Here is a 144,179-nt window from a genome sequence, read left to right on the forward strand (position 1 = left end):
TAAACTATTGCAAGATAAAGAGAAAACCTTGAAAGCAGCAGGAACAGGGTGACTTATCTCATACAAGGCATCTTCAATAAAAGTAACAACTTATTTCATCTGAAATTCAAAATGCTTTCAAGATCAAAACAGTACTCAGAACTATGAATAGAACCTGATAAAGTGCATCTACAGAAAATCTACTAGCATCATACTTAATTATGAAAGACTGAAAACTTTGCCACTAATATTAGAAATAAAACAGGGATGTCTGTTCTTGCTGCTTTTATTCAACATTGGATTGAGGTTTTAGCCAAAGCTAAAAATAATTTCAGCAAAGTTAAAAGATGCATGGCCAATGTATAAAAATTAATTGTATTTACATACACTAGCCAAAAAATATTAAAAAAATGTAATTTAAAAAAATTAAATTCATTAGCATAGCATCAAAAAATAAAAATACTAAGAATAAATTTAACAAAGGAAGTGCATGGCTTGTATGCTGAAAACTATGAAACATTGTTGAAAGCAATAAGGAAAATCTAAATAAGTGGAAAAACTTCCTGTATTCTATGGATTATAAGATTTAATTATGTTAAGATGGTCGTACTCACTAAATTGATCTACAGGTTCCATGAAGTGCCTGTTAGTGTCCCGATTGGCTGCTTTGTGGAAATTGACAAGATGATCCTAACATTGATATGAAAACTCAAAGGACACAGAATAGCTAAAACATTTTTCTAAGAGTATGATTGGAATATTTATAATTCCTGATTTTAAAACTTCCTACAAAGCTACAGTGATTAAGACAGTGTAGCCAATCGGAGAAGGACAAACAGTGTATGTTCTCATTCATTTGGGGAATATGAATAATAGTGAAAGGGAATAGAAGGGAAGGGAGAAGAAATGTGTGGGAAATATCAGAAAGGGAGACAGAACATAAAGACTTCTAACTCTGGGAAATGAACTAGGGGTGGTGGAGGGGGAGGAGGGCGGGGGGTGGGGGTGAATGGGTGACGGGCACTGAGGGGGACATTTGATGGGATGAGCACTGGGTGTTATTCTGTATGTTGGTAAATTGAACACCAATAAAAATTAATTTATTAAAAAAAAAGACAGTGTAGCAGTGCCACAGAAATGGACCTATAAATTAGAGAAACATAACTGAGAGCCCAGAAACAACCCCTTATATTATGGTCAATGAAGTTTTGACAAAGGTGCCAAGAAAATTTAATGATGGTAGAATATACTTTGAAAAATAGTGCTAGGACAATGGGATATTCACATACAAATGGATGAATTTGGATATCTATTTTATATCATAAATACATATTAACTCAAAATAGACCTAAATGTACAAGCTAAAAGTATACAACTCTTAAGAAAAAAAATAAAACAGGAAAACCTTGAATTAGACAGCAGTTTCTTAGACCAAAGACATAAAATTTTATGTTCACACAAAAATCTGTGCATAAATGTCCATTGCAGCTTTATCTATAATAGCCAAAAACTACAAACAGACTGGATGTCCTTCCGTGGGAAAATAGATAAACTGAAGTTTATTTTTACTATGGAATGCTACTCATAAATCAAAGGAATGAACTATTGATTCACACAATGGCTTTAACGAACTTCACAAATATTGTGCTAAGTGAAAAAAAAAAGCCAACCTCAAAAGGTTATATCTCAGTGATTCCACTTGTATAACATTCTCGAAATATCAAAGCTATAGAGATGGAGAACAGATTAGTGCTTGTCAGGGATTAGGGGTGAGCATATGTAGGGATGTCATCATCTTTATAAAAGGGCAACACAAGGAGTTTTTGTGATGATAGCATTGTTCTTTATCTTGACTGTGGTGGTGGATACACAAACCTACATATGTGATAAAATTGTATGGAGTTAAATACACATGTACATACACACAGATGAGTACAAGTAAGGCAGGGGTCATCTGAATTAAATAACATATATAGAGAAGCATAAGATACTTCATCACAGGTCTATTTGACAGTTTTTACTGTAGGAAATGAAATGTTCTAGGGCTTCATTCAATTTACCTAAATGGAAAATTGAGCCTCTGACTTAAGTAAATGCTTGTATCACACATGTATGCCTTTTGAGATCTAAAGGAAATCAAACAGTACTATTGACTGATGTAAAAAGGGATGTTGAATTACATAAAATAATATGTAATTAGATGTTTCTAAAATCTGAGATTTTTATAACTTAATATTATATACACTGCCATGTTGTAGAATTGCTAAATCAATTCAGTTAAATATATTATCACAGATTTTTAGTGAACAGAATATAAATCAGTAGGGTTTCAATATAAAGGGAAATTTTACATGTTATTTCCTTTTACAGAATATTTTGAAAAAAGATGCCCAGGTGACAGTTACATGCATAATACCAGAGATTTTGTATTTTATTTTAAAGTTTGTTTTATACTAATGTTCTTTTTAGAAGTAACTGGATAAATTACCTTTACTTTCATATTTTGAAAAGTTGTGTACTAATTAATAGTAATTAAAAGTCAATTTTTTAAGTAGAAGGAAAAACAGGATGCATCATAGTATCTCAAAACAGAAGACAAAAAGACTTAAAATGTTCTATAACATCATGTCCAGGATGCATAAAGAATTTCTATTAATCAGTAAGAAAAGGACAGACAATACTCAACAAAAAGAATATTCAGGAGCGCCTGGGTGGCTCAGTCAGTTAAGCATCCAACTCTTGATTTCGGCTCAGATTATGGCGTAAGGGTCATGGGATTGAGCCCTATGTGGGGCTCCTTGCTGGATGTGGAACCTGCTTGGGATTTTCTCTCTCTCTCCTTCTGCTCTCCCTACCCCCCACTAAAAAAAAAAAGAATATTCAAATGTCCAATAAATATATGTAAATATGTTAATATAGTCCTTAGGCAAATATGAATTAAGATCACAATGAAATAATAGCACATAGCATCCAGAATGACTAATTTTTAATACTGGCATTATCAAATGTTATATGGAGTGGTAAGAATCCTATTCACTGCTGGTGAGTGAGGAAATTGGTACCACTTTTAGCAATAAAGCTAAGTAAATGGACACCTGAGTGGCTCAGGGGTTGAGCATCTGCCTTCGGCTCAGGGCGTGATCCCAGGTCCTGGGATCAAGTCCCACATCAGGCTCCCCTGCATGGAGCCTGAGTCTCTGCCTCTCTCTCTCTCTCTCTCTCTCTCTCTCTGTCTCTCATGAATAAATAAATAAAATCTTTAAAAAAAAAGCTAAGTAAAGCTGAATAATACTCTATGACTAGCAAATTTACTCTTAAGTATATGCCCAACAGAAACACATATGTCTACCAAAAGAAATAAATACTTATAACCATATTTTTGGTAATAGACTAAAACTTGAAATGAGCACACCATATCCTCAATAGTAAAATGCATAAATTGTGGATATTTATATAAGTGACTACTATATAGCAATGAAAAATAATGAGCAATATGGACAAATCTCACAATCACTGTATGGATTAAAGAAGTGATAACATATGATAAATTTGTATAGGACTAACCACACAAACATACACATAAATGAATACAAGTATAACTGGGAAAGCTGAATAAGACAGATAGATTATATCAATGTCAATATCTCGGTTGTAATATTGTACTATAGTTTTGCAAGATGTTATGATCAGGGAAACTGAATAAATGTACATGGGATCTCTTTTTTATAGATTCATATCAATCTACAATAAACTCAAAATCAAAGGATTATTTTTAGAACAGGCCACATTAGATAAAACTATTGCTTTTAAAGGTAATTATGAGCCTAGAGAAAAATATTTTCAGTGAAATAAGTATTTTTGGCACTTTTGACTTCATTGTCCATGGTTGATAGTGTCATTGTTAGCTTCCATGTCTTTGTTATTAATCAGATACTTTAGAAATTAACAGGGGTGGCTGAGAATTTATATTCTTAACAGTAGCAAGTAATCATTGCTCTTGTGGATTGCATGATAGTCTCAAAATGAATATCAATTTGAGATCATTTAAATGGTTCCTAATTTAGTCACTTCTGGATCCATACTACCCACAGTTTTGCCTCCCAATGATTCCTAGGGGACCACGAATGCTCACATTAAGAGCCCATTTAAAACTTAAAACTTAAATGTTTCCCCAAAACTTAAAATGTGAAATCATCTATAATAAAATAGATTAGGAAGGAGATATCTGAGATTGAAAATAACAAAACTTGCCCTAAAATGTGTGTATTTCTTACTAAAAGACATAGTTTGAAATCATCTAAGCAAAATACAAAAAAAATAATATTGAGTTGGGAGTCCTTGAATCCTGTTTCTACGATGTCAAAAAAAATAGAATTATATTTTTAAAATATCTTAGGACTTATTTATTGGGATATCTCATTCATAATCAGATTCATAGCAGGTAGTTTTCAGTTATTGAATGAAATTGAATTGGCCAAATAAGATCATCCAGTATTATGAGCAAAAGGAAAATATTCTGGGCATATAGTAATTGCTTCATATAGATACACATTTGGTTTCAGGAGTCAACAGCAGCCTGGCTTAATTGAAGAAGAGGTTCATGTACAAGAAAAGTGCAAGGTAAGGCTAGAGAAGTAGGGGTCCTAGATTATATATAGGTATCGAAAATCATGTTATAAAGGTTGAATATTGTCTCAGCACTGGAGAGACCTGGTTAACAAATAGCTTCCTATTAGGTAAAATAAGTGATGTGTAGCATCCTCCTCAGATGTGAATCCAATAGGCAGATGGATGAATCTGTTAATTTTCACACATACTACTTCTCTATTTGTACCATTAACTTTCAATAACATTACACAAATATGGGACAGAATCAGGGGTAATTCTAGTTCCTGAAAATAGTAACAGTTTGGTAGAGGGGTTTCCATCTGTCTCATATTGTATATAGCTCAACCCCCTCCCCACAAAGCCAGTGATATTTATTGTAGTGATCATGGATCCTGATCTTTAGAAAAAGTTATACTCAAGTTCTAAAACAATAGTGATTTTTCAAATGAACGAAAGCATTGGTCAGCATTCATACCCATTTATATCCATAACATATATGTAGTATATATGCTTTTGTAAAATCAGGGAGCATAAAATGCCACAGATTACAGGAACATAAAATATTGAAAGCCAGGTTTTTAATGAATAGAGGATCAAAGGAGAAACTAAAACAATCTCTGGTACTGTAAACAGTACAAAAAATGCAATTCTAGTATTGTTTCATATGATAATGTGCAATATCCTTTTATAAAAAGATGCTAAGAAAGCAAGTAACATGCCAGAGCTCTCCTATATATTAAGTAGTAATCACTGACAATATGTGATACTATGAAGACAGACCCAGGAGTGTAGAGAAACATGACATCTCTACATGCATATAGTGACTTTTAACATCCAATTTCTAGCTAGAATCAAGTTGGAAATAATCATGTCTTACTTTACCCTACCCACTGATCACTGATAATGGATATGAAAATTATGTGGTAAATGTGGTCACCTTTTTGCCACAAAATATAAAATCCTGTTTGACATTGATAGTATCCAAAAGGATTGTAGATAGATAAATCCATGATGTATCATAATTACCAAGGATTCAATGTAAAACTCTTAAAGATCTAGGTGAGGCAGTTGATGTTCTTCAATTGAATTCAAACCTTATGAGTCTTAGGATTTAAGATTTATGACATTGTGAGTAAAAAACTATTCTTGTTTTTTATAGTTGATTGTGGTGTAATGAATGAAATTCTGATGAATTAAATTAACCACATTTGGTTTTACACAGAAGAAATTGGGGGAAACATATTAGCAAAAAGTCCATTGTCACACACACAAAGAACCAATTTCACAGTTACCACAGAAAGAATGATTAGCTGAGTCCAACTATAACTGCAAGCAAACTAAGGATATCATGATGATCTATCTGCAAAAGGAGCATGTACCAGACATGTCACTTTGCACTCTTTCCTCCTTCCTCACATTCAATACATTATCAAGTCCCATCCATTTTATGTATATATTCAAAAAATATTTTTAAAAGATATATTTTTAATCTATCTTTTTTTTTTCTCATTTCATCAGGAGCCAAGCCACTGTCATTTCTCCCTTGGACTACTGTGACAGCCTTCTAATATTTTCCCCACTTCTCCTTTTGCTCACTTTCAAGCAGTACCCCCAACCTCCACCCAATTCAATCAGTATTATGTTTAGAATGTGTAAATTTCAACAGATAAGCCTCCTGTTTAAAACCCCTCTATTTCTTCCTACCACACTTACTGAGGGATGACGAACTCTGGTTCCAGGGCCAGAACTCTTGAGTTTGAATCTTGTTTGTACCACATACTAGTGACCATGGGCAAATCACTTAACCTCTGTGCTGGTTATTTATCTTTAAAATGAGAGTATTGGTAATACCTACCTCATATGGTCTTCATGAGGATTTAGTGTGATGATACAAGTAAAGCACTTCACAGTTTCTGACACTTTTATGATCTTATTGCTCTAAACAGTTAGATAAGATCTGGTATGACTTGATAGTTGTCTGCTTCTGAAACCTCATCTTGTGCCACTTTCCCCCCTCACTATATTCCAGTCACAGTGGCTATTTTTATTATTTTTGTCCAAATTCATATAGCACATTGCCACATCAAGTTTGTACATGCTCCTCCATCTACCTATTCTTCTCCTTACATTTCACTTGATTGATGCCTATTCATTTTTCTGGTTTCAATTTAAAAGTTACCCACAAGAGAGCTTTTCCTAACAATTTAACCTAAAGTACCTCACACTACTGTCATTTCCTATTACACCTAGTTTTTTTTCCTTCCTAGAACCTATTTATGTTTGTATTCGCATGTTTATTTTTGTTTAACATCTATCTCCCTCACTAGATTGTAATCTCTATTATGGTGGAAAATACTTTTTTTCAATGTATCTCCAAATGTATCTTAAAAATTATCTAGTACAAAGTAGATTCCCAATAAATGTTTGCTGATAAAAAGAGGGAAACCAGAAAATAGACTCTTAACTATAGAGAACAAACTGAGGGTTACTGGAGGAGGGTGGCCAGACAGATGGCTTAAAAGGATGATGGCGATTAAGGAGGGCACTTGTTATAATGAGCACTGGGTGTTGTATAAAAGTGATGAATCAATAAATTCTACACCTGAAATTAATATTACACTGTATGTTAACTAACTGGAATTTAAATAAAAACTTGAAAAAGAAAAACAAATATTTGCTGAAATGGAAAGAAATACTTAAAAGAAATGAATATAACAGTGTTTATATGAACCAGCAGGAAATGAAACATTATAGTGGCAGGCGCAAATCCTAAATGGAAAGCATCTAATATTGAGAACAAAATGTGAACAAAAGCATAGCTGGGAAGATAAGACATTCTAATAAATATAGTAGCTGACCAGTTTGGTTGGAACAGGACAAATAGTAAAAACAGGTATAATAATGTACAAGATTAGAGTCCGCTTAAGGACAGATCAAAGCTTTGTTTCTATAGTTCATATATATCACATGAAATATATATTGTCTTACATACACAATATGATATACTACTTATTATTCCACAACAGAAAGGCCATTCCTTCTTTATTTAAAAATTTTTTTTTTCATTCCTTCTTTAAGCAATAAATGTTCAGTCACCAATTTTTATTATCATTGTATCTAAGATTTATTCCACTTACCCATTTTTCTATTTAATTAAGCTCTTATTTGTTGAAAATATCTATCTAGAGTGAGTTATCTACTTTTGAAAATTTCACAGTATAATGTTTTCATTATCAAAAGCTATGTAAGAAAGAAAACATGACAATTTAGTTCTTTGTAAATTCTCTTGCTTATAAATGGACAGTGATTTTTCTCAATAGTAAATTTATATGAAATTATTTTTTGGCTTCTATTGATTTCTAGGGTTGAGTCTTTGAAGATGATGGGAATCTGAATAACCACCATTCTTTAGGGATATCTATTTTGAAGGCAAGCATGTCTTAGCAGTTTCATATGAAATAATGTTATCTTTCAATTAAAATAATGAAGAAAAACATTCCAAGTGTTTTTCACTGACATTTCCAAGTGTATAATGTTTATTTTGTCTCCCAGGAGCAAAACATATTAGAGTCCTCCTGCTAGAAGTGAATTGGAAAGTTCAAATAGTCTAGCCATCTGCTCCTAGGTAAGACCGCACCAAACTAGAGTTATCAATTCTATTATTAAACACTTCAGGTCATGTTCCTGGAGTTCTGGGATCAGGCTCCCTGCTCCGCGGGGGGGCCTGCTTCTCCCTCTGCCCCTCACCCCACTCGTGCTCTCTCTCGCTCGCTCACTCGCTCTATCTCATAAATAAATAAATAAATAAATAAATAATAAAATCTTTAAAAAATAATGATGCAGATTATTATTATTGTTTCTGAGAAAACAGGATATGGTTCTCTTTTTAGGTATTTGTTTCAGATTAACTATTCTACTCAGTAATTTGGAAATTACATCTCTTTTCAGCATACTTCTTTATACCCTATTTTAGTTGTTTCCTCTCTATATTACCAACCCATTACGATGGTAAACTTCTACTCAATTTGATGTCTTATACTCCCAAACACTTTCTCTTTTGGTATTTTCCCATCTCGCATCCCTTCCTTCCAGAGATCTGTTGTCCAGCAACATGAGGATGGGCAATAATGAGATGACCAGAAAAATGGATCCTGGCTCATGTGATGATTAGCTAAGTAGCACCTTTAGTGTTTATATCCTTTTTAAAAAATTTTTTTTAAAGATTTTATTTATTAATGAGAGAGAGAGAGAGAGAGAGAGAGAGAGAGAGAGAGGCAGAGGGAGAAGCAGGCTCTATGCAGGGAGCCCGACGCGGGACTCGATCCCAGGACTCCAGAACCATGCCCAGGGATCCCCTGTTTTCATCCTCTTAATGCACAGTTGAAGTCCTTAAAGAGTGATGAATGCTGACAATAATGTAAAGAACTGTGGTATAAAACTTTGCATAATAAGACCTCTGATTGCTTTTCAAATCATCACATTTTAAGTTGAAAAACTTAGAGTAGCTTCCATAAAGGGAATATTTTCATATTAAAGTGCATAATAAACATAAGTCGTACTGTTATCAGATAAACTACCTTTTTGAATATATCATAAAGTATTTCTCCATAAATACCCAGTTAGTTGCATTGATTTTTTTTAGTTGCATTGATTTAAATAACATTAAATTTTTCTTGGTTTGAAACAATATAAAATCTACCCTTTCTAAAAAATGGATAATACCAGGACTTAAAAAAAAACCAAACTATTTCCATGCCCCCGTAATTTTGTTGGAACGATGACATGAATTGATATTCAATAATAATAGCACCTTATCATATATTTCAGGTTTTATCAAAAGGTTTTTTAGTAATTTTGTAATCATATTGTTAAGTAAGATTTTAAACAATTTTTAAATGATGGCAAATTTGGAAATACTCCTCTCTGCTGGCACTATCAGTTGCAATTTACCTGGGAAATATTTTATTATACCAAATATATGTTTGAAATACAAGCTTAAATAATAATAGTTGATGTATTGGCTTTAAAAAAATCCTGTTACTGATGTTCCACTGAAAGAAAATTCAAGCATCATCTAGCTCAGATATTTTTAACTAAAATTCATGATTTGTCCTAGTCACCACCCCTATTTATGGACTCCAGGACTCCCACCCCCAAAATTATATACAGAATTGTGTTTGTGTATGAATTAATTATTCATTTTTCTAAAGAGAAGAGCCATAGCCCATCAAATGTCTGAATCTACAGATGTTAAAACTATGTTCTAATAGGTTTTTCCCAAGATCACATAGAGTTGCTGGAAGAATCTCTACTAGAACCCAAGAAATCAGTGAATCCAGTATTCTTTAATACCTGCTACCTTTAATTCATGTAATTTGCATTTTGTTTTCTGGTTTAAATCTGTGGCTATAATTTTAATCTTTTGGAAAGTATTGGAACTCTCATGCACTGCTGGTAGGAATGCAAATTGTTACAAACATTGGAAAACCATTTGGTAGTATTTACTAAAACTGAACGTATACATTTTCTATGACCCAGAAATTCCACTCTGAAGCTGAATCCAACAGAAATACACATGTATGTGTTTACCACAAGACATGCAGTTTACTGTTCATTGCAGAACTCTTCATTATGCCTCCATACTGGAAGCTATCTAAATGCCCATCAATAGTAGAGTGGTGAAATAAACAATAGTATACTCATATAACATAATACAATATAGCAATGAAAAAGAATGCTCTACAACTACATACAACATGGATGTATCACACAAACATAATGTTGAGGCAAAACAGTCAAACAAAAATTACCTACTGCATGATTTTATTTATATAAAATACCCACAAGGAATAGTGAATGGGAGGAGACATAGGGATATCATCTGTGATTCTGTTTATTAACCTAGGTAATGATTATCCTGGTTTGTTCAGCTTATTAAGACTCAGTAATCTGAAGGCATCTGGGTAGCTTAGTTGGTTAAGGGTCCAGCTCTTGATTTCAGCTCAGGACATGAACTCAGGATTGTGAGATTGAGCGCCACATCTGGCTCCATGCTGAGCATGGAGCCTGCCTGAGATTCTCTCTCTCCCTCTGCCCCTTCACCCCCCCCCAAAAAAAACAATTCAGCAATCTATATATTTATGATTCATGTACTTTATGTCATGGTATTATTTTAAAAATATGTAAAATATTTTAGCAAATAGGGTAATACTGCCATAAACATAATCATTTTCATAAATACTACTACCAAGGAAATGAAGATAAACTAACATTTACTGAATACCTAATGCACATTGTGTAGTAAGCATTTTGTCATTTGTGACATCTCAATTAATACTGATAAATAACCTTGTGAGAGAGAGGTATTTTTCTGATTCTCAAAGAAAATATGTGCCCAGGGCTATATAACTAATAACTCCCTTTATAAAAGACCATAATAATCTGATTACACTATCCTTAAGAGAAAATAGGGTAAGTCCTTTAAAAAGTTCAATGGACTAAGCCACATGAGCCTTGAGCTCTAACCCTAGCCTTATTGCTCATTTACCTATTCATTTATATGATAATATTCAAGTAGTCACTATGTGCTTATGTGCCAGGAAGATATATTTATCTCTCATGAGACTCAGTAAAATACATGCGCTAGTCTAAATGATCTCAGAGATCTCTTTCAATTTAACATCAAGTCTACCATTTCCTTCACTACTTCATTTCCCATACTGACTTATGTAGGACTCTAGTTTGTTGGCTGCTATTATAAATTATAGAAAAATGGTATCATGATCAAATGAGCTTGGGAAACATTTCTTTAATCAAGACCAGATGTCTTTCCTGGGACACTTATAGAAGCCTATACCATGCTAATGTGCACTGATAATCAGGAGAGTAGAGTATGCAGCATCTCTCAAATTTATTTGATTATGAATCCTTGGCATTTCATGGAATATAATTCCCAAGGAAAAGTCCTTAGAGAAAATAGAACTAAACACAAATTTGAGCCACAGGAAACTCACCTGAAGTCAAGCTATTTCACATTAATTCTTTTTTTGTGAGGCAACCACAAATAAATAAGCTATTCCCTTTGACAAATCAATTTAAATATACCTCTGCTACATATTCATAGAACTGACATACAGATAGATATAGATATATAAAATGCCATTACACTCTGTTCTTCTGACCACGCATGAAGTATTTGAATTTTATTTCTTCACTATTTCAAAAACTATAATTATGACTATCACTGTATATAACCAAAGAGAAATCTAATAAAAATACCAAAGTAAGACAATTCCCTTACTGTATTTATCTAGAAGATATTTTTGTAAGAAAGGAGGGGGATAGGGCCAAAGAGGGAGAGAGGGACAGAGGGAGAGAGAGAGAGAGAGAGAGAGAGAATTTTAAGCAGGCTCCACACCCAATGCAGAGCCCAATTTGGGGCTCGATCTCACAACCCTGAGATCATGATGTGAGCCAAAATCAAGAGTTGGACATTTAACTGACTGAGCTACCCAGACATCTCTATTTAGAATATATTATTAATAATTCTAAGATATATCTTAATAATTTTATGTTTCCTGTTTTAGGCAATTTGTAATAATTTAAATGAAGTAAATTTTAAAATCTATAATTGGCTAACAGTTGAGTGCATGAGGTGGTATGGTGTTTTTCATCAAGAAGTCATGAGTAGGGAAGCCTGGGTGGTTCAGTCAGTTAAGCATCTGACTTTGGCTCAAGTCATGATCTCAGGGTCCTGGGACTGAGCCCCACGTTGGGCTCCCTGCTTAGTGGGGAGTCTGCTTCTCTCTCTCTCTCCTTCTGCCTCCCTCTCCCTTCTCATGCTCTGTCTCTGTCTCTCTCTCAAATAAATAAATAGAATCTTAAAAAAAATAAATCATGAGTAATAGGGAAAGTGTGTGATTTCAATTAAGATATCATACATGTAATGGCATATTTTAATTTTTGAATAAAATATTAAAACATACATTGAAGCTTGAAGTTGTTTACAATAAAAATAAGATTAATTACATTAATTCATTTATCTTTTAATAGTTTATATTCAGAAAAAGATTATTAATAAAAATGAATTTCATTTCAAATGGTAGAAGAAAAAATGGATTGTGTTACAAACAGAAAGCCAAATAAGAGCTACTTTCCCCTCTGGATCATCATGCAAATTCCAACTGTCAAGTTGGCCAGAAATAATTATAATGGGCTTTGTGATTATAAAATTAAAGCCTGAAATGTGGATTTCAATGGACTGAATGTTGTGTTTTTGCCAAAATTCATATGTTGACACCCTATTCTCAAAGTAATGGTATTTGGAGTTTTGAGGAGGTAATTAACTCATGAGAGTAGAGCCCTCATGAATAAAATGCCGAAGAGCTATCTAACTCTTTTTCTGATGTGAGGATACAAGTGAGCAGTCTACAACCTAGAACAGGTTTCTCACCAGAACCCAACCATACTGGCACACTAATCTCAAACTTCCAGGCTCCAGAACTGTGAGAAATAAAATTCTATTGTGCATATGTCACCCAGTTTATGGTATTTAATTATAGCAGCCTGAACTAAGAGATAAACTGTGACTCACTATATTGGGAGGCCAAGTTGCACCATCCTCAAATTGCTAAATCAATTCCTTTCTGTTGGCCACTCCAAGGAAAAGTTTGCTTCATTTGTCAACCTGACTTTGCAAAGAGCTTTCCTTTACAATTATCTACCAACTTAATGATTCAGAGGTCAGGATATTATAATAGAATTTTTTTTTGTTGATTGTGAACTTTTCCTGATTTAATTTTGTATGTCATCTTTTACAGAAACTTTATCATCATGTCACTGATTACTATGCAAAGATTTAGTCCAAGTATTTCTAACTAGTAAAGGTTTTATGGCTCTTCAAGCAGATTTTTTTTCCCCTTTAACTTACCTCTTTTTTCTTTATGGCTTTTTTACATAGTGAGATAAAAAAGCTTCAATAATTATGCAGAGTAATGTCCTAGATTTTGGTGTGGTATTTACTAAATCCTTTTGCTAGAAATTCTTAAAATCCATTTTATTCTTCAATGCCAATTTCATCACTAAGTTTACATTAATTATTTCATGCAAATATTCCCTGGTTGGAACTACAGTTGAAATTTTCTTCTCTGGTGGAGAGGATAATAAATGTTGTTAGATACCTTGAAATTTCATAGCCTGATCTGATTAAAAAATGGATAATGCTTTTATTTCCTATATGATCATAATGGAAACATTATGAAAATTGGAAAAGATATAATTAAAATTGATCACTTAAGATATAATTGGATTTGAGTAACACTAGGAGAGCCCACCTATTGCTAAAATAACATCACGAAATTCCCCCAACTGCTAAGGAAATATTTTGTATCCTTGGAGCTAAAGTGATTTGCTGCATAGTTGGAAAGTAATATTTGCTTTTGCTTTTATTTTAGCCAATATTCTGTCATCCCAATCTGCATTAATACCACTAGATGAGTCATATAACAATTTCCCTATGCCAACCAGGAACTGGGACAGAATTTATACCCTATCTGAAGGCCACAAACGTAAGAGAATATATATTAGTTCCTTTTGGGATCTGGAGCAATAATCTCAAAAGTTAACAAAAAAGAACACTTTACAGAAATGAAGAATTTTAGAAATCAAGAAAACAAGTAAATCTGAAATTACAAGTTTTTTAAAAATAAATTTTGATCAATTGCTTAGAAATGCTTTCAGTTTTGTTCATTTTTTGTATCCTATGTCTAAAGTAGTTAGATAACTACTTATGAGAAACTGCATTGAGACAAAATAAGTTGGGGATGGAAATAGAGATAACTTGAAAACTCTGGATGGCATTTAAATCAGCAGGTCCTAATGATCGGCGACCGTGGATTCTAAAGGCAATAGTGCATGTTATTGCAAAGCTCTTTGCTGCTATTTTGAGGAAGTTGCTCAGAGCAGAAGTGCCAGAAGTCTGAAATAGAGTTCAATGCCCAATTTTACTAAAAGGATGATCCTGGAAAATTGTAGACCTGTTAGCTTAACTTCAGTACCTGGGATGATAGTGGAAAAAGTCATTACACTACCAATTTGAAAATGCCTACAGGGGCACAAAATGCTGAATAATGAGCAACATGGCTTCACAAAGAACAAATAACATCAGGCACATTTTATTTCCATCTCTACCAAATTGTTATCATTTATAGAAAGGGAGGAAAGGATCATTACATGGCTGCAAACACCATTTTAATGTTTCCATATTATGGAGTCAGTCTTTTCCATATTTTTCTCTAAGACTATTCTTTAGAGTAGGTAGTTATGATGTTATATCAGAGACTCTGGGAAGACTTTGCTGGCCTCCAAAGCAATATACTAATATTGACTACTTCTTTGGCTTAAGCCTCTGTGACACTACTAATAAGCTGTGTTACTTTGAGAAAACTAAGAAACTTTTCTGATTTTGTTTCTGTATCTGTGAAAATTGAAGCTCTCTTACAATCCTCTTGATCTGTTACTGAAAATGAATTACAAATTCAAGATAACACTTCAAACTGATTCATTAAATACAAGAAGCTTATCAAAAGGAAAGTATAAAGTCATGCAACTACTGTGACACAAACACAAATAAATGAATGCAAGAATTACATTGGAAAATGGCTTGCAAGGAAAGCAATGATGAGACAAATAATGGGTAACAGTACAGTGCATCTGTGTGCTAGGAATTTATCAGGATTTTTACATATTAGCATTAAAAGAGACAAAATTATAAAGAAAATGACTTAAGACTATGGAATGTAAAACTTAGAGAATTTGAGAATATGATGATAAAACATGATTACAAAAGTAAGCAATGTGCAAAACCCAAAAACCAATACTCTGTGCTTGGCATTGACTAAATCCTTACCATGGCACAAGAAACCACCTTTAGTTTAGGATTCTGTATTTGGAAAAGAATGTAGGTGTTTATAGTCATTTAGAAGAGTTCAAATAAAAGAAAGATGAAAGAAACCTAAGGAACAGGGAAGTTTAAAGCACCCTTTTCTTTGGGGCAGTGTGTATGTGTGCACGCACAGACACAACAGAGAGAGAGAGAGAGAGAGAGAGAGAGTGACAGAAGTATGTATTTGCTTTAGAAAATAACCTGGGACTGACTAAATAAGAGGGGGAATGTTGACCAACTAACTCAGTAAATTAATGCAGTAAATATTTATTTCCTATCCAATGCTGCTTACTCTTATGCTAGGGAAAACCACGTGACATTGTCTCTCAATACACTTTCACTAGGAAGACAAAATTAACATAGTCATTCTAAACAAAATAAGGCTATAAAAGATGCACTGTGATCCAATCCCAAAATGAGTAGCTTAGACAATAAATAACATCAATATCTAGCAAAAAAGAAAGATAAAGATGGGCCACAGCACACATGTTTTTCTCAGAGCTTGGATTTCCCTGACTCTTTCTGCTCCTTGCACCTGGATAATATCAGGCCTCTGCACTGTTAGAACCTCTAGAAGGCTGTGTCCAAACTATGACCTGTTCCATCTCTACAACAATGCACTTATACAACTGGGTAACATACCCATTCTGTGCTCCCTGACCATCTTGTGCTTGCCTGGGGCTCAGTTCCTGCTCTGTGTTACAATTGCCTGTCTGTGGACCCCAACAAAATGCGAATTCCTTGAAAGGAAAAAACAGGCCTTATTTATTACTATATCTGGTATCTACTACATGACTTAATGTATATTAGGAAATTAATAATATTTAAGGAGAGGGAGAGGCAAGATGGCGGAAGAGTAGGGTCTCCAAATCACCTGTCCCCACCAAATTACCTAGATAACCTTCAAATCATCCTGAAAATCTACGAATTCGGCCTCAGATTTAAAGAGAGACCAGCTGGAATGCTACAGTGAGAAGAGTTCGCGCTTCTATCAAGGTAGGAAGACGGGGAAAAGAAATAAAGAAACAACAGGCCTCCGAGGGGAGGGGCCCGCGAGGAGCCGGGCTGAGGCCGGGGCGAGTGTCCCCAGGACAGGAGAGCCCCGTCCCGGAGGAGCAGGAGCTGCACCAACCTTCCCGGGCGGGAAAGGGGCTCGCAGGGAGTTGGAGCAGGACCCAGGAGGGCGGGGATGCCCTCGGGCTCCCTGGGACACTAACAGACACCTGCGCCCCGGGAGAGTGCGCCGAGCTCCCTAAGGGCTGCAGCGCGCACGGCGGGACCGGAGCAGCTCGGAGGGGCTCGGGCGGCGGCTCCAGCGGAGGGGGCTGCGGGCGGGAGCGCGAATCCAACAGCGCAGGCCCCGGAGCACAGGGCGCCGGGACACAGCCCAGGATCCGCCTCCCCCCGGGACAGGCAGAGGCCGGAGGGCCCAGGACAGCAAGGACGCTCCTGCCCCGAGCTGAGCAGATCAGCGGCCCCGCCCCGGAGCCTCCAGGCCCTGCAGACGGAGAGCCCCGTAGTTCCTGCGGAGCTGAATCCAGGCTTCCAGAGCTGCCTAGCCACTGCGGCTGTTCCTCCTGGGGCCTCACGGGGTAAACAACCCCCGCTGAGCCCTGCACCAGGCAGGGGGCAGAGCAGCTCCCCCAAGTGCTAACACCTGAAAATCAGCACAGCAGGCCCCTCCCCCAGAAGACCAGCTGGACGGACCAGTTCCAGGGGAAGTCAAGGCACTTAAAGTCTACAGAATCAGAAGATACTACCCCCCCTTTTTTTTTTTGCTTTTTGATTTGTTTCCTTTCCCCACCCTTTTTCCTGTCTTTCTCTTTTTCTTCTCTTTTTTGCTTTTTTTCTTCCTTTTTTCTTTTTCTATTTTCTTTCCTTCTTTCTCTCCTCTCTTTTTCTCCTTTTCCCCATACAACTTGTTTTTGGCCACTCTGCACTGAGCAAAATGACTAGAAGGAAAACCTCACCTCAAAAGAAAGAATCAGAAACAGTCCTCTCTCCCACAGAGTTACAAAATCTGGATTACAATTCAATGTCAGAAAGCCAATTCAGAAGCACTATTATACAGCTACTGGTGGCTCTAGAAAAAAGCATAAAGGACTCAAGAGACTTCATGACTGCAGAATTTAGATCCAAAGAGGCAGAAATTAAAAATCAATTGAATGAGATGCAATCCAAACTAGAAGTCCTAACGACGAGGGTTAACGAGGTGGAAGAACGAGTGAGTGACATAGAAGACAAGTTGATGGCAAAGAGGGAAACTGAGGAAAAAAGAGACAAACAATTAAAAGACCATGAAGATAGATTAAGGGAAATAAACGACAGCCTGAGGAAGAAAAACCTACGTTTAATTGGGGTTCCCGAGGGCGCCGAAAGGGACAGAGGGCCAGAATATATATTGGAACAAATCCTAGCTGAAAACTTTCCTAATCTGGGAAGGGAAACAGGCATTCAGATCCAGGAAATAGAGAGATCCCCCCTAAAATCAATAAAAACCGTTCAACACCTCGACATTTAATAGTGAAGATGCAAATTCCAAAGATAAAGAGAAGATCCTTAAAGCAGCAAGAGACAAGAAATCCCTGACCTTTATGGGGAGGAGTATTAGGGTAACAGCAGACCTCTCCACAGAGATGTGGCAGGCCAGAAAGGGCTGGCAGGATATATTCAGGGTCCTAAATGAGAAGAACATGCAACCAAGAATACTTTATCCAGCAAGGCTCTCATTCAGAATGGAAGGAGAGATAAAGAGCTTCCAAGACAGGCAGGAACTGAAAGAATATGTGACCTCCAAACCAGCTCTGCAAGAAATTTTAAGGGGGACTCTCAAAGTTCCCCTTTATGAAGAAGTCCAATGGAACAATCCACAAAAACAAGGACTGAATAGATATCATGATGACACTAAACTCATATCTTTCGATAGTAACTCTGAACGTGAATGGGCTTAATGACCCCATCAAAAGGCGCAGGGTGTCAGACTGGATAAAAAAGCAGGACCCATCTATTTGCTGTCTACAAGAGACTCATTTTAGACAGAAGGACACCTACAGCCTGAAAATAAAAGGTTGGAGAACTATTTACCATTCGAATGGTTCTCAAAAGAAAGCGGGGGTAGCCATCCTTATATCAGATAAACTAAAATTTACCCTGAAGACTGTAGTGAGAGATGAAGAGAGACACTATATCATACTTAAAGGATCTATCCAACAAGAGGACTTAACAATCCTCAATATATATGCCCCGAATGTGGGAGCTGCCAAATATATCAATCAATTAATAACCAAAGTGAAGAAGCACTTAGATAATAATACACTTATACTTGGTGACTTCAATCTAGCTCTTTCTACCCTCGATAGGTCTTCTAAGCACAACATCTCCAAAGAAACGAGAGCTTTAAATGATACACTGGACCAGATAGATTTCACAGATATCTACAGAACTTTACATCCAAACTCAACTGAATACACATTCTTCTCAGGTGCACATGGAACTTTCTCCAGAATAGACCACATACTGAGTCACAAATCGGGTCTGAACCCATACCAAAAGATTGGGATTGTCCCCTGCATATTCTCAGACCATAATGCCTTGAAATTAGAACTAAATCACAACAAGAAGTTTGGAAGGACCTCAAACACGTGGAGGTTAAGGACCATCCTGCTCAAAGATGAAAGGGTCAACCAGGAATTAAGGAAGAATTAAAAAGATTCATAGAAACTAATGAGAATGAAGATACAACCGTTCAAAATCTTTGGGATGCAGCAAAAGCAGTCCTGAGGGGGAAATACATCGCAATACAAGCATCCATTCAAAAACTGGAAAGAACTCAAATACAAAAGCTAACCTTACACATAAAGGAGCTAGAGAAAAAACAGCAAATAGATCCTACACCCAGCAGAAGAAGAGAGTTAATAAAGATTCGAGCAGAACTCAACGAAATCAAGACCAGAAGAACTGTGGAACAGATCAACAGAACCAGGAGTTGGTTCTTTGAAAGAATTAAGAGGATAGATAAACCATGAGCCAGCCTTATTAAAAAGAAGAGAGAGAAGACTCAAATTAATAAAATGAGAAAGGAGAGATCACTACCAACATGAATGAGAAAGGAGAGATCACTACCAACATCAAGGAAATACAAATGATTTTAAAGACATATTGTAAACAGCTATACGCCAATAAATTAGGCAATCTAGAAGAAATGGACACATCCCCGGAAAGCCACAAACTACCAAAACTGGAACAGGAAGAAATAGACAACCTGAACAGGCCAATAACCAGGGAGGAAATTGAAGCAGTCATCAAAAACCTCCCAAGACACAAGAGTCCAGGGCCAGATGGCTTCCCAGGGGAATTCTATCAAACGTTTAAAGAAGAAATCATACCTATTCTACTAAAGCTGTTTGGAAAGATAGAAAGAGATGGAGTACTTCCAAATTCGTTCTATGAGGCCAGCATCACCTTAATTCCAAAACCAGACAAAGACCCTACCAAAAAGGAGAATTACAGACCAATATCCCTGATGAACATGGATGCAAAAATTCTCAACAAGATACTAGCCAATAGGATCCAACAACACATTAAGAAAATTATTCACCATGACCAAGTAGGATTTATCCCCGGGACACAAGGCTGGTTCAACACTCGTAAAACAATCAATGTGATTCATCATATCAGCAAGAGAAAAACCAAGAACCATATGATCCTCTCATTAGATGCAGAGAAAGCATTTGACAAAATACAGCATCCATTCCTGATCAAAACTCTTCAGAGTGTAGGGATAGAGGGAACATTCTTCAACATCTTAAAAGCCATCTATGAAAAGCCCACAGCAAATATCATTCTCAATGGGGAAACACTGAGAGCCTTTCCCCTAAGATCAGGAATAAGACAGGGATGTCCACTCTCACCACTGCTATTCAACATAGTACTGGAAGTCCTAGCCTCAGCAATCAGACAACAAAAAGACATTAAAGGCATTCAAATCGGCAAAGAAGATGTCAAACTCTCCCTCTTTGCAGATGACATGATACTCTACGTAGAAAACCCAAAAGCCTCGACCCCAAGATTGCTAGAACTCATACAGCAATTTGGTAGCATGGCAGGATACAAAATCAATGCCCAGAAATCAGTGGCATTTCTATACACTAACAATGAGACTGAAGAAAGAGAAATTAAGGAGTCAATCCCATTGACAATTGCATCCAAAAGCATAAGATACCTAGGAATAAACCTAACCAAAGAGGTAAAGGATCTATACCCTAAAAACTATAGAACACTTCTGAAAGAAATTGAGGAAGACACAAAGAGATGGAAAAATATTCCATGCTCATGGATTGGCAGAATTAATATTGTGAAAATGTCAATGTTACCCAGGGCAATTTACACGTTTAATGCAATCCCTATCAAAATACCATGGACTTTCTTCAGAGAGTTAGAACAAATTATTTTAAGATTTGAGTGGAATCAGAAAAGACCCGAATAGCCAGGGGAATTTTAAAAAAGAAAACCATATCTGGGGGCATCACAATGCCAGATTTCAGGTTGTACTACAAAGCTGTGGTCATCAAGACAGTGTGGTACTGGCACAAAAGCAGACACCTAGATCAATGGAACAGAATAGAGAACCCAGAAGTGGACCCTGAACTTTATGGTCAACTAATATTCGATAAAGGAGGAAAGACTATCCACTGGAAGAAAGACAGTCTCTTCAATAAATGGTGCTGGGAAAATTGGACATCCACATGCAGAAGAATGAAACTAGACCACTCTCTTTCACCATACACAAAGATAAACTCAAAGTGGATGAAAGATCTAAATGTGAGACAAAATTCCATCAAAATCCTAGAGGAGAACACAGGCAACACCCTTTTTGAACTTGGCCACAGTAACTTCTTGCAAGATACATCCACGAAGGCAAGAGAAACAAAAGCAAAAATGAGCTATTGAGACTTTATCAAGATAAGAAGCTTTTGCACAGCAAAGGATACAGTCAACAAAACTAAAAGACAACCTACAGAATGGGAGAAGATATTTGCAAATAACATATCAGATAAAGGGCTAGTTTCCAAGATCTATAAAGAACTTATTAAACTCAACAGCAAAGAAACAAACAATCCAATCATGAAATGGGCAAAAGACATGAAGAGAAATATCACAGAGGAAGACATAGACATGGCCAACATGCACATGAGAAAATGCTCTGCATCACTTGCCATCAGGGAAATACAAATCAAAACCACAATGAGATACCACCTCACACCAGTGAGAATGGGGATAATTAACAAGGCAGGAAACCACAAATGTTGGAGAGGATGTGGAGAAAGGGGAACCCTCTTACACTGTTGGTGGGAATGTGAACTGGTGCAGCCACTCTGGAAAACTGTGTGGAGGTTCCTCAAAGAGTTAAAAATAGACCTGCCCTACGACCCAGCAATTGCACTGTTGGGGATTTACCCCAAAGATACAGATGCAATGAAACGCCGGGACACCTGCACCCCAATGTTTATAGCAGCCATGTCCACAATAGCCAAACTGTGGAAGGAGCCTCGGTGCCCATCGAAAGATGAATGGATAAAGAAGATGTGGTTTATGTATACAATGGAATATTACTCAGCCATTAGAAACGACAAATACCCACCATTTGCTTCAACGTGGATAGAACTGGAGGGTATTATGCTGAGTGAAGTAAGTCAATCGGAGAAGGACAAACAGTGTATGTTCTCATTCATTTGGGGAATATGAATAATAGTGAAAGGGAATATAAGGGAAGGGAGAAGAAATGTGTGGGAAATATCAGAAAGGGAGATAGAACATAAAGACTCCTAACTCTGGGAAACGAACTAGGGTGGGTGGAAGGGGAGTAGGGTGGGGTGTGGGGGTGAATGGGTGACGGGCACTGAGGGGGACACTTGACGGGATGAGCACTGGGTGTTATTCTGTATGTTGGTAAATTGAACACCAATAAAAATAAATTTATTAAAAAAGAAGAAGAGAAAAAAATAAAAATTAAGGACAATGAGGAAGAGATGAATGCTGCATCAGTGTCAGGGGGCATTTCTACCATCATAACATCTTGATAAAAATAAGTTGCCAACAGATTTCTTTAAAAATGCTCCACCTAGTAAGTAGGACTAATGAGTCAAACATGCTGTTATCTCAAGTTTTTGAGATCATTCATGATCATCTTATGTACATTCTCTTCAAGTTTACATCTCTATCTCTCTTTTCTTTACACTATATTCCACAGTCACAAATAATTACAACTGACCCTTGAACAACACGGGTTGAACCACACAGATTCACTAACACACATATTTTTTTCAATAAATAAAGTACAATACTGTGAATATATTATCTCTTTCTTATGATTTCCTTAACATTTTCTTTTCTCTAGCTTCCTTTATCATAAGGAATACAGTATATAGTACATATAACATACAAAATATTTGTTAATCAACTGTTTATGTTATTGGTAATGCTTCCAGTCAACAGTAGGCTATTAATAGTTATGGTTTTGGAGGGACCAAAGTTATTTGTATATTTTTGACTGCATAATGGGTCAGTGCCCCAACCTCCAACACTGTTCAAGGATCAACAGCACTTGTAGTTATTTTATTTAACAATTCTTTAAACAAGTCTTTTTTTTTTTTGACAATTCACTCTCCAACCCTTCCTCTTGGTTGACTTTGGTGCCCTGCTCTGTGCTCCAGAGCATCCTGTGCTGATCTCTTAATGAATTTTTCTAGAAGTTCCTTGATGTAAGAGACGGTGTCTGAATCAGTGTTTAGTGAAGAGTTTGGCATGAAATAAGTTCACTATGAATATTGGGATGTTAAATAAATGAATGGGTTTGGAAGATCTTATGAAGTAGTTAAATATACCTAAAGAAAATTGATGCCTTACTATACTGGGCCCCATTCTGTTCTTATATAATAATTCACGAATTCACCTCAAAGACATTAAAAGTTACTATTAACCTCATTTTACAAATAAAGAAATAGAAGCATACAAATTTAAGTAATTTGTTCAAGGTTATACACATCTGGAAGGGTCAAAGAAAATGTTATTAAGTACTATATCATATTGTCTCTATCCTATATCATATTAGGATCTATGCTGTCCATTGAAAGATGGATAAGATTGAGAATTAAAGCATCAAAGCAGAAAATCCTCCTTATAGAATCCTTATTATGAGGCATGACATGAGCTGAAGAACAGAACTTGATGTACTGAGTGTTTATATTGGGAAGTAGTAGAAAATGGACTTGGATAGGTAAAGAGGAAGATTATAGATAAGACTGAATGTCAAAATGTGGAGTTTGGACTAAACAAGAAGGGGTAGGAACAAAGTAGGCTCTTGAGTGAGTGACATGATAAGATAACTCTTAGGAAATTTAATATAAGGGCATTTGCACAGTCAAGAATGAGGAGAACTGCCAGCCAGCTGGGGTTTTTAGGCCAGTATTACTGTGGTAATTTTACTAATGTCCAAGGTCCTGCTCTTATACCACAAGGTTTGGAAAATCTTTGTGCCCCGAAGAGTCATGGGATCAAGCCCTGCATTGGGCTTCATGCTCAGTGGGGAGTCTGCTTGAGATTCTCCTTCTCCCTCTTCTCCTTCTCTCATTTGTGTATGCTCTCTCTCTCCAAAATAAATAATTAAAATCTTAAAAGATCTTTGTGCAAGTTTAAGATTCTTTTGTGACTGACTCAAACTAAATGATCAATTAGCAAATATTTTTGAGCACCTACTCAACATCAGGAATCATATTAGGCATTGAAAAATAATGATGGAAGATGGACAAGATTCTTATCTCCATGGAGTACAGTAAATATAATCTGAAAAATATATGTCTTACAAAAGTGGAAGAAATGGTTGAAAGAATAAATGAAATGAGGGTCACTTGCTGGTCTAAAAGGCCAAGAAAAAATTCTGAAAGAGGTTACAAATAAATGAAGAATTGAAGGATGCTAGAATGAAGGGTAAAAGAGAGAAGGACTCCAAGCAGAAAAAAATAATATATAAGAAGGACTTGAGATGGGAGAGATCGTATCATGTTCAAAAAACTGAAAGATATTCTCTATGATGGATCAGAAAGGAAAATTATTCAAGATGATATCAGAAAGGAAGATTAAAGCTAAATCACACAAGATCTTACAAGACATTAAAACTTATTTTTATCTGTAATGTTATCAGAAATTATAGGAGGGTTTTATGAGTTCAGTAAACAGTTTATATGATTTGGTTTATTATTTAAAAAAACCCACTCAGGGGCACCTGGGTAGCTCAGTCAGTTAAGCATCCAACTCCTGATTTTGGCTCAGGTCATAATCTCAGGGTCTTGAGATCAAGCCCTGCATGGAGCCCTTCATCAGGCTCTTCACTCAGCAGGGAGTCTGCTTGAGATTCTCTCCCTTTCCCTCTTTATCTTCCTTTCCCCTTCTCTCTAAAATAAATGAATAAATCATTTAAAAAAAACATTCAGACTTCTTCTTCCTAGACTGGTGGACTACATAAGTTGACTGACCCTTATAATCATACCAATTAAAAGTGCTGAATTATTTTTTTCTACATACATTGATGAGGAAGTAAGAAATACAAGAAAAAAAATAATAAGTCAAAAAACTAAGTAAAGGAGGAAACTGAAAAAGATGATCAAAGCACTGAAATAGACGTATACATGAGGGGGAATCTTCCAAATATGATGAACTTTGACTTCAGTTTTCATGGCCTCACGGAGTTTAAGAGACAGGTCAGAAATCTCAGGTTCCACTCAGGTTAGAGAATAATATAAGATTCCCGCAAAAATCTTGAGCCCCAAAGAAAGCCATTTTTATAGGTTTATAAATAAACTGGCATACTAACATGTAAGCTCTGTGTTGTATAAAAGACACTGGACTAATCATCCTGAAAATAAAAATTAATAATCTCTGGAAAATATATATTTTGAAAAACCAACTACTTGAAGACATTGACAAATGAACAAATGATAATAGAGTTGATAGCTGGATAGAGGAAATAAGAATGAGTGAGTTTCCCATTTTGTATGTCTTTTAGCCTGAAGGTAAGTCCCAATTATAATACTGGGACACCAAAATACAGATAGAAACCTGACAGTTTTACTGGTTTGAACAAGCAGAGAACAAAGTCTGGGTCAGTCACAGCAGCTGGAAAGTGAAGGAGGAAAGATTATAAAGAATAAAGTTGTAGATAGGGAGCTCCAATTATGTACATAGAGTCAGCCTAAATCTCTGGCTGACTTTTTTTTTATAGTAATGGTTAATTTATTTGGTAAATTACTTGGTAAATTTACTAAAAGTTATCGAATTGTAAACATAAAACAACTAAATTTTATGATAGGTATGTTAGACTTCAATAAAATTTTTCTTTCTTTTTTTTTTTTAATAATCCAGCAACTCTCTGCCTGGCTTCTATATATTTTTATTTATTTATGAGAGAGAGAGAGAGAGAGAGAGAGAGAGAGAGAGAGAGAGAGGCAGAGACACAGGCAGAGGGAGAAGCAGGCTCCATGCACCGGAACCCGATGTGGGATTCGATCCCGGGTCTCCAGGATCGCGCCCTGGGTCAAAGGCAGGCGCCAAACCGCTGCGCCACCCAGGGATCCCTCTTTTGTTTGTTTTTTTAAAATTTATTATTTTTTTTATTTATGACAGTCACACGAGAGAGAGAGAGAGAGAGGCAGAGACACAGTCAGAGGGAGAAGCAGGCTCCATGCACCGGAGCCCGACGTGGGATTCGATCCCGGGTCTCCAGGATCGCGCCCTGGGCCAAAGACAGGCGCCAAACCACTGCGCCACCCAGGGATCCCCCTCTTTTGTTTTTTAAAAGCCCTTCCACAGACTTGTACTTCTGGCCATGACAAGTTAACTGGTTTGTTTTGTTTGTTTTTTAAATTTTCTCTTTTGGTTATATGATATCAATTACAGTAAAAGTTAATAGGAATACTTTGGCTGATTTTTGAATCATGTTTACAGAAGACATAGTTCAAGCAGCCAAGCTAGAGCTAGAAAAACTGAACTAATCTTTCTAAGTTTGAGGTTTGAATTTAGACAAATCAACTATTTACCTAAAAACAAAACAAAACAAAATCAGTGCCCTTCAGAGGAAAGAAAATAGAATCCAGAGTCTAATATATCAACTATTAAGTACAAGATGCAACAAAAATTTACTAGGGCATATAAAGAAACAGGTAAACATAACACTAAAAAAAAAAAAAGATAATCAAAGAATGCCAACACTGGCAAGCAGAAATTTAGATTATCAGAGAAATATTTTAAAACAGCAATTACACTTGTACTCAGGGACATAAAAACATGTTCATAATGTAGTACTCTAGGAAATCTCAACCAAGAAGGGAAATTATTAAAAAGAATCAAATGGAAAATCTAAAACATAAAAACACAATAGCTGAAATAAAACTTCACTAAAGAGGCCTAATAACAGTTTGAAGATAATGTATGCAGGAGTCAATAAATTTGATAACCAAGCAAAAATAATCCAGCCTGGAGGAAGAGAAAGGAGATTCAAAAAAAAAAAAAAAGTAAACCAGTTTGTTCAGATATCTTCAAGAAAAAGTGTATTGAGCGAAGATGAAAACAACTTATCGAATTTATAACCATGGGGTACCTGGGTGGCTCAGTTAAGCGTCTGTCTTTGATCTGTCGTGATCTCAGGGTCCTGGGATTGAGCCCCACACTGGGCTTCCTGCTCATCAGGGAGTCTGCTTCTTCCTCTGCCTCTCCCTTGCCCGTAGTCATACTCTTTCTCTCAAATGAAAATATTAAAAAAATGTATAACCATAAGCTTGCAATATATGGGTTTTAACAAGAATTTGCATTACCTGGCTGATCCAAAAACAATTCATTCCCAGAATTAGTTTAAATTTCTCCAGGACCAGTTGTACTCACAGATAACCTTATCAGAAGCAACCATAAACTTTATCTCTGAATCCATGTTCATGCATGCTCTAAGAAAATACAACGGATATATTTCTAAGTAAAAATCACTAAAACTACAAAACATGCAAAACAAAACAAAAATTCAAAAAATAAGAACAAGATACTATGAGCAGAAAAACAGACAGAAAATGGGACCTGCAACGTTTTCAGATACTGGAATTCTCAGGCTCAAATCATAAGTGTTATACATTTGATATTTTTAAAGAAATTTCTTTTGAAAGTATTGAAAATGTGGTTATTGAATAAGAGACTACAAATATTAGTCAAATAGACTAGAAAAAGAAAAACAACCTCTAGTTAAACACAGTTCTACAAAATAATGACTCAATAGGCAGGAAAAATAAGAGATTTGACCCAGGAGAGGAGAGAATTAGTAAACTGGAATATAGATTGCAAAATATTATCCAGATTTGTAGCACAAAAAGGCAATAGGGAACAAGAGATATGGATAATATAATTTTTACTTCTCTAAAGTAGAAAAGGAAGCCAGATTACAGTGAAATAGTGAACTCGGTATGCTAAAAGAAGATGTATGATAACCTAGGATTCCATAACTGGAAAAAAACATTTTAATAAAGATTTTTTTTTAAAAATCAATACTGAGAACACTTGCTACTGACTAAATCTAACTAAAGGGAATTCTGCAAAATATACTTTTGTAAAAGGATGACAGGTGAGAGAAGTAAAATTTTAGACTAACAGAGAAATTATTAACTATGTGAATAAATCTAAAAAGATGTTATGGTTCTCAATTATGCATAAAAATCCCCCCAAGCATGGTGACAGAATGTGGTGACATTTTGTCATGCTCATGGATTCAGTAGGCCAAGAATTTTAACAAGGTACGTTAGGGATGGCTTGTCTCTCTTCCAAGATAACTGGAGTTTCAACTTGAAAGACTTAAATGGCTAGGGTAACTTGAGTAATTGGAGAGTGAAATCATGAAATCACCTTCACTCGCATGTCTGTTGCCAGAACTGTATGATTCAAAGGCCAAGCTCATCTGGGATAACCTTTCATAGAGAATGCCTGTAGCTTCTCCATGTGTCATGGACTTTCACAGCATGACATGTGGATTCTGAGAAGTGTCCCACGAGGGAACAGCAGGAGAATGAGTATGTCAGAGGCCAAAGGAAAAGCTTGAAAACATTTAAAAGCTAAGTGTGTCATAGAATGTTACTTTTACCACATATTGGTCAAGCAAGTTAGTAATGCTACCACATAATTGAAGTGCTGGTAAGTGAACATCACTTCTTGACAGGAGAGCAGCAAGATTATAATCTGCAATGAATAATAAAAGTGTCTTGTGAGGTTAAAAAACAAAATAGAACTATAGTATATATAAAAAAAGCCCATATGTCAAGTGAAAGGTTGGTAACAAAATAGAAAATCCTTGTTATTTTAGAAGATAAAAATATCTCAAACTGAAAGCCCGATAAGTTTTAAATTTTTTAATGTGACCACTAAAGGAAAAGAAACAGAGTGAATGTATCCCAAAATATGACAAGGGAAACTTAAAAAACTGATGGAAAATTAGGCTAAATAGGGAGGAAAGATACAGAGACAGGAGATAAATGGGAGCACAAAGAAAGTGATAGGAACATCATATTAGTAATCACAATAAGTAAAAAGGGACAAAGATTTGAAAAGAGTATAATAAAACAAAATCCAGTTATGTGTTGTCTACAAGATATGTACCAAAGCCATAAGGATACAGAAAGTTTAAAGTAAAAGGATGAAAAGTGCTACCAGGCAAATAAAAGAAGCCCTGGGCTGGCTATATTAATATCAGACAAAATAAATTTGAGTTTAAATATTCTTATTAGAGTTGAAAAGATCACCACATAATGATAAAATATTCACTTGAGGACAAAACTATAACAATTCTAACCTTCTAAATGTTGTTCTTTATAAAAAGTGAATAAAATTGGTAAATGTTTGATAAGATATAGGAAGAAAGACAGAAGATACTAAGAGGTAAGATTAGACATGAGGAGGACATAAGGTAAAATGTTGCTGATATTAGAAGGATAAAGTAGAGCTATTCTAAACCTCATTCAAAGAAATAAAAGCCTAAAGGAAATATAAACATTCCTAGAATATATAATTTACCAATGCTGACTGAAGAAGAAATAAAGAACTGAAGCCTATAAAATGAAAAATATTGAACCAATTGTTTAAAATATTCCTATAAAATGTTTCCAATCCTAAAACTTTTGACTGATAAGTTCTAATAAACATTCACAGAACATTTAATTGCAGTCTTAAGCCTAACTTTTCTAGATAATCGTCCACTTGCACACCAAAATCATTTTCCTTTTCTGAGCAGTCAGAAACTACATTTTTCCCACCATTTTGGATCTGAGAACTATGTCATGGAAGAAGGCTTACTTGTTGAATCAATACATGGAAGATTGCTGGATAAATACCCAAACAGAATGTTACCTGAAGAAGCTATAAACGTTTACTGGGGTAGTGCAATGAGTTTAACAAGTTAATTCTAACTGTATGTGGATGAGACAAAAGCCACAGAAATTATTGACTGATATAAATTACATAGGTGTTGAAATACTTTTAAAAAAGTCAGCAAATCAGGGTATCTATGAATAAAAAAATTAATACACTAAGATTAAGTTGTGTTAAACCTAGACGTCTTTCAGTTACCTATTGCTGTGCAAAAAATTGACTCCAAAACTTAGTGGCTTAGCACAACAAACTTTTATTATTTTTCCATGAGTCTACAGGTCCACTAGATGGTTTTTCTGCTCTGAATTAATTTTAGCTGATCTCACCTGAACTCCTTCACATCTCTGTGCCTGGCATATCTATTGGATGTTAGTATAGGATTGTCTCAGCGGAGACTGTTTTTGCTCCAGGAAGAATCTCATTCTTCAGCACATTAGCTTGGGCTTGTTTTCATGGTAGAGGTTGAGGTCCAAGATGAGAAAGCACAGTAAGGAGAGAAAGTGAGTGGAAGCACACAAAACCTATTGAGTGTTAGGCTTATAATTGATATATTGTAACTTCAGCTACATCTATTGAACAAAGTAAGTAACAAGCCCAGTTCAGAATCAGAGTGGTTACGATAAGAAAAACAGAGGACAAAGAATAGGGATACAGTGAGAATATTCATTGGGGACATCGATACTATAAATCATGTAATATAACTTACTAATTTAACAGGTCAAAGGAAAAAAATCCTATGATCAGCTCAATAGAAGGGGGGGTGGATTTCAATAAATTAAGTATCTATTTGTAAAAACAACTCTTTGGAAACTAATAACACATAGGATGTGTTTCTTTGATGAAGGTTATCTATCAAAAATTCACAGCAAATATGTCTCATGGTTCGACTTTGGAAAATTTCCCTCTGAGATCAGGAACAAGATGGGAGTCTTCAATAATACCACTTTTATCTAACATTGTACAGGAGGTCTTAGATAATATAGAATAAATATACTCCAAAAAAAGAATAAATAGACTCACTTTACAATAGAAGATGCAAGAATTTGAAAGAAAAAAATTACACTGTCATTGTTTTCAAATATGATTACCCACTTTAAAAGCCAAAAAAATTCCACTATAAATTATTAAAGTGAACAAAATTTGAGCAAGTCTGTTAGCTTTAAAAAATTCAAGATGTAAAAAGTTGAATTTCTATACATTGGCAACAAACAGAATATATACATTTAAATATTATAAATAGTTGAAAATATAAATTTTCAAGGTACAAGTCTTATAGAAGATGGAAAATCTTATGGAGAAAATTAGAAAGCTTTATTTTAAAACACTAATAAGGGCCCAAATAAAAGGGGAGATATCCTTTGTTCTTAGACTGAAAGACCTAATATTTTATTTTTTTTCCCATTTTTTATTGAAGTTTGATTTGCCAAACTATAGCATAACACCCAGGGCTCATCCTGTCAAATGCCCCCCTCAGTGCCCGTCACCCAGTCACCCCATCCCCCCGCCCTCCTCCCCTTCCACTACCCCTTGTTCATTTCCCAGAGTTAGATGTCTCTCATGTTCTGTCTCCCTCACTGATACTTCCCACTCATTTTCCCTCCTTTCCCTTATGATCCCTTTCACTATTTCTTATATTCCCCATATGAGTGAGAACATATGATGATTGTCCTTCTCCAATTGACTTATTTCACTCAGCATAATACCCTCCAGTTCCATCCACGTCGAAGCAAATGGGGGGAATTTGTCGTTTCTAATGGCTGAGTAATATTCCATTGTATACATAAACCACATCTTCTTTATCCATTCATCTTTCGATGGACACCGAGGCTCCTTCCACAGTTTGGCTATTGTGGACATTGCTGCTAGAAACATTGGGTTGCAAGTGTCACGGCTTTTCACAGCATCTGAATCTTTGGGGTAAATCTCCTAACAGTGCAATTGCTGGGTTGTAGGGCAGTTCTATTTTTAACTCTTTGAGGAACCTCCACACAGTATTCCAGAGTGGCTGCACCAGTTCACATTCCCACCAACAGTGCAGGAGGGTTCCCCTTTCTCCACATCCTCTCCAACGTTTGTTGTTTCCTGTCTGGTTAATTTTCCCCATTCTCACTGGCATGAGGTGGTTTCTCATTGTGGTTTTGATTTGTATTTCCCTGATAGCAAGGGATGTGGAGCATTTTCTCATGTGCTTGTTGGCCATGTCTATGTCTTCCTGTGTGAAATTTCTGTTCATGTCTTCTGCCCATTTCATGATTGGATTGTTTGTTTCTTGGGTGTTGAGTTTAATAAGTTCTTTATACATCTTGGATACTAGCCCTTTTTCTGATATGTCATTTGCAAATAACTTCTCCCATTCTGTAGGTTGTCTTTTAGTTTTGCTGGCTGTTTCTTTTGCTATGCAGAAGATTTTTATCCTGATTAAGTCCCAATAGTTCATTTTTGCTTTTGTTTTCCTTGCCTTCATAGATGTATCTTGCATATAATGTTTGTCCTTCTCCGATTGACTTACTTCACTCAGCATAATACCCTCCAGTTTCATCCACATCGAAGCAAATGGTGGGTATTTGTCCAGACCTAATATTTTAAAGGTGTCAATTTTCTACAAATTGATTTATAGATTTAATCCAATGACAGTACAGGTCCCCAAAGTAGTGGTGGTAGTGGTGGTGGTGGTGTTTGGGTAGTGAAAGTAACAAGCTAATTCTAAATGTATGTGGATGAGCAAAGGGCTAAGAATAGTCAAGGTATTGTTGAAGAGGAACAATGTATCTATTATTGTCATAAAAATACAAGAAGAATTTTTGGTCTTTTTTGAGTCTTAATGCAGGAATGATAAGTTGACCAAAATAGTAATATTGAGATCCTTTCCAAAGAAGACATACAGACAACCAACAGACACATGAAAAGATGCTCAACAACACTAATCATCAGAGAAATGAAAATCAACACCATAATAAGTTATCACTTTCTAGGTGTCAGAATGACTAAAATCAGAAACACAAGAAATGACAAGTGTTGGCGAGGATGTAGAGAAAAAGGAATCTTCATGCACTGTTGGGAATGTAAATTGGTGCAGGCACTGTGGAAAACAATATGGAGGTTCCCCAAAAAGTTAAAAATAGAATTATCATATGATCCAGTAGTTCCACTATAAGTATTTACCCAAAGAATATGAAAGCACTAATTTGAAATGATATAAGTACCCTTACGTTTATTGCAGCATTATTTACAACAGCCACATTATGGAAGCAACCTGAATGTTCATCCATAGATGAGTGGATAAAGATTTGGTATGTATATGCAATGGAATATTCTTCACCATAAAAAAGAATGAAATTTTGCCGTTTGCAATGGATGCAGCTAAAGAGTATAATGCTAAGTGAAATAAGTCAGAGAAAAACAAATACCATATTTCACTCATATGTGGAATTTAAGAAACAAAACAAAGAAAAAAGAGATGAGCAAAAAAACACTCTTGAATATAGAGAACAAACTGGTGGTTATCAGAAGGAAGGTGAGTGGGGAAATGATTGAATTAGGTAAAGGGAATTAAAAACAAAAAGAAACTGAGATCCTAGAATCAGACCCACCCATTAATGGAAATATTTTATCACAATCCTGCCATTAAGATCAGTGAGAAAGAAAACCAGATTTCACCAAAAGTGGGAAAACTGATTAAACATGTAGAAAACATGAATTAGACCTCTACCTTGCATGATATAGTAAAATTAGTACTAAAGTAAAAAGTATTCCTAATTCTAAACTACAAAACTGTTTTAAACAATGCAGAAGATATCTTTATGACCATGTGGGTAAAAAAAAAACATTTTTTGAGCATGACACAAAATTTGCAAATCAAGTTAAAAATTAATAAATTCAGCCACATTAAAATTATAGACATTTGTTCAAAATACAACACAGAAAAAAGATAAGGCAGAGAATGGAATAAGGTATTTGCAATATATACAACCAACAATGGATTAATGTTCAAAAAATATATATATGAAGAAGCGCTTTAAGTAAAGAAAAGACAAGCCTAGGAGGGAAAAAAATGTCTAAGATTTTAACAGACATCTTACAGCAGAAGAAACACAAATGATGCATAAATATATGAAAATATATTTAATCTCCACTGTAATCAAAATACAAATATAATGAAGTACTATTTTATACTATCCAGATTGGTGAAATTAAGAAACCTATTAATACCAAGTGGTGACAAAAAAAATATAGATCAATGGGAACTCAAACACTGCTGGCAGGTGTATAAATTGGCACAAGAGCATGGAAAATCTATTTAAGATCCCTTTACTTGCAATAAAATAATTCCTGTTTTTTGACTATACCCTAGGATAGGGCTTTCTTATCCTGAGATTCATGGATAGAATTTAAAGGTCATATAATTTTGGATGGGAAAAAATTACTTTTTTATATTCAGTAATCCTTAAATAAAATTTAACATTTCCTTTGTGTATGAATGTAGACAACAAACAAATAGTATGAACAGTACCTATGACTTTGTCACCAAAGAAACAAAGATATTTTCATATCATATTACAGTTATGGCAGATAACTGAGTATAAATATTCTTTATACTCATTGCCACTTCAAAATCAAATAAGTAATTACACATACCCCCAGATCTTGTTATTTAATGCATTAGTAAAGATATTTAATACCATATCACAAATTTATTAACATTTTCATAATTATGTTTCCATACAATTGATTTATTTTGTAACTTTATGATTTTATTTTACACATTTAAAAACTTATTCTGCAAAGGATTCCAGTAGGCTTCACCAGACTTCAAAAAAGGTCCATGGCCCAGTTAAAATCTCTGTTCTTAAAAATACCTTACACATACATGGAAGAGTGCACAAAGTAGGGCTATTAAAATAGAAAAAGTATTGATAGCCCGAATATCCATCAATGGTAGGATGAATAAATGTATTATGGTATATTCATACTGCATATGAATACTTTGCTACAGTGAAAATGAATTATTTATACATGAAAACAGTTAAAGCTCAAGTGATAGAAAAAGGGAAATTGTAGAAGAATGCATACTGTGTGAGTCTTTATGTAGAAAGTAGAGAAACACGTAAAATAAAGTATTGTTTAGGGATGCCAACAGGTAGTGAAGCTATAAATAAATGAGAAGTAAGGATAAACACAAAACAAAGGGTTGTGAGTTACCTCAGAAGAAGAAAAGGTATGGGATCAGAGAAGAAAATGTAGACACAATGTTCTTTTTCTTAACCTGGGTAGTAGGTATGTAGGTGATAATCATAGCATAATTCTTTATAATTTACATAGAGTTCTTACTGTACTATTTGCTCAATATTTACTGAAAGCAATTTTAAAATGTATATTATGTAGCTTGAAAACTTGAAGTGAATTTTCTGGGTGGTTTATAAGCTATCTATATGGGTATTAGTGACTAGTGAACTTGCACTGGAGAAAAAAAGATGAATTTTGTTTCAGACCTTAAATTTTGAGAAGCTATGAGACAATCCAGTAGAATATCACTGGGTAGTTACTATTTACATATCAGCTATATAAACAAGCATAGGAACCATAACATCAAGCTGGGAAAGAATTTGTGGATCCATTTTCCGCTTTATTTTTTTAAAGGCTTTATTTATTTATTTGAGAGACAGAGAGAAAGAGTGAGAGAGCACACAAGCAAGCAGAGGGGTGGAGGCAGAGGGAGAAGCAGACACCCTGCTCAGCAGGGAGCCTGACACGGGGCTGATCCCAGGTCATGATCTGAGCCCAAGGCAGATGCTTAACTGACTGAGCCACCCAGGCACCCTGCAAGATTTAGATATTTTGCTAAATTCTGCTGTCATATATAGTTGAAAGTTCCCTCAGAAAATCCCCTATATTATCTTAAAACTTACACTACAACAAAAGTATATTCTAAGTTATATTATGCACAACTTTGATGCTTAAAAAATGTTATGGCAAGTAATTTCTTTTTTAAAAAAAGATTTTATTTATTTATTCATGAGAGACACACACAGAGAGAGGCAGAGATATAGGCAGAGGGAGAACCAGGCTCTATGCAGGGAGCCCGACGTGGGACTCTATCCCGGGACTCCAGGATCCCTCCCTGAGCCAAAGGCAGACGCTCAACCACTGAGCCACTCAGGCGTCCCTGGTAAGTAATTTCTGAATTGACATATTTAGAACACAAGGAGTATTGTCAAGGGCAGAAATTCCTCAAATAATAGGATATATTTTAATATGCTAACTAAATAACAAATTCTGATTTTGATTGGTTTGAGAAGCTTTTGTTTTCCATGCTATCATTCTTTTAAAGATAGTCTCACCAAGAAAGTTTTAATTAATTAATTAATTTTGTATTTTTTTAATTGAAGTTCGATTTGCCAACATATAGTATAACACCCAGTGCTCATCTTGTCAAGTGACCCCTCAGTGCCTGTCACTCAGTCACCCCATCCCCCGCCCACCTCCCCTTACACCGCCCCTTGTTTGTTTCCCAGTTAGGAGTCTTTCATGTTCTTTCACCCTCTCTGATCAGAAAGTTTTAATTTAAAAAATTCCCTATCCAAGCTCTGTCTACTTACTTCTGTTAGCCAGTTTGATATACTATCTTAAGTGGTTACTTGGGAAGGAAAATGCAGATCATTCATATTCTGCTTTATATATTACTTTATGGTGTCAAGTTAAATTTTCATAATCAATGTGTATCACTTTTGTTTCAGAAAAAAGTAGGCAAAAAGATCAATTAAATGTTTTATTTTTTAAATTTTATTTATTTATTCATGAGAGATACAGAGAGAGGCAGAGACCCATGCGGAGGCAGAAGCAGGCTCCATGCAGGGAGCCCGATGTGAGACTCGATCCCGATCCCGGGTCTCCAAGATCATGCCCTGGGCTGAAGGCGGCGCTAAACCCCTGGGCCACCGGGGCTGCCCAATTAAAGTGTTTTAAACTGTGATGTTTTCTCTAGAATTTTTCAGAAAATATCATTTTATTTTGTTATAATAGCCAAATGTAAGATAATGCACTAGAAGTTACTAGATTTGAAGTAGCATAATTGCTATAACTGTGTGTGAATATTATGATTCATTGAATATGTGCTTTTTATGCTAGCCTAATCAGATCATTTTTGAAAAAGTCAGAACCAAGAATCCTTACTGGTGCATTTTGAAACAAATGTAGTTTTTGAAATATGCAAAAATAGATGTCATAAAGATTTTATGGGAAACATTTCTGCCAGTAATTTGGTTATTACTTAACTTACTCTTAAATTTAACAATCATAAGGAGGATACCCATGCTTAAAATATACTCTGAAACATATATGCTAGAAAATGCAATTAAATGCAATCCTAGTTCTACAATGTTGAATCTGAACTTCAGCTCTAAAACTCTGATTCAACATCTTTACATTAAACCTCTTGAATCAATGTTTGATTGAAGTTATTTCAAATTCTGTGGAAATGTAAAGGCTAAAGGCTAGTCTCCAATGCCATTAAAGAGAATAGTAATGAGAATCATTGCAGTGTGTGTAGAAAAGTCTGGAATAGAGATTGAACACTATTACAGAAGCAAAAGCCTTAGAGAAGTAGTATTTTCCTTGATTGGAAAAATGTTTTTCAATCCCTTGTTACATATGTGTTCTTTTTTTATTTTTCTTCCTAATACTCACAAAATCTCATTGCTCTTCCATCGTACTTGGGTTAGACAAAATTATTTATGACACTTGTTACAGACAGTTAAATATTTTATTCAAAGGAAGACTATCATGATAGGTGTAGGGACCCCTGTAATGGGATCTTACAGTGAGGGATAGAGATTGGTGGGTTCAGCACCAAGTACAAAAAAAAGTGGGAATTTATAGCCAAGGAGCAGGATGTGGTCAGTGGATGGCAAATTGCTGAGAGGAAGCATCACGGATAAGCGGTGTAATCTAGCTAAACTGATCTAGCAGGATTCTTACTGAAGGCAGGCCAGGGTGATTAGGCATCACCTGGGAGATGGTGGAGGATAAGAAACCCAATCAGATATCAAGAGTGACCAAATATAAAGAATGGATTACTGTGGCTAAACTGAGTTAGCAAGATTCTTGCTAAAATAGGACAATGCACAGACAAACACTAAAGTCCAAAAGTTGAAGTCTAATTGAAAAAGATCTCGGAAGAGCCTGAGTAGAGTTTGGCCAAGGAGAGAAGCTCAATCATTGAATTCATTTTTAAATTTGATTGGGAGCTATGATACTCCTTTGGGAGAGTCATGAACAGAACTTCACATTTTATGGTTGATTAAAAAAACATTGTGGCCACTCTCTCTTAGATACCGTTGGTAAGCAATTATAAAGCAAATAAAACTTTATAAGCTTTTCAGGCCCTATGTTATCTAGGTTATCCAATCAGACAATTGTTTGTAATTTATATTTTTTCACTGTTGATAGTACTTTGAACCCTTTACCTGGGAAAGTCTACCCCCATTGACCCTATCTATTGAGCAGTTAATCTCAAAGTTAAAAGGTAATTTTTGTATACAGTGAGGTGCCACAGCTTGATATGAAGTAACACATGTATAATTCGAACAGCAACACCCAAGTAAAGCCAACCTATGGGATATTATTTTAGTACTCACCTATTGGTATGAAAAATCTAAGATGGAGATGAGCAAAAGAGCACAAACAAGAACCTGGTGTCTGACAAATCTTCCATCCAACCAAAGAAGTCCAAATCTAGAGCATATAGGACAATGCATATTTATAGACATAAAAGATGTATCTTTGTCAAGAAAAAGTTAACTTCGAATCAAGAAAAGGCATTGATAACTCTTAGCTGTTCAAAGTCAAAGTTAGTAAATGACAGCATCTAAAAGATAACTTAACCCAGATTGTCTAAAATCATTGTTACTTTGAATTTCTATCTGATAGAGGAAATTCATATATCAAGACCAAGAAAATAGAGGCTGGCCCAGTGGCACGGCCCACATCACAAATCTACACCTACGTCAGCCCATACTTATGGGAAACCTTGTGAAGAAAATGTAACATACACCAATCACAGTCCTCCAACTCAGCTTTAGCTAATTCACCTGACCCTAGAAAACAGAACCTGCTAGCCTTACCAGGAAACCCCTGACCTCCTAGCCAATCATGCCCTGTTCCTGCTTTGCTGCTTCTAACACTGTAAAACTCTCTCTTGTGCAAAATTTTAGGGAAGAGTGCTCCACTCACTGCTTGTGAGTTATGGTATACCCCCCAGTCCTTGGGCTGTTTCCCTAAAACAAAGGACATCAAACTAATTACTAAATTGTTTTATTTTTGTGATTTCACATATTTGTCACACTTTCCCTCCTACTGGAATGGCTCCAGGTAATTTTAAGATCCAGTAAGGGAAAGGTAACACATAAAGTGATACATTTAGTTAGGTTTTAGCAGGATATGTTTGTGTGTTTGCCAATCATTCTGGCCAATGGTTAAATCAGTGCTAGCTGTCCCAGTCTAGGAAGGCTTCCATGAATTCTCCTGCTCATCCTGCTACCTATCATAATATGAATGAAGGTGAGGAACAGAGATTATTTCTCCCAGTACCAGAGATATATAGACAAGGGTGGCACAACAAAAGCTAGTATGCAGAAAATTCTCCCTTATAACTCATGTAGGAAAGAAACTATACAGACTTTCCAAATGTGACAAGAATTAAAATTTAATATGAACTATTAAATAAAAACATTTGAAGCTTGAAATAAAGTTCTATCAATAACAAAAACAAATTTTGAACAACTATTCCAAGGGAAAGAAAAACCAGAAGGATGAAAGAGTAAGCATAAATAAACATATTAGATAATATTAAAAGAAAAATTTCTCTTCATTTTATTTTTTAAATCATGTAAGACCATGAAAAGTAACATTTGTGATTGTAATGTCTACCAAAAAAATATGTAGTGTCTTAAATAATTCCCTTAGGGAGCTGAAATAAATACAAAATGTTAATCGTGAGTTTTCAAACCTACCCACCCCAGTCAAAGCAAAAGCAAGCTCTTTAAAGTCTCCAATCACAGGTATCAGATGTTCTTCCTTCCTAAAAATACTCTAACAAAAAAAAATTATCACTAAAGATAATTATCATTGTATCTTTTCTATACCTAATGTGGGGATTTTTTTTTTTTTGCTTGTTTTGGTGGAGAGAAACAATGGATTGTAGATGGATTATTTGGTATAAGGATCTTAAATTCCAGGTAGAAGAAGCTATGTTGAGATTTAATGCACTTATGTGTAGAGAAACATCAGCTGTACTCTGATGCTTTAAGATTACATTAGAACCAATTTATTCTGAGTGAGAGATTCAAGAAAGGGAATACGCTGTGCATATCTTTAGAAATCTTTTCAAGTTTACTTTTGGGGGAGTTAAAGGTTTATCATGAATGATATTTTTTCCTAGGCCAGCCCAGTTGTCTCTTCCTGGTATTTGTGACACTTGTATACCTTAGAAATAACTGGTATTTTTAATGATGGAACTGAAAAAGATTTTTTTCAATGTAGTACGTTTTGTTGCTTTGCATTTTGATGGGATGCAAACTTCAAGCTATTTAACATTCTCAAAGTGCTGCTAGAAAAAGCTGTCATTAGCATTTTGAATGTCTTTAAAAATCCTATCCAGTCTGATGGCATATGTATGGGATGATAATGAGTAAAATAAATTATTTAAGGAACGAATAATGTTTTTCTATTCATAGGTACCATATCTACAGTGACAACTACAGCTGAGTAAATCGTCATGGAATAGTATTATTCGGGCAGGCAGAAAATCTTGGTGTGAGGTTTGAGGAACAAATTATAACTTGAATTCCTCTAATGTGCCAGTTATGAAACGTGACACTTATAGGGTAAGACAGCCTTGCTGGAAACTCCAGGTTTTACTGGCATGTGCAAAATGAATGTTTCCATACTGGTTATAAAAAGAAATTTGAGACATCACACTGTTTAAAAATACAGAGGTGGGAAAGAGTGAAAACCTCAACTTTAAAGTAAAGTGTCATATTCAAAATAAAAAAATCGAAGTAGGAGGGTAGAGACTTCAATATTATTTTGCTGCTGGATCCATGTAGGTTTCTCACCAGGCTAAAAAGCAATAAAGTCAAAATGTAGTGGTAGAATTTAATCAATCAGGAAATACAGGACAATTCCCTTACTATAAGCATGGAGTATATGGGTAGGAATGTACACTGTTGGCAAACTCTAAATGTTACGAAGCAAGGAAGTATTGTATAGGGGTACTTACCTTCAAGACAGTAATATCAATGCTGTCATCTTTTTTTTTGGCAAAGGGCTATATTTTAGGCTATTATGAATTTTTTTATTTTTATTTTTTTTAAAAAATATTGATTGATTGATTGATTGATTGATTGATTGATTTGAGGGAAACATAGAGAGTGTGAGCAGGGGGATGGGCAAAGGAAGAGAGGGAGAGAATCCCAAGCAGACTGCCCTGAGTGTGGGGATCCATCCCATGAACTCAATATCATGACTGGAGCCAAAACCAACAGTAAGACAATCAACTGAGCCACCCAGGCACTCCTGGATTATTTTTAAATGAGAGAATGGAATAAAACAAATGACTGCAACCATTTCAGTTATATGGGAAATTCTGCTCTTTCCCTGTCTTCTGTCATTGTATTGGTAGTTTCAATTAAATGATGCAATCTTAAAAAGCATATTATCGCCAAGTTCATTCTAATGACAGATGCTGGAGGCTATATAAGTGGATATCATAATCAGTTACAGGACTTCTTGTTTCAATGGCATAATTAATTCTGATTATACAAATCGGAATGGCTATACTTTCACTTAATATGGTTGGAAAAGACAGAGTATCATATTTATCTATTGTGATACCATAGTTTCCAGTCAACTTTGCAAATACTGAGTAAATGTCAGTGATTCTTCTTTGTTTGGATTTCTTTCCTGTTTTATAAGTGAAAGTGTCTACCTCTCTTGCCAAAAATGTAAAATTTAACAGTAAGGAATTATTTGTATTAATGTCAGACTTTTATCCCTCAGACAGGCAGTTGACTTTCTTAAATTAGAAAAGTGGCTTATCTCAAAAAATAAGATAGTTCAAGGTAAATATTAACAACCAACCCACTAGCTTCTGGTATAACAGACTTAATATCACCCTGTTATTTCAAACTACAATATGGCAGTTATAACATTTGCTAAATAACTTGTGTTTTCTAAGACCAAGTTACTATATATATATTTAGGCAATAGCATTTTTCTTTTTTTGTTTTGATTTTTCTATAATAGAAGCAAATTTGTGCCCAACTCTTGCTGCCATGAAGAAATCTAAGAACATTCATAAGGTATCAACATTCTAAAATATTTCTTATGTTTTTCTTATCATTGTGAATTTCATTTTCATCTTATGATAATGTAGAATGTGTTTACCTTTGCATTTGACTTCTTGTGTATTCATTAAAATTGAAGCACTCAATTCCTATAGAGTTATTTCATAATATCATTGGTTGGAACTTAGATTTGATTATGCTACACTCCAAATTTAACTCCTATAAAATAGAGAAGTTTGGTATAATATCATTCACCCCTGAGACAAATGTAATTCACTTTTCTTGACATCAGCATGGCAAGGAGGAATCATTTTATTTTCTGATGTGTTTCTGCATGATACATCTGTTTACTTACAGTTCATCATGCAGAACAGGAGACAAATTAAATTTTGCTTCTTCTTCAGACATAAATATGCAGATTTGACAGTGACTACATTCTAGAACAAGTAAAGCTCTTTAACAAAATAATTTTACAGGGCGGTTCATTGAAATAATATGTTTTTTTCCCTTATTTTTCTGATGAAGTAGAACTTTCAAAAGGTTAAAAACATAATTCATACAAATATAAATTCAATATATGTCAAATTATTTATTGTTGTGGGAACCAGTAAGAAGGTGAACTAGTTCTAAAAGAATCTGGGAAGCCAGATATTTATGAGCAAGTTGATAAGGTTCAGGGGACCCCTCCCCCTGCTACCAAAATATGGGACGTTGGTGTAGATGAATATTTTAATCTGGAGGAGTTTGAAAAAAAAAAGGCAGCAGAAGCAGGAAGGTCATTCTGACCTTTTCCCCACTATTCATCCCTCTCACCTGGCCCATCTCCCCAGAAGCAGGTCTTAATATTCTCATGTGAGAGGTGCCTTCCTTCTACCTGGAGGAAAGGAACATCCTTGTTTGCAAAGACAAGAAGAATCTTAACAAGCAAATCTTGCTAAATTTCCTCTAGTTTAGTACACCTACTTCGTACTTCTTAACCTATCACATTCCTCCTCAACTATCTACTCTTCATCAAGCCTACCATTAATATACTCAGGTCTCTCTCTCTCTCTCTCTCTTTTAAGATTTTTTATTTTTTTTAAGAGAGACACACAGAGAGAGGCAGAGACACAGGCAGAGAGAGAAGCAGGGTCCATGCAGGGAGCCTGATGTGGGACCCCATCCCGGGACTCCAGGATGACACCCTGGGCCGAAGGCAGGCGCTAAACCACTGAGCCACCCAGGGATCCCCACTCAGGTCTCTTTTCTTGGGAGCCTTCATTTCTTTATGAAATCTCCCCATTGCACATAAAACTTAATTTTTTTTTCTCTGCTAATCTGTCTTTGTTAGACCCAGCCAGGGACCCCAAGAGGGTTGAGGAAAACTTTTTCCTCCCTTGTAAAGTTAATAAAAGAAAGCTAGGGGGGATCCCTGGGTGGCGCAACGGTTTGGCGCCTGCCTTTGGCCCAGGGCACGATCCTGGAGACCGGGGATCGAATCCCACGTCGGGCTCCCGGTGCATGGAGCCTGCTTCTCCCTCTGTCTATGTCTCTGCCTCTCTCTCTCTCTCTCTCACTGTGTGACTATCATAAATAAATAAAAATTTAAAAAAAAAATTTTTTTAAAAAAAAAAAGAAAGCTAGGTTACAATTGTTAGATTAAAAATAAAAGTAGTTTCTGGGCGCGTTTGGGTGGCTGTGGTTGAGCGTCTCCCGTTGACTCAGGGCGTCATCTTGCGGTCCCGGGATGGAGTCCCACATCAGGCTTCCTGAATGGAGACTGCTTCTCCCTCTACCTGTCTCCACCTCTCTCTCTCTCTCTGTCTCTCATGAATAAATAAATAAAATCTTAAAAAAAAATAAAAAATAAATAAAAGTAGTTTCTTAAGTAGTTAATAAAAATAAATTTGGGGAGTTTATTTTCTATTGACAAGAACTTATTTATATTTCTATCAGAAAAAAATTTACATGTTAACATGTAACTTCACTAACTCTGGGACCTTGAACCAATAGTAAGCAGTGAGTCAAAGCATATAACCATACAGCACCTGGGAGGCTCATTGGCTGAGCCTCTGTCTCCGGCTCAGGTCGTAATTCTGGGGTCCTGGGATCCCGTAGGGTATCAGGCACCCCGCAGGGAGCCTGCTTCTCCCTCTGCCTATGTCTCTGCCTCGCTCTGTGTGTCTCTCATGAATAAATAAATAAAATCTTTTTTTTTAAAAAAAGTACATAACCTTAAATAATTCTTGCAGTCTGAAAAACATTGAAAAGACAGTATAGAGCTTCCTCAACAAAACTCAAAATAGAACTATGCTATGATCCAAGAATCAAACTACTAGTATTTACCCCCAAAATACAAAAACATTAATTTGAAGGAATACATGTATCTCTATGTTTACTGCAACATTATTTATAATAGTCAAATTATGGAAGCTGCCCATATGTCCATCTATTGATGACATGGATAAAGAAGATGTGGTATGTATGTATGTATACATATATATATGTATTTATATATGTATATATGTATGCACACATATATACAATGGAATATTATTCAGCCATAAAAAGAATGACATCTTACCAGTTGTGATGATGAGAGATCTTGAGAGTATAACGGTAAACAAAATAAGCCAGTAAGAGAAAGACAAAGACAGTATGATTTCACTCATATGTGGAATTTAATAAATAAAACAAATTAACAAAGGAAAAAAGAAAGACAAACCAAAAAACGGACTCTTAACTATAGAGAACAAACTGATGGTTACCAGAGGGAAGGTTGGGGAGGGGGTTGGTGAAACAGGTGAAGGGTATTAAGTGGACACTTATTTTGATGAGCATGAGCAATGTATGGAACTGATGAATCACTATAGTGTACACCTGAAACTAATATAACACTGTATGTTAACTACACTGGAATTAAAATTTAAAGAAAATTAAAAGAAAAGACATTTTGTCCCTTTTGTCTTATTTCCAAGTATTAATGTTTCTTAACAATTCTTGTCATATGCCATGCTGAACAAAAATATCAGAAGACAAAGTCCTCACATTTAAGATATTTTAAATTTTCCTAAATGTTTCAAAGCCTGACATTCTGTGACTTTCTTTCTTTAAAAATTTTTTTTAATTTACTTATTCATGAGAGACACAGAGAGACAGAGGCAGAGACATAGGCAGAGGGAGAAGCAGGCTCCCCACAAGGAACCCGATGTGGGACTTGATCCCGGAATCAGGACCTGAAAGGCAGACGTTGAACCACTGAGCCATCCAGGCATTCCTCTAACTGTGACTTTCTAAACAATCCATTTGATCCAATAAGTGAAATAGATACAGCCACTTTAAAAGAAACATTAAATGAATAGTTAAATATGGTACCTAATAATCTGAGCAAAAAGGACAAGTTAATAACATTGTGTCCACCTTTTAAATTTCAGTATAATGGGTAGTTTTTATTGTTGCATGACACTTGCGGCTCAGACATTCTTTCTTTCCTTTTTTAAAAAATAAATTTATTTTTTATTGGTGTTCAATTTACCAACATACAGAATAACACCCAGTGCTCATCCCGTCAAGTGTCCCCTCAGTGCCCGTCACCCATTCACCCCCACCCCCCGCCCTCCTCCCCTTCCACCACCCCTAGTTTGTTTCCCAGAGTTAGGAGTCTCTCATGTTCTGTCAGACATTCTTTCAATATCAAATAAATGTTGATAAGGATTAGTTACAGTTGAATAGTATGTCCTTTTGCTAGAAAGTCATTAGAAAAGTTTAATCTTTCCTCATAGAATTCAAGAAAGCATGCCCAAAGTCTCAAATTCTTCCCCCAGCATTCTAATCACATGTTTCTATATCCTTTACATGCCTTTTCTCTTACATTTTCTAATAAAAAATAAACATAGAAATTCAGGGAGATAAGAATGTTGCCTTCATTTATGTGTTCCCAGGACCTATTGCAGATTCCCTGCAATGTTCGATTCATAGTAGGTACTGAGAAATGTATATAAATGGATGGATGGATATGAGTCATAGACATGGATGGCTCTGTTCCAACCTGAAGCCAGCCTTCCCTTCTCTGAGTTCAGAGCAGTGACAGCCCTGTCCTCTTTCTTACCATATACAGCTATATTACATATAAAGAATATGTTGGCTAATCCCCATGCATTCATGATTGCTTTTCTTATCTTCCCTTTTTCCTTCCTCCATCTCTCTTTTCCTTACTTTTCTACCATTATTTATTCATTTTCAACGCTAGGTCTTCATTGTTAAGAAATAGTCAATCAGCCCTTTATCTGATATGTTATTTGCAAATATCTTCTCCCATTCTGTAAGTTGTCTTTGAGTTTTGTTGACTGTATCCTTTGCTGTGCAAAAGCTTCTTATCTTGATGAAGTCCCAAAAATCTATAAAGAACTTATTAAACTCAACACCAAAGAAACAAATAATCCAATCATGAAATGGGCAAAAGACATGAAGAGAAATATCACAGAGGAAGACATAGACATGGCCAACATGCACATGAGAAAATGCTCTGCATCACTTGCCATCAGGGAAATACAAATCAAAACCACAATGAGATACCACCTCACACCAGTGAGAATGGGGAAAATTAACAAGGCAGGAAACAACAAATGTTGGAGAGGATGCGGAGAAAAGGGAACCCTCTTACACTGTTTGTGGGAATGTGAACTGGTGCAGCCACTCTGGAAAACTGTGTGGAGGTTCCTCAAAGAATTAAAAATAGACCTGCCCTACGACCCAGCAATTGCACTGTTAGGGATTTACCCCGAAGATTCAGATGCAATGAAACGCCGGGGCACCTGCACCCCGATATTTCTAGCAGCCATGTCCACAATAGCCAAACTGTGGAAGGAGCCTCGGTGCCCATCGAAAGATGAATGGATAAAGAAGATGTGGTTTATGTATACAATGGAATATTACTCAGCCATTAGAAACAACAAATACCCACCATTTGCTTCAACGTGGATGGAACTGGAGGGTATTATGCTGAGTGAAGTAAGTCAATCGGAGAAGGACAAACAGTGTATGTTCTCACTTATTTGGGGAATATGAATAATAGTGAAGGGGAATATAAGGGAAGGGAGAAGAAATGTGTGGGAGATATCAGAAAGGGACACAGAACATAAAGACTTCTAACTCTGGGAAATGAACTAGGGGTGGTGGAAGAGGAGGAGGGCGGGGGGTGGGGGTGAATGGGTGACGGGCACGGAGGGGGACACTTGACGGGATGAGCACTGGGTGTTATTCTGTATGTTGGTAAATTGAACACCAATAAAAATTAATTTATAAAAAAAAAAAAGAAATAGTCAATCAGACACAAAATAATAACTCTTATAATACCCAGATACCCAAAGTTTTAGTTTAACAATTCTGTGGGGTTTAATGTTGAAGCAAGAAGATGATGAAACAAAGAATGGAGATACTAGCAATCTAAAATGCAGGGAGAAGAAGGATACCTCTAGCTTTGCTGAGGACTGAACAGAAAATGCTGGTGGGGAGCTTTGGTGATAAGCCACATGCACACAATTTGCCAAAAGTTGATTTTGTCTATATCACACTGATTTTACACGGAAAACCATTTCAAGTAGTTACGGCTGGTGCATGGTATCCATAATATTCCAGAATATGTTGCCACCATTTTATTTGAGACACTTCAAGCTCACTGAATTTTTAATATCTTCTTAAGAATCCTAACATTTGGGACTGCAGATACAGAAAATAAAAGAACTAAAGACAAAAGTTCTTTTTAAAAAGTTGTTATTTATGTTCCAGTTGGTTAACATACAATGTAATATTAGTTTCCGGTGTACAATAGGGTGATTCAATACTTCCATGCTACACCCTATTGTCATCACCAGTGCCCTCCTTAATCCCCATCACCTATTTCCCCTATCTCCCCAGCCCATCTCTACTGTGGTAACCATCAGTGTGTTCTCTAGAGTTAAGAGTGTTTCTTTGGTTTGCCTCTCTCTTTTTTCCCCATTTGCTCCTTTGTTTCGTTTCTTAAATTCCACATATGAATGAAATCATATGGTATTTGTCTTTCTCTGACTGACTTATTTCACTTAGCATAATACTCTCTAGCTCCATCCAAATTGTTGCAAATGGCAATATTTCATTCTTTTGTTATGGGTAATATTCCTTTGTATATATACCACATCCTCTATCCATTCATCAGTTGATGGACACTTGGGCTGTTTCCATAGTTTGGCTATTGTAGATAATGCTACTATAAACATTGGGGTGCATGTATCCCTATGAATTAGTATTGTATTCTTTGGGCAAATCTCTCATAGTGCAATTGCTGGATTGTAAGGTAGTTCTATTTTAAACTTTTTGAGGAACCTCTATACTGTTTTCCAGAGTAGCCAGTTTGCACACCCACCAACAGTGCAAGAGGGTTCCCCTTTCTCCACATCTTAGTATTTCTTATAAGGCAGGTCTGTTGGCAATGAATTCTCTGTTTTTGTCTACCTAAGATTGCCTTCATGTCACCTTTAATTTTGAACAACACAGTTGCTTGATATGGGGTTCATGGTTAACAGTTTTTTTTTTTTTATTTTGGCCAATTTGAATTTGTTGTTCTGCTGCCTTCTGGATTTCATTGTTTCTAATGAGAAGTCAACTGTTATTTTAATGGGGTTTCCTTACATGTAATTACTCTTTTCTTTTAATTTTTTCAAATGTCCAATTTATTTTACTGATTGATAAGCATTGATGCCTATTTACTTGAAGTGCCTTTGTTTCAGGGACTTGACAGTTTAATGAAATCTGGTATCTATTTTTTAATTTCTTTGCATTTATTCCACATAGAGTTCCCTGAGGTTTTTGAATGTGCAGATTAAAGTTTTACTTTAAATTTGGAAAATTTTTAGCCATTAATTTGTTGAGTATTTTCCTTCTCTCTTTTTCTCCTCTTCATTTTAAAAAATATTATTTATTTATTTGTTTATTTATTTATTTATTTATTTATTTATTTATTTATTTATTCAAGGCGGGGAGAGTGTGCACGAGCAGGGGCAAGGGCAGGGGCAGGGGCAGAGGGAGAGGGAGAGAGATTCTTAAGGAGACTCCCGACTGAGTGCAGAGCCTGATGCAGACCGGTCTCATGACCCAGAGATCATGATCTGAACCAAAATGAAGACACCATACTTAACCAACTGAGCCACCCAGGGGCCCCTCCTTTTTCCTGACACACCCATTACACAGATGTTGCTGCACTTATGGTGTTCCACATTTGTCTGACACTTGATGCATTTTTCTTTATTCATTTTTCTGGTTTCTCAGACTGAGTAATTTCAATTGATCTATTCTCAATTCCCTTGATTCAAATACAATTCAAATCTACTATTGAGCCCCTGAATGAATTTTCATTTCACTTATTGTACTTTTGAGCTCCAGAATTTCCATTTGGTTCTTTTTCATAATTTATATCTCATTATTGATACTCTTTATTTCCTGAGTCTTTATTGTTGTGCCTTATTTTCTTTCAGAGTCTTTGAATATTGTTATACTGGCGACTTTAAGGTCTTTTTGTTGTTGTTGTGAAATCTAATAAATCTGTTCACTTTCACAGGCAGTTTCTGTTGTTTGCATCCCCCGCCTCCAGGTATAAGTCTGACTCTCCTGGGGTTTGTTGTTGCTGTTTGTGTGTCTTGTGATTTTTTTGTTGGAAACTGGACACTTTAGAGAATAACATTGAAGCAACTCTTTGTTCTCATCTCCCCACTTCTGGGGCTTCTTGTTGTCATTTGATTATTTGTGTATTGACTGGCCAGATTGTTTTTAGTGAAGCCTATTTATAACCCCTCTACCCCCCAGGGTGAAGCCTTTGATTTTGCTCATTGGAAGGTGCAGTCTTGGGCATGAGTGCAGTAATTATGGAATAACATAGTTTCCACTGGGTCTTCTTTTACTATCTTTTTCTCTTACCACACTCAGCTGTTAAGCTCCAGTATTTGCTGGCTGATTGCTTTTTGTTTTTAACAATATCTAGGACACAAATTGCTCCACAGACTGACCCAATTAAATTTAGACTCCTTTAAAAGTACAGTTTTTGAAGTCAGTGTTTGTGATTTGTTTCTGAACCTAAGAAGGCTCTTCTTAGCTGTGCTCTTCCCTGGTTCTCTCTGGTGGACTAGCTGGGCTTATGGTTGAGTCTATGTTTCTAATGAATCTACCTGTCTCCTCTAAATTGTTTCTCATCACAACTTCCATTGTTTTTGAGAGAATCCTTAGGCTAGACACATTTGCTCTGTGACAAATGAAATAAGTTCCTTTTGGGAAAGCTTCAGCCTGCCTCAATCTATAGGCAAAATCTTAGAGACTTAGCCCTTGGAGGTAGGAGTGCAGAGAGTAGCAGACTCCTTTCTGAGTGGCAGACTCCTTTGTAATTCATGTTTTAGTTGATGAGCACTCAGCCAGGGGTGTAGGAGAGTTGTAGTCTCTAGCATTCTCAATCAGCCTTGCTCCGTGGGGAACGTTGCTTTATGAAGGAACCACGATGAAGGTGATCAGTCAGGGCCCCAGTATTCTTATTGCACTGCACCCAAGGAAAGCCTATGCCCTACAATTGGAGGTTAATGAAAAAAAAAAAAAGAGAGAGAACCCTTACCTTTTGGCAACAGTTAGCCTCTGCACATTGCAGCTGGGGGAGGATGGGAAAGCCTGAAGTCCTGTCTCTACCGGGAAGTGCTAAAGTTCTCAATCTTTAAGCTGGGAGAGTGAGTAATAGAGCCCTGTATTTTGGGCTACAACCATTTGGTTGGCTACTATTTGTCATTTTGAGGCCAGGTCTCATCTGTCATACTGAGCTGGGAGGGGAGAGAAAAGGAAGTGGCTTTTGTTCATTTGGCCCACATTCTCACTATTCTTAGTGAGTTTTAGCTCATTTTCTTTTTTACAAAAATTGTTTTTGGGGATCCCTGAGTGGCTCAGTGGTTCAGCGCCTGCCTTTGGCCCAGGGCGTGATCCTGGAGTCCAGGGATCGAGTCCCACGTCGGGATCCTGGCATGGAGCCTGCTTCTTCCTCTGCCTGTGTCTCTGCCTCTCTCTCTCTCTCTCTCTGTCTATCATGAATAAATAAATAGAATCTTTTTTAAAAAAATTATTTTTATTGAGATTATAAATGACATATAACATTGTGTAAGTTTAAGGTAAACAACGTGTTAGCTCGATACATTTATATATTGCAATATGATCACCTTTATCATGTCCCATAATTATCATTTCTTCTTTGTGATGGGAACACTTAAGATCTAGTCTAGTCTCTTAGCAACTTTGAGGTTTACAATGCAGTGTTGTTGACTATAAACATCTGCTGTACCTTAGATCTCCAGAATGTTACTTATCTACTAGTTGCAACTTTGTGCTTTGAATAACATCACCTCAGTTCCCCCATCCCCTAGCCCCTGGTAACCACCATTCCACCTTCTGTTTTTATAAGTTAGCTTTTTTAGACTGTACAAATATGTAATATATAGCATTTGTCTTTCTCTGACTTATCTCAGCATCATGCCTTCAATGCCCATCAATGGTGTCACAATGGCAGAATTTCCTTCTTTCTCATGAGTGTATAATATCCCATTGTGTGTGTGACATCTTTAACCATTCATCCATTGTGGAATACTTAGGTTGTTTTCATGTCTTGGCTATTGTGAATTATGCTGCAGTGAACAGCTCTCTGTAGACATCTCTTTGATATCTTGTTTTCTTTTCCTTTGACTGTATATAACCAAGAGAGAGATTACTGGGTCATATGATAGTTTACATTTTTCATTTTTGAGAATCTGCTATACTGCCTTCTATAATTGCTGTACTATATATAGTTCATCCTCCTTCATTTGTTCTGTGACCCTAGTTCAGACTATTTCCAGAGACTTTAAATAGTTAATAAGTTTTACCAGTTTACCTAGGGAGCAGGTTTGAGGACCGTCTCATATTGTAATGTCAGAAAGGTTTTTCCCATTTTTATACTGGATTATTTGATTTTTATCATTGAGTTATAAAGTTATTTTTAAAACACCTATTTATATAGACATATGTATATGTATGTGTATAAAGTACATATAAAATATATAAAATAACACTCCATTATCAGATAATTGTTTTGCAAATATTTTTCTCCAAGTCTGTGGCTTACTTTATTTTCCTTGACAGGCACTTTTGAAGAGCAAGAGATTTTAACTTTGATGAAGTCTAATTTATCATTTTTTAAAATGGTTTCTTGTTTTTCTTTCCTATCAAAGCAAACTGCATAGTCAAAGATCACAAAGAATTTATCATATGCTCTTCTAGGCGTTTATTTTTTATTTTTATATTATATCTATAACCCATTTAAGTTAATTTTTTGGAAGACATGGGTTGAGGTTTATTTTTTTGGTGCTATTGTAAATGGTACTTTTTTGGTTTCCAATTGCCTATTTTTTTTTCTAAGATATGGAAATAAAAGTATGTTTTTGCTTATTTACCTTATATCCTGCCACCTTGCTAAACATACTTACTAGTTCTAATAGTTGTGTCAGATACTTTAGGGGATTTTCTACAAGGATGATTGCATGCTGCAAATAAAGACTTTTATTTCTTCCTTTACAATCTGTTTGAGTTTATTTTACTATGTTTTTCAACTGCGTAGGACCTCCATTATGATGTTGAATAAAAATTGTGAGAGAATATGTCCTTTTTATTGTTTCTAACCTTGGGAAAAGACTCTTCAGTCTTTTACTACTAATATGATATTGACTGTAGTAGATACCTATGTCCAGATGAAAAACTATCTTTTATTCCTTTTATCAAAATTTTTATGATGAATGGACATTTAATTTTGTCAAGTACTTTTTTTACATCTCTTAAGTTAATCATATTTCTTTTTTTATTAGTGTATAATATATAAAATTGATTTTCTCAAGTTAAAACAAATAGATTGTTTCTGAGAAAGGCTACACTTGGTCATAATATAATATATATTCTATAATGCATATAGTATATAATGGCCTAGTGTAAATATATTTTTCCTGGGTCCAATTAACTACTATTCTGTTAAAAATTTTGAGTCTATGTTCCAGAAGAATACATTTACTCCAATGGTTTTGTCTGATTTGGTTTCATTTTGGCTTCAGTAGCCTTAAGTAATAAGGTTAGAAATATTTGATGATCTCATATTTTCTAGAAGGTTTTATATATATATAATATAAAAATATATATAAATATATAAAATATATAAAAATATATAATATATTATATATATATATAATGTCAGTTATAACTGAAATTATTTCTTTCATAAATATAAGCATATTACCAGGAATACCATATGTGCTTAGAGTTCTTATTCTTGGAAATTTTAAAATTAAAATTTCAATTTATTTAATATATTAAAATATTATATATACTTGTGTTTTTGAGTAAGTTCTGGCAGTTGGTGTCTTCTAAGGCATTGACCCATTCAATCTAAGTTATCAAACTCATTGGCACAAAGTTGTTCATAATATCCCTGTATTACCTTTTAATGACTATAGGATCTACAGAGATATTCCTTCTTTCATTCCTAACATTTATAAGTTGTATCTTTATTTGTTGCTGTTGCTGTCAGTTTGCATGAAGATATGTTAGATTTATAGACCTTTTCAAAGACTCAGACTTTAACTGTTTTTCTATCTTGTGTCCATTTTCTGTGTAATTGATATCTTCTGTCATCCACATTATTCTCTTCTTTCTGCTATATTTAGTTTATTTTTCTCTTCCTAGTTTCTTAAGTTGGAATGTCAGAATATTGAGTTGAGACACTTTTTCCTTTCCAATATAAGCATTTAATGCTCTGAATTTCCCTTTAAGAGTTACTTTAGCTGCCTCCCACAAATTTTGATATGTTTCATTCTCATTTCTATTTAATTCAAAATATTTATCTAAGTTATCTAATTACCTTCCTTGATTCATGAGTTACTTAAAAGTGTGTTGTTTAATTTCCAAGTATTTCAGGTTTTCCAAATAACTTTCTATTATTACTTTCTAGTTTATTTCTATTGAAGTCTAGGAAAACATTTTCATGGTCTTATTTGTTTTAAATATCAGGATATCTGTTTTATGGCCCAGAATATGCTCTATCTTCATGAGTGTTCCAAGTGTTCCAAGTGTTACTTTAAAAGATTGTGTTCATTGCTTTCGTTGGGTAAAGGATTCCATAAATGTCAATCAGGTCAAGGTGATTGATAGGTTTTTCAAGTCTTCTATGTTTTTCTATCAATTACTAAGAAAACTTTCTTCAATTATAGTTGTGGGTTTACCTATTTCTCCATGTATTCTGTCCTTAGGAACTTACATTTTAAAAATTATAATGTCTTCCTGGGGAATCAATCCATTGTTATCACATAATGTTTTTCAATATCCCTGCTAGTCTCCTTGTACTGATTTCTACATCATCTGATATTAATATAGGCAATACAATCTTATAGTGATTAGTGTTTGCATGATATATCACTTTTCATCTTTTTTCTTTTAGCCTCCTTATGTTTTATATTCCAAGTGAATAAAAAATATGAAAAGAATATAAAACCTAAAATGGCACTTAAGCCATGTATTTCAAGACTTAATAATATGGTTGGATTTAAATCTACTATTTTACTAACTCTTCTCTACATATACTATTTTTTTTCTGCTTATTCCTTGGAAAAGCTAGTAGCTTTGCATGATTCTTTTTTATCTGCACTATTAGCTTACTATGTATACCTCTTTAAAATTTTTTATGGTTGCTTGATTCTTTATAATACTTTTGTAATACATCACTATCTGCCTTCAATGTTATATAGTTCATATATGGTGTAAGAAAGTTAAGACAGGATTTAATTCTTCCTTCCCTCTTCTTGTGCTATCACTGGTATGCACTTTACTTCTTATATTGTAATTAACCCCACAATTTATTTTTAAAATTTTTATTTTAGAATGTGTATTATCTTTTAGAGGGGTTAAAAATAAGAAAAAATGGTTTTTTTATATTTGCTCTCATTTTTACCATTTTTGCAGCTTGTCATTTCATTTCTGTCTGGTATTTTATTCTTTTTGTCTAAAAAAACTGAATTTAGCATTTTTTGTAATACAGGTCTACAGTTCATAGATTGCCCCAGATTTTGTTTTCTAAAAAAACTGACTTACCATTATATTTGAAATATATTTTCAGTAGGTATGGAATTCTGAGTTAATAGTTACTTCTTTAAGTACATTTGTTTCCTGGCATACATATTTTCTGACAAGAAGTCTACCATAATCTTTTTTTTATTTAATTTTTTTCTTCTAGCTGCCTTCAAAATTTTTCTCCTCATTTTCACTTTTCAACACTTCAACTAGAATTTGTTTAAATGTGAGATTTTGTTCTTGTTATTTATCTCACATGGGGTTTCCTGAGCTTTTTGGATCTGTGGTTTAATGTCACTTATTATTGGGGGGGAAGTTATTAATCACTATGTCTTTAAATATTTTTCTGCAATGTTCCTTCTCTCTTCTTTTTATGTTAAAACATTTGATATTGTCCCATGGCTCAGGTGCTCTGTTTTGTTATGTTTTGTTTTTTTTTAAGATTTGATATATTTATTTGAGAGAGAGCATTCACAAGCAGGGGGAGTGGCTGGCAGAAGAAGAGGGAGAAGCAGGCTCCCCACGGAGCAGGGAGCCCCAGATGGGGCTCCATTCCAGGACTCTGGGATCATAACCTGAGCCAAAAGCTTAATTGACTAAGCCACCCAGAAGCCCCTGTTTTTGTTTTATTATTATTATTATTATTATTATTTATTCCTTTTCTTCTTTGTGTTTCAGTTTGGGTAATTTCCATTGAACCATCTTCAAGTATAAAAATTATTTCCTTGGCTATGTTCAACTTCCTGATGAGCCCACTGAAGACACTTTTTATTTCTGATATAGACTTTTTTATGCCTAACATTTCCATTTGACATTTTTCTTAGTTTTATCTCTCTGTGAAAATTCTCCATCAGTTCTTGAAATCATTCACCTTTTCCACTAGATTCCTCCAATATGTCAATTACAGTTATTTTAATGTTCTGACCTCAAAGTTCTGTATTTACATCTTCCCTCTGTATGATTCTATTGATTGATTTGCCTCTTATTAATATTATTTTTCTTGCCTTTCTGTGTGTTTTAATTTCTTTAGATTTCATACCTGAAATCATATGTGGAACATTAGGGACTGAGATAAATGTTATTTTTGCTTGAAAATGGGCATATTTTCTTTTTTCAGGCTGTTAAATGTAGGAAGTTGAAAGTATCCCATCAGGAATTTATCCATGTTTGAGTTTTGTTGCTATTACTGTTTTCTGCAATGTACATGAGCTGCCATTAATTTGTACTTAGGCTGGAAAGAAATTTAGCAGTTAGTATTTTTCTCTCTTAGTGCTCAACCCTATTTCAACCTTTTATGCACACCTGGTGGAGAGTTGCCCACTCTTCTGATTTTTTCCACTCCCTACCAACAGCCCACTGTAGCTTATTATCAGGTGCTAGATTCATAGTAGAGCCCACAGGGAAGAGTGTCTGTTATCCTGATCTAGCATCATTTCTCAGCAGATGTATGCCTGGGCTCAAAAGTGAAGCTTTCTCAGCATTCTTGCCTCTAACCACAATGGCAAAAAGCCAAACTCTATTTTTATTTGAAGTGGGTTCTATGCAGGGGATAATTTCCTGCCCCTCCCCCAGTTATAAGTGGGATCTCATGGTGCTGATACAGGATCCTGGGTCAAGAATTGTTTCATGCTCTAGGAATACAGTTTTATTTCTTCTACACTTCCCCTAGCCACAGCAGAGAAGTTTCTCTGTCCCTTGCCTAGTAGCTTAAAGTTCTGTAATTAAAAAATGTGTTGGGAGTGATGTCAGTCAAAATGGCAGCATAAGGACCTCTGAAAATTCTTTTTCACAATCAAAAAATGGTAAAACAACTTTTTCAGAACTCTGGATATGAATCAAAGCCTTGTAGCAATCTAGGGAGGCTTTATGTAAGAAAAATAGCTTGATCTCAGAAGAGTGAGGTAACCAATAAGAATATTTTTATTGAAGACGCAAAATTCTCAATGTCAAGTCCCCATTTTCCAACTCTAAAAAAATATAGTGTTTGCACTAGACTATAAAATCTCTAACAGGAACATTTTGTAATCAATGATTCTAATTTTAATAGGAAGAATTGCAGTCCTAGTGGCCTTCCAGAAAGATAATTGATATCTACGTATACCATTAATGTCATGATATAGGCAGTCACCTTGTCTATCAATTTTAAGCTAACTCTCTAATTCACTAGAAAAAATATTCAAAACTAAAATTATTGAATAATTAAAATAGTTTTTAATTTTTAATTACTTCTCTTAATTCTCTATATACAATTTTATCTCAAGAGAAAGGAATTCAATCAAAGCTTATAGTAATGTACTATAAACAGATTCTTATTTATTTATTTATTTATTTATTTATTCATTCATTCATTCATTCATGAAAGACATAGAGAGAAGCAGAGACATAGGCAGAGGGAGAAGCAGGATCCCTGTGGGGAGCCCACTATCCCGGGTCACACCCTGAGCCAGAGGCAGACATTCAGCCGCTGAGCCACCTAGGCATCCCAGATTCATAGATATTTAATACTTTCCTCCTAAACCAATATTGTGACTTTAGAAAAGCTGTATAGACAAAAGTTTGCAAATATACTGAATTTCTGTGGTGAAATATGTATTTTTTTGCAGGAATAGAAAATCATTTAGGCAATTTTGCCATTGCAAAACCTAAGTACCACCAAACTGATCTCTCCTTACTGTTATCTTCTCCCTCCCTCTCCTACCCTTCACTATTTCAAGAAGGAATCCATGTCATAACTGAGAAGTCAAATGGAGAGCTGGAGGCTGCTATTTCTTCCCAAATATTTTAGCTGATTTATATTCAGTTAAGAATGCATATACAAACTTACTTGGTGTCTAAAACTATTTTAGCAGGGTGCCCAGGTGACTCAGTCAGTTAAGCATCCAACTCTTGGTTTCGGCTAAGGTCATGATCTCATGGGTCATGGGACTGAGCCCTGCATTGGGCACCCTGCTCAGCAACCAGTCTGCTTGAAGTTTCTCTTCCTCTTTCCCTCCCCCCTCTCTCTTTCAAATAAATAAGTAAATCTTTTTAAAAAATAATAAATTAAAACTATTTTAGCTATCCCTGTGAATTAATATGAAAATTCAAAAGTTCACTGCACAATAATCATGAAGAAAGCAATCACAGAGGAAAGAAATAAGAAAGCATCTCATATTACAAAATAAAAAAAATAAAAATAAAAACCAAATGACTGACTTAGGATCATCTTAGTTTTTAAGCAAACACTGCAGTAGAAACCATAAGTTACACACAATATATAGATAGATGATAGATAGATAGATGATAGATAGATCTACAATTTGGGTCCAAGTAAAAATCATCAATGTTTTGATTATTTCCCCAGTTACTAGATTCTTTAAAACCTATATATAGAAAAAAAAACACCTATATATAGAAAAGGTAACCTCAAATCATGCATATTCCAGCATAGTTCCAATTTCTACCATTGGATCCAGAGATTTATTTAGGAAAAGAAATTCAGAAGGAAGGGAATCACATGCAGAAGAATAAAAAGCAAAGAAGCTCATGAACAAAACAGCCAGATTTATTTGAAAGAATGTACATGTAGGTAACAAATAATATTTTAGCCTTTGGAAGGATCTACATACTATACCCTGATAAAATCTGGGTTCCCAGTAGTTTGGATTCAGATAAAAAATTTTAAGAGTAGTATATCTTATGCAACATTTGGGATATATACTGAAAATTTGTTTATTCTGAAATTGAAATTTAACTGGTCCTCCTGTGTTTTTACTTGACAAGTCCAACAACCCTAAGCTACCCTAAATATATAAATAATTGAATCACTGTACTCATTTATACCTAATAAAATATTTGTTCATAATAAAAAGTAGTGCAAGGGCACCTGGGTATCTTAGTTGAACATTTGACTCTTGCTTTCAGCCCAAGTCATGAGATGGAGCCCAGGGGCTCCAGGCTTAGTGCAGAGTCTGCTTGAGATTCTTTCCCCCTCCCTTGCCACCCCCTCTGCTACTCCTCCAGCTCATGCACACACACTTGCATGCTCTCTCTCTTTCTAAACAAATAAATGAATAAAATCTTTTAAAAATGTAGTGTAGATCTCCTTCCCAATTACAACAGATTCTATCAATGAGACCTTATTTATAAGAGAAGTTTGGGTGAGCCTTGGCTTCAGATTTTCCTAAAGATTGCCATTCCTTACTTGTATTATAAAATGGATAATCTATGCAGGAAAAGTTGGCCATATTGCCTTGTGGAATTCATGGTAAATTTAATGGAAATATTCTAGTTTCTTAGAGAGCAGAGTAATTACACAAATGGTGTACTTAGGTGACCACGTGAATTAAATACTTTGAAATAAAAGTTGTGGGGTTTTTTCTTCTTTCCTATGGCAATTAAGCTGATTTGCAAAACAAAAAAAATCCTACTTAAAGAGTTTAATATGAGTATATTAGTCCCTGCTAAGCTGTTTCAAATCCTGTCACATATTTCTATAGATCTACACTGTAGGAGACTTGTTTTAATAGTTGTTTTAAATAATGTCAAACTTTATCAATTTTAATTTTAAAATATTGTTATTTCATTCTCTTTCAGCATTAGCTCAGAAGCAGATCTTCTTTTATTTTTAAACACCTTCAAAGTTATTTTTATTTTTTCTTTCTTTTAAAATGTTGAAAGATTGGTAAAAGCATAAAGTAATGAGCACAGAGATTTTAATTTGTATGCTGATCACCCTAAAAGGTGCTGGCTCTTGTCAATTTTTTAAAGATCTCTGCTCCTTGGAAAACTAGAATGCTCACTGAGCCCCCTTTTTTTCAGATTTTATTTATTTATTCAAGAGAGATGGAGAGAGAGAGAGAGAGAGAGAGGCAGAGACACAAGCAGAGGGAGAAGCAGGCTCCACCCAGGGAGCCCAATGTGGGACTCGATCCCAGGACTCCAGGATCACACCCAGGGCCGAAGGCAGACACTAAACTGCCGAGCCACCCAGGGATTCCTGAGTCCCTTTTTCAAATAAAATACCAGGAATTTCAAAATAGCAAGAACAGAGGATATTATGGGTCCTGAGGACAAGTGCAAGGTTGTGCACTCAGGTTACCATAAGGTGAACATCGGAATTGGGACCAGCAAATATCTAGGCAGGTAGGCTTCAGAAAAAAAATCTAGAGGTAAAGAAGCTGTTTGGTCCATTAAGAAAAAGTCAAAGTCTCCAGCACATTGAAGTCCTGGGAAATCATGATGACAGGGAATATCTTTTTTTTTTTCCCTACGTCTTTTCCTCTAATTTTTTCATCCTTGTTCTCTTTTTACTTTGCTTTCTCTCATCTTGTTACCCTCATCTTGCTTTCTATTAGATGCCCTCACTTAGCCTTTTCTACTGCTTGGCCATAGTTTTAAGTTAAAATAACACCAGTACCTCTCTGCAGCAATTTCACTTCACTCCCCGAGGAATGTTTTTTCCTATCAGACCTTACGGAGAAACAGAAGAGACCGAACTAGATTACATTTGACCTACAATGCCTCATTGCATTTCGAACAGAATCTTGTACAATGTACTTCTTGATTTCAATGAAAGTGTGCCCAGTTACCCTGAAGTTCACTTATCAGATCATTAAAACTTTTTAACAATCTTAATCGTACACCCCTAATTGGGGAATAAATTTGGGAAGATAAAAGTCACAAATGGGAATTCCTTGCATAAATTCCTTTTATACATTATCGTGTATTTTACCTACTATAATTTTTGAGTATAAAGTACTACGTTTCCCTATTTAGAAAGTCAAACTTCCAGACCATACTTTAAGAGCTAGTTCTTTTGTGATGTTGATCTACTTTTTATTCCATTTTTAGAGCTTTAGGACATTCACCGGATAGAATGAAATTAAAATCTGCATGACCTGTGCACATTTAAAATATGCATTTAATGTAAATATTGGTAAGATTGATGAAAATTTAAACATACACAGGGAAATTAATAATGTGTGGACTGAAAAAATGGTGATTAGTTTTTCACCAAAAAGAATTGGTGATTGTCCACTATAAACTTTAATATTCTTTCTCTTGACTAAACACTAGGAAATAACAATGGCTAATCAGGGATTTACCTATGTCCCTGGTTACTAGCTACTCTTTTTCACTTCTTATCTATTCTGAAAACTTTTATGTTCTTCCTGCCTTAGAAATGATTTTCATCTTAACCATTATACTTGACTTACCTGAATAAGTCCAACTTTTCCTTTTTCCTTATGAACAGAGTGCATAAAATCCAATTTTCTATTTGTGCATGCGATAACACATGCTAGAAATTGTAAGGCATTTGAAAGGCTGTTTTGACCTTAAAGACAACTTATCTACCTTTGCCACTATGCCTAAATTCTTCCCTTTATTCATCCCTTGTAAGTTAACACATTGAAGTAATTGCTTGAAATAGACACATTATCACAGACAAATGAAACAATTATGCATCATCAGGCATTACTACCTCCATTCTGAAAGCATCTCAGTTCAGTAACCTAGTAAATATTTAAAAGGATAAGATAAAGGGAAAGAGAGTGAGTCTTACTGTAGGAGGGGGTTGGGAGGAGAGGAAGGAAGACCCCAGAGGGATATTCCAAAAAAGAAGATTTATGAAAATTCCTCATTCTATCAAGCCCATCCTTTTACTCCAGAATTGAGGTGGACATTTGCATAGACGTGGATGGACCTGGAGGGTATTATGCTGAGTGAAATAAGTCAATCAGAGAAGGACAAACATTATATGGTCTCATTCATTTGGGGAATATAAAAAATAGTGAAAGGGAATAAAGGGGAAAGGAGAGAAAATGAGTGAAAATATCAGTGAGGGTGACAGAACATGAGACACACCTAACTCTAGGAAACAAACAAGGGGTAGTGGAAAGGGAGGTGGGCAGGGGTTGGGGTGACTGGGTGATGGGCACTGAGGGGGGCACTTGGTGAGATGAGTACTGGGTGTTATGCTATATGTTGGCAAATTGAACTCCAATAAAAAAAAATTAAAAAAAAAAAGAATTGAGGTGGATACTCTTCCTGCCATTACAATCATTAAAACATTGAATATGTTTGTGTCAATGGTGATAATCCTTCCTCCTGCCCATGTATTGATACCATCCCCTTTCCCTGTTTTTATTCCTCATCAAGTCACCACATACCTTCATTTATTCTAAGTTAACAAAACTATATAAAATGAACAAAACAACACTAAATTGAATTTGTACAAATCAAAGGCATTCAAAAAGTGACCTTAAAAATGAAGACACTCCTGATAAGAAAATCATCTTAGGAGAAAAATATAGCAGGTGTCACACATATATCTACTCTCCCATTGACTCATCTTGAACTTTCAGATGAAAACTTTGACCCTCAGTGAATAATGAGTAAAAATATTTCTGATATGACTTCTGTCATTGGAAGAGCAGAGAAAATGGCTTTAGAGTGGTAAGAAGGAGGAGTGGAGCTCAATCAACATAGAGGAGAGACTCATGGGAAAAATGGTCACGGGGTCATAGACAACAAGAGAGTATTCTTCACTGTTTCAAGAAGGAACAAAAACTAAAAGAGAAAGGTAGAGATAGAAACGACAGAATCATAAAATTTTTGCTATTATAGAGAATTACATAAAATAGTCACTTCAGCTTAAAAAGCAACAGATGAAAAAGAACTCAGCAGCATTATATTGCACATGAAAACATTCACTTTTTAACTCATCTAATTCTGCATCAGCGTGCTTTTCTTTTAAGATTTTATTTACTTATTCATGAGAGACACAGAGAGAGGGAGAGGGAGGCAGAGAGAGAAGCAGGTTCCATGCAGGGAGCCTGGCGTGGGATTCCATTCCGGGATTCAATCCTGGGACTCCAGGATCACGCCCTGGGCAGAAGGCAGGTGCTAAACCGCTGAGCCACCCAGGGATCCCCTAGCGTGCTTTTCTTAAAAAGGCTTTTGCACCTTGGATACATCCTTTAATGCCCTGGTACATCATGTGAAAAAAAGTAAAAAGATCAACCTGTTTTAATAGCTAGGAAAAACAATGTTTATCAGTAGCCATAGGATTTAATAATTACTGATGTTTATCAGAAGTAATTTATGTCTGGTAGGTTTCAGAATCACGTGTACAGGGGAACACTAGAAGACAAAGGAGAAAAGGCCCATTTCGTGGTTAACAGTGAAACTGATAACAATGAAAAAATTGGTTCAGCAAAAAGCCTTAACACATTTAAAAGTAAAACTGAGCTGATAGGAAGAGAAAAGATAAGACAGAAAGTTACATCACACCGTGCCCCTCCTAAAACCCTTCAGTGGCTCCCCACACAGGGCTATGCATGCTTTGGCCCTCTTTAAATCTTATGTCTTGCTAGTCTTCCTCTTCCCACTCAAAAATCCTCGCCATGATGAGCATCAGTACCTTTGCACAAGTTGTCTCTCTTTGCCTCTCCTTCCTCCAAAACAAAGCTGGTTAACATTTACCCTTCAGATCTCAGATTTAACCTTCAGATCTCTTAACCGTAGGCTAAATTCCAGTTGCAATTTATTATATTCTCAGGATACACATAAATAGATAAATACATGATAGATGATAGATAAATAGATAGATAGATGATAGATAGATAGATGATAGATACTAAATTAAGTAGAATATGTATAGATATATTAATCAGATATAAATTAACAAATATGCCAATTCACAAATAAATAACTTATTTTTGAAGAAAAACCTCCTTAATCTTACTATCTGATAGGATGATGGCCCACTACAGCCAGAAAGAAGATATACTTAAAAAAAAAAAACAGTATTAGTCCATTCTTCTGGAATTTGTCATCAAGTGTTCTTGTTGTTCCATAAAATAAAACACGGCAGCAATTGAGAGGTTGTTGGCAGGGGGCAATTATGGCCCCATATTGAGGCTCCCTTACAAAGTACATGGTAATGATGTGGCTGATTCAAATGCTTTGGTGGTTGCCATCTTTGAATAAGCAGCAGAAGAATATATGTAATGCAACTTCTTTCTTGGATGGACACTTTAAAAAATATTTTTTTTAAATTTATTTATTTTAGATGGGGAGAGGCAGAAAGGGAGTGAGAAACCCAGGCAGACTCTGCACTGGGAGAGAGAGAGAGAGAGAGAGAGAATCCCAAGCAGACTCCATGCTGAGCATGGAGCCTGATGTGGGGCTTGATCTCATGACTCAGATCATGACCTGAGCCAAAACCAAGAGTCAAACACTTGGCTGACTGAGCTACCCAGATGCCCCATGGATGGACACTTTTATGTGCTGAAAATAAATGATTCGGAGGTCTCCAACACTAGTTGGGGAGTACTTTATTAATACATACTTAATGACAACAAACCATTTTGATCTCTTTACACAAAGAGGTCCTGGAGGTTTCAACAACTTTAAATTAATTGCAGATAGTTTAACAAGAATAAAACTATTTCTTGAGCAAAATAATTACCAGACATGGTGGTAAAAGCTTTCTATAGAAGGTATGAGATAAATGGGTAGATAGAGAGCGATAGATAGATAGATAGATAGATAGATAGATATGCCTTGTCAATTTTGTCCACCTTTTCTTTGCAGTCTGTAATACAGTGGTATTCAATTGATATTAGTTAAATGAATGAATAAAAACTGATTTTTTAGCTAGTAAGGGTGGACTATAGTCATAAGTGATGCTCAGAATGTTCCAGATTTTTCCAGAACACTTCACTATACAGTGCCTCTTTATTATGTGGTCATTAGGTAAAAAGTGATAATGTCTTAACTGTATAAAATCATTTATTTGGTGTATCTTAAAATTGTAAGATTTGTCTTGCATATTAATATTATTACATCGCTATGATTATTTCTTAGAAATTCAAACCAGCTACCATATATCATAATTTACTGTTCAAAAGACAGATAAAAATTAGTCCTATTATAAGCTTTCATTTGTCTCCAAAACCACATTTTATTGACACCAAAATAAGTTGATCAGTTCATGATTGGAACCAATGCCCTCTGTAAATGGATTCATGGATGCTTGACTTCTCAACTCCTCTCTGCAAGCGAATATAATCAAATACACAATTTCACATATTATTCACTACATCATATATTTAATTATTGTTTCACTTGAAGTACTTTTTAATAGTATGTAAATGAAGATTAAACAGCTACACTGACTACCATTGATTTCAGCAACAGAATCAGATTCCACAAACAACTAATAAGCAACTTTTATGTGTATGCCAGGCACTGACTCTAGTTCAAACTTTGCATCCTTCAGCATTTTAATTTTCATAGCAATCCTAAAGAAGTAGGTCCTATTATTCTATTTTACAGATTAGGATGACTCCAATTCGGAGAGGTCAAATGATTTGCTGGAGGTCAAGCAACTCAATTGTAGAATCAAATTAGAATTTAGTGAAATCCTTTGAACATGTGGAAATACATATATTTTTAGAAATAGCCACTACTGAGGTACATGGATGGCTCAGTCTGTTGAGCATCTGTATCTTGGTTTTGGTTTGGGTCATGATCTCAGGGTCCCAGGATGGAGCCCTGCATCAAGACTTTGAGCTAAGCCCAGAGTCTGCTTGTCCCTCTCCTTCCCACCCTGATCTTGAGAGTGGGCTTTCTTTCATAAATAAATAAATAAATAAATAAATAAATAAATAAATAAATATTTTAAAAAGAAAAGGAATAGCCACTACTCACATCAGAAACTGAGTTCAAGTTCAGAGAGAGCAAATAAAGGAAAAAAAAGTTACGAAATTGGCTTTGATAATTTTTTAAAAAGATTTTATTTATTTATTTATTTGACAGAGTGAGAGCACAAGCAGAGAGAACAACAGAGAGAGAGAGGGAGAATCAGGCTCCCCACAGAGGAGAGAGCCTGACACAGGGTGAGCCCAAGACCCTGACCGAAGCCCAAGGCAGATGCTCAACTGACTGAGCCACCCAGGTATCCTTGGCTTTGATACCTTAATATTATCTGCTGAATTTTTAGACTCAGCTGCTTTAATTAATTAAATTTTGCTCTAATCAAGGTTGAAAGAGTTCATTACTCCTTGATTTATTTGTTCTCCTTGATAATTTCAGCAGCGTTTTTGTTTATTTGTTTTGTTTTGTTTCCTAAGGCCAGGATAATCAGACTAACTGGGAGAGAGCTGATTTTTTTATATTTAGCTGAAAGAAAAAATACACAAATATACAAATTCTAGATATGCAAATATCATTATTACCATATATTTAAAAATATAACAGAGAAAATGTACTAAACTATCACATACAAATTGAAATTGACCTATCATTTTACAGTAGAGGACAAGATTTAGGCACAGATTGGTCAAGTTCTATTTATGACAGAATTCTGAACTTCCAGTGAAAATCTAGTCAGTTTTTATTTATGCCCAAGATTCATCAGGAAAAATAGGAAATGTTTTAATTGATGTGTTTTAATGGGATTTTTCCATCAAGATGTTTGAAAACACTTTATTTACTTAAAAGATAATTTTAAAAATTATACTGGAAAGAAATAAAGTGATTACATTGAATTGGGAAATGTTATTTGAATTTTCAGATATCTGTAGCATGTCCAAACATTTGGATGTTAAGAAAGCTGGAGATAGATTTAGCTCTGATACTTCACATATCTATGAACTTGAACAAGTTCTGTGTAATCAGCTTATTTCCTCATCTGAAAAAACAATTAGATAATTTTAAAAATTTATATTTCAGGGAAGTTTCAGGGATTACTGATGATGTATGGAATTTAGCACATCCCCCATAGTAGTAGGCAGTCTGGAAACTGCAGCTCCTTTTACTAGTGTAGACATAAGATATCTATACATACTATTTAGTTCATGTGTGTGTGTCTGAGTTTTGTCAAACTTCTTACACAGGAGTTTTAGAAAACTAATCACTGAATCAGCATTTGCTGCTGTGTAACAAGCAACCTCAAGATCAAGGCAAACAACCTCAAAGGGAAAACAACAAAAAGGAATTGTTGTTTATGTATCTGGGATTGAGCCAGGCACTTCTGCGTATGTTGCCTGAGTTTGCTCATATGTTTGTGGGTTAGCTAGCTGGTCCACTGTATCAGCTGGGATGGATAGGGTGACTTAGCTCTGTTCCACAGGTCTCTTGTCCTCCAATAGGAGGATTAGCAGGTCAAATTCAGCCTACCGCTGCTTTTGTAAATGAATTTTTCCTGGGACACAGACTTGCTCATTGGTTTATATACTATGTATGGTTGCTTTTGCACTACAACAGCAGTATGATGTAGTTGTAGCAGAACTATGTGTCCTGCAAAATCTAAAATATTTACCATCTATACCTTTACAAAAAAAGTTTGCCTACTCCTGCTCTAAAAGGCTAGTGCTACATGTTCTCCTGGTGATGAAAATGATAGAAAAGAGTAGGCACAACGTGTGCCAATTTTGAGCCTCTGTGTCACATATGGTAATACCCAATTGGTCAAAGTAAGTCACATGCCTGAGCCCAGAGTCAAGGGGCAAAGTCCTGCAAAGTTACCTTGTAAAAAGTATGGATGCAGAGGAGGTGAACTGATTGGGGGCCAATAATGTGACCTACTACAATTGTTTTCTTCATCTTTCTTTTTGAGAAGTAGTCACATGTGTGCACTGTTTTTAGAACACATTACTTTCTCTCACTTCCAGAAACACTTTTAATACATAAACAAACATCTACCCCCAGAGTCAGTAAATGCTTTCCAAAAAGGGCTAGATATTAAATATTTTAGACTTTGTTTGCCATATGATCTCCATCACAACTATTCAAGTCTGTTCTTGTACCATAGAAGAAGTCATAGACAGTATGTAAACAAATAAGTATGACTATGTTCCATTAAAACTTTATTTACAAAGCAGGTCATAGTTTATCTGTCCCTAATCTCATATATATAAAATAAGAAAGTTGGAGCTCAAAGAATTGAGATGTCTTTCCCAGGATCACAAAATTAATTGATGATTAGCTGAATCAAAAACTGTAGTGATATTGTGGCCAACCCAGAAGATATATTTTGTTTGGTTCCACATAGGTTATAATAAAATTTGAATTGTTTTTTGTATGTAAAAATTGGGAAAATTCATAGACAAATCTGAATGTCTGAATTTCCTTAAATATGAACACATTGAAATACTGGACTGAAATCACACATTGCAACAACTGAAGCCAAGTAACTGCCATCCCATGAGTTCTGCTGTCAGTTCCACCATTTACTGTGACCATGCATTTGGCTCAGCTCACTCATTTACATTATTTTATTGGCCTCTGTGGGCCTATGAGTTTACTACCATGGACTTAGAACCCAGTCCCCTTCTGATCTCTCAGTCTTGAGTCTTTTCCACTTGAGTACTTTATTTGGTCAAGTCACTCTGAAATGGCAAGTTGGGGTTTTTTAACTTGGTTTTAAACTTTAAGAACTGCTTTGTCTTTGAAGAAGTATTTCCCCGTTCTATGGATCTGTGGAGAAGATGAAACTTTCTGACTTAATTAGTTTAGAATCCATAAAAATGTGTTTCAGAGAAGTGATTTGTGACCAAATCTCTCCTTTATTACAGTTGAAAGTATAATTTGCAACATCTACTGAGGTGATTTTAAACTGTGGACTGTCTTTAATAAATATCTCTTAGCACCTGAGCTAGAAATATTGGAAGAGAAAGTGAACAAAAAAGAAAGTGATTTAAGGGAAACTGCTCCCTGCACACATTTCTGCACCTACCTTATTAAAATTTTATGGTCATTAAATAAATTTTAGGATTGAGAATTATTTGGTGCCACAACAGTTGATAGATTCACATTCACAGAGATTCTTTGTCTTTATGTGAAAATTGGTGAAAGCAATGCCATTCTTAGAAAAATCCCACCTCATGCATTGGGGTTTGTATATGCCACATATCTTTCTGATGATTAGCTTCCTCTGCTCAAGACTTCACATCAACTACCTGATTATGATTAAAGATGCTTCATCATATGAATTTGCATCATATAATAAATGTCTCCAGCCAGCCCCCCACCCAAAAACTTTTATCCAGTCACATATTGTAGACTGAAGGTGATGCCTATAGAAAGAGAAAATGAAAATGGGAGAAAAATCACATTAATTAGCTTTTATTATAATGCCAATCAATGTGTGAGGGGCTTTAGAGACAATTTGTCCTGATGTAATCCACAAAACAACCTAGTGGGATAAGTGCTTTTATTATTCTCATGATATAGTAGGGGAAACTGAAGCTCAAGTGCATAAGTAACCTACCCAAAGCCATCCAGCTAAGTAGCAAAAGCTGGGTTTTTTATGCAGGTTTTCAGATTCCTGTGTAGTTGGCTTTCCTTTTAGCTGGGTAGCTCAACTAGATTAGAGCAAGGCCCAATCAGGGCTAAACACAAGGATCAAAGATAAAATAAGCAAAGCTACTAAAAAGGCTTCCAGATTATCAAAAGGCATCTCTTTGTGACTTTACACAGAGCGAGTCTAATGCTGTTGTGCTTACTCTGGCAGTCAAATGAAAAATTCCTTCTTTTGGAAGGTTTGCTCACAGAAGTGTTCCCAATTTGCAGAATTCTAATAAAAGGCTTTAAAACAGTTCATCAGTCCATTCTGAGCCATTGTGGTGCTCTTTTTTGTCAAGGATTTTGAGTGAGTTTATTTGCCTGTGATTATTAAGGCTCTTGAGGAGGCATAAAAAGTAGGCTCTCTCAAGAAAGAATTTAACTCATTAAGTTCCGTTCTGCCTAACCTGCACACTTGCATTGCTTGGTCCACCCCTCAAGGAAAATTGATGCATATTCTCCCTTGTCCTGTAAAACTGCTGCCAATTTTGCTGAGAGAAAATTTCTAAGAATGCATCTTGGCATGGGATAAGGTGAAGTCTTACATGGAAACAAATAGAAATAGATTTCAAAAGAGCTATTTAAGCAGTTGAGTGCGATTTGCAACAGGATTTTGTACACACTGTTGCATGCCTAATTGAGCATGAAGAAGCATGTGCAAAACATCAGATGTTCGCAAAGATTTTGTGCACAGACTGACATTCTGATCACTGTCCATTTCATCATTGACATAAATGACCCAAACAGTAGGCAAACAGCTTAGTTATGCTTCCTGTTGCAGAAACTCTTCTTCGACACTTAGCAAGATTGATTTGTGAAAAAAGTGGAAGGTCACTTGACAGGCTAACCATACTGAAGTGATGTTAATAATCAATTTTTTTGTCTTCATATCTATCTCCTTCATTGTTTACTGGTTATGTTTTTTAGTATTTTTGTAACTGTTTTCAATTTTTCTCTCTTCGGGATGCTTTTATTATAATAATAATATTAAAATAGTTCTGATCAAGTAAGACAACAAAGCTTAAATAAAATAGAGATTTACATGTATACCTTCTCACACTACCTACTTGAGGCCATCCTAGCTAAATAATACAATTGTTTTTGGAAAACTGGCTCAGGCTCATGGAACTTGAAATAGGATGAAAATGCAGTTCTTAATAATATACTGAAATTAAGATGCTTGGATTTATTTTATATACATGACATACTTAATTATGTAGAACTTAAAAATGGCTATGGGATGTATTCATCTATAAAACAAATCATTTTGGCTATTTTGAACAGAAATAGATTTTTAATACAGGAAACTTTGTGCTTACAAATTTTTTAGAAGGGCTGAGAAAGCAAAATTTAGCCTGGAAACCGAGAATAACTCCAAGAACAATACAGAATTGTCTCTCCATAGGAGCTATCTATACCACAATCATCAATCAGGGAAATTAAGAAGCCATTGTAAAAAGTGCTGCACAAAAATGTGATACCACTTGGGCTATCACTTTGACAACGAAGAGCCACTGACAGAACTGTTAGATGCAGAATCACACCATGCTTGCCAGAGTCATACCATCAAAATAGAGGTTTCTTATGTTAGTGCCTACTGACATTTAATGCAGTTATGAGTGTAGGTGTTGGGTAAATACCTCTGATTGGTGGAAACCTGAAAGATTAGCTACAGGGGTTTTGGAAATATTACTTTTAGCCTTCCAGCATCTGTCATTCATAGGATACAATTGAAACAGGGGGCGGGGCAAGATGGCGGAAGAGTAGGGTCCCCTAGTCACCTGTCCCCAACAACTTACGTAGATAACTTTCAAATCATCATGAAAACCTATGAATTCAACCTGCCTGAGACTTAAGAGAGAACAACCGGAATGCTACAGAGAAAAGAGTTCACGCTTCTACCAAGAACAACTTGTTTTTAGCGACTCTGCAATGAGCAAAATGACGAGAAAGAAGAACTCCCACAAAAGAAAGAATCAGAAACAGTACTCTCGGGTAGCCTGGGTGGCTCAGGGTTTTAGTGCCACCTCCAGCCCAGGGCATGATCCTGGAGACCTGGGATCCAGTCCCATGTCGGGCTCCCTGCATGGAGCCTGCTTCTCCCTCTGCCTGTGTCTCTGCCCTTCTCTCTCTCTCTGTCTGTCTCTCATGAATAAATAAATAAATAAATAATCTTTAAAAGAAAAAAAAGAATTCTATTTGTATTTTGGGGATCCCTGGGTGGCCCAGCAGTTTGGCACCTGCCTTTTGCCCAGGGTACGATCCTGGTGTCCCAGGATCGAGTCCCACATCAGGCTCCCTGGATGGAGCCTGCTTCTCCCTCTGCCTGTGTCTCTGCCCCCCTCCCTCTCTGTGTCGCTCATAAATAAATAAATAAATAAATAAATAAATAAATAAATAAATAAAATATTTTTTAAAGAAAGAAAAGAAACAGTACTCTCTGCCACAGAGTTACAAAATTTGGATTACAATTTGATGTCAGAAAGCCAATTCAGAAGCACAATTATAAAGCTACTGGTGGCTCTGGAAAAAAGCATAAAGGATTCAAGAGACTTCATGACTGCAGAATTTAGATCTGATCAGGCTGAAATTAAAAATCAATTAAATGAGATGCAATCCAAACTGGAGGTCCTAACGACGAGGGTTAATGAGGTAGAAGAAAGAGTGAGTGACATAGAAGACAAGTTGATGGCAAGGAAGGAAGTTGAGGAAAAAAGAGAAAAACAATTAAAAGATCATGAGGAAAGGTTAAGGGAAATAAATGACAACCTCAGAAGGAAAAATCTACGTTTAATTGGGGTTCCAGAGAGCGCCAAAAGGGACAGAGGACCAGAAAGTGTATTTGAACAAATCATAACTGAGAACTTCCCTATCTTGGGGAGGGAAGCAGGCATTCAGATCCAGAAGATAGGGAGATCAATAAAAAACGTTTGCTAAAATAAAAAAAAAGGTAAAATCAATAAAAACCGTTTAACACCCCGACATTTAATAGTGAAACTTGCGAATTCCAAAGATAAAGAGACTATCATTAAAGCAGCAAGAGACAAGAAATCCCTAACTTATACGGGGAGAAATATCAAATTAACAGCAGACATCTCCACAGAGACCTGGCAGGCCAGAAAGAGCTGGCAGGATATATTAAGGGTCCTAAATGAGAAGAACATGCAGCCAAGAATATTCTATCCAGCAAGGCTCTCATTCAGAAAGGAGAGATAAAGAGCTTCCAAGATAGGCAGAAACTGAAAGAATATGTGACCACCAAACCAGCTCTGCAAGAAATATTAAGGGGGACTCTGTAAAAGAAAGAGGAAGTCCAAAGAAACAATCCACAAAAACAGGGACTGAATAGGTATTATGATGACACTAAATTCATATCTTTCAATGGAACTCTGAACATGAATGGGCTTAATGATCCCATCAAAAAGCACAGAGTTTCAGACTGGAAAAAAAAGCAAGACCCATATATCTGCTGTCTACAAGAGACTGATTTTAGACGTAAGGTCACCTGCAGCCTGAAAATAAAAGATTGAAGAACCATTTACCATTCAAATGGTCCTCAAAAGAAAGCAGGGGTAGCCATCCTCATATCAGATAAATTAAAGTTTATCCCAAAGATTGTAGTAAGAGATGAAGAGGGACACTCTATCATACTTAAAGGATCTATCCAACAAGAGGACCTAACAATCATGAATATTTATGCTCCGAATGTGGGAGCTGCCAAGTATATCAATTAATAACCAAAGTTAAGACATACTTAGATAATAATACACTTACACTGGGAGACTTCAACAGGGCACCTTCTGCAAATGACAGGTCTTCTAAGCACAACATCTCCAAAGAAATGAGAGCTTTAAATGATACACTGAACCAGATGGATTTCACAGATATTTACAGAACTTTACATCCAAATGCAATTGAATACCCATTCTTCTCAAATGCACATGGAACTTTCTCCAGAATAGACCACATACTGAGTCACAAATCAGGTCTCAACAGATAACAAACGATTGGGATTGACCCCTGCATATTTTCAGGCCACAATGCTTTGAAACTAGAACTCAATCACTAGAAGAAATTTGGAAGAAAGTGAAACGCGTGGAGGTTAAAGACCGTCCTGCTAAAGATGAAAAGGTCAACCAGGAAATTACAGAGGAATTAAAAAGATTCATGGAAACTAATGAGAATGAAGATACAACCATTCAAAATCTTTGGGATACAGCAAAAGCAGTCCTGAGGGGGAAATACATCACAATACAAGCATCCCTCAAAAATTTGGAAAAGACTCAAATACACAAGCTAACCTTGCACCTAAAGGAACTAGAGAATGAACAGCAAATAGATCCTACACCCAGCAGAAGAAGAGAGTTAATAAAGATTCGAGAAGAACTCAATGAAATTGAGACCAGAAGAACTGTGGAACAGATCAACAAAACCAGGAGTTGGTTCTTTGAAAGAATTAATAAGATAGATATACCATGAGCCAGCCTTATTTAAAAAAAAAAAGCGAAAAGATTCTAATTAATGAAATCATGAATGAAAAATGAGAGATCAGCACCAATACCAAGGAAATACAAACGATTTTAAAAACATAATATGAGAAACTATACGCCAATAAATTAGGCAACCTAGAAGAAATAGACGCATTTCTGGAAAACCACAAACTACCAAAACTGGAACAGGAAGAAATAGAAAACCTGAACAGGCCAAAAACCAGGGAGGAAATTGAAGCAGTCATCAAAAACCTCCCAAGACACAGAAGTCCAGGGCCAGATGGCTTCCCAGTGGAATTCTGTCAAACGTTTTTTTTGTTTTGTTTTTTTATATATAATAAATTTATTTTTCATTGGTGTTCAATTTACCAACATACAGAATAACACCCAGTGCTCATCCCTTCAAGTGCCCCCCTCAATGCCTTTCACCCACTCACCCCCACCCCCCGCCATCCTCCCCTTCCACCACCCCTAGTTCATTTCCCAGAGTTAGGAGTCTTTATGTTCTGTCTCCCTTTCTCATATTTCCCACACATTTCTTCTCCCTTCCCTTATATTCTCTTTCACTATTATTTATATTCCCCAAATGAATGAGACCATACAATGTTTGTCCTTCTCCGATTGACTTATTTCACTCAGTATAATACCCTCCAGTTCCATCCACGTTGAAGCAAATGGTGGGTATTTGTCGCTTCTAATGGCTGAGTAATATTCCATTGACAGAAAGAGATGGAGTACTTCCAAATTCGTTCTACGAGGCCAGCATCACCTTAATTCCAAAACCAGACAAAGACCCCACCACAAGGAGAATTCTAGACCAATATCCCCAATGAACACAGATGCAAAAATTATCAACAAAATAATAGCCAATAAGATCCAAAAGTACATTAAGAAGGTTATTCACCATGACCAAGTGGGATTTATCCCCGGGATGCAAGGCTGGTTCAACACTCATAAAGCAATCAGCGTGATAGATTATATCAACAAGAGAAAATACAAGAACCACATGATTATTGCAATAGATGCAGAGAAAGCTTTTGACAAAATACAGCATCCACTCCTGATCAAAAGTCTTCAGAGTGTAGGGATAGAAGGAACATCCCTCAGCATCTTAAAAGCCAATTACGAAAAGCCCACAGCAAATATCATTCTCAATGGGGAAACACTGGGAACCTTTCCCCTAAGATCAGGAACACAACAGGGATGTCCACTCTCACCACTGCTATTCAGCATAGTACTAGAAGTCCTAGCCTCAGCAATGAGGCAACAAAAAGAAATAAAAGGCGATCAAATTGGCAAAGAAGAAGTCAAACTCTCCATCTTCGCACATGACATGATAATGTATGTAGAAAACACAAAAGAAAAAAAAAAGAAAACACAAAAGAATCCACCCCATGATTGCTAGAACTCATACAGCAATTCGGCAGTGTGGCAGGGTATAAAATCAATGCCCAGAAATCAGTGGCATTTCTATACACTAACAATGAGACTGAAGAAAGAAAAATGAAGGAGTCAATCCCAGTTACAATTGCACCCAAAAGCATAAGATACCTAGGAATAAACCTAACCAAAGAGGTAAAGGATCTATACCTTAAAAACTACAGAACACTTCTGAGAGAAATTGAGGAAGACACAAAGAAATGGAAAAATACCCCATGCTCATGGATTGGCAGAATTAATATTGTGAAAATGTCAATGTTACCCAGGGCAATTTACATGTTTAATGCAATCCCTATCAAAATACCATGGACTTTCTTCAGAGCGTTAGAACAAATTATTTTAAGATTTGTGTGTAATCAGAAAGACCCCAAATAGCCAGGGGAGTATTAAAAAAGAAAACCATAGCTGGGGGCATCGCGATGCCAGATTTCAGGTTGTACTACAAAGTTGTGGTCATCAAGACAGTGTGATACTGGCACAAAAACAGACACATAGATCAGTGGAACAGAATAGAGAATTCAGAAATGGGCCCTCGACTCTATGGTCAACTAATATTCGACAAAGCAGGAAAGACTATCCACTGGAAAAAAAGACAGTCTATTCAGTAAATGTTGTTGGGAAAATTGGACATCCACATGCAGAAGAATGAAACTAGACCATTCTCTTACACCATACAGAAAGGTAAACTCAAAATGGAGGAAAGATCTAAATGTGAGACAAGATTCCATCAAAATCCTAGAGGAGAACACAGGCAACACCCTTTTTGAACTTGGCCACAGCAATTTTTTGCAAGTTACATCTATGAAGGCAAGGGAAGCAAAAGCAAAAATGAATTTTTGGGATTTCATCAAGATCAAAAGCTTCTGCCCAGCAAAAGAAACAGTCAACAAAACTCAAAGACAACCTACAGAATGGGAGAAGATATTTGCAAATGACCTATCAGATAAGGGCTACTATCCAAGATCTATAAAGAACTTATTAAACTCCACAGCAAAGAAACAAAAAATCCTATCATGAAATGGGCAAGAGACATGAAGAGAAATCTCACAGATGAAGATATAGACATGGCCAACAAGCACATGAGAAAATGCTCCGCATCACTTGCCATCAGGGAAATACAAATCAAAAGCACAATGAGATACCACCTCACACCAGTGAGAATGGGGAAAATTAGCAAGGCAGGAAACCACAAATGTTGGAGAGGATGTGGAGAAAGGGGAACCCTCCTGCACTGTTGGTGGGAATGTGAACTGGTGCAGCCACTCTGGAAAACTGTGTGGAGGTTCCTCAAAGAGTTAAAAATAGACCTGCCCTACGACCCAGCAATTGCACTGTTGGGGATTTACCCCAAAGATTCAGATGCAATGAAACGCCGGGACACCTGCACCCCGATGTTTCTAGCAGCCATGTCCACAATAGCCACACTGTGGAAGGAGCCTCGGTGTCCATCGAAAGATGAATGGATAAAGAAGATGTGGTTTATGTATACAATGGAATATTACTCAGCCATTAGAAACGACAAATACCCCCCATTTGCTTCAACGTGGATGGAACTGGAGGGTATTATGCTGAGTGAAGTAAGTCAATCAGAGAAGGACCAACATTATATGGTCTCATTCATTGGGGAATATAAAAATAGTGAAAGGGAATAAAGAGGAAAGGGGAGAAAATGAGTGGGAAATATCAGAGAGGGTGACAGAACACAAGAGACTCCTAACTCTGGGAAACGAACAAGGGGTGGTGGAAAGGAAGTTGGGCAGGGCATTGGGGTGACTGGGTGCTGGGCACCGAGGGGGGCCCTTGACAGGATGAGCACTGTGTGATATGCTATATGTTGGCAAATTTAACTCCAATAAAAAATAATTTTAAGAAAATTTTTTAAAAATTTTAAAGTGGTACAACCACTACAAAAAAAAAAGAAAGAAGAAGAAAGAAAGAAAGAAAGAAAAGAAACAGACACTGAATAAATCAGTGCACTGTACCGACCAAAGGACTTGAATAAAACCTTATCACACATACTAGTTTTACAAAATAGAGAAATTAAGTGTATTTTTAAAAAATATGTATTTATTTATTCATGAGAGACAGAGAGAGAGAGAGGCAGAGACACAGGCAGAGGGAAAAGCAGGCTCCATGCAGTGAGCCTGACATGGGACTCGATCCTGGGTCTCCAGGATCATGCCCTGGGCTGAAGGTGGCGCTAAACCACTGAGCCACCAGTGCTATCAGAGATTACTTTTAACAAAGGAGCCAATAACTAAAGATAATTTTAGCATAAAAAGGAATGACTTAATAAATGTCCATTGCCAGCACATTTTATACCTACCCTAATTTGCTGTATTTAATATCTTAATATTTCAAATAATATTTATTGAGGATCCACAATAATCAAGGAATTGTGTGAAGGGAATCAGATGTGGTCCCTGTCTCTTAAGAATCCATATTCTAACTGGGGTTTATAAGAGCTGGGGACAATTAATGATACAAAGTAACATGTGGTGGTAGGGGTACCTAAGTGGCTCAGTGGATTAAGCATATGCCTTTGGCTCAGGTCATGATCTCAGGATCCTGGGATTGAGCCCCACGTTGGGCTCTCTGTTCAGTGGGGAGCCTGCTTCTCCATCTGCCCTCCCCCAACTCATGTGCAGCACACTCTCTTTCTCAAAAAAATATATAAAACATTTTAAAAAATCATGGTAAGTAATGTGGTAAGTATCTCTCTCTGGCGGGACTAGAGAGGACTCAGAAGGTTTAAGGAAGGATGTAGCATTTGAACTTGGCCTCAAAGAATGAATAAGGGCAAGCAAAGGCAAACTAATATTTGTAATTTTACAGCAATTTTAAGTTTACAGAATACACATACATATGTTTCCTCACTTCACTTTCCCAGCCATTCTTTCATAGAACTCAGGAAATGTTTTCCCTTTTCCACAGTTAAAAAATTATGATTGAGACCACACACCTAGGAAGCTAAGGAGATGGAAAAATGAACTCCTCTATGTTTTACTCCAATCCTACTGATCGATCATATCACACTGATACTCCTAAAGGGATTTAGAAACACAGGAATTCCTATAAGAATATAGAAATGGGAATTCCAGGAAGAGAAAGCAGTATGCATACAATCACATTGGAATAAATGGTGTTATACCTTAGAGACTGCAAACAATTTAGTCTGGCTGGATTGCAAAGAATACCAAAGAAGTAGAAAGACTAAAGAGCAAAAGTTGGTTAGGAAAGGACAGTAGACAATTTTGAATATCAGATTAAAACATCTGTATGCAATAGGCATCTAATTAAATTTTTAGAAAGACATGATTACTGCAGTGATTTATTAAAATCATGCATTGATTTGTAGGGTTGAAATATAGTTTGAAAAGGACTGGGAACTGAAACAAGAAAATAAGGATCTCATAATTGCCTAGGTGAGAACAATGAGAGTGTAAATTCGTTGAGTAGAACTATGAATCAAAACTTCTATCTCTAGCAATATGATTAACTAGATATTTTGATACAAAGCCCCAACAATCTCAGAGGTGATGGATAAAATCTAACAAATCTCTGTTCAAATCAATACATGCCTGAGCTCATAGGAAAGGAAGGAAAATTTCCAGGGATTAAAACTGGAAAAAAAAAAAGTGAAGAGAGGGGATCCCTGGGTGGCTCAGTGGTTTAGCACCTACCTTCGGCCCAGGGCGTGATCCTGGAGACCCAGGATCGAGTCCCACGTCAGGCTTCCTGCATGGAGCCTGCTTCTCCCTCTGCCTGTATCTCTGCCTCTCTCTGTGTCTCTCATGAATGAATAAATAAAATCTTTTTTTAAAAAGTGAAGAGAGAGCTGGAAAATAAAATGATACACTGAAGATAAATCTACTACAGCTCTGGAAGTGGTGGGCAATCTCCTTAACTAAGAGGCTTCTATTATAATTTATCTACCTGAGCATAGGTGACATAACCTTGGGCCAATCCAAGGTAAAGAATCGTAACAGAACTTCCTCACCCCCCCCCAAAACCTGAAATTACTAAATACTCAATGAATGGGTAGATTGGAGGGGAAAAAAATCTACCTCATGGTAAAGGACAATGACAAGAAAAATAGGAATAGTTCTGAGTAGATAAAAGCTTCCTAAGAATAGTATCTTATTGGCAGGCCTGAATATATCTAGTCTTCTGTTTTTAATTTATAATAGCTACATGACCCAAGAAAGCATAAACTGAGAAATTAATTTAACTTAATCTTTGGTTGGTAGTAGACTAAGATGTCTTTCACAATCTAATGCACATGTATGGAGCTATGGAGCCTCAAACCAGGCTTCCCAGGATTTCCACAGTTACACTGATCGTGAATTCACTATCCAAAATTATCATACATCTTAAGACCAGACAGGACATTTCTTTTTTTTTAATAATAAATTTATTTTTATTGGTGTTCAATTTGCCAACATACAGAATAACACCCAGTGCTCATCCCGTCAAGTGCCCCCCTCAGTGCCCGCCACCCAGTCACCCCCCCCCCGTCGCCCACCTCCCCTTCCACCACCCCTAGTCCATTTCCCAGAGTTAGGAGTCTTTATGTTCTGTCTCCCTTTCTGATATTTCCTACCCGTTTCTTCTCTCTTTCCCTCTATTCCCTTTCACTTTTATTTATATTCCCCAAATGAATGAGACCATATAATGTTTGTCCTTCTCCGATTGACTAACTGCACTCAGCATAATACCCTCCAGTTCCATCCACATCGAAGCAAATGGTGGGTATTTGTCGTTTCTAATGGCTGAGTAATATTCCATTGTATACATAAACCACATCTTCTTTATCCATTCATCTTTCGATGGACACCGAGGCTCCTTCCACAGTTTGGCTATTGTGGACATTAGCGCTAGAAACATCGGGGTGCAGGTGTCCCGGCGTTTCATTGCATCCAGACAGGACATTTCAAAGGTAGTGGCAGTGGCAGAGGCAGTGGTGGCAGTATGATTTTTGCCTCTGCCTAAATTTCCACACACAGGCACATGCAGACACACACACACACACACACACACATCTCAAATAAACTAACAACAGTGATGACCTATGGAGAAGGACAAACATTATATGGTCTCATTCATTTGAGGAATATAAATAATAGTGAAAGGGAAGGGAGAAGAAATGGGTAGGAAATATCAGAAAGGGAGACAGAACATAAAGACTCCTAACTCTGGGAAACGAACTAGGGGTGGTGGAAGGGGAGGAGGGCGGGGGGTGGGGGTGAGTGGGTGACGGGCACTGAGGGGGGCACTTGAGGGGATGAGCACTGGGTGTTATTCTGTATGTTGGCAAATTGAACACCAATAAAAAATAAATTTATTATTAAAAAAATGATAACCTATGGAGAACAAATCCTAGTGGTAAAGCATTATGTCAAAACTCAGAATCTGAGTGAATGGGACCAAATAATTTAGGTCAGAAAGACCTATGGAATAGCAGTTGTAAGGGAGCAAGAAATTGTGTGGGAAAGGAAAAAGGGGACATTTGGTAATCCCCCAAAGCTGAGAAACATATCAATCACCAAAAATGCTCACTCTCAAAACAAGCCTTCTCCATTCAGGGTGGAATACTCTGAAAGTAGCTTGAGAACAGTGGAAACTGGGAAGCTTTGTAGGCTCCATCTTGCAATGAATATAAGGAAACTGTGAAAGGTGCTGGGTGCCCTGAGCCCTCAGGGTTTGGAAATGCTCAAGAGAATAACTTCCAGAAGATCCTAACCCTGTACCATAAAGAAACTTGTGGAAGTAGAACACAAAAATATTAGAGTCAGAACACTGGGAGTAAGGAGAGAGAAAATTCAGATAATAATGAGGAAAAAGACAGATTTACAGACAATGTATAGTATTGAAGATGTGCATGCAGTGAGAGGGCATATTTTTATTACTTAACAATAACATAGAAAGGAAGTCTTAGGCCAATGAAACTAGAAAATCTATCCTGGCCCACCCCAAGCCCCCAAAGGTTAAAAGTACAGTAGGCTATCTTGCTTCAGCATGATAAAAAAAGGGGGGGGGGAGGAGAATGGTTGAAACTCATACAAAGACAAAGTAAGAAAAAAAGAAGATAATGATCCAAATAACACTTCAGAAAATGATGACACACCAGAAAAAATATATATATAACCACAAAACCCATGAAAGTCCCAATCTATTATTTCAAACCAAGTTCAATACAATTATGAAATATTAATTATAGCAGAACAACCCAAATGAGAATGAGGAAAGTTAATAAATAAAACAGCTTGGCAACTGGAGTAAACAGCTCAGGTCAGAATGGTAAATAAGAAAAGACTGTAAATTAAGAAAAGCCACAAGGAACACAAAGTGAGTGAATGTACTTAAGATCCAGTAAGGGAACTAATAGAAAAAAAAGCAAAGACAAATTGAAAATGTATTAAGAAAAGTATTTTTTAAAATTTGGAAAGAAAGTTAAATAAATATATATATTAAATATGTATGTGTACACACATATATATGTTTTCTAATATTTTATTTATTTGAGAGAGAGAGAGCCAAAGAGAGCAGGAGTGGGGGTGGCAGATGGAGAAGGAGAGAAGCAGATTCCCTGCTGAGCAAGGAGCCGAGAACGGCTCAATCTAATGACCCCAAGATCATGAACTGAGCTGAAATCAAGAGTCAGCTACCTATCTGACTGAGCCAAACAGGTGCCCAAACATTAAATATATTTAACCTTATTACTAAGTATAAATGATGAGGATAAGGGTGAATGATTAGAAGTATTTTTTTATTTTTTTTAAAGATTTTATTTATTTATTCATAGAGACAGAGGCAGAAACACAGGCAGAGAGAGAAGCAGGCATCATACAGAGAGCCTGACGTGGGACTCAATCCAGGGTCTCCAGGATCACGCCCTGGGCTGCAGGTGGCGCTAAACCGCTGCGCCACCGGGGCTGCCCTAGAAGTATTTATATATATTGTGACTATCAAAAATGGTGGGGAGAAGGAGAATCAGTCGTGAGTAAAATAAGCTGGCTGATTGCCTTAGATATATTTTATTGGGAGTACAGGGGTATAGCTTTAATTTAGATGATTAGGGTAAGAAAAGAAAAAAAAAGACAAGGTTTGTAGTTATTTAATAATGCTTATAGTAAGAAAGTCCTTAAAAGAAAGAAGACATTAAGGATATTAAATAAAAGGATTAATATAATGGCAATTATCAGAACAAAAAATAAAAATTTCCTAAATATCGACATTAATATGAACGAGAGAGAAGAAATCTTATAGGAAAACCTTTAGACAAATAGTTTGATAGAAAGCAGAACTAAGACTAAATATCACACATATTAATATAGTGTTGACTCACAGATTAAAAGAAAAAATTGTTTATATAGACTGAGAAAGCAGAATCCAAACTTTATACAAAGAAGTCATATCTAATATAGAGAGCTTCAAAAGGTTAACAATAAAAGGCTACTCATTTTCATACCAAAACAGCAAGTAATAAGAGAGCATGAGCCAAGATCTTGATTTCTAACAAGGTAGAATTTAGACTAAGAAGCATTAAAAGAATGCTACATCTACAACCCACAATGATATCAATATTGCATAGGTAAATATTTTCCTGGTATCCTGGGTTATAAAGAATATGTCTGTTTTCCCCCCAAGTGCTTAACAAACAATTGTGAAAACTGACTACATGTTTGGTTGTTGTGAAAAATCTCAATCCCCCAAAATGGAAATGTTAGAGACAGAATTCTCTCACTACAGTGTGATAAAACTAGAAATTAATTTTAAACAATTTTATAAAGATCTTTCTACCTGGAAAATTGTCTAAAAGCTTGCTAGTGAACATCTTCTAAGCCAATGTAAGAAGATAAAACAAAAATTGAAGAATTTCTTGTAAATAACAATAATGGAATAATGGAATAAGAATAATGGAAATGCAAAAGCAGTTAGCAGTGGAAAATTATGGAAGTAAATACCCACATCGACAAAAGTGAAAAATCAAAATAAATGAACTACTCAACTAAAAATACCCAGGAAAGAATTTTTAAAATAAAACAAAATAAAAAATAAAGAAATAAAATCAATATTAAAGAGTTAGAAAATAGAAAACGGTATAAGTGATACATAAACAAAAAAGCTAGTTCATTGTAACAAATGTTTTTATTTTTTTTAAAGATTTTATTTATTTATTCATGAGAAACAGAGAGAGAGAGAGAGAGGCACAGACACAGGCAGAGGGAGAAGCAGGCTCCATGCAAGGAGACTGATGTGGGACTTGATCCCAGGTCTCCAGGATCACACCCTGGACGGCAGGCGGCACTAAACCTCTGAGCCACCTGGGCTGCCCAATAACAGATTTTTTTTTTTTAAATGACACATCATTCAGTGAAACACCGGGACACCTGCACCTCAATGTTTATAGCAGCAATGGCCACAATAGCCAAACTGTGGAAGGAGCCTCGATGTCCATCGAAAGATGAATGGATAAAGCAGATGTGGTTTATGTATACAATGGAATATTACTCAGCCATTAGAAACGACAAATACCCAACATTTGCTTCGACGTGGATGGAACTGGAGGGTATTATGCTGAGTGAAGTAAGTCAATCGAAGGACAAACATTATAGGGTCTCATTCATACAGGGAATATAAAAAATAGTGAAAGGGAATAAAGGGGAAAGGAGAAAAAAATGAGTGGGAAATATCAGAAAGGGAGACAGAGCATGAGAGCCTCCTAACTCTGGGAAACGAACAAGGGATGGTGGAAGGGGAGGTGGGCAGGGGCTGGGGTGACTGGGTGACGGGCACTGAGGGGGGCACTTGATGGGATGAGCACTGGGTGTTATGCTATATGTTGGCAAGTTGAACCCCAATAAAATAAATAAATAAATAAATAAATAAATAAATAATAATAAAAATAAAATGATGCATCATTAACCTAATGAAAAGAAGAAAGACTACAAATTCACATAATCAGAAATGACAAGTGGAAAGAAACCAGTTAGACTATTTTAAATTAGACTATTTTGCACAAGTATATGCAGTTCAATTTTAAAATCTAGAAAAATAATTCCATAGGAAATATGGTTTACAAAATTTGACAGTGGTCAAAATAAAAATTCTAAACAGACTATTTCCTGTAGAAAAAAATAGGAACAAATGTAAATAATTCACCTACAAGAAAAGCACTAGGATTGTTAGCCACCCCAAGGAAACTTCAAAACTTTTAAAGATTTGTTAAGTCTAATGCCTCTAAAACTTTTACAGAGCATATAAAAAGGAAGAAAATTTCCAAATTATTTTTATATGGCAACTATAACATTGATAATCAAATGAAAACTACAATCTAGTATCACTTATAAATATCTAATGCAAAAACCTTACATAATACATTAGCAAACAGAATCCAGGAACACATTAAAAAATAACATATGATTTGGGATTACATAACTAATTGGTATTTATTTGAGAATGCAATAGTGGTTCAACATAAAGAGCAAATGAACACAATTACCATATTAATAGAGCTAAGAGGGGAAAAACACATTATCATCTTTATAAGATGCCTAAAAGGCATTCCGCTAAATTCAGCAACCATTCATTTTTTAAAACACATTAAATTAAATAGGAATCTATGTATACTTCCATACGTAAAAGTGTCAGTCTGCAAACCAGCATATTTCTCAGTTGGTAAATGTCATAGACTTCCCCCTCTAAACTATGCCCACTCTCTCTGCTATTACTTAAGTTGCATTAGATCTATTAGCCACCATAATTGGAAAAGAGAAAGCAATTGAAAATATAAGTCTAGAAGAGGTAAAACTATCTCTATTTGCAGATATGATTATAAAACTGAAAACCCAAAAGAAGTGAGGGAAAATATTATAAATAATAAAAATAAGTAACGTAGGAATCTGTAAAATTAAGATACAGAACACAATAGATTTTATATATAAAACCAGGCAAGTGAAAACAAACTCTAAGACATTGATGAGAGAAAACAAAGAAGACACGACTAAATGGAAAGAGATTTTGTATTCATGGATCAGAAGAGTTCATTGATAAAATATCCATACTACTAAAGCCAACTATACATTCAATACAGTCCCTTTCAGAATTCCAATGGCATTTTTCACAGATAGAAAAAACTACCCTAATATTTGTATGGAAGTACAGAAGACCCTGAACAACCAAAACAATCTTGAGAAAGATAAAAGCAGGAGGCATCATACTTCCTGAATACAAGCTATATCATAAAGCTATAGTTATTTAACTAGTATGGTACTCACATAAAAATGGACACATGGACTAATGGAACAGAATTGAAGACTGGGAAATAAACCCTCATGTATATGGTCAATTAATATTTGACAAGGGAGCCAAGAATACTTAGTGGGGAAAAGACAGTCTCCTCCATAAATGGTGCTGGAAAAACCGGATATTCACGTGCAAAAGACAGAAATTGGGCCCCTATCTTACACCACTCACAAAAATTGACTCAAAATAGATTAAGGATTTAAATGCAAGACTGGAAGAAAATAGAGGCAAGGCTCCTTGATTTCAGTCTGGGTAATAGTTTTTGAGAGGGATATAACACACAAAACACAAGCAACAAAAACAAAAACCAATGAGGGACGACATCAAACTAAAGAGCTTCTGCACAGGAAAGATACAATCAACAAAATGAAAAGGCAACCTATGTAATGGGGAAAACTATTTACAAACCATATATCTGATAAAGGACTAATATCCAAAGTTTAGAAAGAACTCACATAACTTAACATCAAAAACCCAAAGAATCAAATTTTAAAAATAGAGAACTTGAATAGACATTTTCCCACAGAAGACGTACAGATGATCAACTGGTACATGAAAAGATGCTCAACATCATTAATCATCAGAGAAATGCAGATCAAAATTACAATGAGATATCACTTCATACCTGTTAGAATAGCCATTACCAAAAACAAGAGATAAAAAAATGCTGGTAAGAATCTGGAGTAAAAGGAACCCTGGTGCACTGTGGGGGGAATGTAAATTGCCACTGTGGAAAATGGTAAGAAGGCTCTTTAAAAAATTAAAAAGAGAACTACCATACGATTCAGTCATCCCACTTCAGGGTACATATCCAAAGGAAAAGAAATCACTATGTTAAAGAGATATCAGCACCCCATCTTCATAGCAGCATTATTTACAATAGCCAAGACATGGAAACAATAGTCCCAGAACTTCTATGTCCATCAACAAATTATTGGACATAGAAGTTCTGGAATTATGTATATATCCATCCATAATGGAATATAATTACAATGTGACATATATATATGAATATTATTCAGCCATAAAAAGAAGAAAATCCTGCAATTTGCAACAGTATGGATGGGCTTTAAGAAGACATTATGCTAATTGAAGTAAGTCAGACAAAGACCAAATACTGTATGATTTCACCTCTTTGTGGAATCTAAAAAATAATCAATATCCAAACTCATAGAAAAAGAGATCAGCTCTGTGGTTACCAGAGGTAGAGGATGGGGAGAAGTGGATTAAAGCAGTCAAAAGTTACAATCTTTTAGTTATAAAACAAATAAGTACTTAGGATGTAATGTACAACATGATGACTATAGTTAACACCACTGTATGATGTATTTGAAAATTGCTAAGAGAGTAAATCCTAAAAGTCTTCATCTCAAGTAAAAAAAAAAAAAAAGAAAAGTAACTCTATGAGGTGACGGATGTTAACTGAATTTACCATGGCAGTCATTTTGCAACATATGTATGTCAAATCATTATGGTGTATACCTTAAACTTATATAGTGCTATATGTCAATTATATTGCAATAAAAGTGGGGAAAAAATTTTAAAAACCCTAAATGCCCTTTAAGAGAATAAGAGATCATTTGTGGCTGCATTCATGCAAGGGTATATTATGCCCATTATAAATGGATATTACACATCTGCATCCATCAATAAGATGATTATTACAAATAAAAATACATATGATATAACCCCATCTAAATAAAATTTAAAACATCTTGGTCAATATGATAATATTACTTGTGGATACACATATATGTGGTGAAGTATGAAAATGAATATTAAAGATAAATAAGGGCAGCCCGGGTGGCTCAGCGGTTGAGTATCTGCCTTCAGCCCAGGGCCTGAACCTGAAGACCCGGGATCGAGTCCCATGTCAGGCTCCCTGCGTGGAGCCTGCTTCTCCCTCTGCCTGTGTCTCTGCTTCTCTCTCTCTCTCTCTCTCATGAATAAATAAATAAATACAATATTAAAAAAAAGACAAATACAAAATTCAGGATAGTGGCTTGCTGGAAGAAGGAGGAACAATAAGGGAGAAAAGGGGAATTTGACTGGAGAAGAGATATGTACACCAGAGTTTTGGAATATGTTATGTATCAAACCACACTTAGTTGAAACTCAGATGCTCATTATATTATTCGTTATATCTTTTTATATGTCTAAAATATTACATATGACTTAAGTATAAATTGTGAGACTTTGTTATAAGGTTTAGGATTAAGGGTGATCTTTTCAGAGAGAAATTGTCACAGAATTATACACCAGATGCTATTTTGTGAAGAGTTGAAGGGAAGACATCAAGGTAAGGAAGTATAGGCACTGAGTACATTTTAGTTTTTCTAGAAGTGTAGTCCAAAAGAGTCTCTACAATTAGAAGGTAGCAAAGGCAAGGCAGGGATTTTTAAAACAAATATGTAGGTCTAGGCTGAGGGGAAAAAATGGTTTTGAAACTTATGAATACAAGAAAGTTCAGATCCTAAGTGATATTTGGTGAGCCCAGATGGTACATCAGTTCCATATGGAAACAGATTTACCTTGGGAAGGAGTAGAGATTCTTCTCTGAAACTTTACTAATAGTAAAAGGAGAGGAAGGCAAGGATCCAGAGACTGTGCTTGTTGAGCACTGTGTATAAAAAATCCCTGGGTGGGGGCACCTCAGTGGCTCAGTGATTGAGCGTTTGCCTTTGGCTCAGGGCAGGATCCCAGGGTCCTGGGATTGAGTCCCACATCGGGCTCCTCTCGGAGACCCTGCTTCTCCCTCTGCCTGTGTCTCTGCCTCTCTCTGTCTCTCACGAATAAATAAATATTTTTTTAAAAGTCCCTGGAGAACGAAGGGATCAATCTTACAACCAGTGAAGTAATAACGTTGATCTTTCCACTGGAAACATGACTATTGTAAAAGTGCAAATATATGTAAACAGAGTATATCATGGGTCTACTCTTTTTCTAAATGTTAAGAATATTCAAGTAACACAAACAACCTACAGTGACAGTGTAAATTATCTCCCTCTAACACAGCATAGAAATATTTTATTAGGTAATTTGATTTGGACAAAAATATATGTTAGTTTTTAGGAAAACTGTGGCATTTGTGTCACTGTGTAACTTGGTTGAATCAGTTGCAAGCATATTCCTATCAGGTTTAGAAAACTGGAAGCCTCCGTAGTCTTTTTGAGATTCTCACCACTAGATGGTGATGCTGAGGAGCAAGGACTTCAGTGAGGTCTCTGACAACCACTTTCCATCAACAGATTTTTTTCATCAGACTGTATACTGTTTATCTGTATTATACTAAGTATCATTGTAACCAATGATTAAGCAACCAATTAGTAAGTACTCAAGTCTAGGACATGATTGAATATAAAAATAACGAAAGGAACAAAAACTTTAAGAAAAATAATGTGTTTAGTATTGATGAATTTTCTACCTCACTAAACATGCTTTCAGAAAAAACTAAATGTGTCTACTCGAAATGACGACTCATTATGAAGTCACCTTGAAACTCTAATGGCTCCCAATTTGAGCAAGTCCCCAAGTACTGTAGCTTGTACCTACTGGCTGCCACTCAATGTTAAGCCATGCTAGATGGGTAGAAATGTGAATCATATAGGCATGGATCTAAACATTATTTCTTTTCTGAAGTTGGCTTCCTTTATTTTTTGTATTTATGAATTTATTAGTAGATGAGTGCCCACCTCCCACCAGGGCTATATGCTCCATGAGAACAGAGGTCACATCTCTCTCTCTCTCTTTTTACATCACCATATAATTTTTTATTTAAATTTAATTAACAGGCAGCCCGGGTGGCTCAGCGGTTTAGCGCCGCCTTCAGCCCAGGGCGTGATCTCTCTCTGTATCTCATGAATAAATAAATAAAATCTTTTTTAAAAAGTTAATTAACATTTAATGTATTATTAGTTTCAGAGGTAGAAGTCACTGATTCATCAGTTTTATTTAATACTCAATGCTGATTATATCACGTGCCTTCCTTAAGGCCCATCACCCAGTTATTCTTTCCCCTGACCCACCTCCCCTCCAGCAACCCTGTTTGTTTCCTATGATTAAGAGTCTCTTATGGCTGTCTCCTTCTCTGATTTTGTCTTATTTTATTTTTTCCTCTTTTCCCCTATGATCCTCTGTTTTGTTTCTTAAATTCCACATATGAGCGAGATCATATACTAAGTCTTTCTCTGACTGGCTTATTTCACTTAGCATAATATCCTCTAGTTCCATCCATGTCCTTGCAAATGCCAAGATTTCACTCTTTTGATGGCTGAGTAGTATTCTATTAATATCATATCTTCTTTATCCATTCATCTGGGCTCTTTCCATAGTTTAGCTATTGTGGACATTGCTGCTACAAACATTGGGTTGCAGGTGCCCCTTCAGATCACTAATTTGTATTTTGGGGATAAATCCCTAGTAGTGCAATTACTGGGTTGTAGGAACTTTTTGAGGAACTTCCATACTGTTTTCCAGAGTGGCTGTGCAAAGTTGACTTCCTTTTTGGTATGTCTGATTTCATTTAGTAAATAGTTGAAACTCCACTTCTAAAATAAGCCTTACATTAGCTGTTGGGAAAACATGATTACATTCTGATTTTCTGCTTTCTGAGAAAAACTTAACTATGTTTAATTGGCTGCCAGGAAATTGTTTTGACTATTCTGGGTCTGAAGCAAGGTTCTTTTACCCTTTCTTGTTGCTTCCCTTTCTTACCAGAAAGGGCATCTTCTGAAAATATTTGACTAGGGACACTCTTCCCTCAGCTGATAGGCCACTGGCTGTTGTATACTCCTGTGTGTCACTCATCTGCAGATAAGAGTCGATATGTTTTAGACAATTAGATACTAATAACCTTCCCTTTATCGTCAAGGTGTTTATCTCTTCTAAAAAGTAGAAAATAGGGAATAATAACTTATGCAAATTTCCCCAAACATAAGAGAGAATAATTTTTTTGACTTTCCTAGTACTCCTTTAAGAAATATTCTTTCTGGGATGCCTGGGTGGCTCAGTGGTTGAGTGTCTGCCTTTGGCTCAGGACATGATCCCAGAGCCCGGGGATCAAGTCCCGCATCGGGCTTCCTACATGGAACTTGCTTCTCCCTCTGCCTATGTCTCTGCCTCTCTCTCTGTGTCTCTCACGAATAAATAAATAAAATATTTCTTTAAAGAAAATATATGCTCTTTTTTTCTCAGATAAGCTTGACAGCTAATGAGGGGGTCAGAAATAACTGAAATGCCAAGTCTGGGTTCTTGAAAAGACGATGAGACCAATTATCTAAAATAGTGAAGCAGGTTTAAGAAAGAATTTAATGTGAAATTAGTGGCAGGTAGATCCTGGAAAAGATTGCTAAAGGAGAAGGCAAAGGAGCTCTTCATATGAAAATATTATCCTGTAGAATTAAATCTCAGATAAGATATTCAATATTGGCATAATATTTAGAATATCCAATACTCATGAGTATTCAATATTGACAGAGAACAGGTAAAAAGTTAAATGACCTTTCAATTATTTTTTCAGTACTACAATGAATGCTTCTCCAGAACTTTCCTCTCACAAAAGCCCCAAACAGGCAAGTCGTCCATTAAAAGCACCACTAAAATGCTTTCAAAATTCTGTAAGTTGTGTGTGTGTGTGTGTGAGGGGGGGGGGTGGATCATCACCAGGGGTGGATATGTCAAGTTTTTGAAATAAATCAAATTGTGACTGCATATAAAGAAAGTTTTTATTTTTTTTATCATGACATTTATTTTCATACTCCACAATACCATGGTTCATTAGTTTCTATTTCCTAAGATTACTAGGAATGGCATTATCTTTATATAATTTCCATATACACTCATTGAGTGTTTTCAACCTACTAAATGCAATGCATAGAATTTGGAGCATTTATTAAAATAATGTCACAAAGTTCCAGACCACCGTTCCCTCAAAACAAAAGACTTACCTCTAGGATTTAAAATGTCTTTCTGTATTATAGTATTCCTCTTGAAGCTTTATCAGCAAACTGGCTTTAAAAAAGAAAGTTGCTTGATGCTGATTTCCATAATGAAGAATGTAATTTCTGTCTTTTAAAAGGAATATAAATTTTCTCAACCATGAGCAAGTAGAGTGAGATTTGCCCCAACTTAATTGGATTGAATTTTAAAGATAAGCCCAATAGAAATTATTAATTTTCCCAGAGCCACACTATCTGCAATTGTGGTAGCTGACACCAGATGATAAATGACACCAATATTAAATTTATACTCAACTGAGTATAATTTCCAGAAGTGATACAAGGTCTGTGTGTCCATATGTTTTCTAAAATGTTGTGATAATGATGGTAGTGACATTAAAAGTAACTCATTCATTATGCACATTGTTAATGGACAGGCACCGCACCATGCAAGGCACTTTACCTCTTCTATCTCATGCATTTGGAGGCTCTGTCTCACATCACAACAGCAGCCCGGCAAGAATTCTGTCTGAACTTATCAGAATTTTTGTTAGGAAGCCCACACCATATTTTACTTGCCCACATTATTGACTTCAGTGCTGTTGACATAAGGTGTGTCTCATATTCTATGTGAGTACTTACCTCATAAGAAGAATTAACCCCAAACTAGCCTTTTAGCACCATCCAGGATTTATCCTTTAAATAAAAGTTTTTAAATTTTCATACCATAAAATTTATCCATTTAAAGTCTACAGTTTTATGTATTTTAGTGTATTTATGGAACTGGACAACTATCACCACAATCTAATTTTAGAACATTTTCAACAGCCCAAAATGAAACTCCATCTGCACCAATTAAGAGTCAGCCCTTATCTCCCACAAGTGCTCAGCCCTAGGCAACCACAGATCTACTTTCTCTGTCTATGGATTTCCTTCTACTGGACAGTTCATATCAATTGAATCATATAACATGGTGTTCTTGCAATTAACTTATCTCACTTTAGCATAATGTTTTCAAGGTTCATCCATGTTGTAGCATATATCAGTACTCCATTCTTTTTCAATGTTAAATAATATTCCATTGTATAGATGTACTACGTTATTGTTTTATTTATGTCAGCATTGTGGTGGTTTTTGTGGTGGGTTTGTTTTTCCAAGTAAGTCAGTGTGACTTTTCAAATTCCAATTGAAAGGGGAATAATATTTTTGAAACACTTAAATAGAAAAATGTAGGTCAAATTTGGGAATGGTGATGTTAAGATTTATGATTCTTTTCAAGGTATAATAAAAAGTAGAGTTGGAATATTATGTGTGACTAAAAATTTGAACTTTTAATTAACTTTTCTATTTTTTTTCCTTCTAGGTGGCATAGGATGTGTGTATATTATATATATAAATTTTCTAATATATACATATTTTATATTTCTTTTTTTTAAGATTTTATTTATTTATTCATAGACACAGAGAGAGAGGCAGAGACACAGGCAGAGGGAGAGGGAGACGCAGGCTGCTTGCAGGGAGCCCGATGTGGGACTCGATCCTGGGTCTCCAGGATCACACCCCAGGCTGCAGGCAGCGCCGAACTGCTGTGCCCCTGGGGCTGCCCATATTTTATATTTCTAAATGTATATATTTTATTCATATATTTATATAATACATATTTTATATATGTCAATATATTTATAATATAGACATACATTTACATAAACATGTTAAAGGGCAAACTATAATCACTGTACAAATACATGAAACTATCAGAATGTTTCACATGAACATGACTCTTATTCTGATAATTGGAAATTAGGTTTCAATTTTTTAATTGCTATTAACCTTGGTCTTAAGGAAAGGTTTTCATAGGTGATGGTATCATATGAGGCATCTTCTAATCTTTATTGAGTGAATAACATTTTAATTTCAAATGAAATTATATATAAATGATATAAATATATAACAGGTGCAAAATTCACAGCATAAATTGAAACATAAGTGCTGTTATTTTCTGCTTAGACTGTAAGGTCCTAAAAGGAGATAATGAGAACATGCATAGATAAATTAAAAAGAAAATAAATCTTGTGTTTTTTCAGTTGTTGTAATCAAGAGCCATGTTCTTTTTATACCAAACTCCAGGTCAGACTAGAAAATGACATAAAATAAATAAGAACTTAAAATAATAATGGAAAACATCAAATAAAACTATTTGAAATTAAGTAAATTTTAAACCAAGAGTTACACACAAATAGATATATGGACAATATATTATCAAAAATTAATTAATTAACGGTAATAGTGTTTAGGGAAACATAACATGAATAATCTGGTTTTCTTATGATGTTTATTTTCTTTTATTGTGTGTTTAAAAAAGGCTTGTTGCACTCAAATTAAGATCTTCTACTAGGTCTCTGGAAAACTTATTCTTCCTTTTTTTATAATAAATTTATTTTTTATTGGTGTTCAATTTGCCAACTTACAGAATAACACCCGGTGCTCATCCCGTCAAGTGCCCCCCTCAGTGCCCGTCACCCATTCACCCCCACCCCCCGCCCTCCTCCCCTTCCACCACCCCTAGTTTGTTTCCCAGAGTTAGGAGTCTCTCATGTTCTATCTCCCTTTCTGATATTTCCCACACATTTCTTCTCCCTTCCCTTATATTCCCTTTCACTATTATTCATATTCCCCAAATGAATGAGAACATACACTGTTTGTCCTTCTCCTATTGACTTACTTCACTCAGCATAATACCCTCCAGTTCCATCCACGTTGAAGCAAATGGTGGGTATTTGTCGTTTCTAATGGCTGAGTAATATTCCATTGTATACATAAACCACATCTTCTTTATCCATTCATCTTTCGATGGACACCGAGGCTCCTTCCACAGTTTGGCTATTGTGGACATTGCTGCTAGAAACATCGGGGTGCAGGTGTCCCGGCGTTTCACTGCATCTGTATCTTTGGGGTAAATCCCCAACAGTGCAATTGCTGGGTCGTAGGGCAGGTCTATTTTTAACTCTTTGAGGAACCTCCACACAGTTTTCCAGAGTGGCTGCACCAGTTCACATTCCCACCAACAGTGCAAGAGTGTTCCCCTTTCTCCACATCCTCTCCAACATTTGTGGTTTCCTGCCTTGTTAATTTTCCCCATTCTCACTGGTGTGAGGTGGTATCTCATTGTGGTTTTGATTTGTATTTCCCTGATGGCAAGTGATGCGGAGCATTTTCTCATGTGCATGTTGGCCATGTCTATGTCTTCCTCTGTGATATTTCTCTTCATGTCTTTGCCCATTTCATGATTGGATTGTTTGTTTCTTTGCTGTTGAGTTTAATAAGTTCTTTATAGATCTTGGAAACTAGCCCTTTATCTGATATGTCATTTGCAAATATCTTCTCCCATTCTGTAGGTTGTCTTTTAGTTTTGTTGACTGTATCCTTTGCTGTGCAAAAGCTTCTTATCTTGATGAAGTCCCAATAGTTCATTTTTGCTTTTGTTTCTTTTGCTTTCGTGGATGTATCTTGCAAGAAGTTACTGTGGCCAAGTTCAAAAAGGGTGTTGCCTGTGTTCTCCTCTAGGATTTTGATGGAATCTTGTCTCACATTTAGATCTTTCATCCATTTTGAGTTTATCTTTGTGTATGGTGCAAGAGAGTGGTCTAGTTTCATTCTTCTGCATGTGGATGTCCAATTTTCCCAGCACCATTTATTGAAGAGACTGTCTTTCTTCCAGTGGATAGTCTTTCCTCCTTTGTCGAATATTAGTTGACCATAAAGTTCAGGGTCCACTTCTGGATTCTCTATTCTGTTCCATTGATCTATGTGTCTGTTTTTGTGCCAGTACCACACTGTCTTGATGACCACAGCTTTGTAGTACAACCTGAAATCTGGCATTGTGATGCCCCCAGCTATGGTTTTCTTTTTTAATATTCCCCTGGCTATTCGGGGTCTTTTCTGATTCCACACAAATCTTAAAATAATTTGTTCTAACGCTCTGAAGAAAGTCCATGGTATTTTGATAGGGATTGCATTAAACATGTAAATTGCCCTGGGTAACATTGACATTTTCACAATATTAATTCTGCCAATCCATGAGCATGGAATATTTTTCCATCTCTTTGTGTCTTCCTCAATTTCTTTCAGAAGTGTTCTGTAGTTTTTAGGGTATAGATCCTTTACCTCTTTGGTTAGGTTTATTCCTAGGTATCTTATGCTTTTGGGTGCAATTGTAAATGGGATTGACTCCTTCATTTCTCTTTCTTCAGTCTCATTGTTAGTGTATAGAAATGCCACTGATTTCTGGGCATCGACTTTGTATCCTGCCACGCTACCAAATTGCTGTATGAGTTCTAGCAATCTTGGGGTGGAGGCTTTTGGGTTTTCTATGTACAGTATCATGTCATCAGTGAAGAGGGAGAGTTTGACTTCTTCTTGGCCAATTTGAATGCCTTTAATGTCTTTCTGTTGTCTGATTGCTGAGGCTGGGACTTCCAGTACTATGTTGAATAGCAGTGGTGAGAGTGGACATCCCTGTCTGGTTCCTGATCTTAGGGGAAAGGCTCCCAGTGCTTTCCCATTGAGAATTATATTTGCTGTGGGCTTTATGTAGATGGCTTTTAAGATGTTGAGGAATGTTCCCTCTATCCCTACACTCTGAAGAGTTTTGATCAGGAATGGATGCTGTATTTTGTCAAATGCTTTCTCTGCATCTAATGAGAGGATCATATGGTTCTTGGTTTTTCTCTTGCTGATATGATGAATCACATTGATTGTTTTACGAGTGTTGAACCAGCCTTGTGTCCCGGGGATAAATCCTACTTGGTCATGGTGAATAATTTTCTTAATGTATTGTTGGATCCTATTGGCTAGTATCTTGTTGAGAATTTTTGCATCCATGTTCATCAGGGATATTGGTCTGTAATTCTCTTTTTTGGTGGGGTCTTTGTCTCGTTTTGGAATTAAGGAGATGCTGGCCTCATAGAACGAATTTAGAAGTACTCCATCTCTTTCTATCTTTCCAACCAGCTTTAGTAGAATGGGTATAGTTTCTTCTTTAAACGTTTGATAGAATTCCCCTGGGAAGCCATCTGGCCCTGGACTTTTGTGTCTTGGGAGGTTTTTGATGACTGCTTCAATTTCCTCCCTGGTTATTGGCCTGTTCAGGTTTTCTATTTCTTCCTGTTCCAGTTTTGGTAGTTTGTGGCTTTCCAGAAATAAAACTTATTCTTCCTACAAAAGAGGTTTGTTTTCCTCCTTTGTATGAAACAGCTTATATCATTCATATCCTTTTTTGGCTATGTGTTGTTTTTTTTAGGATTGGATGATTAACACTGCTTAGAAAATAACATTAAATCTAAGCCACATAAAAGACATAGAAGTTCACATTTCTATGTACCAACAAAGTATATGTATCATACTTCTTTGTCGTTGTTCCAATCTTCCAAATTTTGACCTAGTTAATTCCAATTTATATTTTATGTTTTTAAAAGTCTTCAAAGTCCTTTATTTACTCAAGTATGCAGTTTTATGGTAAACAGGCAATCTTCTAGGACAGGTTTTTGCAAACGTGGGTGCACATTGTCAACATCTCGAAAGCTTTAAACATTTAGGTGCTTCATTCACATTCAGTCTTATCACATTCTCAGAGAATTTTATATAATCTGTGTGGTGTATGGTTTTTTTGGTATCTGGATTTTTCATAGCAATCCAGGTGATTTTAACCCACAACCAATGTTCAGAACTACTGTTCTAGGAGTTTACATTAAACAGAGGAAATTTTCTGTAGCTACTATCATGACTAATAAGATATGATATAACAACATTGTCCTACTAGCTCTTACATTTTATGGATCCACCAGAAACAGGAATTGAAGTTAGGAGGATGAATTTTGTCCACATTGAATCTGGTCATTTTCCTAGAAGACCTAGAATTGCAATCAAATAACACTAAGGAGAAGCCTAGGCCTCTGTTGTTGTAGCTAGTGCTGTTTAATTCACTAACATTAAAATACTTCCTAAAAGACAGAAAATTCTACATCATCATTCACCAATGTGAAGCTGTTGGTTTGGATTTATAGGGCAAAATTCTAGAGGCTTATGATTTCCTATGTGCCATCTGGAGATATGCCACCAGATGGCATGTGGGTGGCAGTAATCATATGGCTGAAATACAAAATTTCAAATGAATTTTAGGCAACTAAGTCAAAGAGATTATATCATGTTTCCCCAGAGACCTCATGAACTACAGCTATGTTTTTAAAAAGCCTAAAAACAAATTCAGTCCTGATATTATACATTAAAGAGTAGCAGCCAGTTTTGATTAATATTTAAGTTAATTTATTTTTAAAATGTTTTCTCAAAAATTTAACATATTTGCTCATATATAAAAGCTTATAATAAGAAGCAATAGTTATTTACTCCTCAGAAGGAACCACTGTATTTTTCTGTTGGCTACTTATATTTTCTTAATTTGTTTACATGATAGATGAGGATGTAGTGTTTTAAAAGAAACACATATATGTAGAAGTTAATAATATCTTCAAAATGCAACACTGGCTTTATATCTAAACTAGAAAATAAGTCATCCTGATTTTATACTGAGTTTTCCATGACATCACTCTATTCCTGGACACTCTGACTGTACCTCTTTGGGATATTGAAAGCACTACAACATTTCTTCTACTATTAACAGAAGTCTCTTGACTACCATAGGCTTTCTTTTACTGCTAACTGGTGCTTGACTTTTACCTTATAATGAACTATCTATCCTCTGTTTATTTAGCTAATGTAGAAATTGACTTTTTGCTCTGTATAAGTTTCAAAAATCCAATGGTGAGAGAGGCGTGGGCTCATTGTATATATGAAGACCATTTTCTCCACAGCTAGGGAAAATTTTACCTACTAAAAGGGTTGGGTTAATTCTATTCTAAGACACTGCTCCTAGATGTTTATTGGTTAACTATTTAATCCGCATAGAAAAAGCAATTTCTCCACTAAAAATTTTAGCACAACTTAAAGGCATTTCCAGATTTCCCTTTAGCATACTTTCTAAAAAGTTTTCAGATTATGAATCTTGACCCATTATGTTTTTGATGTTTAATGATCAAAGTAAAACCTTCCCTCCCTCTCTCTTCCTCTCTCCCTCTCTCTTTCTCATAAATATGTATAAATAAGTAATTCATAAAAAATAAAAATATTTTGAAATTTGTTATTCTAGGATATAGATTATTTTAAAACAGGTATAAAAATAGATATAAATAAGAAATCAATTTATCTGCTGAATTATAAAATTATTTCTTTATAATAGTCAATCAAGAAAAAATCTGTATGAGAAGAAGAAATAGCAGTCTAGTAAGGCTACTACCCAAACAGAGGTAGAAACACATTTTAGTCCCTGAAAAGGTATGGAAGTTAGTGATGGTGCCAGAGCAAATAGGATAGAAAAATTTAAAACCTATGAATAACAATTACCACAAAAGTAGGTTGAAAACTATTTTTAAAATAGCCCAAAATGAGTAGTTAAGGATAGACTACCTATAGGTATAGGCCTACATAGTATGAATACAGTAAAGAGTGGAGACAAACACATGACAGACGTAAGAGAAGAACTCCCAATCACTAATAGGTTATCACTGGAAAGAATGATAGGCAATTTGAGAACAGGTATTGAAAGTGGGAATGACAAACCTAAGTGGCAAGATGGTTAAGTGTCCAACCCTTGGTTTCAGCACAGGTTGTGATCTCAGAGTCATGAGACTGAGCCCTGCCTAGAGCTCTACACTCAGCACAGGGTCTGCTTGAAATTCTCCTTCCTTCTCCTTCTGCCCCTCTGGCTCATGCTCTGTGCTCTGTGCGCTCTCTCTCTTTCTTTCTCTCTCTCTCTCTCTTAAATAAATAAATAAATAAATATTTTTTTTAAAAAAGAAAAGAAAATGAGAATGATTTTTGTACACTCCAATTCACATATTGAGCAAAGGGGGTCCTTGGTGAGATCTGAAATTGCTATAACAATCTAAAACTTATGAACTCTAGAAAACAACCAGCTAAAGCTATTCTTAAGGACAAAAATTCACATTAGAAGAAATTTTTGAAAGTAGATTCCAAAGTAACAAGGACAAAGACAATTGGGGTGAGGAATAAAGGTTCAGAAAAAATAAATGAGAGAAGGACTTTCTCCTCTAATTCTATGACTTTAAAACTTATAAAAAAACCAAGGAGGAAACTTGGCCAACTGAAGTAGTCTTCAACTCTTTTAAAGTGTTTCTGATGTGAACTGGTACAGCCATTCTGGAAAACTGTGTGGAGGTTCCTCAAAGAGTTAAAAATAGAACTACCCTACCACAGAGCAATTGCACTGCTGGGGATTTAACCCAAAGATACAGATGCAGTGAAACGCCAGAACACCTGCACCCCAATGTTTATAGCAGCAATGTCCACAATAGCCAAACTGTGGAAGGAGCCTCAGTGTCCATCGACAGATGAATGGATATAGAACATGTGGCATATGTATAAAATGGAATATTACTCAACCATTAGAAACGACAAATACCCACCATTTGCTTCAACATAGATAGAACTGGAGGGTATTATGCTGAGTGAAGTAAGTCAATCGGAGAAGGACAAACATTATATGGTTTCATTCATTCAGGGAGTATAAAAAATAGCGAAAGGGATTAAAGAGGAAAGGAGGGAAAATGAGTGCGAAATATCAGAGAGGGTGACAGAACATGAGAGACTCCTAACTCTGGGAAACGAAAAAGGGGTGGTGGAAGGGGAAGCAGGTGGGGGGATGGGGTGACTGGATGACGGGCACTGAGGGGGGCACTGGACAGGAAGAGCATCGGGTGTTATACTATATGTTGGCAAACTGAACTCCAATAAAAAATGTACAAAAATAAATACATAGATCAATGGAACAGAACAGACAATCCAGAAGTGGACCCTCAACTTTATGGTCAACTAATATTCGACAAATGAGGAAAGACTATCCACTGGAAGAAAGACAGTCACTTCAATAAATGGTGCTGGGAAAATTGGACATCCACATGCAGAAGAATGAAACTAGACCACTCTCTTTCACCATACACAAAGATAAACTCAAAATGGATGAAAGATCTAAATGTGAGACTCTTGTCCACAAAATTTCCATCAAAATCCTAGAGAAGAACACAGGCAACACCCTTTTTGAACTTGGCCACAGTAACTTTTTGCAAGATACATCCATGAAGGCAAGAGAAACAAAAGCAAAAATGAATTATTGGGACTTCATCAAGATAAGAAGCTTCTGCACAGCAAAAGAAACCGTCAACAAAACTAAAAGACAACCTACAGAATGGGAGAAGATATTTGCAAATGACCTATCAGATAAGGGCTACTATCCAAGATCTATAAAGAACTTATTAAACTCTGCAACAAAGAAACAAACAATCCAATCATGAAATGGGCAAAAGACATGAAGAGAAATCTCACAGAGGAAGACATAGACATGGCCAACAAGCACATGAGAAAATGCTCCGCATCACTTGCCATCAGGGAAATACAAATCAAAACCACAATGAGATACCACCTCACACCAGTGGGAATGGGGAAAATTAACAAGGCAGGAAACAACAAATGTTGGAGAGGATGTGGAGAAAGGGGAACCCTCCTGCACTGTTGGTGGGAATGTGAACTGGTGCAGCCACTCTGGAAAACTGTGTGGAGGTTCCTCAAAGAGTTAAAAATAGACCTGCCCTACAACCCAGAAATTGCCCTGCTGGGGATTTACCCCAAAGATACAGATGCAATGAAACGGCAGGACACCTGCACCCCGATGTTTCTAGCAGCCATGTCCACAATAGCCAAACTGTGGAAGGAGCCTCAGTGTCCATCGAAAGATGAATGGATAAAGAAGCTGTGGTCTATGTATACAATGGAATATTACTCAGCCATTAGAAACGACAAATACCCACCATTTGCTTCGACGTGGATGGAACTGGAGGGTATTATGCTGAGTGAAGTAAGTCAATCGGAGAAGGACAAACATTATATGGTCTCATTCATCTGGGGAATATAAAAAATAGTGAAAGGGATTAAGGGGAAAGGAGAAAAAATGAGTGGGAAATATCAGAGAGGGAGACAGAACATGAGAGACTCCTAACTCTGGGAAATGAACTAGGGGTGGTGGAAGGGGAGGTGGGCAGGGGGCTGGGGTGACTGGGTGATGGGCACTGAGGGGGGCACTTGATGGGATGAGCACTGGGTGTTATTCTATATGTTGGCAAATTGAACACCAATAAAAATAAATTTATAAAAAAAAAACACAACCCACCCTAAATAAATAATAAATAAAACTGTTTTTGAGCAGCCAACCCAAAACACATGTGTCAGAGCATGGATATGTTTTTAGCTTGATCTCTCAAGCCAAAATATATTTTAAATATTTTTTAATTTTTTTTTTTATTCACGAGAGACAGAAACTGAGAGAGAAAGGCAGAGACATAGGCCGAAGGAGAAGCAGGCTCTTCTCAGGTTGCCCAAAGAGGACTCGATCTCAGATCCCAGGAAAATGACCTGAGCCTAAGGCACGTGCCCAACTGCTGAGCCACCCAGGCATTCCAGATTTCTCATAGTTGATATCATTAAATAATTACTCCCCTAAGTCTCAGAATAATAGACTCATTGGATATAGAATAAAGGTGAAGATAGTTCAATATCTATAGAATAGTAGTTCTTTAAAAAACTTAAATAACAAAACATCATGGATATCATAAATTATAATTCGATAAGGCCTTTCTTTAAAATAAGAAGAGAGATCTGGACAATGTATTGAAAGGGCATGTTATGATTCTGGGAATATTGACTTAAAACATCCAAGCCTGAGACATTTACTAGTAAAATTATTCTATCTCAAAGAAGTGAGAAAAAGAAAAACATCCAGGAAAAATCATCAAGTCAAATTGAGTTATTATCAGCCATTTCAACAGCAGTACTAAATATCAAAGAGAGAAAAGAGTAACATACTTAAGATACTCAAGGGATGGAATGCCTGGGTGGCTCAGCGCTTGAGCATCTGCCTTTGGCTCAGGGCGTGATCCCGGAGTCCTGGGATAGAGTCCCACCCACATCAGGCTCCCTGCATGGAGCCTGCTTCTCCCTCTGCCTGTGTTTCTGCCTCTCTCTGTGTGTGTGTCTCTCATGGATAAATAAATAAATAATCTTTTTTAAAGAGATACTCAAAGGAAAATGTAAATTTAGGATTTTATATTTAATCAAATGGATTTTTCAACTTAGATATCTGTTATGCAGAACTATCATACGGAACTGTATGACTGTAAAGGCATTAATATAAAGACTGATGTTGAGCTTTAAACTTACTTTGACCATTGAACTAAGACTGAATAATATTGTACAAGAATAGAATATGGCTTACAATGGCTATATGCTGAAACAACCTAGATATAATACAACTATAAAAAAGAGGAAGACAATGGGCAGAGCCTATGAAAAATAGAGAATTTAATAAACATGCTGATTCCCAAATAGTTGTGATCATGAATAAAATGACATAACTTTAAATTAAATTCTAGTGAAAAGAGAAGAACAAAAGAGATTAGCTAATTCCTGAGTTGTTCATAGTAGGTAACCAATATTCTATAACCAAAAATAAGAGTAAGCTAACAGTATTATATAAAAGCACTGATAAAAAGATATTAAGATCAAACATTCTTAAATACTCAAAATATACTCTACTTATATCTTATATTAACATAAATAAACAATGGAGAGTACTTGAGTGGCTCAGTAGGATAGGTGTCCAGCTTTTGATCTCAGGTCAGGTCTCTTTTTTTAAATGATTTTATTTCTTTATTCATGAGAGACACAGAGAGAGGCAGAGACACAGGCAGAGGGAGAAGCAGCTCCATGGAGGGAGCCCAATGTGGGACTTGATCCCGGGATCCCAAGATCACGCCCTGGGCTGAAGGCAGATGCTTAACCACTGAGCCACTCAGGCGTGCCTCAGCTCAGGTCTAGATTTCTTTTTTTTTTTTCCTTTTTTAAAATTAAAAAAAAATTTAATTGAAGTTCAATTTGCCAACATATAGCATAACACCCAGTGCTCATCCCATCAAGTTCCCCCCTCAGTGCCCTCCACCCAGTCACCCACTCCCCCCGCCCACCTCCCTTTCCACCTCCTTGTTCCTTTCCCAGTTAGTAGTCTCTCATGTTCTGTCTCCCTCTCTGATATTTTCCACTCATTTTCTCTCCTTTCCCCTTTATTCCCTTTCACTATTTTTTATATTCCCCAAATGAATGAGACCATACACTGTTTGTCCTTCTCCGATTGACTTACTTCACTCAGCATAATACTCTCCAGTTCCATCCACGTTGAAGCAAATGGTGGGTATTTGTCGTTTCTAATGGCTGAGTAATATTCCATTGTATACATAGACCACATCTTTGGAAGGAGTCTCGGTGTCCATCAGGTCTTGATTTCAGGGTCGTGAGCTCAAGCCCCATGTTGGGTTCCGTGCTGGGTGTGCAGTCTACTTTAAAATGTATATAAAAAAATAAACAATGGAAGAGAAAATCATAATGTCGTACATTGTTACACACAGTAGGAGGTAGGAAATACGATAAGGGAGAAGAAATAAAAGGTGATCTTTTTAAGTATGTCTTGTTTTCTGTATTTAATTTTAAAATCATGTAAATATTTCATATAGCTACAAGCCAGAAATAACTTTTAAACCCATAGAAATAAACTTTTTAAAGAAGAAACTATATTTTTTTTACCCAATTGGTGCTCTCGCCACACAGTAAAGTACATTAAAATGCTAAACCAAGTGACATTACAACACAGTAATATGATTGAGCATCCCTAGTGAGATATAGCTTAAGTAAAAATATAACTGCAAGACAAATCTTATATTGTATTCAGCAATCATACTGTGAGCAATAATGTTGGTATTGTTATTCTGAGACTGGTGTGTGGATACTGTGGTAAAAACAAATGAGGGATATTTAATTCTGTCACCCTCTGTGTCCTTGAGAACTGAAATTGTTGGCATAGGAGAAATAAAGATGTGAGATTACAAGGCCAGGTAAAAATTCTGTAGACCAGTTTCATCGATGGTAAAAGCCAAGAAACAGTGACAAATCCAACATCAGTGAATGTTGTGCCCAAACTGTGGTCTTTTTTTTTTTTTTTTTTTTTTTAAATTTATTTATTTATTTATGATAGTCACAGAGAGAGAGGGAGAGGCAGAGACACAGGCAGAGGGAGAAGCAGGCTCCATGCACCGGGAGCCCGACGTGGGATTCGATCCCGGGTTTCCAGGATCGCGCCCTGGGCCAAAGGCAGGCGCCAAACCGCTGCGCCACCCAGGGATCCCTCAAACTGTGGTCTTGAAATAGCTTTTCCCATTCAAAAGAACAAGGACCATGTGAAGAATATGTAATTCCATTTCAGAGGCAGGAAGTGTACAAGACGACCCTGAAACAACTTGTCTTAACAAATAGAATAAAAATAATCAGAGTCAATCAGTGGTGTGGCAAAACGGAAAGAAAGATAGCTATTGACGTGGCAAAAAGTAGTATCACAATTCAAGTCAACTTGAAGAATGTCCTACTGGCCAAAGACACACAAAAATAAATTAAACATCAATATGGATGGTAATTTCAATGGATTGAAACATGAAACATTTTCAAACTCATCATTTGTTAATACAGACATATGTCATTTCATTGTGCATTGCTGTATTGCCCTCTACAGGTATTGTATTTTCTTTCTTTCTTTTTTTTTTTTTAACAAATTTAACGTCTATCACAACCCCATATCAAGCAAATTTATGAGTGCCATTTTTCCAACAACAGTGGCTTGCTTTATGTTTCTGTGTCACATTTCAATAATTCTTGCAATATTTCAGACTTTTCCATTACTATTATAATTGCTATGGTGACCTGTGATCAATGATGTTTAATGTTACCATTTGTTACTTTGGGGTACCACAAACAACTACATATGATAGTGAACTTAATTGATAAATGTGTGTATCCTGACTGTTCCACCAACCAGCCATTCCTATCTCTCTCTTCCTCTACTTGAGCCTTCCTGTTCCCTGAGATGCAACAATATCAAAATTAGGCCAATTAATAACCTTACAGTGGCATCTAAATATTCAAGTAAAAGGAAGTGTCATATGTCTTTCACTTTAAAACAAAGGCTAAAAATTGGGCACCTGGGTGGCTCAGTCAATTAAATGCCTGCTTTTGCCTCAGGTCCATGATTGCAGGGTCCTGGGATTGAGCCCTGTATCAGGCTCCCTGCTCACCAGGGCGCCTGCTTCTCCCTCTCCCTCTGCCTGCCACTCCCCCTGCTTGTGCTCTCTCTCTCTCTCTCTCTCTCTCTCTATATATATATATATATATATATATATATATATATATATCTTTTTTTAAAAAGCTAGTAATTAAGCTTAGTGAAAAAGGCATTTTGAAAGCTGAGATAAGCAAAACCTAGGCCTCTTGCACCAAACAGTTAGCCAAGTTGTGAATTCAAAGGAAAAGTTCTTGAAAGAAATTAGAAGTACTACTCCAGTGAATACACAAATGATAAGAAAGCCAAATAGCCTTGTTGTTGACATGGTCTGGATAGAAGATCAAACCAGCCACAGCATTCCCTTAAGCTAAAGCCTACTCCAGAGCAAGGCCTTAACCCTCTTCAATTCTATGAAGGCTGAGAGAGGTGAAGAAGCTGCAGAAGAAAAATTTGAAGCTAGCAGAGGTTGGTTCATGAAGTTTACAGGAAGAAGCCAGATAAGCTTATCTTATCTGTAAGATAAAAGTGCTAGGTGAAGCAGCAAGTGCTGATGTAGATGTAGCAAGTTCTCCAGAAGATCTAGCTGAGACAATGAATGAAGGTTGCTACACTAAACAACAGATTTTTAACCTAGATGAAACAGTTTTATGTTGGAAGAAGGACTTTCACAGGTCCTTTCATGCCACCAAGGACTTTCATAGCTAAAGAGGAGAAATTAGTGTCTGATTTCAAAGCTTCAAAGGATGGCTGACTCTCTTGTAGGTGCTAATGCAGCTGGTGACTAAGTTGAATCCAATGCTCATTTCCATTTCAAAAATCCTAGGGCCCTTAAGAATGATGCCCAATCTACTCTGCCTGTATTCTGTGAATGAAACAACAAAACCTGGATGACAGCACATCTGGTTACAGCTTGGTTTACAGAATATTTTAAGTCCACTATTGAGACCTACTGTTCATCTAAAAAGATTTCTTTCAAAATATTACTGCTCATACACAATGCATCTGGTCATACAAGAGATGGAGATGGATGATAAAATTAATGTTTTCATGCCTGCTAACACAACATCCATTCTGCAGCCTATAGATCAAGAAGTAATTTCAATTTTCAAGTTATGATTTAAGAAATACATTTTGTAGAATATAGCTGCCATAAAGAGTGATTCCTCTGATGTATCTGGGCAAAGTAAATTGAAAACCTTCTGGAGAGCCTCGGTGTCCATCGAAAGATGAATGGATAAAGAAGATGTGGTTTATGTATACAATGGAATATTACTCAGCCATTAGAAACGACAAATACCCACCATTTGCTTCAATGTGGATGGAACTGGAGGGTATTATGCTGAGTGAAGTAAGTCAATCGGAGAAGGACAAACAGTGTATGTTCTCATTCATTTGGGGAATGTAAATAATAGTGAAAGGGAATATAAGGGAAGGAAGAAGAAGTGTGTGGGAAATATCAGAAAGGGAGACAGAATATAAAGACTCCTAACTCTGGGAAATGAACTAGGGGTGGTGGAAGGGGAGGCGGGTGGGGGGTGGGAGTGAGTGGGTGACGGGCACTGAGGGGGACACTTGACGGGATGAGCACTGGGTGTTATTCTGTATGTTGGTAAATTGAACACCAATAAAAAATTAATTTATTTAAAAAAAGAAAACCTTCTGTAAAGGATTCAACATTCTAGATGCTATTAAAAACACTTGTGATTCATGGGAAGAAGTCAAAATATTAACATTAACAAGAGTCTGGAAGAAGCTGGGTCCAAATCCCATGGATGACTTTGAGGGATTCAAGACTTCAGTGAAAGAAATAACTGCATGAGGTAGAAATAATAAGAGAACTAGAATTAGAAGTAGCACCTGAAGATGTGACTGAATCGCTGCAGTCTCATGATAAAACTGAGTGGATGGAGAGTTGCTTCTTATGGATAAGTAAAGAAAGTGAACTCTTGAGATGGAATCTACTCATGGTGAAGATGCTGTGAAGACTGTTGAAATGACAAGAAATTTAGAATATTATATCAACTTAGTTGATAAAACAGCAACAAGGTTTGAGAGAACTAACTCTAATATTGAAAGAAGTTCTACAGCAGGTAAAATGCTACCAAATAGCATCATATGCTACAGAGAAATTATTCATGAAAAGAAGAGTCCATTTATGCCACAAGCTTTAACTTTCTCTTAATTTAAAAAATTGCTACAGCCACCCCAACCTTCAGCAATCATCACCCTGATCAGACAGCAGCCATCGACATCAAGGCAAAACATTCCACCAACAAAAAAGATTAAAACTGATGGAAAGCTCAGATGGTTTAGCATTTTTTTAGCAATGAAGAACTTAAATTAAGGTATATACATATACATTAATTTTTTATATATAATGCTATTGCACTCTTAGTAGACTATAGTATAAACATAACTTTCATACACACTGGGAAATAAAACTTCATTTGACTCACTTCATTGTAATAATTGATTTATTGCAGTGGTCAGATAAGAATAAAATCAATCACCACTGGGGAAACAACTTATTATTTAGGAAAACAGGAAATTGAAAACACAAATATATGTCTTACTTTTCTTGTATGAAATGAGCTATTCAGTAAACAAGTAAGAGATGAGGAGAAATTTCTGTTTATAAAATTGTTCCTGCTAGTAAGTGAATAAAGGATAGAATACTGTCATTTTAAAACCCCTAATGAATTGTTGGACCCAGGCATTGGACATTGATGAAAGCTGATGTCATAAGTGATCACAATAACACTAACAACAACCTAAAATCCATTATGTGCTCTTGGTGGAAGAATATTCTAACACCTTTAAAGTGTTTGTGAAATAGCCAAACTGTGGAAGGAGCCTCGGTGCCCATCGAAAGATGAATGGATAAAGAAGATGTGGTTTATGTATACAATGGAATATTACTCAGCCATTAGAAACGACAAATACCCACCATTTGCTTCAACGTGGATGGAACTGGAGGGTATTATGCTGAGTGAAGTAAGTCAATCGGAGAAGGACAAACAGTGTATGTTCTCACTCATTTGGGGAATATGAATAATAGTGAAGGGGAATATAAGGGAAGGGAGAAGAAATGTGTGGGAGATATCAGAAAGGGAGACAGAACATAAAGACTTCTAACTCTGGGAAATGAACTAGGGGTGGTGGAAGGGGAGGAGGGCGGGGGGTGGGGGTGAATGGGTGACGGGCACGGAGGAGGACACTTGACGGGATGAGCACTGGGTGTTATTCTGTATGTTGGTAAATTGAACACCAATAAAAATTAATTATAAAAAAAATAAAAAATAAATAAAGTGTTTGTGAAAACAAAATGGAATCTTGATAAAGTTTTTAGTTTTAACTGCTAATTTATAGAAGGTATAGAAAACAGTAATCTGAAAATTGAAAGATGAAAAAGAATCTTCAAAGCAGCAAGAGAGAAACAATACTTTAGTTAGAAAACATTGAAATACTTTGAACTTCTCATTAAAACCCACAGAGGCTACAAGGAAATGGCACCACATTTTTGAAATGCTGGAAGAAAGCTATCAATCCAAAAAGTCTATATCCAGCAAAAATATCCTTCAGGAATGAAGAGGAAATCAAGACATCTCAAATGAAAAAAATAAAATAAAACAGAGAATTTTTCACTGGCAGATTTGCCTTAAAAGAATAGCTCTGAGGATGTTCTCTCTACAGAAGAGAAATGATAAAATAAGGAATTCTGAAATATCAGGAAAAAGGAAAGAAAATGGTAAACAAAAGTATCAGTAAATATATTTTCCTTCTTCTTTGTATTGTACATATTGTATCTCATGGATGGAAGAAAATATTATAACACAATCAAAGGTATTTCCAAATGTATATAGAGGAAGTACTGAAGACAATTTATTATAAACTAGAGAGAATTAAAGAACTTAAAAGGAAATGAGATTTTTATACTTCACTTGAACTGGTAGAATTATGACACCATTAGTCAGTGATATGTTATGTTTGTGTAATGTGATTCCTAAAACAACAACTAAAAAAATCTACACAAAGTGATACACTCAAAAATATAAAGGCAAATCAAAATGGAATTATAAAAATTGTTCAGAAAACCAAGAGGTTTTCTGATGCAGGACAAAGAAAACATAAATGAAAAACAGAGAAAACAAACAGAAAGCAAAAATAAAAGGATAGATGTAAACTCTAACATAACATTAAACTAAATGTAAATGATCTAAATAAACCAATTAAAAGACAGGGGTTAAAAGAGTGTATTAGAAAAATAAGCGAACTATACACTGTCCATAAGAAATAAACATGAAATGTAATGATATAGTCAAATTGAAAGTAAAGTGATGCAAAAATACATATTATGCAAACATTAATAAATATAGAGCAGGCACAGTTATATTAATATTGAATAAAGGGTACTCCAAAATTACCAGAGACATAGAGAGGCATTGTATAATGGCAAAAGGGTCAACCTACTGAGAAGGTATAGCAAGACATAGTTTGTGTAAGCACTAAATGACCTTTACAAATATGTAAGGCAAAACATAACTGAAAGGAGAAAAAAGGAAATCCACATTTATAATTGGAGGTTTCAACATCCCTTTCTTCACAATTAATAAAACAACCCAAAAATATCAGCAAGGATATAAAAGAAAGCAATACCATTAACCAACAATGTAGCTGACAATTATAAAACAATTGACCAAATAACTGTAAAACACATATTCTTTTATTTTTCTTTTTTTTAAGATTATATTTATTTATTCATGGAAGACACAGAGAGAGGGGGGCAGAGACACAGGCAGAGAGGAGAAGCAGGCTCCACGCAAGGAGCCCAACATGGACTCGATCCCAGGTCCCCAGGATCACACCCTGGGCAGAAGGCAGTGTTAAACCGCTGAGCCACCCAGGCTGCCCAAACACATTTTATTTTCCAGTCCCCAGAGAGCACATACCAAGATAGAGTACCTACTGGGCCATAAAACAAGCTTCAGTATATTTATTTTTTTTGTTGTTGTTGTTTTGGTAAATATTTTATTTATTTATTCACACACACACACACACAGAGAGAGAGAGAGAGAGAGAGAGAGAGAGAGAGGCAGAAACACAGGCAGAGGGAGAAGCAGGCCCCAAGCAGGGAGCCTGATGTGGGATTCGATCCCTGGGACTCCAGGATCACGCCCTGGGCCAAAGGCACATGCTAAACCACTGAGCCACCCAGGGATCCCCAAACTTCAATATATTTAAAAGAACTGAAATCATACAAAGTATATATAATAACCACAATGAAATAAAAAAAGAGGAAAATCTCCAAACACTAGAAAACTAAACAACATACATATAAATAACATAAGATTCAAAAAGAAAGTCTCGAGGAAATCAAAACATACAATGAACTGAGTGAAAATGAAAAAAGAATATGTCAATTCTATACCCATAACCAAGAATATGAACCTTTGAATGATGTCAGCAGGAAAGGCAGACGATGAACCTCCAAAACTTTTCTCCTCATTAAAAGAAATTTAAACATTGGCAAAAGTTGTCAAAATCAACTTTTCCAGAACTCTGAATATTAACCAAAGGCTTGCAAAATCAAGGGACTGTTTATTCAAGAACAGAACATTTTGTGGAACTTAACTTGTCTTAGTTTCATCCTCCTCTTCCCAGGACCATGGTAACCTTCAAAACAAATAACCCCACCATCAGAGTGAATAGCAGCAGCCTAATGACTAGGTGTATGGAAAATGGGAATATGTTGGTCAAAGGGTGCAAACTTCCTGTTATAAAATGAATAAGTTCTGGAATCTAATGTACACCATGGTGATTATTGTCAACAATATTTTATTATATACTTAAAGTTGCTAAGAGACTAGCTCTTAAGTGCTCTCACCACAAAAAAAAGAAATGATAATTATGTGGGGTGTTGCAGGTGTTAACTAACAATACTGCGGTAATCATTTCAAAATACCTAAGTGTATCAAATCCACATGTTATACATCTTAAACTTATATGATGTTATAAGTCAATTATATCTCAATGAAGTTGGAAAAAATTGTTTTTCTATAGACTTATAAGGAACAATTCTAAAATGAAATTCAAGAGAACTTTATTTATGATAGCATTAAAAACAATAAATAGGAATAACTGCAATAACTTTAGTGACCTTGTGCACTAAAAGTTACAAAGCATTGTGGATAGAAATTATACATGTTATGAATAATTGGAAAGATATCCCACATCTATAGCTTGGAAAATTTAATATTGCAGATAGTAAAGCTATCCAAATTAAACTACAGATTCAATGCAATCCTTATCAAAATTCTGGCTGCTGTATTTTCAGAAATTGATAAGCTGATTGTAAAATTCATGTGGAAATGCAAATGACCCCAAATAACAAAAACAATATTGATAGACAAGAACAATGTCAGAGAACTCAAACATCTAGACTTCAGAACTTACTAGAAAGCTGCAGCAATCAGGACTGTATTGTACTGGCATACACACACACACACACACATAAATGGAGTAGAGTCAAGATTCCAGCAGTAAAATCTGACATTTATGGTCAATAGATTCTAGACCAGGGTGTCAAGGCTCTTCAGTGGGGGGAGGGGGGGAGGAGGAATGGTGTTTTCAAAAGATGGTCCTAGAACAACTGCATATCAACATGTAAATGAATTAAGTTTGTCCTCAATTTCACACCTTGTACAAAAATTAATACAAAATTTTGACAGAAATGGAAACTGTAATATCAAAGACCTTAATGTAAAAAGTGTATAATGCTATTAAAAATATATAGTCATAAGTCTTTATAACCTCAAATTAGGTCATTATTTCCTAGAAATGACACCAAAATCACAAGCAACAAAAGAAAGAAATAGATGAATAAAATCTGATAAAATTAAAAGCTTTTGTACTTCAAAGGACATTGTCAATTAATGGAAAAGATATACAACAGAATATTGTCAAATCATAAATCTGATAAAGGATTTGTATCTGAAATATATAAACTACTCTTACAACTCAAAAATAAAAATAAAATGATCCCAATTTGAAAATGGACAAAGCATTCTTTTTTAAAGATTTTATTTATTTATTCATGACAGACAGAGAGAGAGAGGCAGAGACACAGGCAGAGGGAGAAGCAGGCTGCTGCTGAGACCGTGGCTGCTCGGACAAAGGATTTTAAAAGACATTTCTTCAAAGAAGATATACAAGTGGTTAATAAGCACATGAAAAAGTACACATTAGGGCAGCCCTGGTGGCGCCGCGGTTTAGCGCCGCCTGCAGCCCAGGGCGTGATCCTGGAGACCCGGGCTCGAATCCCACGTCAGGCTCCCTGCATGGAGCCTGCTTCTCCCTCTGCCTGTGTCTCTGCCTCTCTCTCTCTCTCTGTGTGTGACTATCATAAATAAATAAAAATAAAAAAAAGAAAGGGAATTACAAATATAACAGAAATACTCTAATATTAGAAGACTTCAACTCACCAAATTAAGCTCAAGACAGCAAGGTCAAATTAATTTAAAAATCTGATCTTTGGGGATCCCTGGGTGGCGCAGCGGTTTGGCGCCTGCCTTTGGCCCAGGGCGCGATCCTGGAGACCCAGGATCAAATCCCACGTCGGGCTCCCGGTGCATGGAGCCTGCTTCTCCCTCTGCCTGTGTCTCTGCCTCTCTCTCTCTCTCTCTCTCTCGAATAAATAAATAAAATCTTAAAAGAAATAAAAAGTACACATTATTATTCATTAGTAAAATACAAATTAAAACCATAATGAAATATCACTTCACACACACTAGCATGACTATAATAAAAATAATGAAATCAAGTGTTGTGGGAAGAAACTGGATCATTTTACATCAGCAATGGGGAGGTAGAATAGTGTCACTAATGTTGGAGAACAGTTTGGCAGATTTAAACATAGAGCCATCACTCTTTGCTATATACATAAGAGAATTAAAAACATATGTCCATACAAAAACTTGTACATAGATGTTGATAGCAGCCTTATTTATCACAGCCAAAAAGTTAAAACCCAAATGTCCATCAGTGAATACAATGGAATATTATTCAGTCATAAAAAGGAGTAGAATGTACTTTTCCTTTCTACAATATGGATAAATCTTGAAAACCCATTATATGAAAGAAGCCAGAAAACAAAGGTCAAATTTGTATGAATCCATAGACAGAAAATTTCTAAAATAGGCAAATAAATAGAGATTTAAAGTAAATTAAGTGTTTTCTAGAGGCTGGAAGAATGAGTAGGAAAGACTGCTACTGGAATATTAAAAATTTTTTGAAATTAAGCATTGGTGATGGTTGAACAACTTTTTCAATATACTAAAAGGCACTATATTGCACAATTCAAATTTCATTATGTGATTTATATTGTGATTTTTAAAGGGTGAATTTTATATGTGAATTATACCTCAATAAAAATGCTATGAAAAGATTTTTTAACAAATTGATCTTAGAAAATTAAAAGTTCAACAAAAATAAATATATTGCTTCTGAACAAAATGATAAAGTCATAATAAATAGAACAAATAATATTAACTAGATCTACCATGCACACATCATACAAAAATTAACTGAAAGTTCCTCATGGCCTTAAATGTAAAACAGAAGCTATAAAAAATTTAGGAAAAAATAGGAGAAAATCTTTGAGATTGAGAACTGTGCATAAAGTTCTTAGACTTAATGCTAAAATGTATGAAAGAATGAAAAGTTGATAAATTGAGCCTCATGAAAATCTAGAACTTTTGCCCATCAAGAGATGTGAAGATAAAAAAAAAAACCCACAGGCTGGTAGGAAATATTTGTGAACCACATATCCAACAAAAGAGTAGTACTTAGAATATATGAAAAGTCTCAAAACTCGATATGTTTTTTTTAAATCCAATCAAGGGGTACCTAAGTGGCTGATTTGGTTAAGTGTCTGCCTTCTGCTCCCGTCATGATTCTAGGACCCTGGGATCAAGCTCCCATCAGGCTCCCTGCTCAGCTAGGAGTGTGCTTCTCCCTCTTCCTCAGCTCCTCCTCCCCACTCATGCTCTCTCTCTCCCTCTTTCTCTCTCTCTCTCACTGTTCTCTCTCTCTCTCAAATAAATAAAATCTTTTTAAAAATCCAATCAAAAAATGGAAAAAAAGACAGACATTTAGCCAAATAAGTATATGCCAGTAGTAAATAAGCATATGAACATCACTAGCCATTAGGAAAATGCAAATGGAGACCATGTGGGATATCTCTACACACCTATAATAAATAAATGACAAAAATAAAATTAGCGACAATGCCAAATGCTGGTGAGGATGTGAAGAAACTGGATTCCTCTTCAGGTAGGAATATAAAATAGTACAGTTTCTCTGGAAAATAGTTAGGCAATTTCCTTAAAAACAAAACATGCAACTACCATACGATTCAGCAAATGCACTCCTGGGCATTTTTCCCAGAAAAATGAAAACTAATGTTCACACAAAATCTGTACATGAATGTTAATAGTAGCTTTACTCACAATATCCAAAATCTGGAAATAACCCAGATGTCTTTCAATGAGTAAATGAATAAATGACTTTCTTACATCCAGGCCATGAAGTCCTACTCAGTAATAAAAAATGAACAAACTATTGATAAAATCAACATCTTGGATGAATCTCCAAAGAGTCATATTGTGTGGACAAAAGCCAATTCTAAACGCTCCCTGTATAATTCCATTTTTACTGCAGTGTTGAGATGACAAAACTATAGAAATGTAGAACAGATACTGGTTGTGAAGGGTTAAAGAGGTGTTGCGGCAGGAGGGAAGTGGATGTGGCTGTAAACATGCAAGAGGGGAGGGATCCTATGGTGATGGAAACTTTCTGTATCTTTTTCAAAAAGATTTTATTATTTATTTGAGAGAGAGAACAAATGAAAGAGGGAGAGCTTGAGCAGAGGAAGGGACAGAGGGAGAAGCAGGCTCCCTGCTCAGCAGGGAGCCAGATGCGAGGCTCAATTCTAGGACCCTGAGATCATGATCTGAGTCAAAGGCAGATACTTAACCGACTGACCCACCCAGTTGCCCTGGAAACTTTCTGTATCTTAATTGTATTAATGTCAAAATTGTGGTTGTGAAATTATCCTATAGCTTTGCAAGATATTACTAACGGAGGAAACATAGGATCTCTCTGCATTATTTCTTACAATTGCATGTGAGTCTACTATTACTTCAAAATTTAAACAAAAACATAATTTTAAAAAAGGAGTCTAAAGATGTATTTTTCATTTACATTGTATGGACCTTATTTACATGTGTATTCAAACAAAAATAAATTTATGTCATTAGTGACAATTTGGAAATTTAAACACTGGATATTTGGTTATACCAAGGAAGTATTGTTAAAATATTTAACTATGATAGTTTTCTTATTTTTAGGTTTAAAAATTTTTTTTTCTTTAAAGATCCATACTGAAATACTTATGGAGTATAAAGATACAATGTCTGGATTTTGCTTCAAAAAGCAAATAACAAAAAGCTATATTGGAACTTCTTTTACTATAGAACACTGCCACTTGAAAGCATAATCTCCATGTTGTTGGGGTTATGAAAGGACCTAGACCCAAGCCATTCATAATCACCCAGATCATATTCTTTTCAGAAACTCAGGAAAGGGCAGCCCGGTGGCTCAGCGGTTTAGCACCACCTTCAGCCCAGGGTGTGATCCTGGAGACCCGGGATCGAGTCCCACGTCAGGCTCCGTGCATGGAGCCTGCTTCTCCCTCTGCCTGTGTCTCTGCCTCTCTCTCTCTCTCTCTTTCTCTGTGTGTGTCTCTCATGAATAAATAAAAATCTTTAAAAAAAAAAAAAGAAACTCAGGAAAACTATGCCAGTCTATCACACTGGGAAAGTTAACTAAGTTCCAGTTCTAAGGAGATAAGGGTACTAACAATACAGGGAGAATAAGACAAGAAAATGTTGCTTGTGGTGGCATTTTCATTACAGAGCCAAATTCAACTGAATCATATTTCAAATCTTGTAGTAGAGAGAAATGCATCCTTTTCTCATAATGAAGTTTGAATATTTGGCTAAGAACATTTATCAAGATGTGAACTCTTCTTTATTGTCTTGCTTGAGGCAGAAATAATTCTAGTATGGATATTAAAGAATAAGACATTGTGATCTGTGCATTGAGTGAATGATTCCTCCAGAATGGTTGTAGCTTTTGAAGATGTTGAGTCACTCTAGTCCTATTTCCATAGAGAATTTAATTTCTAGCAATTTTCTGCATTGTGCTACAGTGATGAATGAAGTTTTCCAAACATTTTACGTTCTGAAGAACACCAGTGTAGCCAGAGTCTTAGGGATGGGGTGCCAAGAGAAGTCAAAATCTTAGAAACAGATTCTTTTCAGTAAGAAAAGCCCAAAAAGGGAAAGAAAAGAATATAAGGGAAAGGACTCAGTGTTCCCTAAGTAAAAGATGGACATAGCAATAGTGACCTCTACTATGGTAAATAAAGTCATATTTTTTATTAAACCTAGAGAGAGCTAGCTAAAGAACTACTGTCAATTACAGAAATGATCTGATTTCCTTACAGAAGAGTCAAAAAAGAGGCACTAAGTTTATGAAAAGGAATTCTAAAGGATCAGCAAAGGCTCTGAGGAGTAAAGTACACTCATCTCTTTCTCCCAAAGGATGTAGGGCTCATACATACATTGCACGTTTAGTACTCTCAAGAAGTCAATCTTGATGACTCAGTTAATTAATATCTCTAATTATTCATATTCTTTCAATGTACTTTGCCATCTCTGGTCAGTGCATTCCTATTATCCCCCAACTGTGTAATGTGGTGTAAAAGAATTATCACATTATAAATATATAAATTTGAAATGATACTTAGCAATCATTGATATTGGTTCCAGTTTGAATATGTACATCTCCATTCTGGGCACATAGGCTGTTCTGCAGTGAGTTCAGGTATCTCTGGGCCCTTGAACCCCATGCCAATCCATTCACTATAGCAAAATTGCATATTAGGTTAAAAGTCTTCCCCTACCGAAGGCAACAAATGCTGTGACATTCAACTCATCCCATGCAATGTTATCAAAGCAGAAAATGTTCTAATCAATATGTGTTTATTGTACTTCAGATTCTTTGTCAGCCTGTTTTACCTCTAGTGTGAAATAGTTAAAAAGAAAATAGATCTTGTTAGCTTTTAGATTTGTTTCAAATCACCTACATTAATGTGACAAATGCTAATCCATGGATTAAAGTACAAATCTCTTTTCAGCACATTATTCATTCCCTTTGTTTTTAGTTTTGCACTTTTAAAAATTCTTCCCTTTTGATTAATTTCTCCAGTAACATATCTCAGTCTGCAGCTTTTAGTAACCGTGAATATCAATACTATGAATTTTCTATGAAGTTTTTTCTTGCATCGACTTTGTCAAACCACTGAATATAAAGTAACAACAATATAAGCAAAACATGACTATAATTGAACATAGTCTTGTATGGAAGAAAAAGAGGAGCAAGTCCTGAGAGAGGGAGTGAAGATTGATGTTAGAGCACCAGTGTCTATGTCAGCAACTCAACATTCTACCCATGGGGTCTTTACCAGCTAGCTTTTTGACCCTAAGCCAGTGATTTCCTTCAGGGCCTGATGCTCTGCATTTGGAAAATAACAGCTAGATCTCCAAAACTTTATAAGTTTGGTAATCTTTATGTTTGATAGTATCCTATCTGGTAATTCTAAGACAGGAAATACTCCATGTTTTTTCATAAGGCCCTGTCTGCTCTATTATCCATGTGCTTGAAGATTTTTACCTGAACATACTTCTTAAAAATCGACTAGGGACCCCTGGGTGGCTCAGTCAGCTAAGCATCCCACTCTTGGTTTTGGCTCAGGATGATCTCAGGGTTGTGGGATCAGGCTCCACATTGGGCTCCATGTTCAGCATGGAGTCCACTTGAGACTCTTTCTCTCTCTCTTTTTCCCTCTCCATCTGCCCCCTCCCTCAACTCACTCTCTCAAATAAATAAATAAAATCTTTTAAAAAATTGACTATATGCTTGGTTATGTGATAGATATTATAAAGAAAACAAAATATGCATAAGACCCAAATCCTTCCCTTGGGGAAGCTTACTTAGTAGAATACAATAGAGGAATATTATGGGAATATAGAAATAAATATATTTCTAACAGAGGATAAAAGAAGATAAGCATCAAGAGACAAGTAGAAATAAGATGCTATGGAAGTAAATAAAAGGAAGAGGTTCTGTTCAGCAAATGTGATTATTAAGGGCTTTGTGGAGGTGATATTTGAGCTGGGTCTTGAAACAGTTTATATATGGCAAAAGTAGAGAAGAAAACAGACAGGAACTGGGTACACAGAGGAAAAGGGGCAGGAACCTGTGAGGACTTCCTGGGATGCTGAGGAGGCTTTAGTGTGTTGAAATTGTCATCAGAGTGAGAAATTGAAGGCAGTGAGAGTAATTATGTTTTATTGGAAGAGGCATTTTTTACTTTGTGGATTCTAACTCAGAGATTCCCTACTGAGTGTACTCAATTTTCCTGGGCACTCCTACGTCGATCTTTATTTGTATATATTTCACTATATTACTTAAAACAAACTCTACTTGGCATTCAGAATTCATTATTATAAAAATAAAAGCAAATTTTTGCATAGATAACCAATTTTTTTATTTAGTCCTTCAAAAACAAAGTGTAATGTCCATAAAACAAGGTATGTGGAGGCAATTGAAATTCCAGAAATGCTTTGTATAAACAAAGTGTAATAATCAATTTTCCATGGCAAAAATTGTTAAATCACATAGAGTGTTATTTAGTCAAGTATATGGTTAAGAATATCATTTCCTGTCCTTGCTATTTTAAAATTGGTTAGCCCTCTTAGGTTAATTAATACTTAGTGGCATAGATTTTCTGAAGCAGTTTGCAACTCAGGAGCCCTAGTCATTCTGCCCTCTGGCATGCAATAAAGTTTCCTTCACTGAAGTGAAACAGGCCATGACAAAATTAGAGGAAAGAAATCATCTGACTGAAGTTTAAATGATATCCTATACATGATTAACTGCGTTTCATCTTGCAGGCTATTGGGCTTAGAACTCAGGCAGATCTCATTTTCTATTATTTCTATTCTGCATCATCCTTTTGAAAAACTGTCATTCTACAAATATAGTCAGTAAGCACGAGCCTATTCTAAGGCATATATGCTTTTGTCCCACTCTTTTTATTTATTTATTTTTTAAAGATTTTATTTATTTATTCATGAGAGACACAGAGAGAGAGAGAGAGAGAGGCAGAGACACAGGCAGAGGGAGAAGCAGGCTCCATGCAGGAGCCCGATGTGGGACTCGATCCTGGCTCTCCAGGATCACGCCCTGGGCTGAAGGCAGCGCTAAACCGCTGAGCCACCCGGGCTGCCCTGTCCCACTCTTTTAAAGGTGAATTAATATGACTTACTTTATTCTAGTTTCGAAGTCAAAGAATTTTGTGGGAGAATACAACAAATGCTACTAGCCTTCACTGCACGTGTGTGTGTGTGTAAGTCTACATGTGTGTACATCAGGTGCATGGGCCTATTTGATCACCTCCTTTCTTCGATTTAACTCCATACTCTGAAGCCTGGTTTTCAAATAGTACAACTCCAAAATTCTGAACAGGTTTACTTGGATAGAAGTGTAGTACATTCAGCACAAAAGGGAAGAAGAGGGGCCAAAGGGAGACAAATACAGAATGGATATTAGTCTTGTGGCCCAAACATAACTTCGAAGTCATTTGATGCTACAAACCACAGAGATGTGGAGAGCAGAGACTTCCAGTAGAAGCTACTTTATAGGTGCTTTCATTTCAACTTGTGTGAAAACCCAGGCTTTCAAGAATGAATGTTCTAAACTTTAAATGCCTCCAAGCATCCGATGGCTCACGAGCTATAGCCAGAACAATCTGAATTTAGGTCAGGGCCTCTCTTTGAGAGAGGATACATTTTTTTTCATCTCCTTTGTACTGTTTTGCCAGAACTTGAAACTTAAAATGCTTAAAATTTAAAGTGACAGATGTTGCAGAAATAGCTTCTGAGAAGCTTACGTATCTTCTTTAAAATCACTGTCTCTTCTAACTTAGAATGTATTCATTGTTATACTGAGACAAATGCTTACAGTTCTATGGATTTGTTGGAAGAGGTCCAGAGTGTCACATTAGTGACAATTTAAGAATTATTGAATTCCAGGTCAGTATACTTCTCAGTCTCGGTGGCAGTTTTTAAAGGCCTTGGGCACAGAAACGAGTAACTACTGAATGTCTACTAGGTGGAAAACATTGATCCGAATGCTGAAGTCGAGTGGTACAAAATGAATTTCAGATGTAGTGTTCTCCAGGAGTTTATGTTCTGGGTGAGATCATGATGCAAACATCTCTGAAAGGATATTTATAATTTTGGATACTTCATGCCAAGTACCTAGATGAGTGAGTACTAACCATAAGTTCTGTTGGAGCTCTAAGGAAGCACAAATGATATTCATAAAACTGAGAAGGTAAATACATGTAAGAGAAAAGCATAGAGCAGAAAATAAATCTCTCTGTCCCAAGGATTGCTCAAAGGAAATGGATTGACAACTCAAGAAGTTGAAAGGTTATGTATTTAAAGAAGTAGATTCTTTTGTGAAGACCTAAATAAGTAATGGTATCAAGTATACAAACACTGGAGGCCAGAGTAAACAATGATTACAAGGCATAGAAAAGTTTTACTATCTTTAAGTAGCTTGGTTCATTTTTGTGTGTTAAGAAAAAAAAAGCAGATTGTCTTCTCTATCTGGGAAAAAATGGTAAACCACACTTTGGTTCATATTGATAATTAGCTTTTGCTAGTACCCACAGATGGACAGGTAAATGAAATACTTCACATTTTCTTAAATGAAATACTTCACATTTTCTTAAATGCTGTCTCTTAAAAAGTTAAACAAGTAGGCTTAGGACAAGAGTAAAATTTTAAAAGAAGGCTCTTTGGGGATCTAAATACTCTTTTCTTAAGTTTTTATTCGAAATTCCAGTCAGTTAACATACAGTCTAATATTAGTTTCAGGTGTACCACATAGTGATTCAATACTTCCATAGAATATCCAGTGCTCATCATAACAAATGCATTGCTTAATCCCCATCCCCTATTTCCCCCTCCCCCCTACCCACCTCCCCTCTGGTAACCTTCAGTTTGTTCTCTATAGTTAAGAGTCTGTTTCTTGATTTGCCTCTATCTCTTTTTTTTCCCCTTTACTTGTTTCTTTTGTTTCTTAAATTCCACATGAGTGGGATCATATGGTATTTGTCTTTCTCTGACTTATTTCACTTAACCTAATACTCTCTGCTCGATCCACATTGTGGAAAATGGCAAAATTTCATTCTTTTTGATGGCTAAGTAATATTCCATTATACGTATATACCATCCCTTCTTTATCCATTCATCAGTCGATGGACATAAGCTATTTCCACAATTTGGCTCTTGTTGATAATGCTGCTATAAACATCAGGGTGCATGTATCCTTCAAATCAGTACTTTTGTATTCTTTGGGTAAATACCTAGCAGTGCAATTGCTGGATGATAATAGGATACTTCTGTTTTTAACTTTTTGAGGAACCTCCATACTATTTTCCAGAGTGGCTGCACCAGTTTGTATTCCCATCAACAGTGCAGGAGGGTTCCCCTTTCTCCACAGCCTCCCCTAAATCAGTTGTTTCCTGTGTTGTTGATTTTAGCCATTCTGACAGGTATGAGGTGATATCTCATTGTAGTTTTGATTTGTATTTCCCTGATGATCAGTGATATTTGTTGGCCATCTGTATGTCTTCTTTGGAAAAATATCTATTCATGTCTTATGCCCATTTTTAAAAAATTAGATTATTCATTTTTTGGGTGTGGGGTTTTATAAGCTTAGAGCCCCAACTCCTCTACTTTCCTCAGTTCAGTAGGTAGCTGCCATTTCTATTCTAATCCCAGCAGAAGTCTGGGGTTTTATTCTCTGGAGAGGTCTCTGAACTGCAAGAATTCAGGCACATATCCTAAACCCCAACCCTAACCCTAATCCTAACCCTAAAAATAAAATAAAATAAGCTGAGTAAACTTTGTGAATTATATCTCTTAGGCAGTCATCTCTCACCACCTTGAAATAATCCTTTAGTTAGCATCATAGCCCAGGTGCAGATTCTATCTCCTTAGCAAAAGGTGATCCCATTAAAATTTCGGTTATATTTGGCAAAGTTTAGGCCCACTTATTAGGAAAAGTCCAGGACAGGCAGGTATTTACTGAATCCTCTTTTTGTGTGTTACTACCTGCTGATGGAGTCATGTTTTCCCAAGTGAAGTGAGAGAACATTGATTTTTGTTTTGAACTGTCTAATCTTCACAGACAAAATAGCACAACAGAAATTAAATTACATTTCAAATTGATGATATACTTTTGAAGAAAGCTATAGAGACATGCCTTATTTCTTCAGAAGCAGAACATAACTAAAATTGTAGAAGTGTTAAGAAAGGGTCCTCCCTGTCAAAAGAATTTGTCTCACTCAGTTTAGAGATTCTCTGATTTACTTAAATTTTAGTCTTGAACAAAAAGATTAAGATTTTATTTATTTATTTAAGAGAGAGAGAGCATGACAGGGGGAGAGGGGCAAGGAGAAAGGGGCAACAGACTCCCTCTGAGTCTGAGTCTCCCTCTCTGCTGAGCAAGGAGCCTGAGGTGGGGATCAATCCAGGACCCTGAGTCAAAGGCAGACACTTAACAACTGAGCCATCCAGGCACTTCTTGAGCAAAAATTTTTTAAGTGTATCCAGTTCTGCAGTTGTAATTCTTTTTTCTTAAGATTTATTTATTTTAGAGAGAGATAACCAGAGAGAACAGGAAAAGGGACAGAAAGAGAGGAAGAGAGTCTTAAGTAGACTCTACACTGAATGCAGAGCCCAACACAGGGTTCCATTTCAGGAGGTGCTCAGTCTTACAACTCTGAGATCTTGACCTGAGCTAAAACCAAGACTGGACTGACTGTACCACCCAGGCACCCCATAATTCTTTTTTAAAAAGAAAAGGTTCAGCTCAGTTATCTCCAACTACTGCTTCCCTAAAGGGCTGGCTATTGTTTAAACTTAGAAACTAATAAAGCATAATGTTATATTTTTTTATATATATAATTCCTAGGTACAGCAAGAAGCCCAAAAGTAAAGCAGAGATTATTAAAATACAATGTTCCCTTTCTGCTTCATTTTTTCCCTTAAAACAAATTTATAAATTCTTAACTGAATACTTTACCTTTTTTGCAAGCTAGAACACACCATGGATGTTAAGAGCGATGATTAAATTAAATAGCGTGTATACAATGTCGGTATCTATGTGAAACAGATATGCATTATATCAGTACTCTTCTCATCCCTGAGAATGAGCAGGAAGAAAGAAAATGTCCCCATTCCTGTATTGATATATCTGTTGTCACCATAGCACCTAAGTCATGGTAATTCTCTTCTTATTGATGTGATGAAACATGTAATGTCATAGAAAGTTTGGGTTTTGAGATGTTGCTGTCCAACAACTTCCTTTAAAAGAGGCCAAGTGAGGGCATTAAGGAGGGCACTTGTTACAATGAGCACTGGGTGTTGTATTAAGTGACAAATCACTGAATTCTACTCCTGAAACCAATATTACACTGTATGATAACTACCTGGAATTTAAATAAAAACTTGAAACTATAAAAATAAAAGAGGCCAAATGATCTTCCTAAGGTTACAGAGAGAAAAACTGAGTTTTCTGGCAACTAGTCTACAACTCATTTCATTACATTATTTTCCATTACAAAGTATTTGGCAGTTAACTAATTTAGAATTCATGAAATTTTCAGGAAACATATTATTCCATTAACATCTCTCAGTCTGACTTCCCTCAGGCTACTTATTAAGTGGAAGCACTTGCCAATTTTCTCATTTATTCATGCCACAAATATTTGTTAAACCACTATCTATGAGACAGATGTTTCTGATACAAGAGTGAGCAAGGCATATACTCCTGCCCTATGTACCTTTAATAGGAAATGAAATGGTTGCTTCCTTCATTCATTTTTTTCCCCACTAGCTTTTTAAGTGCATTGAAAAAAATTAATGTTCTGGAAGCTTCTAAAACTCCTAGTTGAAGTGTTTGGCTTTTTCCTATACTAGAGTAGCTAGTATGAAACTAACTCTTTTATCATGAAACACAGTGAGAGTGGGATAGACATATAAACAGCTTTTTGAAGGCTTCCGAAAAAAATAAAACTACAACTTGAGGAGTCACATCCCAGAGAGAAGAAAAATACATGGAGGTGATCCCTGAATTCTCAGGATATTTTTCCCTTAAATTATTTCCCAATTAAGTATGTGGTATATTGAGGCTAAAAGGAAAAGTTCTCGTTATGTGGCAATCTCACTGATATCTGAGATTATGCCATCAGTGTCATGTAAGGATAAGATAAATGATAGGCTAAAAAAGGCCAGGAAATAATTTATTAGAGCCTCCAAAATTGGACAAAAGATGTAATCCTATAGATTCCAGAAGGTGAGTGAATTTCACACAGAAAACATCTAAAGAAAGACACATCAAGACACATCATAGTAAATTTAATAAAAACTAAAGACAAGGGCAGCCTGGGTGGCTCAGCAGTTTAGCGCTGCCTTTAGCGCTGCCTTCAGCCCAGGGCGTAATCTTGGAGATGCGAGATGGAGTCCCATGTCAGGCTCCCTGCGTGGAGCCTGCTTCTCCCTCTGCCTGTGTCTCTGTCTCTGTCTCTCTCTGTGTGTCTCTCATGAATAAATAAATAAAAACTTAAAAAAAAAAAAACTAAAGACAAAAATTTTAAAAAGTAATGAGGGGAGGGGCACCTGGGTAGCTCAGTGGTTAAGCATCTGCCTTTGGCTCAGGTCATGATCCTGGGGTCCTAGGATTGAGAACCACATTGGGTTCCCAGCTAATCAGGGAACCTGCTCGTCTCTTTCTCTCTGCTCCATCTCCCGACTAGTGTTCTCATGCTCTGCACGCTCTCTCACTCATATAAACAAATAAAAAAATTTTTTTAAATAAAAGTAATGAGGGGGGAAGCTACAACTAGGATGGGGGGAAACAATTTGAAAGACAATGGATTTCTGATTGATAACAATGGAGACAAGAAAAAAATGGCACAACACTTTTCAAATACTGAAATAAAACTGTCCATCCAGCCTTCTAGAGCATGTAAAAATATCCATCATGAATGATTGAAAATGAAGATATTTTCAGATAAAGGAAAACTAAAAGAATTTGTCACCAACAGACCTAGAATGAAGAATGTCTAAAGGAAACACTCTAATATGCTAAGGAAAAAACTAGAAGTTTACAGGAAAAAAAGAATACAGTATTCAAAAATACAGGTTTAATAGAATACACTTGCCTTCTCCACTTGAGTTTTCTATGATATGTTTAAGGGTCGAAGCAAAAATTATAACACTATCTCATGTCATTCTAAATGTAGGTAGAGGAAAATTTTAAGACAAACATAAACAAGGAAGTGAAGATGGATGTAAAGAGAAGTCAGATTTCTGCATTTCATTAGAATTTGTCAATGACACCAGTAGAATATGGTAAGTTATTAAATAAAGTGAATACCTACAGCAACTACTAAAATAAGCTATATAAATATGCAAATTTAAAACACTACATATCAATCAAAATAGCGTTCTAAAAATCCTTCAAGTCAACAAAGGAAAACAGGAACCAAAAAAAAAAAAAGGAAAACAATGAAATGACAACCTTAATTTCTCACATATCAATAAATGCATTAAAAGTAAATAGACATAATACACCAATAAAAAGAGATTAAAATATTTCCTGTCTCCATTACATTCCCTTAAAACATAACCACGGAAAACAAATAAAAGTAAGTGGATAAAAAATATATATATATCATGAATATATTAATCAAAAGAAAGGAAAAGATTTCCATCATAGTATCCTAAAGAACATCACAGATGTTTTCATCAGTGGAAAAAAAGCATAACTGACAAAAATTTTAAGAAACTCTAAAAATTATCCTAAAGGCATACAGCAAATGAGGAAATCACTGTGCAGCAGTGACATCAACAAGATGGCAGAATGGGAGATTCCAGGCATCATACTCCCACAGAAATGTCAATTTTAACAACCATCTGAGGACAAGAATACCCCTGTGGGAACCCAAGAGTGCAGTGAAAAGATTCCAGCACCCTCGTGCAGCCCGGGTGGCTCAGCGGTTTAGCGCCGCCTTCAGCCCAGGGCCTGATCCTGGAGACCCAGGATCAAGTCCCATGTCAGGCTCCCTGCGTGGAGCCTGCTTCTCCCTCTGCCTGTGTCTCTGCCTCTCTCTCTCTCTCTCTCATTCTGTGTCTCTCATGAGTAAATAAATAAAATCTTTAAAAAAAGAAAAAAAAAGATTCCAGCACCCCGTTTGAGCAAAAATTTTAAGACTAGATGCAAGACTTCAAGGAACATGAAAAAAAAGAACAAATTCACTTAACCCATGTCACCTGGCTCCCAAGGCAACATAGCTCAGTGCTCAGGGCTTCACCAACCTCACTGCCAACCTCACTGCCTGCAGAGCTACTTCTGGCTCACCCGACCCAGATCACTCTGGATTGCCCAAGGCTGAAAATAGCCTGAGGCAGGAGCTAGGAGCAGGGAATAGGGACAGGGTCACAACAACCACAACATGAATCTGAAAAGCCAACCACAAGTCCTTCTAGGTAGGTTCACAGACTCCACCAAGAGGTTCTCCCAGGAATCCAATGGGACACCTTACCTGTAGTCCCCCATAACAGGCTGCCAAGTGCTCCAGCACTCTGTGTGTGCCCCTGAGGTAGCACACATGAGCTTCCACATGCTTTGTGTACATGCTGCCACAGGCCTTCACAGACAGTGAGAATGAACTCCGCAGAGGGGGAAACACAAATTCCCAGAGAAGGCACGTTGGACAGGGGCCTGGGTGGCTCAGTCCATGAAGCGTCTGCCTTCTGTTCCCATCATGATCCCAGAGTCCTGAAATTGAGACCTGTATCAGGCTCCCTGCTCAGGAAGGAGTCTGCTTCTCCTTCTGCCCCTCAGCTTGCTCATGTTAGCTCTTTCTCTCTCTCTCTCTAGTAAATAAAAAGAAAATTTTATTTTTAAAAAAGGGTGGTATAAAGCACATTGACATTGGCCATCAATTACATGCAGCAGGATCAGGAGAAGGCACACAACCTTAAACACTTCAGGGTACTACCTTGGGGGAAAGGAACAGGGAGGCTCTCAACACCTGGCCTGATTTTGCAGGATTGAGAGAAGGCTCACAATTCCAAGACTTCTCCCTATAAGAAGGAACAAGAACATTGGGACAGACACATCCATCAAAAATGTGACCAAAAGTAATCATTTTCCTAAACATAGAACATTTAAAAGTAATTCACCCGAGTCACTCTGATTTTGTGCCTTCAAGATTTTAGCAGATAATCTGCAAAAGCATCTTGTTATTGCAACATGGAAAAGAGGATTATTACTTCCCAAGAGATGCTTAAAATATTTTTGGCTCCACTAAGTGGAGTTTATATCTTGGAATCTCCATTGCTATTAATTGAAAACTCTAGTTTATTAGAATGGTTTTAATATGCTAAACCCCAAACATGGTTAGTTCTGCTGAACTGATTTCCTGTGAATATAAGATGTGAGAATGTTCTCCCTCTTTTCCACTCAAACCTCAATTTATTTGATTTTGGCTGTAATGGTTTGAAATAATAGGTATTTCACTGACCTTACTGTCCATTTACTCCAATCTCTAAGATCCTGAACTCTTGACGATATATCACATTGTCCTGTCCAGTAGGAAATGATCATTTGGAAATGCTCTAAACAAAATGAGCCTGTATCAGAGTAGTAAATTGGAAATTGGAGTTGAATTTTGATTGCAGTAACTACTTCAGGCCCATTGGGAATAATTCATGTTTGGATGATTCTCAGAATCTTGGGGCTTGCATGCCTTATGCCGCTAAATGAATTTTCTAGTCTTGAATGAATCATAATAGTAATTCATAGGTGTCTATTAAAACTTTATGCTCCATCCACTCAAGAATTATTCCAGTAAGTTTCCAATGAAGCAAGTTAAAATACAAGAAGAGATTAGGCAAAAACAAAATGGAACAAACAAGATCAGATCACCAGGCAGTTCCACACCCAACTGATGAATATGGAAGTGGATACTGCTTGGCTTCCTTTATTTATATTTCTCTTCATAATACCGTACAGTGGTCCCCATAGAGAAACTTGAAATCATCCCAAATGGTACTCTATGAAGTAATCTTTTGTCTATCTATTGTGAAATATTTTAAAAACTAAACATAAAATTTGTTAATCATTACTCTCTGATTTAGACAATTGGGGAGACTGGAGCCTCTTGACATCAATTTATGTATCAAAATCACATGGCTGACGAGTTAGACATTCCGATTCCTAGTTTCCTACTTTTTCTGTTATTCTATTTGCAAATATTTTGTTCTTGCATGCTCGAAAAGACTTTTGGATATAGCTCATTCACTTAAGCATTTGTCATTAACGATAGCTGTACACTGCCCGGCAGTGGAAGAATAAAGAAAAACTATTTTCTACAGGTTTCATGACTTCTTTCATGAAGTTGTATATATCATTCACTACAAAGATTCAAGGCATATTTATTAATAAGTTTTTTGGATAAAGTTAAAAAATGATTAATCAGAAAGCATTAAAAAGTAATCCATAGAAATTAGTGGTGGAAAGTTTGTGCAAATCTATTGAACTCCATTTTGTCTTTTTTTTTTTAAGATTTTATTTATTTATTCATGAGAGGCACAGACATAGCCAGAGAGAGAAGCAGGCTCCCCGTGGGGAGCCCGATGTGGGACTTGATCTAAGGACCCCGGGATGATGCCCTGAGCGAAAGCAGATGCTCAACCACTGAGCCACCCATGTGTCACTTGTCTCTGCTTTGAACATTTGGGAGACTGAATCGTGAGTTTATGTTGATTCACTTGCAGACCACAAATGCTTTCCCAAGGAAAGCCTGTGTACCACCCATGCTGAGTTTTGAAATGTTGACAGGTCTGTCCTTCATTTGGAGTACACAGAAAGCTAAGAAAGTCAATTAAAATTACCACTCACAGGAAATGCAGGCAGCAAGGTTGACTAGCAGTGAGAAAGCCAGAATTATTCAAATGGAATGAATTTAATAGGGTTGTTGGCTAAGGGAGGAAAAGGTAATGCCAATTAAAAAAATAATTATAAGAATTGGCAGAGAGCACTACCGCGTAGTGCTAAGCAAAAAGTACAGAGAATTCAACATTCCCGTGGTGTTCTCAATTGCAGCCTTTAAAAATCGGGTATTATTTTCCTTGGACTGAGAATGGCAGCCCAGGACTAGTGGTTAACATTAAAATAGCTTAAAAAAAAAAAAAACATTAAAATAGCTTTCTCCCGGGCCTCCTTACCGGGGTATATGTCCCCGTAATCACCAGTGTTGTGTAAGATGCTGACAGTAATCTCTGATAGAAGGCTGAAATTGGGCAAGGAGGAGAGTCGATCTGATGTGTACATGGAACTGCTATATGGACCAGTGGTTCTCAGAAGATTCTTACTTAGTGTAACTGACTAGATGCAACCTTACAATTGAAAATATCATTTGGATAATGAGGAAATGCCCATTCACTCCAGGATAAGTGTGGCAGAATTTTTCCTCTAGCCTTCTAGGTTGGTTGGTTTGTTGTTGTTGTTGTTGTTGTTGTTTTTGGTCTGGTCTATTAATTGAATTGACATTAGACAAGTTAATGGGAGAAAAATAAGTTTAATTACATACATACAGGAACTCCATAAGAATATGAGATCCAAAGACAGGCAAGTGCAGTTTATATGGCATCCCAAGCTAAGGAGAAGAGGGTAAGACTATGGGGCTTCAAGGGGGAGGAGGGTAATTCATAGGATAGTAAGAAGAGCAGATGTTTGGTGGGTAGATGTCTGTCATGCCACACAGAGACAATGGGACACAGAGAGGAATGTACACAGGCCCAGCTGAGTTTCCCACCAGTTTACCACACTGATCCATACATGGGTTTTCAGTTAACCTCTGGTGATAGTTTTCCTGAACCAGGCTGTCTATCTAAATCATTTCAGGCAGTTGAGGGGTGGGGTAAAACTCTCTCGGAGTCTTTTGGGCCTTCACTGACTTCAACTACATTAGATAATTCTCAAAATAATCCACCTGCCAATGTGGCACATTTTAGGGAGGCTTGCTCCGAACCCCCTTGGAAGCAAACCACAATTCTAATATCAAAGAGACCTGTTCTGACTGTAGCATTAGTAATCAAAAAAGGAAAAATCAGATTATTGATTTTAGGAACTTACTAGTAAAACATTCATCTAGTTCCTCCACTTAATAGGCTAAATAAAACAGCCATCAACATAGAGTGAATCACATGCTTAAACTGATTTTGACAATAACTGTGTCCAAGATTATATGGTGGAAGAACAAATTTTGTCTCTATTTATTCCTAGCCTGGCACACAGAATGGAAACATATGCTGCACATGAAATTCATTTGAAAGAGAAAAATTTTTTGTGCGTACGTTGTGTGGTCTAAAGTATACTTTGTAAAATACGGAATCTGAGTTACTCCTGACCTCATTTTGGAATATACAACAGAAAATAGGTGTGGGTCCTGCTAAAGCCATCATTTTTATGTTTAAACAGTTACTGACTTGAATTAAAGGTATATTTTCTTAATTTTTTTTAATTGCAAGGCCTTACAACTCATTGCTATTTCCAGCTTATAGATAGTTACCAAAAGAACCAAAAGACAGAAAGAAAACTCAAATCAGAGATCCGGTGAAAACTGATCTCAAGACCTGAACAGCTTTCCTTCTGTTTTTTTCATATATGTGGAAAAGTTGATTACATAAAATAGCCCTAGTTCACAAATGTACTGTTAAAAGACAAGAAAAGCACCAATTTCCATGTCTCTTTTCTCTTTCTCTCCCATCCTTCCTCCCTACGCAACTGCACAACACACACCCACACATCCTCGTGATCACATTGGTGGACCAATAATTTGTAAGAATGGATTTTATAATTCTGATATTTATGGGAGCTTACTATTTCCTTGCACTATTTTTTGGTCCTGTAACACTAAAACAAAATTATTGTTTTTAAAAATCAGCTTAGAAAAGTAGATAGTTCATATTACATATGCATATTGCTATAGAACATAGCAATACACCGAGAGGAAAATTAATTTTATTTGAGTTTGATCATCAAGGTAATCATATTCTTCATTAATATGCCATATGTAGGTAAATTTTATCTCATAAGATTCTGGTATCTTGCATGTCACACTTTCAAAATATATTGTCTAAATATCTTGTGATGGCTATGGAATCGCTTACTTATGGGGGCTCATATGAATGAATGAATCTTTATGGTAGCTCACAGTTTTCCCTCTAATGGACAATAGCTATCTACTCCTGAATCATATTGCCTAATGTCTTACATTATCTGGATGCAGTATATAATCTAAATTTGCTCCCACTGTAAAGAAAATCTAAATTTTTTAATTTGGGGGCACCTGGGTGCTCAGTGGTTATGATTCTGGGGTCCTGGGATTAAGTCCTGCATCAGGCTCCCTGAAGGGAGCCTGCTTCTCTCTCTGCTTATGTCTCTACCTCTCTTTCTGTGTCTCTCATGAATAAATAAATAAATAAATAAATAAATCTTTAAAAATTAAAAAATATTTTTTTAATTTCTAAATTTTTCAGTGTATAGTACTTTTTAAAAGATTTATTTATTTATTTATTTATTTATTCATGATAGAGAGAAAGAGGGGGACAGAGACACAGGCAGAGGGAGAAGCAGGCTCCATGCCGGGAGCCCAACATGGGACTCGATCCCCCGTCTCCAGGATCACGCCCTGGACCAAAGGCAGTCGCTAAACCTCTGAGCCACCCAGGGATCCCCCTGTATTGTACTTTTTAAATATGGTGCCTGTTTATAATTTCAAGATCATCAGGACTATATCATGGCAAGGAAATATTGGGGGAAGATATTCACAGTTTTTAAACAGATTTTGATCATTAAAGTGCAAATTTGGAAATTGCTTCATGGTATTTACACTACATTAAGAAAAACACCTCAAAAATTTTACCTGGTATGCTCGTTAGTAGGCTAAGTCATGTTCACACTCTGAAGTACTTTGGTTTTGCTCCAGGTAAACAAACAAAAATGAGACAGAAAATTAGATTAGCCAGAAAAAAAAACAATTTTGTCAGAATATGTTGACTTCATGTGGAAAAGCTAGATCATATAAATTCAGATTCCAATACTGAATCTGTAAGATTAACTCTTGTTGCAAATATTACCAATTGGACTCAGAGGGTTTTGATTTTTTAAATCGTATTTGGTATTATTCACATTAATGGCTAACACAGGTAAAAACCAGATATGTCTTGAGAGAAAATCGGCCAGTTTTCTCTCAGAGTTTGTCATTAAATTTTTGAAATGTTCAGCTTGGTTCAAAGAGAATTATACTGGCTATACAGGAAAAGGCCAATGATCACCCCAAGAAGATGTCACAGGGACTCAAGTCAGAGCTATAGGCAGGAGGGAGGAATAGAAACAAATCAAACACCAGGTTTTCCTGTTTATCTCTAGCTATCTTCTGAATAATTAATATAGACTGCCACAAAATCAATATGCATCTAGGAACTCCTGTTGTTCATTTTAAAAATTAGCTAACAGAAGGAGAAAATTTGATATATTAAAAAAAAACCCTCCAGTTTTCCAAATAGAGATTCCATTTTCCCCAAGCATTATTTCCATATGTTTAAAAAAATTTCTGGGTTAGTATGACTAACATGGTTAACACCGTTTCTAATGAAGTGTTTATGGTCTATTTGTGTGTGTGTGTGAATGTGTGTGTGTGTTTGTGTGTGTGTGTATTTTGTTTTGCCTCCAGAATCACCCAGTATGGATTGGTAGCTACAACACCAAATTACGTTTCAGTGAAATGCTGTCAACTAAATTTGTTTTTAGTCAGCCTTAATTTATGTTCTGGCTTACTAGAACCTTCAAACACTCACATAGTTTTCAAAATAATCAGTCTGCAATGACCTCATGCTACTTATGAATATAATAGTTCTAAAGAAGTTCAATCTTTTGCAAAGTTGTTAAAATTATCAAAATCTTCTTCTATGTGATTAGCAATACCAGAAGTAGCACTCATCAGTGTTTCCTAGTGTATGTGTAAAAGTTGATAGTATGGACTTGTGTGACTCACAACAGAAAAAATAGACAAATACTGGGCTGAGTGCCAATTGCAGTGTGTGTGTCGGGGGTGGAGTTGACAATTCTGAAAGGAGTTTCATTTGTACTTCTCAACAGTCCGTGAAGGAATAGATCTTAATAAAGGCTTTTAACAAAGCTGTATCTCCTGGTTTTTGATTGATGATTTGAATTGTGATGTTAAATAACCTCTTTTAGGTCTTTGATCAGAAATCACCCTTCTAAGGTAAGTTCATCTGACTTCATCTGTTGCTACAAATAAGTATGTTAATTTCCTTTTGCTAACATTGTGAATTTAGTAAATGAAGAAAAGGGAACAATCTATGGAGAATCAAGATGTGTCAGGTGGTAAAGAACAATTTGAGAATTTGCATGTTTAAAATGACTTTTGGAATGCTGATAGTGCATAAAGGTATTTACAGAAAGAATTTATTTTCTTGGGCAAAAGTGAGGATGGAAAATTTATTAGAAAATAATTTGAAAAAAGAAAAAATAATAATTTGAATCCTTTTTTCTCACTGCAGTTAAGAATCAGGAGCTCTTGACAGATTCCATTTTTCTCTGTATACTCCAAACCACATAAGTGAGCAAATGGTAGTTGATTGAAGGTTTGGCTTTACATATTTTGATCGAATTCTACCATTAGTATCAGTTCTATATTGTGGGAATGTAGCTGGGCTTCAGAAGAATTGTATTTAAGTTCCTATTTACAACTTATGAATTACATGCAAGTTATTTAACCTCTCTAAACATGAAATTCTCTCATCTACTTGAGACTCAAAGGAAGATATATGTAATCATTTTTTGCAAAGTGTAAAATGCAACAGAAACATAAGGCTATATTCTAATTATTCTTTTGGGTTAAAACATTTTAACTCCTAGAGTTTCACATCTTGGGAAAAGGGTGACATTTTACTATTACATGTTATTAATAATTGTTACCATTATTAACTACTCACTTTGACTCCAGGCCCAAGACATAATCTATGTAATCCTCACCAGAGCTGCATGAGATTATACTGTTATTAGTGCCATTTAAACATAAGGAAATTAAGGCTTTGAAACATGTGGTCAGATAGAGAACTGCATTTGGTGAATTTCAGCTTCACGATAGTAGCCTGATGCCAGCTTTTCTCAACTTTAAGATAGATTTAACAATACTGGCCTCACGGGGTTTTTGGAAGACTTGGATATAAGGACATCTAGTAGTATTTAAGAACTGTAAGACAACAACAGTAGTAGTCAATTTCATGAAGGCTAGCCCTACTGGTCTCTTCCCACTTTCCTGCCAGAGGATCTAGAAGCAGCACTGTCCATTAGAACTTTATTCAATGATTAAAATGTTCCATATCTGTGCAGTCCAATATAGTAATCATTAGCCACATGAGACTATCAAGCACTCCAAATGTAGCCAGTGCCACAGAGGAATTTACAAATTTTGGTTAATTTCAAATTTAATTTTAATAGCCAGATGTACCTAGTGGCTAGGTACTAGCCTGTGTACCATATTGGATAACACAGCTCTAAATTATAGGAGATTCATTATTTTGGAAACATATAAGATAACTCTTAGTTTTCTAATAAAATATTTGAAAGAGCCTGTATATATTGTAGACACAATAACTGCTATATTTATACTTTTTTCTTTTATTTCATCCAGATAAATAAGGTACCATAATGTAATGAAAAGGGGAATGGACCAGAAGGAAAATGCCTGGGTCCTCCTCCAAAATATGGCACAAAGTAGCTGTGTGACTGAGAGCATGTGGCTCACCTTTCCAGTCTTTAGTTTTCCCTTTCCACTTTCCTAACTAAATGAAGATTCTTCTAGGATAAAATTTATAGTATTTGGGCAAATTACCTATGTATTGGTTTTCTTTTATAAAATACTAATACATATTTTTAAATCTCTTTTAAACAACCCCCAAAAGACTACTTAATGCTTGAAAAATGTGGGCACCAGTGGTTGAGCTTGGGCTCAGGGTGTGATCTCGGGGTCCTGGAATCAAGTCCTGCATCAGGCTCCCTGTGAGGAACCTGCTTCTTCCTCTTTCTGTGTCTCTGCCTCTCTCTCTGTCGATCATGAATGAAAAAATCTTTAAAAAAATACTTGAAAAATAAATTCCTAGTTTTGTTTCTATTGACAGCTAACTGAAGTATTAAGTTTAATATTCCAAGCTCCAAGTGGGCTTATCAAGCAGAGAAGCTTATCATTTCTACTGGCATTGATTTAACTGGCATTGATTTAACTGGCATTGATTTAACAATTAATACATATATTACTTAACTGGAGCTTATTCTTTTTTATCTCTACAAATAGTTTCTTTCCAGCACTCATAAAATCGAAAGCAGTAAGTCTCTGTCATAGTCCTCTCTGGACATTACTTACATGATTATTTCAATGATATTAAAAAGTGGTCAAAGAACCCTTCCTGACATCCACAGCTCATATAATAGATAACTTGTCTTGTCTGCGCATGACCTCAGTTATGCTATTTTACTTTATCTAACACATAATACTCTTTAGTCTTCATTTTTGATGTGTCCTAGTCTAAATGGCAAGCAAAGGACTTTGCCTCAATATGTATTGTCTTAGAATAGTTCACAGTGTTGCCATTATTATAATTTACCCATAGCTTTATAATAATTACACAAAATAACATTTTTTGTTATTAGCTGTAGCAAATTTTTTTCTTTTATTTTGTGTGTATGTGTGTGTGTGTGTTTGGGTGTGGGTGTGGGTGGGTGAGCTACCAGAAATGAGAAATTAACTCCTGTGAAATTAATGTAACCTTTGACTAAATGTAGATATTTTAGATATTGGACATAGTCTCCTGTGGCTAATCAGAAAACTTAGAATCCCAAAGCAAGAAATAGAAAATAAGACCGTTGGAAATAATATTCCTCTTTTCTTTAGAATTCATTTTTTAAAAGAGTAAAAGATAAAGAAAAACTCTATCATGGATCAGACATATTAAACATTTTAATTTGCTCTCTCTCTTACACAGTCTGTAACTAGCAACTGCATTAATTAAAGAAATCTGCTTTTCTTTGTACCTTCAGGCTACTGACATTTAGAAGTTTTTGTACATTTTAAAAATACCCAAATTAGAGTTCTGTTATAAGAGTTTATTTTTTATTGAAATATAACACAATGTATTTTGTCCCATATGGGGTATATACAAAAAAGTATTTGTAAGTCCATATTCTAAGGCACTGTGATATTCCATGCAGAAATATTGTAATGGTTTCTAACATCAGTCTCTCACCTTACAAGAGCTTTCATTTGCATTACCTCATCAAGTCCCTGTGGCAACCTTATAAGGAAGGACAATTATCATTCATTCTCATTAGCAGCTGAGAAAAGCATGGTTCAGAGAGGTTGTGAAACTCAAGATTATTTGATAGGTAAAAGAATTGGAATTTAATTCACTCTCTTTGGAATTGAACCTGAATCAAAAAAAAGTCAGGATTGTAGATTATAGAAGATATTTAAAGATAAAAAACAAAAGAAATGTTTTGTGGAAATCCCCTTAGCCCAGTTGTTGGTTTACTAGTTTTTAAAAAATGTAAGAATTCCCCCCCACCATTTTACCACCTAAATAATTAATTCAATCATATTCATAATTTAAAACATTATGTTTGCCATGTCGTAGCACTAGGCATATTATTTTAACCTTTTCCACTGAGGTAATTGCTAAAACTAACCTTAACATATTATTGATTTCCCATGGTTCTATGTAAATTTCTACCTAACTGCTGAAAGTTATCAGGAAATCAAGAGAAAGCACAATAATATTATAAATATTAAAAGACAGAGAACAATGCTAAATAGCATAAGTTCTGTGAAGAAAAATATATGATCATGTTGCTAATATCAAAGGTAAAATGCTTGATATATAAGTAGGCAGTTAGAGGTGCCTGGGTGGTTCAGTTGGTTAAGTGGCTACCGTTGACTCAGATCATGCTCCCAGGGTCCTGGGATGGAGCCTCAAGTAAGGCTCCTTGCTCAGCAGGGAGTCTGCTTTTCCCTCTCCCTCTGCCTCTCCCCCATGTTTATGTGCTCTCTCTCTCTCTAGCACTCTCTCTTGCATTCTCACTCTCATTCAAATAAATACATAAAATATTTTTAAAAGAATGCAGTTATAATTGGCTGTCTTTCTACATTCACCAGTATTTTTCTAGTGATAAATATTATATATATATATATATATATGTATGTATATATGAGCAGTTTTAGATATATGGCAACCAAATGACAAGACTTTTGTTTCACTTTTGGTGTGGCAGTATGAGGAGTCTACAGATTCACTACCCAGTGAAACACACATAATTGTTAAAAGCTATTAAAAAAAATTAAGGTCTCTGGAAATTGTCATAAGGACCTACAGCAAATGATGGAACATTTATTCAGGAAAAGCTACTAGACCTTGGTAATAATAGCAAGAGTCTGTCACCTTTGAGTAGTGATATGCTCCCTCCACCCGTCCCTACCTCAACTTAGTAAAGAGTCATATATATGAACCTGTGTGACCGAGGGGATGAAGTTACCTTTGCCCTTAGCCCCTATATAAAAGATAGGGTATCTCATCAAGAGGAACTGGATACCAACATATCTCATCTTCTTCAAATTTAATTTGCATAGATTAAATTTCTAGAGAGTGACGCCAAGAGACCAAGGACTCCTTCTCTTCACCCAGCTCCCAAGACAACAGGCCAAGAAATACTATGGCACCAACTGCCATCATCACAGCTTGCTAGTAGAACAGAAGTTCCACGCAGAATGACACAATTCAAGAAGATCAGAGGCTATTAATTTTGGCCAGCAACAGACTAGCAGCTTAGAGATTTTGTGCAGGGAAAGAGGCAGCCCCTAAGAAAAGAGGACTCCAAACCTCCCCTAAAGGAATTGACTTTATTTGAACTGAGTTTGAGGAAGTTCAGGCCTAAGGGCACTCTGAAAATCAATAGCCCTTCTTAGTTAAGAGCAACAAGCTAGACTATATGTCAGCTAGTTCACTAGAGAGAGCTATGGAAAGAGACAACTAAGAATTGCCTTTCCAGGGTCAGAAAAAACTCAAACACACTCCTGTACAAGTTTAAAAGGACCCAGGTATAGAGCAATTTATGCCCCAAGACCTTGTCAACAACAATAGAGCAATCAGCTGGGAATCAGCAGAGCTTAACAACTGCATGTTATACTAAATGTGGCAGACAGCTGGAAAAGGAGATCAGGAAGACACAGAACTAGAACCGTTCTCATTCCATGGTGGCTGCATTGTGCCCTCTGGAAAGTGACATCAAAGGCTTCATAAGCAAAGGAAATAAACTTCCCTCAAATACTCTATCCAAGTAATTAAAACAAACAAAATCAAAGAACAGCAAAAATATTCCTCTGAGAAGAAAGAAGGGAATCAGAATCCATACTTGCTACACTACCTAAAGTGACCAGTTTTCAACAAAAATTGCAAGGTATGCAAAGAATCTAGGTTGCATGAACCATAAAAAGGACAAAAAGCAGAGAACATAAAGTTTTCATGTAAGCATGTGGGATGTAACAGACAAATACTTCAAGGCACCCATTTTAAATACATTTTAAAAAACTAAAAAAAAGAAAAAGAAATGAAGGAAGTCAGTATGGTAATGTTTCATCAGTTAGAGATAATAAAGAGGAATTATGAAAAGAATGAAAAAGGGTGAAGATAACTTAAGAGGCTTTTAGGACAACATCAAGTGGAATGACATTCACAGTTTTTTAGGGGGTCCAGAAGGAGAAGGGAGATGGAAAGGCACAGAAAATGTATCTGAAGAAGTAATGGCTGAAAACATCCTTAACCTAGGGAAGAAAACGAATTATATTAAAAAGCCAATGAAAATTTTGGTGATTAAAAACTTTGGTGAAATGAAACATTCAATGGAGGGGTTCAAGGATCAATTTTAACTGGTAGAAGAAAGAATTTGCAAATATGAAGATAGAGCAACAAAGACTATGCAATTCAAAAGAAAGAAACCAGAATGAAAAAAAAACAAATACAAAATCAGACACAACATGGAATACCATTAAACAAATATATGTAATGGAAGTAACAGAAAGCAAGGAGAAAAAGAGTAGAAATGTTCAAAGAATTGAAGGCTAAAAACCTCCCAAATTTGACATATTAAAAAAATACATTATTCTATGCATTCATGAAACTCAACAAATTCCAGGAATATAAATGAAAAGAGATCCATACCAAGACACATCATAATGAAAATGCTGAAAGCCAGGGCCTCCTGGATGGCTCAGTCAGTTAAGTTTCTGACTCTTGATTTCAGTTCAGGTTACGATCTCAGGGTCCTGAAATTGAGCACCACATTGAACTGTGAGCTGTATGTAGAGCCTGCTTGAGATTCTCTCTCACCTTTGCCCTCTACCCTCTCCATCTCTCTCTCTTTCTATCTCTCTAAAAAAAAAGTGTTAGAAGCCAGAAATTAAGAAAAAACCTTAAAATCAATGTCACAAAAATGACTCATCATGTAAAAGGAACACCAATATGATTAATATTCTGACTTCTCAGAATCCACTGAGGCAAGAAGGCAGCAGGGTGATATATTTAAAGTGCTAAAAGAAAAGAATACCTGTTAACCAAAAATATGGTATCCAATAAACAGTCTCTTTCAATCATAAAAAAATAAATTATCAAATAAACAAAAATGGAGAGAATTTGCTGCTACCAGGCCCGTCTTTTAAAAATACTAAAGGAAGTTATTTAAGCTGAAAGCATGTGACCAGAGAGTAATTTGAATCCACACAAGAAAGCAAAGAGTACTGGTTAAGGTCATCATGTAGGTAATTATAAAGGATATTCTTTTTTTTTTTTTCTTAAAAGTAGGGCTTGAACTCACAACCCTGAGATCAAGACCTGAGCTGAGATCAAGAGTCAGACACTCAACCAACAGAGCCATCTAAGTGTTCCTATAAAAGACATTCTGACCGCATACTTCTTATTCTTTCTTCTCTCAACTGATATAAAAACCAATAATATTAAACTATCTATGTGTATTTTGAGCTCTAAGGCATCAAAATAAGAATATATTTATAATAAAAAGTTTGCTATAACAAACCATAAAATGTATAGTTTTTCTCCATTCTTCTCTCAGCTTCTTTAAGAAATATAAAATTCTATAAAGTAATAATGACAACAAGGTAATTGAGTTTGGAGCACATACAGATATACTATAAATTGCAATAATAATACAGAAAAAATGAAGGAAGCTAGATAGTAATAAAATTTCTATATCTCAGTAGAATTTGTATAGATCTCAAGTAGACTCTTTTAAGTTAAGATGTATTCATGAGCACTAGATGAACCACTAAGAAATTCATTGAAAAATACAGTGAAAAAAAAAGAAAAGAAAAATACAGTGAAAAGGTCACTATGAGAATTAAAATATTACACTAGAAAATATTCACTAAATGCAAATAAAGCAGTAAAGGAAAAACAGAGAGAAAAAATGCATACATAGAAAACAAAAGGTAAAATGGCAGCCATAAATCCATCCATATCATGAATGACATTAAATGTGAATCTTTTAAACAATTCAATAAAAAGACAGAGATAGCCACACTGGATTAAAAAGAGATGCAACTACATTCTGTCTACAGAAGATAAAAAGGGATGTATCATAATAATAAAAGCATTAATATAGCCAGAATGTATAGCAATTCTAAACATATATGCATCTCAAAACTTAGAGTCCCAAAATGCATGAAGTAAGCACTAGCAGATGGGAAGGGAGAAATAGACAATCCAACAGTAACAGTGTAGAACTCCAATACCCCAATACCACTAATAGAACAACTAAGCAGATCGACAAGGAAATAGAAGACTTTAAACAATCCTATTAACCAACTAGATCTAACAGGCATCTATAGAATATGCCACCCAATAATATAATATACATTCTTCTCAAGCTCACATGGAACCTTCTCCAGAATAGACCACATGCTACGCCAGAAAACAAACCTCAATAAGTTTAGGAGAATTAAAATAATAAAATGTGTTATCTCCGAACACAGTGGAATGAAACTAAAAATTAATAATAGAAGGAGAATTGGAAATTGAGCAGCACATGCTTAAACATCTAAACTTTTCCTAAACTTTTGAGATAAGTGAAAGTTTTTTAAAAAGCTGTAAGATAAATGAAAATAAAATGTCCCAAAGCATATATGGAATTCTTTTTTAAAAGATTTTATTTCTTTATTCATGAGAGACACAAAGAGAGAGAGGCAGAGACATAGGTAGAGAGCAGGAAGCTTTCTGCAGGGAGCCCGATGTGGGACTCAATCCTGGGACTCAGGGATCACTCCCTGAGCCTAAGGCAGACACTCAACCACTGAGCCACCCAGGTGTCCCTAGAATCCTTCTAAAGTAGTTTTCTGAAGACAGTTTATTGATGTAGATGCTGACATTTTAAAAAAGAGAAAGGTAAAAAAACAATTAAAAAAATAAAAAGAGGGCACCTGGTTGAGCGTCTGCCGTTGGCTCAGGTCATAATCCCGGGGTTCTGGGATTGAGTCCCCAATTAGGTTCCCCACGGGGAGTCTGCTTCTCCCTCTCTCTAGTCTCTGCCTCTATCTCTGTGTCTCTCATAAATAAATAAATAGAATCAATCAATCAATCAATCACAAACCGACAACCACTTACCAGTAACAGCAGAATAAAAACACTTCACAACTGCACATGGAACATTCTCTGGGACAGATCATATGTTAGGCCATAAAACCAGCCTCGATTAATTTTAAGTAGATTGAACTAATACAAAATATGTTCTGTGATCACAATGGGGTGAAATTATAAATCAGTAACAAAGGAATTTGGAAATTAACAAACATGTAAATTAAAGAACACACCACTCAATAACCAATGGATCAGTGAAAAAAATGACAAGAGAAAATAGAAAATTCATCGAAAATACATTGAAAGAAGAAATGCTGAGCAGCTTGAAGGATATCCTTAGAATCATTCAAATCTTTCTGATCTCTATGATTCACAACTACTGAAGAGCTTAAATGGATTTACATGCCCTACAAATGTAGACATAATTCCTAAGGTATGTGATTGATAATGCATTTCTTCTGTAATACCTATAAAAATCTGTTATTTAGCCACATTTTTGCTTCGATCTTTTCAGTTCCCCTCATCACTACACCATTATTGCTTTTGTATCCTCATAGTTGGCACATGATAAATAAGCAGATAGTTATAAGAATATTTAAGAATATGAAATTTAGGAATGATTTTATATTTGTAACTTAGGATATGCTGAGGCTGTGTCACTTTTAAAATAATTACACTGTCCTTAGGATTATCAAGGGCATTATAGGCCAAAATTGTAGCTACTGTTTCAAACAAGAATCTCAGGACACAGTATGAATGTCAGGTGGCAAAATATTTGCTGCTGCTGCTACTGCCAGCATTAAATCATTATTTGCTAAGTTCTAATAAAAACTTTTTATAAGCCACTCATCTCCTCACTCCTTTTATCAAAGACAATGATGAAACACTTCAAATATATGTAAGTAGTATGTAATTATGTTTTAATTCTGAGTAACCAATAACCATATGCTGCTTTAAT

This window comes from Nyctereutes procyonoides, unplaced genomic scaffold (genome assembly GCF_905146905.1).
Source record: "Nyctereutes procyonoides isolate TBG_1078 unplaced genomic scaffold, NYPRO_anot_genome, whole genome shotgun sequence".
Lineage (NCBI taxonomy): Eukaryota > Metazoa > Chordata > Mammalia > Carnivora > Canidae > Nyctereutes > Nyctereutes procyonoides.